Source organism: Rhamphochromis sp. 'chilingali' (genome assembly GCF_963969265.1).
Source record: "Rhamphochromis sp. 'chilingali' genome assembly, chromosome: 1".
Lineage (NCBI taxonomy): Eukaryota > Metazoa > Chordata > Actinopteri > Cichliformes > Cichlidae > Rhamphochromis > Rhamphochromis sp. 'chilingali'.
The window spans coordinates 52,336,146-52,480,324 of record NC_137929.1 but is presented as its reverse complement, the minus strand read 5'-3'; the positions used below and the strand labels follow the sequence as shown (position 1 = coordinate 52,480,324).

The 144,179-nt window shown below is 39.4% G+C and overlaps 10 protein-coding genes and 1 long non-coding RNA gene across 13 annotated transcripts; 8 read left to right on the top strand and 3 right to left on the bottom strand.

Moving 5' to 3' along the window:
* Nucleotides 1-4,724: 4,724 nt before the first annotated feature.
* LOC308386245 (butyrophilin-like protein 9) lies at nt 4,725-33,734 on the bottom strand. The gene is made up of 15 exons (XM_080865663.1): nt 33,653-33,734; nt 16,613-17,049; nt 15,706-16,394; nt 15,043-15,136; nt 14,277-14,618; nt 13,748-14,041; nt 13,529-13,657; nt 13,314-13,399; nt 8,826-8,888; nt 8,562-8,657; nt 8,258-8,353; nt 7,540-7,614; nt 7,165-7,233; nt 5,744-5,809; nt 4,725-5,395 (listed from the first exon to the last, which is right to left on the bottom strand). The coding sequence occupies exons 3-15, from the start codon at nt 15,748-15,750 to the stop codon at nt 5,294-5,296; spliced, it is 1,557 nt and encodes a 518-aa protein (XP_080721789.1). The 5' UTR covers nt 15,751-16,394; nt 16,613-17,049; nt 33,653-33,734; the 3' UTR covers nt 4,725-5,293.
* Nucleotides 33,735-47,396: 13,662 nt separating this feature from the next.
* Nucleotides 47,397-48,076, top strand: LOC308403202. Its single transcript, XR_013972882.1, has 2 exons — nt 47,397-47,672; nt 47,925-48,076. It is a non-coding gene; the product is annotated as an uncharacterized lncRNA (long non-coding RNA).
* Nucleotides 48,077-61,263: 13,187 nt separating this feature from the next.
* Nucleotides 61,264-69,112, top strand: LOC308408165 (uncharacterized protein). 3 transcript variants are annotated; one of them, XM_080900301.1, is made up of 7 exons: nt 61,264-61,748; nt 65,555-65,630; nt 66,044-66,146; nt 66,440-66,478; nt 66,648-66,752; nt 66,906-66,929; nt 67,230-69,112. In XM_080900301.1, exons 3-7 carry the CDS (start codon nt 66,071-66,073, stop codon nt 67,253-67,255), a joined length of 270 nt encoding a protein of 89 aa, XP_080756427.1. In that variant the 5' UTR covers nt 61,264-61,748; nt 65,555-65,630; nt 66,044-66,070; the 3' UTR covers nt 67,256-69,112. The 3 variants fall into 3 exon arrangements, with proteins under 3 accessions (XP_080756427.1, XP_080756425.1, XP_080756426.1); XM_080900299.1 differs by having other exon boundaries at nt 67,089-69,112; XM_080900300.1 differs by having other exon boundaries at nt 66,031-66,146; nt 67,089-69,112.
* An 8,784-nt stretch (nt 69,113-77,896) lies between these two features.
* LOC308402559 (histone H2B 1/2) lies at nt 77,897-78,574 on the top strand. Its single transcript, XM_080891497.1, has one exon. The coding sequence runs from the start codon at nt 77,905-77,907 to the stop codon at nt 78,277-78,279; it is 375 nt and encodes a 124-aa protein (XP_080747623.1). The 5' UTR covers nt 77,897-77,904; the 3' UTR covers nt 78,280-78,574.
* Nucleotides 78,575-79,878: 1,304 nt separating this feature from the next.
* LOC308411504 (histone H4-like) lies at nt 79,879-81,774 on the top strand. The gene is made up of 2 exons (XM_080905421.1): nt 79,879-80,196; nt 81,336-81,774. The coding sequence occupies exons 1-2, from the start codon at nt 79,889-79,891 to the stop codon at nt 81,544-81,546; spliced, it is 519 nt and encodes a 172-aa protein (XP_080761547.1). The 5' UTR covers nt 79,879-79,888; the 3' UTR covers nt 81,547-81,774.
* Nucleotides 81,775-84,397: 2,623 nt separating this feature from the next.
* On the top strand, nt 84,398-85,166 carry LOC308411499 (histone H1-like). The gene has a single exon (XM_080905406.1). The coding sequence runs from the start codon at nt 84,446-84,448 to the stop codon at nt 85,079-85,081; it is 636 nt and encodes a 211-aa protein (XP_080761532.1). The 5' UTR covers nt 84,398-84,445; the 3' UTR covers nt 85,082-85,166.
* A 1,423-nt stretch (nt 85,167-86,589) lies between these two features.
* LOC308393599 (histone H2A-like) lies at nt 86,590-87,183 on the bottom strand (the record flags this gene model as incomplete). Its single annotated transcript, XM_080877493.1, has 1 exon — nt 86,590-87,183. The coding sequence occupies one exon, from the start codon at nt 87,181-87,183 to the stop codon at nt 86,797-86,799; it is 387 nt and encodes a 128-aa protein (XP_080733619.1). The 3' UTR covers nt 86,590-86,796.
* A 307-nt stretch (nt 87,184-87,490) lies between these two features.
* On the top strand, nt 87,491-87,923 carry LOC308404599 (histone H3.2). The gene has a single exon (XM_080894737.1). It carries the CDS (start codon nt 87,508-87,510, stop codon nt 87,916-87,918), a length of 411 nt encoding a protein of 136 aa, XP_080750863.1. The 5' UTR covers nt 87,491-87,507; the 3' UTR covers nt 87,919-87,923.
* Nucleotides 87,924-107,653: 19,730 nt separating this feature from the next.
* Nucleotides 107,654-116,169, top strand: LOC308402902 (uncharacterized protein; the record flags this gene model as incomplete). The annotated part of the gene is made up of 6 exons (XM_080892040.1): nt 107,654-107,684; nt 108,432-108,695; nt 109,504-109,758; nt 110,099-110,212; nt 110,491-110,556; nt 116,108-116,169. The coding sequence occupies 6 exons, from the start codon at nt 107,654-107,656 to the stop codon at nt 116,167-116,169; spliced, it is 792 nt and encodes a 263-aa protein (XP_080748166.1).
* Nucleotides 116,170-119,287: 3,118 nt separating this feature from the next.
* Nucleotides 119,288-123,304, top strand: LOC308408579 (sialoadhesin-like; the record flags this gene model as incomplete). The annotated part of the gene is made up of 5 exons (XM_080900911.1): nt 119,288-119,371; nt 120,843-121,106; nt 121,858-122,106; nt 123,036-123,062; nt 123,234-123,304. Exons 1-5 carry the CDS (start codon nt 119,341-119,343, stop codon nt 123,302-123,304), a joined length of 642 nt encoding a protein of 213 aa, XP_080757037.1. The 5' UTR covers nt 119,288-119,340.
* Nucleotides 123,305-139,991: 16,687 nt separating this feature from the next.
* Nucleotides 139,992-141,641, bottom strand: LOC308408570 (ladderlectin-like; the record flags this gene model as incomplete). Its single annotated transcript, XM_080900900.1, has 5 exons — nt 139,992-140,086; nt 140,176-140,284; nt 140,861-140,989; nt 141,098-141,192; nt 141,581-141,641. 5 exons carry the CDS (start codon nt 141,639-141,641, stop codon nt 139,992-139,994), a joined length of 489 nt encoding a protein of 162 aa, XP_080757026.1.
* Between the last annotated feature and the right edge of the window lie 2,538 nt (nt 141,642-144,179).

The window sequence follows — 144,179 nt, the reverse complement described above, 5'->3', positions numbered from 1 at the left end:
GGTGTTGTAACTCATTTTTTCTGTAAATTAGTGTTTTTTAGTTTTTACTTTTTAATAAAATCTTACATGCCCACATGTTTAACCTCCTAAAACCTGAACTCTTTCATGGCATGCATTTTCAATTTCTCTTTGCTATTTGGGCTGATTGGGACCTAATGAATGTAAAAACAAATAATTACCTGATATTTGTTTCTGAGAAAAATGAAATCCACATGTTAGTACATTTGTTTTAAATTTCTATAGAACAGTGGCAGTATAATATCCTCGTAAGTGGATATCAGGCCCTTGTAGAGCAAAATTTAGTATTGTGGTCTAGACAACCCAAAATGTGATGTCCACATAGGAGGTTGAGGAAATTATATACTACAGTATTGATGAGGAATGAGTGACCAACCACTAAACAGAAAATGGTTGTATGAATGACTGTTAGTCTTCTTTTTTTTCTGACTTTTTGTCATGATAAAAAGCTAAACTTTAATTCATATTTTTTCTTGTATCTTTGTTCATTTCAGGATTTCTGCTTTTCTGTTCATCACCTTTACAAAGGAGAACAACAGCAGCGTCTATCTCAATGGAAGCCAATCCAGCAGGTAAATATTAAGTTTGTTACTGTTTTTTCTTTATTTTCTTTAATTTCAAAGCAAAATAGAGGGTTTTTTTTGATAATCTGATATTTACTGCTAGAACTCTAACTTTTGAAATCACCTGTTTTGCATATATACATAGTCATGTTGGAATGATAAGCTTTAATCCATCTTCTTTCTCTGTGTCTCTGTTCATGTCAGGATTTCTTGTTTTCTGTTCATCGCTTTTACAAAGGATGCTAACAAGCACATCACACTCTGCTGAAGCCAACACAGCAGGTCAGTAGTTTAGAGCAAAATAGTGTCATTGTGTCAACTGATTTTTGTTTTTAAATTGCTAGAAAGATGCGGTTCTTTGTATTTTGTTGTATTTTTTTTTATCTCAGTGTGACAAACAAAATGTGTATGTCTAAATTAATAACACTTTTTTAAAACATGCACTGCTTCTTTTGAGATACTGAAATACTTTTATTATTTATAACAGGTTGACCTCCGAGAATTACGAGAGTCAAATTTGGCAGCAGTAGCGTCATCATGTGACGTTTGAGATATGCTGCATACATGCGGGATATTTTTACCTTCCCTCTATGTGTTATATGCAGGGTTTTGTTTTCCATCCATCTGGTGTTTGTGCTAATGTGAACCTGCCTTGGGTCAAACCACAGCATAAATCCACAGACAGAAAATGCATAAAAGTTCAGTATGTATTTATAATTGGTTATGTTATATTGAGTTTTTTTTTTTTTTTCTTCAGATGATTCGGATGAACTTGTGTACTCCACTTTAACCATTCGTGGGGCCCAACAAAATTGCCAGCCAGGTTAGTATCTTGATTTTATTACATTTTAGATCTTTTCAAAATGATGCCAGTACATTTAAATCTCTTTACTCTTTAAAGCCACTGTAAGACAGTAACTTTAACTTCATCCTCTTACTCAAGATGTTAAACTGAAATGCCAGTCAAAACCGAAATTGTTCATCTATTCTTAGTTTTTTTAATTTTTCTGAAATATTTTCAAAAAAAATTTCGCTCAATTTTTTTTAAAAATCTTCTCAGATTATTGTATCATTTTTCCATTAAAGTAAAACAAGTGATCTTCTTGTTTTTAGAAGAATCAGACTTGTTGAGCTCCACAGTGAATTCCAGAGGAGGTGAAGGCCCAGGGCTCCCAGTGAAGGAAGATATTTATTCCTCTATCCGGATTGTAAGACTACTGGTCTTTGGCCTTCAGAAGCCATTCCTACTTACTGTAAACAATTGTTATAGTATAATGTCTCTGTATATCAATGTCAGAGGTTAGCTGTCATCACACAGTGTAACACATTAATGCAGGGAAGTGCGCTGTCATTCCTTTTAAATCTATCATGTGGATCGATGTGAACATTTTTTAAAGACAGCATTAAGGTTCTGTACCTGAGGGTTCATTTAAAAATAATTGAATTTGTCATTTATATTCTTGAGTTAAAGGAATATGATACGATTTCCTTTTTTCTTTCCAAAATTATTTATTTATTTATTTGAGCAGTCAAAATTACTGTCACAAGTTAAATGACAGAAGACCAAATCACCAAAGCTGACAAGTTAGAATTGAGCCAAGTTTGGAGTTGTTGCTAAAAGAAATGTAAATTAGTACTAACAAGAGCAGACAGAGTGAACAACTCCCTCTGATGGGCATGCAAACATTTGCACATACATTCAGTAAGATTCATGCACTCAGGGATTCCTGGCTATTAGACAGACGCAAGGCATAATTTTACAACATCCTCTCATCCAAAACTGTTAAAAACTCTACTCTCACTTGAATCCATGAATAAAAAGTATAACATTAGTTTACAAAAATGCTCTATAAATTCTTTAGTCAGTGACGTGCAATGTTTTCGAAAAATGCAAACATCACAATTTATACAAATGAAACGTCAAACCAAATACACCCCAAAAAATCTGGTCATGAAAAAGCTACAACATAACACTGAGTATGAGTCATCATCCAGGAATATCCAGAACGCCTCACTTCTTTGCAATGGTAAGTCCTGGTTTTTAACCCTTGGAAGTACTGGAACATGTTTAACGCCACAAAATCACAAAGATGATAAATCATGTTTGGATATCAATAAAGTGGCTGCTAAGAAGTATGGTGAAAATTAACTTCTCCTTCAAGAAAGGACTTTGTAAATACTGCTGATGTTGCAGGGTGGGATCAAAAGGGCTCCCCCTGGTGGTTTTCAGAGGTTTGGTGTTCTGGGGGTTCTACACTGCATATTTCAATAAATTGCTGCACTTATTTCTAGTTTCAATTTCCTAGTAAAATATAAAGGAATGAGTGGTGGCTTAAGACCTGAACATTAATGTATATTCTTTATTTTGAAAGTTAGCCTCTTCCATTCTGAGAAATGCATTCAATTTGCAGTGGCTGTCATGCATACATTCAGTGAAGAAAAAGAACAAGAAAAATGTTTGTATATAAAATTGTAACTGTAATTTTGAGAGTATATTTTTTTGTTTACCTTTATGGGACCTGCAGCCTTCCCCTGATGTGGACGAGAGGAAAGTTTGATTGTTCTACTTGTTGTTCTATATGGTTGGCGCTTGAGTGTCTCCAACTTTCTCATGATGATTAACAGGGTGTGCTATAAAGCTGAAACTGAATGCTATCTCACATGTATAGAATAAAGTGACACATAAGTGATAAAACTAAAACGTGATCAACAAATAAAATAAATTTCAATCACAATGACAACATTTAGATATATTCATTTCAGTTAAATTTTATTTATATAGCAAAGTCAAAGTTCATTATGTTGTCAAGAAATGTTCCCTCTAAGCTGCGCACGTGCGCAATTGCGCACTGCTGGCACGGTCTCTGCGCACAGAAAATCTGCGTTGCGCACAAAAAAAAATCCAACCTGAATTGAAATTAAAATTAATACTTTAACAATTCTGTTTTGCAGTGTTAGTCAGTGAGTGACTGGCTGCTCCTGTATGGGGTTAGAACGATGCCACCTTATCCCATAGTCCAGCCAATGATGCGATTTACATTCGTATATACGCAGCTAATCAACGTTGTTGACAGGCTATGACAGCGTCCTTATGTGCTGACATCGGTCTTTTAGCTAGCAAAGCGGCTGATGTGAAGTGAAGCCACGTTAATGACAACATGTAAACCATTGGAGATGTGAGCAGGACAGACGGAACAATTGATGGAAAAAGTGTGAACTTTATACCAGTTTTTAAATCATGTTGATGGGCCACGTAAAACCAGAGGTATGATAAAAATATCTGCAATGTTTGGTTTCCTTGCTGAATACTATCGTTGTTCATATTTACTGCGGGAAGAAACGGTAAAAACTGCGTTTTATAAGAAAAAAGGCTTGAAAGCACTCTGAGCCTGTGAGCAAAAACAAACTCCACCCTCCTCTCCCTTTCCTATTCGTCCAAAAAAAGTACCATTCGACCAATCAAAAAATGATATGGCAACGTGGCATCTAGTTGTTAAGAAACGGGGGGAAGTTTTAGGAGTGACGGCGGTGCTTTGAGATGTGAGAGATTTGAGACGTTTAGCGCAAATCTTGTGTAGTTAGTGTGTAGTGTAGTTTTGTTGTGTGTGTCAGAACAATGAGGCGACTGCTGAATGTTACAGGTGTTACAGGAGTGATACATCTGCTGTTGTCAGGCCTGCAGGTACCAGGCTGTTGTTCTCCTTTATCTCATAGTGGACAGAAATTACTTTTGGAGTGGCACAAATAATTTGTGTGGCGTTAGATTTGATGCACAACAGCTGGTTGTTCTGTAAATAGTTTGAAATGTTTATTTAAAAACGCCTTGGCTGCATTTAAAAAAAAATAGCTGCAAAAAACTTTGTTTGCCAAACTGAGTAACTTTTTTGAAGAAGTAACTATATAATTAATTGCCCAACATTGGTCATTATATACTATATTTTGCAGACAGGACTCTCTCCCAAACCACAGACTCATAATACAAGTCAGAGCTTTATAAAAAAAAAAAAAAAAAAAAAAAATTAAGTTGTGTTTTTGAAATTGGAGTTCAAGTTATTTTTACTTCCATAATACTATACTAGTGTTATTATAATTATATTATATTATAATTAATGTGTTAATATAATGTTATATAATAGTGTTAACATACTACAATGACTAGATTTTTTTTTTAAAATTTTCATTGTAAGTGGGCTAAAGCAGTTAATTAAAAGTAGTCTAACATAAACGTAAATGCTGTAATTTGATTATTTTAATAAACCATGTAACTTGGATGGATTAGATGCGTGACCACAGTGCACACGTCTGATGTCGCTCACAGTGGTCCAAGGGATCGCTCAGGGAGTTTGTGTGTTCGCTCAGACACGTGAAAAATTAGAGGGAACATTGTTGTCAAGTAAAGATCGTACAATAATACAAAGAAAACCCCAACAATAAAAAAAAACCCCATGTGAGTCCAGTTGCTTGGTTACAGTGGGGAGGAAAAACTCCCATTTAACAGGAAGAAACCTGAATCAGAGCAGAATCAGGCTCAGGGTGGGGTGGCCATCTGCTGCGACCAGTTGGTGCATATAACAGCATTAAAGTTACACATTTTAAAATTGCTCTCTGTCGTACACACACGCACACATATGGGTGCCTTGCAATTTGCTTTGTCTCACCAGCTGTTGATGTAAACATAAATTTAAACTAATTCTTTAAAAATAAAAATCAAATCAGAAAGCACAGCACTGATCTTTGGGCTGTGCCTTGACTTCTTTCTGAGGCTCCTTCAGTCTCTTTTTCTTCTGCTTGGACGGACTCTTGATGTGAGAAATCTGCAAGTCAGAAGCATTAAGGAATGTGAGACATGCTGTTTTTAAGGCACACGAGTAATTACACAACACAGTCACAGATGCCAATAGTTTAAATTTTAAAAATTGGTGAAATATATTAATTAACAATGAATTTGAATTTGAATTTTTTTTAGATTTGTTTCTTCCTTAAAGTAGACAGACATTTCTTTAATATTATTTGACATTTAATCAGATCATTAATTAATAATAAATGGTTGTTTTCTTTGTTGGCGTTGGATTTCCTGACCATGTAATTACAGTTCTTTTTCTCAAACCTAAATAAATAATACGTGTGCGCTCCTCACTGGTGAACAAATTAAAAACACAAACCTTCTCTGCTTTGATCGGCAAGGTCTGAACTTTTTTCTCAGTTTCTTCTTTTTTCTGTTTCTCCTCCTGGAGTTGAATAAAAAGACTCATGAGACCAGATTATACACTTGCTGTCATGGTCTTTGACCCAGTGTTTAGTCTTCTAGACTTTTTCTTTTATGTATTATTGCTTTGATCTTGAATAGTGTGCTATGTTTCCTAGTTTAGTTTTCTTGTGCTTTTAAGTTTCTGATTATTTCGCTTTGAGCATATCATTGTGCATTTAAATAAATGCTTTACAGACACTGCTTAGATACATGACACAGTCTAAATTATTTTCATTATATCAAAATATTAATAATAATACTCCTTTATACCAACATTGGTTTACAACTGCATCACTCAGCTGAAGAATTGGTACATATTAATTATGGGTTTGGTATCTACAATAAAAATATTTTTATTAATTGAAAAGTAAAATTTGTACTTTTCATCTGTTTCAGTGTACAGAAACAGTCAGATGTGCAGACATTTGTTACCAAAGTTTCTCTTCCAGCACTTTACATTAAACTGAGAAAGAGACTTTCTTAAGATGTGTGACTTTTGTTTTTCTTTCTTCTTTTATCCCCTTTTTCAATATTTCAGGCTTATCTACTATGGAAACATTTTTATGTCATACATTTATTGAAATCATTGATTTCTTTATCAACTTCAGTGTGTAGAAATTGCACATTAACAAAACAGTTTTATAAAATAAAGATTACATTACTAAAGTTTCCTTCCTAGCACTTCATATTTCAGAAACTGATAATGATAAGATGAAACTCCTGCGTTTTGAACTTAAATATTTCCTTTAGTTTCTCCATTTTCCTCTCAATGTGCTGCCTTTTCTCTCTCTCCTGATGGAGCTGATTTTTCATTTCAGAATGTTTTTCCTTTAACTGCACATTAAAAGACATGAAAAAAGTGAAAATGGGAGACATGAAAGAACGAATGTAAATAAAGTAAAACAAATAACTAAATTTGCCTGTTGAAATTAAAAGCATCCTTTTCTTTACTCTTTATCTCTTCAAAACCTATAAGGAAATACCCTTTAAATCATATTTAAGTTCTGCCTATAAAATAAAAGATTTGATCAGACATTAGTCAGTAAACCTGTAATTAAGGGAGGCTGTCATCTTTTTGGGGGAAAGAATTCAAACATAAATTCAAAAAATCAAACCTTTATCAAACTGGATTAAAAGGACAACAAATACATTAAACTAATCTTGATTTATATATTGCTTAATTACACTGGATTTCATTGTCACTAGTAATCTGATTCCATTATTGTTTCACGTTTGTTGTCATTGATGGTTTAATTTTTCTTGGTTAGTGTCATAAAGATAGAGATCAAAGCTGACAACAGGTAAGTGGCTCATGACCAAATTAAAAACACAAACCTCTGTTTCAGTTGGCAACATCTGAACTTGTTTCTCAGGTTTCTCCCTTCTCTCTTTCTCCTCCTGGAGCTGAAGAAAAAGGGAAAAAGACTCATAAGAACAGACTACACACATGTTCTTTTAAAAGATCATAATACAATGAAATCCTCTTTTAAATTAACACGTTTTGTTTCTTGTTCTTGTTTCTCAACAGAAAGTCAGAAAGTAGCAGGTTGATCACATTAAACACGTCACTTCAGCTGCTGTGCTACCAACCACTTTACAGAAAGTCACAGAGAGGTACACACAGAGTGTGCCGGTCTATGATCATCGGGAGTATGACAGCCATCACATATGTCCATGATGATCTTTGTATACTCAGATACTTCCACTGACCTTTGATTCCAGTGTAAGGATCGTCTGCCTCAGCTTCGTAATGATTTCATCCTTCTCCATTTCAGATTTGATCATCTGTCAGAAATAAAGTCAGACAGATGTTGATGTTTCTGCAGCGCTTTGTTGATAAAAGTGACAAAATTATTGAAGCTTCACACTGTGAACAACATGTTTCCAACCACAGTGCCTCAGAGTTAATATTGAAATACATGTAACGTGTTCTACAGCATAATGAACTGTGAGTTGATGCAATAAATGACGCTCAGATTAGGGTCAATCTTTTTCACACGAGTGTCTCTGCTCTTCTCCATCAGCTGCACCTTCAAAGACAGCAAAACATGCACATAATGTCTGCAGGATGTGTCACACAGCAGCCTGACGCACAGCTGTAATTCAACAAAATGAACAACAGCAAGCTGCATAATTCATGTTTGCTCTAAATTATGTCAATGTTGAGGCAAGTGGTGATATTTCTATGAATTTTCTGTGCTCCCCTGGTCCTTTCTCTCTATAACTGGTTAACATAACCTCTGTTTTAAACAGCAGCTTTTTGGCTCAATAAAAAGCTGGAGCAGAATTGATCCTTTAGATCCTGGAGACAATAAGGTTCTCCACCAGTGATGAAAAATTATTTAGCAGATGAAGAACATGCTGGACATGTTTAAATATGTTTCATATGACAGTGACAGACAGCTGAGTATCAAATGATGAAATGAACCTCCTGTTTGTTGGACTCAAGCTGATCCCTGATGGTGTTTATTTCACTCTCCCTCATATTTTTCTCCCTGTTAAGCTCACTGATGCTGTCAGAAAGCTGCAATTGAGAAGATAAAATTAGAGAGATGAGATGAAAAAACATATTTTTTTATATGTGAGTGATTAATTGAATGATTGTACTATATAGAATTAAGAGCCTGATCATTTTATTCTAATTTATAAAGTTTCCTCCATAACTCTTTACAATACAGAGATAAAGAGTTTGGGGTCAGTAAATTCAGGATATTTGTAACTGAAACACAAACCTCCTGATTTTTGGACTCCAGCTGCTTCTTCAGCTCCTCTAATGTTTCTTTCTCCTGCTGGAGCTGATTGAGGATTTCAGTATTCTTCTTCTCCAACTGCAGGTGAAATGTTACATGAAGAAAGACCAGAAGGAAGAAATATTCATGTTTAAGACACAAAAATAATAACATTTTATTTAAGTTGTAAATATGTTTTAGTAACAGTTTTAGTATTAAATGTAAAAAGATCAAATAAAGATGAAAAAAAATATTTGAAAAATGTACCTCGTTGAGTTTTGCTTCTTGTTCCACATTCCTCTTCTTCTCATCCTGGAGCTCATTTTCCAGCTGCAGACAAGAGGGAGAGACATCACAGCTTTTAATAGACAAAGACACACAAAACATATAACAAATGACAAATATCAACCTTTTTTTTATCATTCTGCAGGTCGCCATGTTTATTTTCAGCATCCTCCCTCCTCTGTTGTTCCTCCTGGAGCTGCTGCCTTGAAGTTATTGGCAACTTCCATTGAGAGATGGCAGAGATTACAAGATAATACAGTTTTTCAAATTCATATTAAGTTACAGTTTTTCTCGATTGGTTTGGCTCACTTCTTGAAACCGAGATGACATTCTCAAAATAACATGGACAAATCTCCAAACCACCTTGCAATTGTTCACAACAGAAAGTCATTTTTCATTGGTTTTATCAAATTGCAAATGCTTTAGTACATGTCTCAAGTGACTCTGTGCTTCTTTTCAAATGATTATGTACAAGTAGCTACAGTTAGCACAATGAGCCCACATTTAGCACATTTTCCAAATAAATAGATCTTGGCGATCTAAACTGATTAGTTGATTTTTCAGTGAAATGGTTACTCACTCCAAAACATATCAGAATGGTTTCATTGTGTAAGTCATCATATGCACAATTGTCTGTTCAACTGTCAAAATTAGTCAAAGATATAATACCATGAAAGAATATCTTGGAACATTTGATAAAGTTATGACAGTACTTGACAATCAATCAGGTGAAATTAGAACTAACGAAGGAGCAGTTTCCCACATCTCAGATGACCAATCAAACAGGTTGTTTAGATACCTGACAGGTGTTGTCTATGATTATGACTGCTGCCCGGGGCCAGTTTCATTTGCAGTGTGAACATGGAAGCACCTCACCAAGTACAACAGCAACTTCCTGCTCGAGGAAGAGGAGGAAGAAGAAGAGGAAGAGGAGGAGTGAGAATGCGTGGAGGAATAGGGGGAAGAGGCCGAGGAGCACGGAGGCACCATGATGTCCCTTATTGACCACGTTATAAACCATCGCCTCACAATGGCAGAGGCAGGTCGCCGAGTGCAGCCTAATGTGCCTCGGTCCACAGTCTCCCCCATCATCCAAACCTTTCGCAGGGAAAACAGGTACAGAACTATGTTATTGAACTATTCAGTGTTGGTGTGTGTGTAGGCCTAGAGTACTGTAATATCTTCATGTGATGTTATATGATACTATAAAAATGACAAAAAAAAAATGGAGAAAATACTGTGAATAGTATTCCGGTCACTGTGCAGTGCATCACACTTTTAGTACCATAAAACAGCAGTACAATTACATTGGTAACTCATTTTGTAACAAATTTACAGTGTTGACCTTTGACTTGTATGTCTAGGATTGGACGACAGCCTCAAGTGGGTGGCAGAAGAAAACTTCAAAATGAACAAGAAGAACGAGAAATATGCAACATGGTCATTGCAAATAATGCCATCACACTGAGACAGATTCGTAATGCAATCCTGCTAGACAATGTAATGTTCCAAAATATAAACTCTATCAGCATCTCCACAATAGACCGGGTATTGAAGAAACATCAGATGACCATGAAACAGATTTACAGGGTACCATTTGAGAGAAACTCTGACAGAGAGCAGCGCGTCGATGGCCAGGGGGATGAGGATGGTGGCCAGGAAAGAGAGGGTGACAATGGCGACCACTGAAAATATTACTGTACTATAGTTCTGAAACTTTATTTACAGTATGGTAGGCTAGAGTTTTTTTTGTTTTTTTTGTTTTTTGTTTGTGTTTATGACTGTTCACATTTACAGAATCCTGTATATGTTTTCTTTTCACAGTATGTTCTCTAATGTTAACATTTCTTTGTACGAATAAAAATGTTTACAGTTTCCTTGAGTATGAGTGGTTTATTGGAGGCTGATTTTACTGTAAAATCTTTTAGTTTTATTCATAAATGTCCATTCCCCAAAAAGTGCAATAAAAATCTTATGTATTAATATTTTTTTCCACTTTAAATTGGTCAGTCTTTTAAAACTACTTCTCCCTGAAATATTCATATAAAGTTTTAATTATATTTTCGTTGTTTTAACCCTTTAAATCCCAGTTGTATTACACGAGCGCCCTGTTTTTTTTAGCCCAAAAAACAAAAAAACTAAATATTTTCCAAAAAAAACATTTGAAGTAATATTTGATTGTTATTATAATTAGGCCTTTAGATGGGTCAAAGATTGGCACCAAAATTCATTTTGACCTGCCATTATTTTTTTTGCAGGAGCACATTAAAAAAAAAATGCATCCACCTTTAAGCCTATGTCCATTCCCCAAAATGTGCAATAAAAATATTAAATATTAATTTTTTTTTCACTTTAAATTGGTCAGTCTTTTAAAACTACTTCTCCTTGAAATATTCATGTCAAGTTTTAATTACATTTCGCGGATTTTAACCCTTTATATCCCGGTTTCGTCACATGAGCGCACTGCTTTTTTTGCCCCAAAAAACATAAAACTTGAATATTTTCCAAAAAAAACATTTGAGGTAATATTCAATTGTTATTATAATTAGGCCTTTAGATGGACTAAAGATTGGCACCAAGATTCATTTCGATCGCCTTTTATTTTTTTTTTCAGGACCAGAAAATGGTCTCCAGGCGGCAAATGCTCCTCCTCTAGGCCGAAATAAGTGCATCTTGCCGGGGTAAGTCGCGACGATTACCGGGGCACGATCACCGGGGACCCCTTTTTCCAGCACACACGCCCGATACCACGTGACAACAAATACGTCATTTCCTGTTGACTAAAAAAAAAAAAGCACCCTCTCATGGTCCTAGGGACCAAAAAAAACGGGCGAAGCCGCTGCTGCACGCCGGAGATGAGGCTTCATTTCCGGCAGGTCTGTCCAAGCAGCCCGCTGTTTTCCAGCAGAGGTCAAATGTGAAGCAAGGGCGCCACCCGGTGGACAAATAAAAAAATTACAACTCTAAGGCCTGTAGTCCAAAACGAAACCTAAGCTGGAAACCTGACGATCCCTTTGACCGTAATTTTTCTGGCGTGAAAAATAGCGTTTATAATGGGTTTCAATGTGGACATTTTTGTCCAAAGGGACTAAGGTGGATGGATTTCTGTAGCTTAGCCATTTTAGGCTAATTCAATGAATTTACACCACAATTATAAAATATAATTAAAAAGAAAATTCTTTGACAAATTTGGCTATATTCCACTCAACACAGTGAAAATGGTTTAAAATTAAAAATGCAAAAGACAATAAATGTCCCTAAGGACCTCTACTATTTATATGAGAAGGATAATTAGTTTTGACACATGGATAAACTCTTTTGGGAGAGATATGAGCTTTTGCAGGGGATTCATGGTGTTGTGCTAAACCATCCAGGTTATTTTGACAAAAGCACTAAATGAATGCACATATGCCAAGGCAATTGAGAAGGATCTGTGCTATTTTGACTGTACTGACCTTTTATATGGGAAAGGAATCTGCTTTTGAAGCATGGACGAAGAGTTTGGGGAAGGATATTTGATTTTGCTAGTGAGCTATAATGTTGGGCAGAACTGTAAGACTGTTTGGCCAAATGACCTTATGGTTTTGAGATTGTCATCTCGGTTTCAAGAAATGAGCCAAACCAATCGAGAAAAACTGTAATGTGGACAACATGACATTAGTACTTTACATTACAGCTAAACAGGGGTGATAATTCGATAATAAAAAATAATAAATGGAAGGAGAGAAAGAGAGAATAAAGTGAATAATAAACACCATTTAATTACCAGAGTTATAATCAGGGTTTGGTCTAACACATGACTTTGTAAAATATTAGTGTAATCACATTACATTTTGCTGTAGCACAGTAATGTCAAACATTACTTTTCTAATTACCTTTCCAGTAATCACATAACAGTATTTTTTAACCCTAGAATCTGTACATCTAATACAGATTGTCTGTACTTTTGATGTTGTTAAGATGAAGGTTTATGTCACTCTGTGCGACTGCTGTCGAGGTTCATGTTGTTAAACGGTAATTATATCAAAGTGCGTTTCAGGCCTTGTTATGGACAGCACAAAAGTAATATAACACATGGTGTAACAGATTACTCACTCAAAGTGATAAGTAATTTAACACATTACTTTAAAGTGTTTTGTGAGTTACAGTATGAGCCCAACACTACTTACAACCACATCAGTAGATCTGCTCAAATGATATAAAACACAATGACAAGGTCAAAACGTTTACACTTAGCCCTGTTTTTCATATTAGGGTTCTGTTTTAAAACCTGATATTCTTATTTTTATGTTTCATTATAAAATTGTGTTGAATAAGATATACTGAGCATAAATATTGCCTATCTAAGTGAGAAATCGATGGTAACATTTTGTTTGATTAGTATTCAATTTCCTGAAAACCAATGAACATCTTGATATTGTGTGTTTATCTACTCACAAGTTAATTCTGCTTCTCAGTTTTTCCTCTTACCTTCGTATTGAGTTGCTCTTTCTCTCTGTCTTCGTCCGTGGAAACTTGAAAATCTCCAATGTGATCCTTTGGCCTTCTGTTGGTCTCTTTTTGAAATTAAAATTAAATAAGAAGGAAATGCCAAAACTTGGATTATAATATTAAAACTCTCATCAGAGTCTCAATGAAAACATTGATTCATAGTAGCGGTAAAGAATAATTAACCAGTGACTTACTGATGTGTTTCCTCTTTCTACGTACAAGAACAACAACTGATAAAATTAACAAGATGATGCAAAGAGCCAAACTAACAGGCGAAGTGTCCGTGACTGAGGGAGAACTGGACAGGATGTTAAAGAAATCCTCTGAAATCATAAAAAACACAACATTTCAATAAAACTGGACTTCAGATATTCAAAGTGTTTCTATCATAAATGTAATAATATAATTTGAACCTGGAACATGTATGTGTGACTCTCTGCTCTGGTTGGTGTTCCTCTGTTGGACTCTGCAGGTGATGTTGTTGCTGTGTCTCTTCTCCACAGTCACTCTGCTGCTGACAGTATAGAGGTCATCAGGACCTCTGAGGGTCTCTGTAGGTCCAGTAGAGAGGAGGTTTCCCTCACCGTCCAACCACAGCAGCTCAGGCTCTGGATACCATCCTGCAGACTCACACTGTAACACCACTCCTCCTCTGTTTTTGTCAATCCCTGATAAACTGATGACAGGTGAGGTGGCAGCATCAGATGCTGAGCAAAAAGAGTAAAAGAAAGATATTAATAGTTGAAAAAAACATTTTGTACAGTAATTCACAATTATGAAATTATTATTATTGCAAAATTCTGATTTGTTTGGTTTTTTTCTCTTTGTAAAGGTAATAAATAAACATTTCTGGGATAAAATCTTTCCTCATCCTGCACAAATATTAATTTTCACTGTAACTAAATCCACTACACCATGAACATGTGACGTGTATCTACTTACCAACCACAAGATTAACAAAATATTTTTTCCCCATTAAAGGAATGCTGCATTCATAGGTTCCTTCATCAGAGAGTTTTACTCTGGAGAGTTTCAGTGAAATGTTTCCACGCTTCAGTTCATTGATGAACAGTGATGCTCTTCCCCTGTATGAAGGATTTCTTGTATTCACCAGATCCTGACCGGATCGCCACACATGGACAAATCTTGGGTTCAAGTCAGATCGTGTCCACTCCAATATCTGAGCTGTCACATCCTCTGCAGGCTCCACGTGACATGGTAAAATAACATCATCATCAACTAATGCAATTACTGGCTGATGTGGACCAACCACCTGAGACTCCGCTGTAGGTAGGTAGGTAGGTAGGTAGGTAGGTAGGTAGGCAGGCAGACAGACAGACAGACAGACAGACAGACAGACAGAAAGAAAGAAAGAAAGAAAGAAAGAAAGAAAGAAAGAAAGAAAGAAAGAAAGAAAGAAAGAAAGAAAGAAAGAAAGAAAGAAAGAAAGAAAGAAAGAAAGAAAGAAGTGTTTATTAATTTCTGCAGCAGGAGTGAATGCATATATCAAACTTAAAGATGATACTCAGCATGGCAGGCAGGAAACAAAAAAAAAGGATGAAAGTACAAATTACAATTCAACCAAATGTAACAAATTTGCACCATTTTGTAATAACTGTATGGTTTTTATACAGTCTTGCTGCACAAAAAGTGAGTACATTAGCACCAATGATAATAAAAGATATAATGCATGTAACATCAATCTTACCTTTATTTAGGTATATTAGAAGATGGAAAATGAAAATACTGAAGACTTTGACTGGAGAAAGGGAGAGGGCATCTATCTGTGGAAGCATCCTCCTCTGAAAATACATCAAGTGTGGCCACAAAAGTTCATTAATATAATAATAATTTGTTCATTTCATATCTAAAATCAACTTATTCAAGACTAAAAACACATTTTAGATGTTATTTCAGTATATTAACTACCTTCATGAGGTCATCAACATGACTTTCACTTAACATGTTATTGCTCTCCAGTAACTCCAGAGTTAAAGCAACAGACATAAAGTTGTTGGTTAAAGCAAACCCATTATTTTGCATTAGTGCCAAATTGCACATTAGAGAATAACCTTTGATCAGTGCTATCTCTGTTCTCTGTATGACTTTTCATAGATACTGTACTGAGTTATTCAATAGAATATCTCTGCTCAGACCTCTACAGTATACTTTAACTATAAAAACTTTATTTTCTGCTCTCCAGTCAAATATTTAAAATCTCGGTGATTCATTTCTAAAACATTTGATAACATTTACAAAGATCTATTCATGACAGTGAAATAAATTATACTATAATTAGACTTTATAACTAGACATCAGAAAAGCATGTAGAACTTAAACACACTAAATACAGAATTTGAAAGAGACTTACCTGTGGAAAGTTGTGTGAGACTACAAGGTGAAGTCTGAAAATCATTAATCTGCGGCCTGAACTTACTTTGGCTTATCAACTGCAGATCCCTCATATATGCTCAGAGTTATGGAAAAAATAGGCTCAAGTTCTTCTTAATCAAAGTATAATGCTGGAAAAATATTAATTTATCAGGTTAACACTCATTGTTGAATCTGGTTCGATCAGGTATACAGTGTGTCAAATGCTGAACTTTGAGCCTGTTATAAAATAATCGAGCTGAAACCATATCTGTCTTTATGGTGTTCAAAAAGGGGGGAAGCGTTCACATGTTATGTGTTATCTCAACTATCATACTGAAGGTGGCAGTACAGGACTGATATTTGAACACACACTGATAAGCTACTCAGGGGTGTTTTAAATGATCCATTTTAGTGTCACAGGGGTGCGGAGCCTTTCCCAGCTGTTACAGTGTGAGCAGTGGTGCCAGCAGGGATCTGGGTTCCTGTGATCATCACAGCCTTGCCGTATTGGTCCATTTGATCAACCTTTGTTGTTATTATTTATTTTATTTTCAGTTGTTACACACGGGACAGACATTGCTGGGGGATAGGAAAGGAAGAAAGCAAGATGAAGGAAGAGAAAAACAGAGGGGAAGATGGACAGTGAGAAAGGGCACCTAAGAAGAAAAAAAATTTCTCCCAGATCACCTGTTGAGAGAGAAAAAAAGAGAAAACAAGCAAAAAAGAGAGCAACATAATAAACATGACACCATTGCATTAATCTTGCTAAGTGTAAATAACAGTAAATAGTAAATATTGAATGTGTTTGTGCAGCACGCAGGACCGACAGCGCACAATGTGCTTTGAGGTAGCAGCCAAGAAAGGTATAGTTTGTGTCTATGAACAGTGAACATCCATGTGCACACCTGTGTGGATGAGCACGCCAGAGGGGCATCTGTGCCACCCTCCTGGGAAGAGCTGAGGAGAGCCCCAGTTGAGGGGTTACCCAGCAGCCACAGAGCAGAAGCCAGAGGGGGCTGCAGTGACGTGCCCGCGGGCTCTGCCGGCAGCCACCTGGCTGGGCCACCAGAGTGAACCGAGCCGTAGGTCCAGAGGCTGGAGGTCTGAGGGCCCCCCACACCCCGGAAGAGGCCCAACCGGACCTCGGGCGCCTGGCCCCACCAAGTAGACACCAGGAGTGAGCAGGTGCATACCTGAGCGCCCAGCCCCGGACACCAAGAGCCACCAACGCACCGACACCTGAGGGCATCAGCTACCAGCAGGGAGCGTGCTGGGGGGAGATAGGCCTCCATACTTTGGAGGGCCTGAGATGTTCCCAGAGAGGTGGAGTGTAAGACCGGACCTGAGATATAGACACAGACAAACAGGCACACACAGACACAAACAAATCAAATCACTTTTATTGTCACATCACACGTGCAGGTACGCTGGTACAGAACATGCGAGTGAAATTCTTATGTGCAAGCTTCACAAGCAAAAGAGGTGTGCAAAATACAATACAATAACATGAGAACAAGCAAAATATAAGAATGGGTAATCTGAGTGTTGGGTCTGTGTTTCCACAAACCCCGCTAATTCTAGAGACTTATTCATCATGAAGAAAACAAGACAGTCGATCGATCCATTACTTGCGCAAGGGAGGCCTCTCATCTGTGTCCAGCACGACAATGACCCCAATGGTGGCCTCCTCTCGCTGCCTTTTATTGACAAACTTCAAACAATAGCTTACAAAACACCTCCCCTTGCAACCCCCCTTTGGTTACGTAGACAAGGCACTGTATGTAAGTGTGTGTGTGTGTGTGTGTGTGTGTGTGTGTGTGTGTGTGTGAGAATGTGTGTGTGTGTGTGTTATGTGAGAATGTGTGTGTGTGTGTGTGTACAAATTTAAGAAACACAATGGCAACATTCAACAATTAGACTTAACACTGAGGATTATAACAACAAATATATGTACAAATATAAGAGTGTATGCGCATTACTGAATATGTACAGGGTGGGCCATTTATATGGATACACCGTAATAACATGGGAATGGTTGGTGATATTAAAGTCCTGTTTGTGGCACATTAGTATATGTGAGGGGGCAAACTCAAGATGGGTGGTGACCATGGTGGCCATTTAGAAGTCGGCCATCTTGGATACAACTTTTGTTTTTTCAATAGAAAGAGGGTCATGTGGCACATCAAACTTATTGGTAATGCCACAAGAAAAACAATGGTGAGCTTGGTTTCAACGTAACTTTATTCTTTCATGAGTTATTTACAAGTTTCTGACCACTTATAAAATGTGTTCAGTGTGCTGCCCATTGTGTTGGATTGTCAATGCAACCCTCTTCTCCCACTCTTCACACACTGATAGCAACACCACAGGAGAAATGCCAGCACAGGCATCCAGTATCCGTAGTTTCAGGTGGTGCACATCTCGTATCTTCACACCATAGACAATTGCCTTCAGATGACCCCAAAGATAAAAGTCTAAGGGGGTCAGATCGGGAGACCTTGGGGGCCATTCAACTGGCCCACGATGACCAACCAACTTTCCAGGAAACTGTTCATCTAGGAATGCTCAGACCTGGTACCCATAATGTGGTGGTGCACCCTCTTCCTAGAAAAACTCAGGGAACGTGCCAGCTTCAGTGCATAAAGAGGGAAACACATCATCATGTAGCAATTTCAAATATCCAGTGGCCTTGAGGTTTCCATTGATGAAGAATGGACCCACTATTGTTGTACCCCATATACCACACCAAACCATCACTTTTGTTGTTCCAACAGTCTTGGAGGGATCCATCCAATGTAGGTTAGTGTCAGACCAATAGCGGTGGTTGTGTTAGTTAACTTCACATAAAAGTTTGCCTCATCACTGAACAAAATCTTCTGCGTCAACTGAGGGTCCTGTTCCAATTTTTGTTTTGCCCATTCTGCAAATTCTGTGCACAGATCTGGGTCATCCTTGTTGAGATGCTGCAGTAGCTGGAGTTTGTAAGGGTAAGTAGCTAATATCTGCCGAAGGGATGTTCACCAACCATTCCCATGTTATTACAGTGTATCCATATAAATGGCCCACCCTGTATACTAAATATTTATATCAACGTGTGTGTGTGTGTGTATGTGTTTGTGTGTGTATACATAAAATAAAGTAAAATAAAATAAAATAAAATATACAGAGGTCGGCAGTCGGAAATGTGCAAAACAAGTGGCATTAATGTACAGTATGGAGTGTATAATGTTGAAGTTCCGTTAAGTGAAGGTGAGGTGTCTATGAAGTGTTCAGCAGTCTAATGGCCTGATGGAAAAAGCTGTCTCTCCGTCTGCTGGTACGGGACTGGATGCTGCAGAACCTCCTTCCTGATGGAAGTAGTCTGAACAGTTTATGGCTGGGGTGACTGGAGTCCTTGATGATCCTCCCCGCTTTCCTCAGGTACCGTTTCCTGTAGATGTCCTGGAGGGAGGGAAGCTCACCTCCAATTATCCTTTCCGCACACTGCACCACTCTCTGGAGAGCTTTGTGGTTGTAGGCGGTGCTGTTGCCATACCAGGTGGTGATGCATCCAGTAAGGATGCTCTCAATGGCGCAGCGGTAGGTCCTGAGGATGCGGGGGCTCATGCCAAATCTTTTCAGTCTCCTGAGAAAGAAGAGGCGCTGTTGCGCCTTCTTCACTGTTTTGTTTATGTGTACTGACCACGCAAGATCCTCCGCCAGATGTACAGCAAGGAACCGGAAGCTGCTCACTCTCTCCACAGCAGCGCCGTTGATGGTGATAGGGGTGTGTACTTCTCTGCACCTCCAGAAATCCACTATCAACTCCTTTGTCTTTGCGACGTTGAGGGTGAGATGGTTGTCTCGGCACCAGTGTGTCAGGGTGCTGACCTCCTCCCTGTAACCCGATGGTATTGAATGCTGAGCGGTAGTCTACAAACAGCATTCTCACATACGTGTCTCTCTTTTCCTGCTGTGAGAGGGCAGTATGTAGTGTCAGGACTATGGCATCATCAGTGGACCTGTTGTGGCGGTATGCGAATTGTAGAGGCTCCAATGAGTCGGGTAGCATAGAGCAGATGAAGTCCCTGACCAGCCTCTCGAAGCATTTGCTAACGATGGGGGTCAGGGCTACCGGTCGCCAGTCGTTCAATGTTGAGATGGTGGAGGATTTGGGTACAGGGACGACAGTGGCCATTTTGAAGCAGGCTGGGACTGCAGACAGAGAGAGGGAAAAGTTGAAGATGTGTGTGAACACTCCAGCCAGCTGAGCATGACTTGAGGATGCGGACCAGTAGCTTTGCGTGCATTCACCTTCCTGAAGCACTTCCGCACACTTCCTCAGACACAGTGTGCAAACTGACGTCATCCGCGGTGCGCACACTGTCCGGTCTCGTGGTGTTCGCTGTGTCGAATCTAGCGTAGAATGCGTTTAGATCCTCACATAGATAGGCCGTGGTCTGCGGTGTGCGTGCATTCCCACCCTCATGCACACATATACAAATATTCACCCAACGTAAAGACAGACACAAATGGACATTGCCTGCACCCTGGTGACACACCTGCACCCCAGGGCTCTGCATATGTGGGTGACTGTGGTGGAGCGGGAAAAAGAAGGCAGTCGGTGATGGGGAGGAAAGGAAGAGAAGGGCAAGTAGCCCCTCCCTGGGTCCAGCTCCCCCCCACTGACCCCAGTAGGCACTTGCGTCCTCTGGAATCCACCAAGGCAAGGGGGCCCAGGTCCGCCAAGCCTGGGCCCCCTTGCTGTGATTGCATTGTTATATCATCTCTTGTAAAAGAGCGTGTCGCCAGTTATGTGTCCTTTCACTTGCTGTTGGAGAAACCCCAAAAGTCCAAAAGTCAGGGACTTCATCTCTGTGTTATTATCTTCCTGAATGTCCTTCTAAGCATAAAAAACATAAAAGCAAAATGTAAAAATGTTTTAAAAAAAGCCATTCCAGAAGATATTTTCGCCGGTGCCTTGGACTAGAGGACACTGCATGTGATGTAAACATAGAAGGATCCAAACTTCAAGTACTGGGCCCTATTTCAGGAAGCCGGTTTAGAAAACTCAGAGTGAAAAATGATACTCAGGGTTGAGTAACCCCGAACTGTCCAACTCGGAATATTCGGATTCAGAAAGGCTGATAACAATTAGTTCAATCAACGCGGAGTTGCTTTAACCCCAAGTTAAACGCGCGCACGGGGATACATAAAGCCCTGATTAGTGGAGCACAGATTAAGCGAGTCACCATGGAGACGGAGGGAAAGAAGGCGCGGTCAATGTATTTTACAGCGCTTGAGGCCGAAATTCTGATGGCAGCATATGCTGATAACATGCAAATTCCGTGGAAAAAAAGTAACACAGCCTCAGCTGCAAAAGAAAGAGAGCATGCATGGCAAAACATAGCCGACAGAGTCAATGCGTGAGTGTTAATTTAAACATTGATCTAGGGATTTCCACCCATTTAACACGTTATTTCATTATATTTTATTTTATTTTGTATTTTATACATTTTATTTTGTGATGTGATGTGAGCGCAGGTGCAACCCAACAGGCCCCAAACGTTCCTGGCAGCAAGTAAAAATGAAATATAAAAAAATAGTCCAAACAGGTAAAGTGTAATTGTATTATGAGCCATAGTGCTTGGTCTGTTTGTCCCATGTAAATCAATTGCAGTTAGAGGCTACATTAATTTTCTTTCTGTAAGCACTTATTGAAATGATCTGAGCACATTACAAGTACATATTTGTAATGTGTAATGTCTATTAGAGCACATATTTTACCCCCTTCTTATGACCCTTCTGTTATTTTTACGCCTTTAGCAATTTTTAGCCATTTTGAACCTGTGTCTCTATTTAAACTGGGTAAAATTGTCACCCAAATCAAGTCTGGCTCTCCCAGTGATGTTCTTCCCCCTCGCTTTTTTAAAGAAGTTTGGGGCACTATTGGACCTTATATTCAAAGGCTTATAAACAGCAGCCTGACTTTAGGCCATGTACCTGCAATTTTTAAACAGGCAGTGGTCCAGCCTCTGCTGAAACGCCCTGGCTTGGATGCCTCCTTGTTGAGTAATTTCAGACCTATTTCAAAGCTTCCTTTTGTTTCTAAAATTTTAGAAAAAGAAGTGTGCTCACAGCTGCAGGCTTTTTTAGAGAGTCAAAACATTTTTGAGGTATTTCAATCTGGTTTTAAAGCACTTCACAGCACAGAGACTGCACTTTTGAGAGTTTTTAATGATATCTTATTAACTGCTGACTCTGGGAAGTCTGTCTTACTTGTGCTTTTGGATCTCACAGCAGCTTTTGATACAGTAGATCACAATATTTTGATTTATCGTCTAGAACATCATGTTGGAATTAGAGGCACTGCCTTGGAGTGGTTTAAGTCATACCTCTCTGGAAGAAGTTTTTCAGTCTCACTTGGTAAATTTCATTCATCTTCCGCCCCCCTCCCATGTGGTGTACCTCAAGGATCCATCCTTGGGCCCCTTCTTTTTAGTATTTATTTACTTCCCCTTGGCCATATTATTAGAAAACATAAAGTCTCATTTCATTTTTATGCAGATGATTGTCAAATTTATCTACCGATGAAACACAATGACCTTAACCCCCTCAGGCCTATTTTAGAATGTCTTAAGGATATCAGAGCATGGTTGGCTCTGAATTTTTTAAACTTTAACGAAAAGAAGACTGAAGTCATTATATTTGGGCCGAATGGACCTGGTGTCCCTCCATCTGACTTGGGTCCTCTTACATCGTGTGTCAAATCAATTGTCACCAACCTTGGAGTAAAATTTGACACAGCTCTTAAAATGGACAAACAAGTAAATACAGTGGTGAGAAAAAGCTTTTTTCAGTTGAGGCAGCTCTCTAAAGTAAAACCTTTTATTTCTTTTTGTGACTTGGAGAGAGTTTTGCACGCATTTGTGACCACTCGCCTTGATTATTGTAATGGACTTTATATTGGCATTGATCAGGCTTCACTATCACGCTTGCAAATGGTCCAGAATGCTGCTGCTCGCCTGTTGACAGGGACACGCAAACGTGAGCACATTACCCCTGTTCTTGCCTCCTTACACTGGTTGCCTGTCCATTTTAGAATTCATTTTAAAATTTTATTGCTTGCTTTTAAAGTTTTAAATGGCCTGGCTCCGTCTTACCTGTCAGACCTTTTACACCAATACACTCCACAAAGGTCTCTCAGATCATCTGACCAGTCACTCCTTGCTGTCCCCATGTCGAGACTGAAACACCGAGGAGACCGAGCTTTCGCTGTTGTGGCCCCCAAACTATGGAACAAACTGCCCCTCCATATTAGGCAGGCCCCAACACTTGAAATGTTTAAATCACTTTTAAAAACACACTTTTTTTCAAAGGCCTTCTAGGAGTGTTATCAGAGCCAGTTTGTAGTCAGTTTTTAGTCAGCTGTTGGTCATTCTTAATCTTTTTACTTTGTTAATCTTATTCATTGTATATCTTATTGTTTATTTTACTCATGTTGATTTATTTTTATCTTCTTTTTCAATTATATATTTGTTTTGTTTATTGATTTCATTGTATGCTTAAAGTATGGTTTTAACTGCTATCTCTGTTTTATTATTGGAAAGCACTTTGGTCAACTTTGTTGTTTTTAAAAGTGCTATATAAATAAAGTTGGATTGGATTGGATTGGATATTTGCTTACTCTGTATGCTCAAATGTGACCCGTTATAGCCAACAGAAAAAAAGCGGAGGCCCGAAAAACAGGTGGGGGTCCTCCACCACCACCACTCACAGAGGCTGAGCAGTTGGCTTCCACATTTGTGATAATGTTGGCAGCATCACATATGATCTTCACAGTGCAGAGAACACAAATTGGCATCCATTACAATAATGAAATAATTTGTTAGTTTGAAATGCTACAGGGAACTATGTACCTGTACATTAATGCTGTGGAAAGACTTCCTGTTCACATAGTCTCCTTCATTTACTGAAGGAGCAATGATTGGAATGTGAGTGCCATCTATACAGCCAATCACGCCTGGGAACCGTGAGAATAAATGTAAAATTTAAGTAGTAGTTCAAGTATCACCACATCATGAATTAAGTTTCGTTCATCCTGATCCCTGCAATTATGTGGAATCCCTCTTTGATAAATCTTGTGGGTCTATGACCGGGGAACACCACAAACGAGTACAGGAGACGTTTCAGTGCAACTGTAACATTCCTGACTGCCCGACAGACGGTAGCCTTGGAAACGTGCTCAGCGTCACCAATATTATACAGAAAGCTCCCGTTTGCAAAAAACCGAAGTGCAATACAAATAATATGTACAGAACTGAGAGGATGTCCGCAATGTGTCACATGAGCAATATTAGGCCTGAGGATGTTATTCAAATGAATTATAGATTGTGCTGAAAAACGGTAACGTTCACACAGGAAATCATCAGGAAATGATAAAATGTCCAAACGCGCTCTAATCACTCTCTCCCGGCGGAGAGCTCTGCGGAGAATTTGGGCTTCAACATCTACTGGCTCTTCAAGGAAGGAACACGCCATGTCTGACACTTCCTACAGTCAGGTTTCTGACAAAGAGGCGGAGAAAGTCAGGGTTAGTTGAAGTAAACCTGCTAGGGGGCAGGTTAGCTTCACGGAGTGTGTCGTCATAGTAACTCACTCAGAATTAATCTAAACTCGCTTTGTGAAACCGAAAACCCAGAGTTTTCGTTAACTCAGGGTATACTTACTCAGAGTTTGCACTAAACCGGCTTCCTGAAATAGGGCCCTTGGGCCCGTTCTTCGTACGTCGCTCACTACATCCAAGATCAAATGACACATCCAAGACCAAACCATCGCGCTAACCGTGAGCTCGCTAATCCGGTTCCCCGAACACACCTGCTGTTGACGATTAGTACAGCTGGACGCAGTAATGTGACATCACTGGGTGTCGTAAAAGGGGCTACGCATCAATAGTGGAAACATTGATCGGCAACCCTCTGATTGGTCGGCGAAAATGTCGACGGAGCGCGCTCGGCTCTGTATTTTTCGGCAGCAGTGCAAGAACTCTTGAGTGAGGGATTTCAGGAGTTTCAGAGTTTAATCAGAACGCAAGGGAACACTGCAAAGGCTGCAAAAGCAAGGAGAGAGGGCTGGCAGAAAGTTGCTGACAAATTAAACTCGTAAGTAATTTAATAATAACAAATATAATGGATTGGATTTATATAGCGCTTTTCAAGGTACCCAAAGCGCTTTACAATGCCACTATTCATTCACTCTCACATTCACACACTGGTGGAGGCAGCTACAGTTGTAGCCACAGCTGCCCTGGGGCAGACTGACAGAAGCCAGGCTGCCATATTGCGCCATCGGCCCCTCTGGCCAACACCAGTAGGCGGTAGGGTAGATTTATCATATCACACTATATTATCCAATATTATAGTACATTATATTATATTATAATATGTTATATTATATCCCCTTTCACATTAGAGCCACAACAGGACCCACTAGAACATGGGAACAGGTAAAAGTGAAATATAAGAATATTCTACAGAATGGTAATATTTATCACTTATATTGCTTTTCGTCTCTTGGAAAGAGACCCTGAAATAATCTGTTTGTTTATAACAGCAACCAAGAAAAGGGCAGAGCAAAAAAAAAAAACAGGTAGGATCCTGTCTGTCCCGCAATATACGCTGAATTCTGAGAACTCTCCTTATCAATCTTGCACCTTCCGCAATGGGCTGCTCGCGTATACGGACAGGACATAGCTGCGACAGGCTTCCCAAATCCACCTTCGCTTTTATAGCCGTGGTCTCTCATCTTGATTACACAAAGTAATTTGCAATTACTACTCTGAGATATGAATTGCATCTGTAATAATCACATACATGTGATAGAATGTTAATAGTACATTTCCCTTTTTTAGGAAATGTCCTGTATGTATCTGTATGAAATCAATAAATGGATCAGGTGCTGCATTGTCTTTAGTTACATTGATGTTATTTATTTATGGTGAAACAGTGGTGGAATATCGCTGTTGCTTTCGTATAAATGAAGCGGACATACCTGCGTGGCCGCGATCTAATCCTTTTTACATAAAGTAAACCTGCTCCCGAGCAGGTTTACGCTTACGGCTCTGTTGCTATGACAGCAAGTCCCGGATGAGCTTCGGGGAACCGAACGATCCAAGATCAGGCGAAATTGTCAACAATCAAATCCAGCTAACCTACTTAGCGAGGTACGAAGAACGGGCCCCTGGTGTTTATTCACACACATCAAAACAAACACAAGTGCTTATTTCCAAGTCAAAACAAAATAGTAATTTCACTGAGGGAAAAAAAAGAAATCAGTCTACATTGTGTCGTCTCTCTGGCCAAAAAATTTCGTCTACATCACATGCAATGTCCCCTAGTCCAAGGCACCGGAGAAAATATCTTCTGGAATGGCGTATCCAGGCCTGACATGATGCCTGGTCAATATCCCCACATGCCTCCTCCATTGCCCCTTAAAAGGGCTATACGTTGATGGGGATGATGGTCATAGACCTTCCAGCGCCAGGCAGAGAAGAACTCTTCAGTTGGATTCAAAAATGGTGAGCATGGGGGGAGGCTGAGTACAGTGAAGAGTGGGTGATCTTTAAACCAGTTGCGGACCAAAGCAGCCGTATGGAAACTAACATTGTCCCAAATGATTCAATTCAATTCAATTTTATTTATATAGCGCCGAATCACAACAAAAGTCACCTCAAGGCAAACGTCGCCTCAATAGCAGACCAGATGACGTATCTGGTCTGCTCTGGTCTCTGAACATTAGTGAGCATGTCATGTAAGGTGTCCAAGAATGTAACAATATGTGCAGTGTTATATGGGCCCGGGGTTGCATGATGGGGAACAACACTATTTTGACTTATAGCTGCACACTGATTGATTATGGCACGGTGTCCAATAATGTTCCTGCCGCGTCTCCTTGTCTTAGTGAGGTGAAAACCAGCCTCATCCACAAAAAACTGCTCGTGACCCATGGCATCTGCCTCTATCTCCATCACTTTCTAGACAAGACAAAATAAATTCAGCACAGCAGACACATGCACAGCACTACAGTATGCACTGCCAGATTCAGTACCAATGATACTATCCACAGGTTTCTGTAAGAGCGTACGTAGGCTGCCATGACAGACCACTACTTCCGTTGTCCGGTTTTATACTTCCGGTTACTCAAAGCAAGACCCAGCGTTCAGTCGTTGCTAACAACAAAATCAGTTACTTTGTGCGGTAATAAGTGGCTTTACCTGTTCGAAGATGAGCTCGGGTTCAACGTGTGCTGTCGTCGGCTGCCACAATAATTCAAGAAAACTGAAAAACGCATTAGAAACATTTTGCCTTGAGCATCAACAACTTAGAAAGGCCTGTCCGTGCCCACTGCCCTACGCACTGCACTCTATGCCGCGGAAGGAGGATCGGAAACTGGCGTGGCTGGCAGCTTTAAGACTCAAACACCCTCCAAAGAGAGTTTATGTTTGCTCCTTTCATTTTATCGATAAAAAGCCCACAGAGCTACACCCCAACCCGGAGCTTTATCTGGGCTATGACCGACCCCCACCGAAGAAAAGAAGAAGGCTCACTCGGACCACTTTGAGTGTGACAGCTTCCAGTAATACGAACAAAAACACAGAATCTGCACCCGGTAAGTGAAAGTGTAAATGTGGTTTGCCACCGTTTTGCATTTTAAACACGCAATTCTTTACTTTTACTAAATAATAGCCTATGGTGAATGGCGTTAGTATCAGCACTAGCTGGTTATTAGCAGCAAAGTCTAAATTTTAACGAAAGTTTATAATAATAATAATAATGCCAAAAGATTAGCTCCAAGGGCTGTAAAAGTCTTAGGTTTGTGTTTATAAAGAACATGTTTTTTCAAGTCGAGAAAACTCAAGTAAAAACGTTAAAGGCAACCTTTGCAAAAATACCAACAGTTGTGACTTTTTTTAGAATGCAAAATAAAATCTAATCACATTAATTGAATAAAATTGTGACAAATTTTTAGGGGACTTAGGAACATTTTATGTTGACATTTATGATTTTGCATTTGTGTGAAAAAATGTAGAATGAGAAATTTCACTCAAAAATATAATAAGCTAAGTGACACTTTACAGTTTCTCTTATGCTAACAGTTTGACTGTACATCTGATCATATTTTTGTCTTATTCAGACTCCACAGTGTTACGTTCAGTGGAATTAGACCAGGCCAGCATCTCCACACAACCCCCTGAGCCACATTTGCACTCAGTCCACACACAGTGGGAGGATCCTTCGCAACAAGACCATCAATACTGCAACAGGTCTCGCAGAAAAGATGTGCAGGATAAGATGACACAGTGTGATGAAGTTGCATATTTCATTCTTCAAAATGATGCAGACGCTTTGCTGTACACTGGGATAGCCTTAGAAACATTTAACACACTTGTGTCGACACTGGAAGGATATGACAACAATGAATTTACCATGCCTGTCCGAGATCAAGTCCTCATGACACTTATGAAATTAAAGAGTAACCGTGTAATAGGTGACCTAAGCCGCCAGTTTCATATATCACAAAGCATGGCCAGCAAGATCATCTCACACTGGTTAGACAAGCTGGAGGAAGTTCTCCGACCATTAATTCCATGGCTGCCAAAAGAAACTATTCAAGCAACTATGCCTGAAGCCTTCAAGAAGAACTTTCCAAATAGTACATGCATTATAGACTGCAGTGAGACCCTTTTACAGAAACCCAGAAATCTGGGCTCAAGAGGGGAATCATACAGCCATTATTATTCACACAACACAGTCAAATATTTGGTTGCTGTTGCACCATGTGGACTAATCATGTTTGTGTCTGCGGCATATGGCGGCCGATGTAGTGACAAATTTATCACAATGGACTCTGGAATATTAACATACCTAAAACCTGGTGATGAAGTCATGGCAGATAGAGGTTTTACAATTAAAGACTTACTCTTTGAGAGAAAAATTAGATTAGTAATACCCGCTTTCACAAAAAAACGTAGACCGCTAACTGAGGAACAGGTAACATACACACGTCGGATTGCAAATGTAAGAATCCATGTTGAAAGAGCAATCAGACGCTTGAAAGTCTACAAAATACTTTCACAAATTGTTCCTATAAGCATGGCTCCTAAAGTAGACAAGATACTGAGAATATGTGCTGCTCTAGTGAACTTAAGAGAGGATCTCATTCGTGATACACAATAATTGTGTATGTTATGAACAATTGTGGACTCGGGGATATTAAGATGGTTACTCAGGACATAAAGTTGTGTAGTGTAATGTAATTATTTTAAAATTTGATGTACATATATGTAGAGAGTAAATAATTCCAGGTTTCACTTTTTTATCTTGTGTTCTAGATGAAAGGTTATGTGATACAGTGTGTGTGTGCGTATGTATGTATGTATGTATGTGTATATATAAAACAATTGCAATCAATCAATTGAACAATTATTACTTTTTTATTCAACCACAATGTGATAAATTTCTTAAATGAAAAAAAAATGTTTTTCTCAAATCTGCAATAATTAGTTGTGCATTCTTGACATTTTTTTGTGTTGGAAGATTACAGAAATACAGAACTATTCACAACATTTAATGTTGTCAGTTTGTCATTCATTTCCCACCATATGTTACAACTACGTAGGGCTGCTCAATTAATCGAATTTTAATCACGATTACGATCTGGGTTTTCAACGATCATTAAAAATGACTGAGCCGATTATTAGCCCCTCCCTCATGCTTTACTCTCGCGCTGCTCCGTGTGGCAAATCGAGCGCGCCGCTCTGCATTTCGAACACCGTCATGACAATTTAGAGGACCTGAGGGAAGCTCGGAAAGCTAAGCAGAAGTTATTTGGAGAGAAGAGTGACTGCTGTTGGTTGAAAAGAGGTAAAAAAAAAAAAAAAACTTAAGTGGTGTGGAAACATTATAGGTTCGCGGAGTCAGAGGTGGATCAAGTAGACACAGTGTGTAAACTTTGCTATGGTGTAGTAGCTGCACCACAGAGCAACACTGCAAAGTTCACTAAACATAGATGTTTACATTTTTCATTTATTTCTTATATTGCAAACATTTGCACTGTTATCAGTATTTGCACACTATTTTATATTATTTTTTAAAGTCATTATTCAATACATTGTTATTGTTAACCCTTTAAAGCCGGTCAGAGCAGCAAGCTCCGTTTTGTGTAACTATTTTTAAATCCTGCTAAGCTAGCGCAATAATTTTTTTCCATATGAAACCAGAGGAGTTGTACTTACATCTTATGCCATCAGCTTGTCTTCGGTCATGGTTTCCTTCCACATATAGCTTTGCAAAAATTGCATAAAAAGCGCTTGCAGGAACAAAAACATAATATTCCAGAAACGCGCTTTGCCGATCCGATCAGCTGTTCGTAACACTTCCCACATTGAAAAAGACGTCAACGCGAACCATCAGATGTACGTCATTTCCTGCCCGAAACTGGAAGTGACGTCATTTTCGCGGAAAATGTAGTTTTTTACTTGTAGGCCTTAAAAGCCTATACTGGTGTTTTTATAAGTCATGTTTGACTTTTCTGAATAGTTGCTGGGATGCTTAGAACTCTAATTGCACTGCTGGAAATAGTTTATTTTGATGCACCTGCTGTTTTCTTTGCAAATTTGCATCATAGGATTGTTTTTGTTTTTGTTTTTCCTGCAGTATATAAAAATTGCTGTATCTCCAAAATAAAACTATGGAAGATACTCAAAATAAATTTCCTGTTGTTGTAAACTATTTTTTGCAACTTTTTTGTATTTAAAGTTTTGAGGGATAAGCCTCTTAAATTTCTCCAAGTAGAAATATATGTAAAAAAACAAAAACGATTTTCAGTTTTTTTCTAGTTTATTGCACTTTTTTGCAATTAATGTAGTTACTATGGACTTAATACATACATATTATTAAAATATGGGCTATAACAGTTGTATTGATGTATAACAACTTGAAATGCTCCCACAAATGGCACTACAACATGTAAAAATAATATAAGCTCTGGCCGACTTGGTTCTATGGTAGGTCTTAAAGGGTTAAATAAATATCGTCAAATAATCGTGATCTCAATTTCAGTGAAAATAATCGTGATTATCATTTTTGCCATAATCGAGCAGCCCTACAACTATGTACATTTTAGTTGTATTGAAATATTTAACAGATTTCATATTGAATGTCTCCTTTCATTCACAAGACAGAGACCAAACTCTGCAGACATGTTGGTGTCTGACTGTCCCATTTATAGTTGTAACATGCATTAAACCTTGCCCATTATCTTCAAGTATCTCTCATTTAATTGAAACCGTCCTGCTGCATACTCCTCTACAAGTCGAGGTAAGAAATATGAGAAGTAAAACCCTCTCAAGCGTTTTACTTGTTCCTTTACAAATGCTTCATCATATTGCACTGTAAATGAAACATGCTCAGTAGGTGTCCAGATCACAAGTGTGGCAGTCTTGAGCCCTGTGCAAAACATTGTAAGTTGCACTTGCATGTAATAGCCTCTGCTGCCAGTTTTCTGCAGCTGCAGTTCTCCATCTACCAGTTTGATATCGCTGCATTTCTGGGTAAGCTGCTCCGTGAGTGAAGGATAAGTCTGCACAGGACATTTTATTTCTAGAAGCACATCTGAGTCAATGACCCCGTCAGGACTCGCAGAGAGCCATGGCTCCTGGATGCTAATAACACTACCCATGTGAAGGATGTTCATACCCTGTTCTTTCAGCTGATGACAAGCTTTAACTTCATTTTCTTTACCATAGTTTGTTTCATAATTTCCACGAAAGGAAGGGTACATGTGCTCAGATAAAAATTTGTCATTTTTTGTGGTGGCACGTACTGGAACTTTTTTAGCAGAGCTTGCTGTAAGTCTGATTTTCCTGCAGTTGTGCCACAAATCAGATGCACTTTGCTCTTTTGTTTCTTCTTGTAATTGTTCTGCTTGCTCTTCAGAAACTTGAATGTATGCCTGGTAGAATGCCCTGCATGGATTACAGCTTAGTTTGTAACTGTGTGCTTGGTGTGGCTGAAAAAATTGCTCATCAACTTTACTGTTGCGGTGAGGACCTGCAGATGGCGAGGCATTGTAACACTTTCCAATTAATGTGTTCTTGAGGAGGAAAAGTGGCTTCACTGGTGCTTTGCTAACACTGTCAATAAAGTCTTGATGTGTAAGGTGATATGGTGTGTTAGGGAGAGATTGTGTCACTGCAGTCCGGGAGTTCACATCGTACTGCTGCTCTGCCCTGTGATGTCTGAAGTTTATCTGGCTTAGACGTTTAGGTTCAAGGTTCTTTGCTGTCCCTGCATTCTACCTGCGCTGCTCGTCTGTACACGCAAGCCCTGTCTTTCCACTGATCGCAGCATTCTGCACCTGTAACAAACATTAATAGTTTTTTCTCACTGTCAATACTCAAGATTTAACATAATGAGGAAGTTTACACTAACAAAAGCAGTACACGGTTGGTGTCCTGCATGTTATAGATATGACCCTGGGTCAATACACCTGAATCATATCCAAAACAGATATAAACACTGGCAAAGTCACCCATATTATCCATTTCATATTAATAGTCAGTTACTTTTTGATGCAGGAATATACATCCACAGTCTAATTTTTTTCAAAGTAGTGTGTGTGTACAAATATACATATATATAAACAAACATGTATTATACTACTCTTTGTCACTTCTTATAACTATAGTTGTTCTTGTCTTGTAAATTTGACCTTAATGTGCAGTCTTTTATTTTTTTTATATTTTATCTTCATGTGATTGTACAGCATACAGCCCACACAAAGTTAACGAGTGGCTTTCACATGTAAACAGTGCTCCACGTAATACTTGGCTAGATGGCAGTAGCGTGACTCCTTAATCACAGCCTTTGACCAGTCCAGTGTTTCTGTTTCAGTGATTTAAACATTGTGATATCCAGATAAGTGATATACCTTCCACAGAATAGCAGCCGCATGGCTACATGATCTCCCTAATCCGGCGATACAGGAACAGCCGACTGTCTCCACTACTCCACTTTCTCTTAGCATTGCCCATGCTAAGTGTTTCGCTTGATTAATACTCTGGCTCGGCTCTACAGCTGCTTTAAGAAAAATAAAGTCGCCTTGTTTGTTGAGCAGTACTTTATCAATTTTGTTGCTGTGCAGGTAATTATACGCCTCGGTGCTCTTGTAATTACGTAATTCCTCGCCATCAACGCCTTCGGAAAATACAAGGTAATTAATAATGTCGATGTAGCTAACATCGGGCCATAGTTTCATGTCATCTACCCACTCCATGAGAAGTGACGGGTGAGGCACTGCAACTGAACTGTCCTCGCTGCTTTTTAAAACATCTCTACTGTGTATCCACCTTCGATGTGTTGCCATTTACTCCAGGTAAAACAAACTGCAGTGAGAGAAATCTTTATCAACAGTGAAGGTGTAACCCCGCAACTGTCAACAACAGCGCAAGCGGAAGTAAAAAACCGGCTTCCGCTATGAATCGGGGTAATGGCGCGAAATCAGAAATACTGTGGATAGCTTACCTGCACATAGTCATTGTGCCATTATGGGTGCATGTCTGATGCAGGGGCTTTAATACCTTTCTTATATCACCACTCTGAAGACAGATGAGTGTTGTCAACAGGTTTACTGACATTCAAAAGGGTAAGACTAAAAACAAGACTAAAAATACAGTCATGTAACATACATATGTGCAGCAAAATATGCATTTACATGCCACAATGCTACTACATAGCATATGTCTAATTATGTAAACTTTTTAAACTACTACTGATGCTATCCCAGACGACCTCCAAAATCGCGGGTAACTAGCTTAACAAAAGGACTAGCTTTACAGCCAAATACTACATTAGCGGGCAACATATTGCACAAAAAACAAAGTTGCAACTTATACTTTAAGTACATACCGGCGATACAACCATAAACAGAAGATGTGGACAGTATTTTTTCCATCAGGACACCATAAACTGTGTGCCGATATGTTTCCCTTCTTCTTGCTCACTTGCTTTGCTTGACTGAGCGGACTTCCTGTTCAATAAAGTTTTTTCAAAAATAAAGCCGTATCTAAAGTACATTACTTGGAGCAACCACAGAGGGCGCTGTAAACACATAATAAATAACAACTGACTGAGAATGATATTTTAGTGATACAACATTTTACAACTTTTAGTGATAACAGAACAGTCATGTCGCAGCTGTTTTACACATTCACTGTTTCTTTCAAAAGGTACTCTGTAGATTTGTAATAGCATTAATGGCATCTAATGGCTTGTCATGAAATCAGTTAATAACTCTGTTGTAAACAGTTAAAAACAGATAAACAGTTAACTCTGCTATATGGAAAAATATCAAACATCTTCTCAGTGGCATCAGTAGATTTCCTTCTCTCCTAACGTGCAGATGACAGTGTGTAACTTATGAAAACAAAGGGCAGAATAGGAGTACATTTGATAATATCATGTCACAGGGGTACCCCAGAATATAAAAGAGGGGTTTCACATAAATCAGTATCACAAGATATAGCATTAAATTAAGTCCCTGCCAACATGTGCCAAGAATATAAGTTATGCTGTGACTTTTCATTGATTACACTTAATTTATAAATCCATTCAACCCACTCTCCTCTTTCTGCAAACTATCATTTTATTCTACACACGCACACACAAGTATACTATCAGCTGACTTTTTCCATTGTTCTGGAAAAACTTGTCATAAGTCCTACAGCCACTACAGGGACTTATTGTGTGTCTTATGTTCATAAGGGAAGCTGGCTGATAATTTTCTTAGAAACAAAGTCTCCACATTTAATGTTGGTTAAGACCAGATTATCTGCACTTTCACATTTCAACAAACCAATATAAATTCCTCACATGCTGCATGTCTTGTCAATGGGTTGATAGGTATCATCTGACTAGTTCACAAATACAGACTATTAGTGGCAGCTTGTCAATAGTGCATCACATACATTACATAAGTAAAGTTTGCTCATGCAACATATGTGGATGCCTGTATGTACTTGTCCAAATCCGTCTTGTGGTCAAATTAATGACTTTATCCATACAAGTTCTTGCGAATAATATAATTATGTTTCTCAATCAAAAACTGAAATCTACTGGGATTTTACCACACAATCATCTATATAGATTACAGAGAATATTCCAAAAGAGGAAATTCCAGTAAGAGGCAGTTCTGTGGGTGAGAATGCCTTGTTTATGTCAGAGGTTAGAAGAGAGAAGCCAGATTGCTTCAAAATAATAGGAACTCAAAAGTAAGTCAACAACTTGTTGCAACAAAAGTATGCAAAACAGCGGCTCTGAAGACACAAGACATCAAACCTACAAGCATGTAAGTTAGTGTGCAAATATATATGCAGCCCAATATAGCATCACCTCCTACTATAGTTGTCAGATCACAGTGGAAGATTCATTTCAATTTTATGTATATAGCACCAAATCACAACTAAAGTGGCTTCAAGGTGGTTAACAAACGAAGACGTACAAAAGCAGAAGTAGCAGTCCTACTAAACTTATAAAAACAGGAACTTGCAATAGGTCATATCTCAAATGACCATTTAAAGGTGTGAAGTCTTGCTACAAATGCAGAATTGTGTATAAACAATGAAAAGAGCAGCGTGTAGAAATACTCCTATTTCTAGGGTGCTGGGGGCTTCCCATGATGCACCATGGCAGGATAACTAAGAGAAAATCCAGGGTCATGTGATCCAGACATAACTGTAAGCTTTATAAAAAGGTTTTAGCCTAATCTTAAATGTAGAGAGTCACCCAAATCCAAACTAGGAGCTGGTTCCCTATAAGAGGGACCTGAAAGCTGAAGGCTCGGCCTCCCAGTACAAATTGAAAACATATATGGTTTGTGAAAACAACACTCAAAGAAAAGCTGCAGTGAATTGCACGATTTAATTCAAACCCTGCAGTGGTCGGTGTGATCTTTTTTCAGGTGCTTGTTATATTTCACTTCCTGCTCCCTGTGAAGAAGGTTTATTTCCTGTGTGTTCTATAGATTACTGAAGAAAAGATGACTCAATGTTTTAGTACAAAAAATGTGAAGAGGAATCTTCCTTCCAATCCAGTAGATGTCTGATTGAATATTGTAGAATGTTGTCCTTACTATTGGTAGGGAAGATAAACAGTTTTTTTGTTTTGGTTTTTGTTTTTACAAAGTCATACTTTGTAAAAATGATATCCTTGTAACTGGATATCTTCAGTCACCCACTGGCATCTCTAAAGTTCTGATTATGCACCTTATTAGTGAGAAGTCATCATGACACCTTAAAAAAACAGCTGAGTGGAACAAAACAAAAGTACAAGAGGTGTGTGTAGCTTAATAAAAGCAGATGTGGTCTGTCTGGTAAGTCACGTAATGACTGTTGATTTAAGAGTAAGCAGTTTATTTAAGTCTAACAGTGAAACCTCTGCCTATCATCTTTGGTGTGTCTATGCAGGACACTATGTTTAGAAGGGGCACATTTCATTACTAGAAACAGAAACTGGGTCATTTTTAACTCAATTGCATGTTTAAAGTACCGGTAATTAAAGTTCATTTGAAACCACACTATCTCATCTCTCATCTCCTCTGAGGTGTGTGAAATGAAAATAAAAAACACATACTTGTATACTAAACCACCAAAAATATCTGCTCCAGTGAGCATTTGCAGATAATAAGCATTTGCTTTTATTCTTTTAATCAACTTATTAATATGTGTTTCTTGTTTTGTTGCAGCCATACGTGAGGTCAATTTGAAAATATATAGCCCCCTCGAGGTGCTTTATATTTTAAGCAAAAGACTGTATTTTAATACACAGAAAACCCCAACAATCAGAAAACTCATTATGTTCAAGAACTTGGCAGCAATAGGGAGGAAAAAACATCTGCTGTGACTGAGTGGGGCCTGAAGGGAGAGAAAAGAGAAAAAAAGACACAGAGAGATACACTGTAGAATAAAGTTACAAATGTCTTTTCCACGAAACACATTTGAGGGTAAGAAGATGCAGCAATGATGAAGACCCAGGATCTTCCATTGCTCTCCAGGACACAAGGCCACACATCTCAATGACAAACCTGTGTCCACCTAAGAGGAAGGAGGAAGACAGAGCTCTCAAAGCCAATGGACAAGAGCCCCAAAGAACTAGAGGAAATGGACAGCCAATCCTGCTAGAGGCTAGCTAACAAGAGCCGAGAAGAGTCTTGTGCCAGATGTCTAAGACCCACCAGATACAAGTTGTAATATTTGTTTATTTGGCAATTCTTGTTAGTGGTATAAAATTAAAATGATTCATTAACAATAAAAATAAATATATACTGGCTTTATGTCCGCTATTGTTTAGTGATGAGTATCACAGCACATGAAGCCTCAAAAACCAGGATTTCAGGAAGTACGTTAAATACAGAAACCACTTAGAGAGCCAAAGAAATTTCAGTTCTTAAAACCAAACAGGATCAAACAAAAACAAACAAAAAAACCCTACAAATCTTTACTTTCAGTTCCTCATGCTCAAACAATAATATATTGTGTCTAAAGAAGTCTTAAATAGAATTTCAGTGTTAGAGAGGAACGTTAGTTAAATACCAATGATAAACACCAATAATCTAACAAAATACACTACATTCAAAAAATGTAAATTACATTTTTAGAGCTATCTAAAAAAAAGATCAGTCAATAAATCAGGGGATATTGTTTCTGTGCAGATTCATAATGTGTGTTACTGTCACTATCAAAATGATAACACACTGTTTTTATACACTGCAATCCCATTAACACATTCCATCAACCATTGGGCATTTCTGAAACCTACACACGACATTCAAATTAAATTCAGCTCAAGGTATATGACGCATAAACTGGATCTAGAATTTTTATGGGGTTTTTAATAATATAATATATAATAATACAATTAAGAAACATAGATTTAGCAGAGTCCATCTTACATCCGCTTCTAGTCCAAATGACATCACACATGGCCTTTAATATACATGATAAAAAATTTTTAATAAAAAAGTCAGAAAGAAGTAACTGAATAATTTATTTGTTCTTCCTTTCATGACCACAGTAGTCTTTCACTGAGCTCTCTGCAAACTTGCAAAGAGCTCAGTGTACCGGTACACTGAGCTCTTTGCAGAACTTTGGAGACACTGTGGTTGTATCACAGACTTAAACACTGAGAAGATTAAAAGACATTTAAACTCATGAGATTGTGCCACGTAAAATAATTAATATACACGACTGATCTACTTCTATGCCCAAAATACATAGTTATACTAGACAGATAATGTGTGTTTTTTGTTTTCTTTGTTTTGTTTTGTTTCAAACAGGTCCATGACAAAATATCAAAATATCTAAACAGGTTAGCTGGTGATAAAAAAATATCTGTCTATATCTACATATCTATTCAAAAAATTATCCTCTCGCCCCTCTCGCCCCTGCAGACGGTCTTTACCCTTCCATGAATGCGCCTCCTCTTGCTCCTTGCGTGAGGACAGAGCATCTCCTTGGTAGATCCTGCACTTGATGGCAACATGCTATTCGCTTGAAGATGGCCTCTAGTGTTGTTCCCCACATCCCCACAGAGTTCCTGATGGCTCTTAGTCCTGTTGATCTAGGATCCAAGTGTGGGGCATCGAGTCATAGGCTTTCTTGCAGTCAATCCAGGCGGTGCACAGGCTGGTCAGTATGGTCTTGCAGTCTCGGGTGACTGCTCTGTGGTAAACAGAGCAGTCTGTCTAAATTGCATTTGAATTTGAATTAAAGTAACATGTAGTAATAACAATGCCTCATGTCTCTGTTGCAAAACTAGAGATTGGCTTTTATTTGTCACTTATCCATAGATATAATTTTCAAAGGCTTCTATTAAAACTCATTCACTGCCATTGACGTCTATAGACGTCAATTACGGCTGAGGAGGAGGAGAGGGAGGGGGCAGGTGTGGGATTTGAAGGGGAAGGTGACTGGAAAGGCAGAAAAACCCCAAGGGCACCTTACAACACCGACCCTGATAGCAGGCTAGACGGTGACCTAGGCAGGCACCAACTTGAAAAACTGAAGCCCACCAGCAGTAAAAGTAGACCTGCAAGGAGGTGCAGGGTTTGCGCACGTAAGGGATTGCGCAGTGAGACAAAAATGTGGTGCAAGTCTTGTTGTGTGCCCTTGCATCCCGGAAAGTGTTATAATGATTACCACACAAAAGTGAATTATTCATTGTGAATAAATGTTTCACTATGTACATTTTATTTTTTCATATATTTGTAAATAAATTGTTTTGATAAAACATAACCTTTCTCAGTGTTATTTCTGTTTTATAGAAGTGAAAAACTATTTTATATGTTAGAGGTGTCACAAAGCAAGAAATATTAGTGTCAAAGGCACTTTTCTGCTTGAAATGTATTTTTCACAAAAAGCTCGTTTTCTCCCTTTTTTTGGTCAAAACAGGCATTTTTGGTGGAACCCACCTCTCTTCTACAGCTGATTACTAAAGAATGGAAAATGGTAGAAACAAGCTTTTTTTTTTTGGATGAAAGAAGAGAGTCTGTTCTTCATTTTGGTAGGTTCAGCGTTTATATGATCATAACACACAGTTTTCTGTGGCTCTTCAAAAATGAGTAAAAATGCTCAAAAACCCTGGCAGTGGGGAGTTACCTGATTTGAAAATGGCTGGCAGTGAATGAGATAATATATATATATATATATTATAATATATATGTATTCATATATATTCATATATATATATTCATTTTTACAATTTTGTTGCTTACAATTGTGCACATTTTCTATATAGCATGGTCATTCCAAGGCTGACGTTTTCTTAACACCACCAGCAGCAGAGTGACCCATAAAATGGTGCCAACAGTTCTTAGCAGGAAGTAGAGAAAAACAGGAAGTTGATCATAACAAAGGAGAGTCACCATCTCATTGTCTGTAAAAAAAACAAAACACAACAAAAAACATCCTTACTTAATATATACAAAAAGTAAAATTTGGGTTTAAATAACCAATTATTATTTGTTCTTGTCAAAAAGATTTGATTTGATTTGATTTGACAATATAAAACTCTCTGTCCAGAGGACAAATGATGCTCTGTCATACTTTCAAATACATGCATCCACTGTACAGGCAGGTGATACAAGCCCAGTTATACTGACAATGAGTTTCTTTATTAACCCCTGGAGAGTCTTGGGTCGATTTGTGGCTCTAAGACCGATAGTGTATGCATTTTTCTAAGACCCTCCAGGGGTTAAAGCAATAAAAGGGTCAAATATTCCAGGCGAGTGAAAACATTTCAGTTTATACTGGGTATGATACGATGCTATCATATGATCACACTGCCAATTCTAATTACATTAGCACATGCAATGAGTTCTTAGTGAATTTCTAATAATATTTATTATTAATGCATTTATTCTGAATAAATGCTAGCTATTGTCTAGTCTTTTCTAGTGGATATATTAGGTACAGTTTGATTTACTAAAGCATTAGAGTATGTCATGTAATATAAGGCACTAAGATTTTTTTCCCAAAATGCCTGTTCTTGGTTTTTTGCAGTTTTGCAGTGTCTTTACAGAAACAAACCCTCCAATGTTGGTTGGAAGCTTTTGTCTCTCATTTTGAAGAAGTAATTATTTGTCTCTTTGTCTACCAAACTGAGTTCCAACGTTTAGTGGGGGATTAATATATGTCCATATTTTATATGAAGTGTAGGCCTCTGACAGCCTGAAAAGTATGTGACCTGAAACACATCTCAAAATACATTACACCACACACACACACACACACACACACACACACACACACACACACACACACACACACACACACACACACACACACACACACACACACACACTTATGTATACCAGTAATGTGGGCTCTCACCTGTGCTGTCTCTGCTTCTGACAGCCAGCCAGCTCTCAGGTGATTCTCCAGCTCCTGAGATGCTGCACTTGTAGAGTCCTTCATGAGACTTGTTGATATTGCGGATGATCAAAGTGCTGGTGGAGATGCTCTTGATGAAGATACCATTTTTATAGAAGGATATGGAAGTGGAGGTTTTGGTGAAATCTGTGCTGTTTTTACAGCGCAGACTCACAGTGTTTCCCTCCACCGCAGGAATTAAAGGGCTTTCCAGGATCACAGGACCAGCTGTTATAATTATAATATATGGTATAATTAGACGTTTATAGCTCAGCACAAATGAAAATCATGTGTTTGAAACCTGTTTCTCATAGGATTTGAGCACTTTGATGTCCAGTATGTTATCATTTTTTTTCTGTGACACTCCTGTTGAACTCTAATTTTCTTTCTTTTTTTCACTTGCACAGGCCAACACTTAGCAGATATATAATTATCAGAATATTTAGCTGATTTCTCAACAAGCCCTCAGTATGGTGGTGTACTTTAGCTCATAAAACACATTTTAATATGCAATTCACCACAGATTTCTTTACCAACATAAACATAAATGTCAGTGAACACAGATACAATAAACTTACGTGAAATGGTGATGTTTACAGGGTTGCTTTTCTTTCCATCTCCGCTCTCACACCAGTACTGTCCGCTGTCTTCGATATAAACATTTCTGAAGATGCAAATGGACCCACTGAAAACTCCCCAGCTAGTCCCACACGCTGTATCAACATCTGTTGCTTTCCTCATTAGTTTCCATCCAAGAGACACATCAAACTCCTTACAGTCAAAAGACACTGTGCTGTATTCATAGTGCTGAGAAGTGTTTGGAACAACATGAGGAAAAGCTGAATCTATTGACAAAGAGAAAGACAGGACCATTAAAATATGTCAAGTGACAATTAACAAATCAAACATAGAACCCTGACTGACATTAATCAGAAAGTTACTAAATTGTGCAAAGGAATCAAATTAACTTTCACGTACTTGTTTGAGCATCACAACTATCCCAAATTTGTATCACCAGCAGCAGCCAGGTATTTATCACTGAAGAAACAAATAACATGTGAAAATTTAAAAGATAAGTGAATAAAAGACACATTTAAATAAAATATAACTCAACTTGACCCACAGGTGATCTTATGGCTTTGTTAGACTTTGGAGGGAATGTTGCTGAATGCAAAATTAAAGGCTATGACAAAATAATGTGAATTATATACCATAGTCTTGATGGTAATATGTTGTCAGTGAACTTGTTTATAAACCTACCCTTCCCAAAATGTCCAAAAAATAAATAATATTATAATAATATATCAGATTTGACTGGATCACTGTGACTTGTCCATCAGCTTCCAACTTAATAAATATATTTCTGCTTTAAGTATACGGTATTTAAGAGAGAACAATATATATTAAGCTGAACATATCAGGACATCTGAAAGGACACCTCATGGGAACCTCCTAAATTAAGTGTTTCAGGCATGTCCTGAAGACAGAAGCAGACCCAGAATTTGCCGGCGAGATCATGTTTCTCAGCTGGCTTAGAAACTGGAGATGGTCGAAGAGAAAGTGGTGTAGTCATCTCTGCTTAGATTGCTAACCTGTACTGAATCTTTTTTTAATCCTGTTCTTTCATGTAAATTAGTATATGTTCAATGCTCCCTTGGATAAAAAAAATCATGACCTTAGTAGTCATTAAATAAACCTCACAAAAACAAATTCACAGCCTCTTTTCACACAGTTCGAGAAGTGTTGTGGTTGTACTGCAGATAGTTTGTCAGGCTGAAACACTAAGATTTAAAAAAGAATAAGCGAGTTACATAAATATGAATATAGAGACGCTGTGTGGTTTGGAAACTCTGCAAAGGGTTTGAGCAGCATTCATGTCTGTAAAACTTCACAGCCTAATGTGGTCATTGAATGAATTTGTATTTCTTCTTATTAGACTTTGCATGTAATCCTGCTATGCTTTGTGTTTGGCCAGAAAACAGCATTGCACAAGGCTCATCACCAAAATCATCAAAATACTGAATATGTTTTAAAGAAAAATGGAAGTTACGCTCACAGTTGGAGATTCTGATATTTGTAGAATCAATAGTGCTGATACTCTTCTGGCGAAAGTTTAATACTAATGCATTGAGCTACAAATTATTACAACTGCTAGATAAAAAGCAGCAGCAACACCTCAGATGTGTAACAAACTCAGTACTCACACAGTCTAATGCAGAAACATGTAACCTCCATGTTGTCTTGCTGACAGATCACCAAACCGATATGCAGTTTAATATAACTAACAACCTCTTCCTGTTTGGCTCACTGCTGAAGTATAGAGGTGTCAACTTTCTACTCTAGCATGAGGTCTTGTCTGGTATTATGACCCCATACAGACAACTGATCTGCCCAAAAAAGACCTTTACAAGATACCTCATGGGAACCTCCTAGATTAAGTACTAAAAACCAACTAAAGCATGATGATTCTGGAGCTCCCCAGTGCAAATTTAAACCTGTTGTTGCATATTATCTCATGTCACTTGGTTGTTGGTCAGGAACAATGACTAACATTTAATCTAAGAAAAAAAAAAGGTTAAATCAGGAATTTTATTTTAATAACAACACACACGGGGAGCAATGAGAACAAAGCAGTCTAATGACCGCCACTGTTACAAATATTTAGATATACAAAGTGAGCCAGTGACCTCTACAGGGCATGTTCGGCACACACAATCATACTAGATTCATTTGTGTACAGGGCTCCTACTAAAATGGCAAATGACAAATTAGTTGCTAAACACAATGCATAACTTCATTGCTATTCTTTTAAATTGTCTAACATATGAATTTAGTGAAAATCCATATCTTTTGGATGAGATGCTTTTCCCTGGTGGGCTGGATGGCCTCTTCTGGGCAGGTTAAGATGTGGGACCTTGGTGGCTGGGGTTAGCTGGTTTCTGGTTAGGTCCCTCCTTGAGCAGGTGTGGTTTGTACCCCCCTGGCCGTTTTGTCGTTTTTTAGTGGGTTGGTCCAAGTTAGAATATCCGGTTCATGCCTTGGGTCCATTGGGAAAAGTGAGGCATTCAGGTGAGGGAACGTCTATTTCTGGATGCAGCTTGTCTCAGACCAGTTTGTCTTTTGCCTTTACTAAGTGTGTCTGCTGTCACTTGAATAGATGATTGGTGTTGCAGTGTGAGCCACAAGACTCATCTGCACACTCTAGACTGATTTTTGAGGTGGATGCTGTCTCTGACTTTGGCTGAGTCCTGTTATTAGCTCATGCCAGCGTGAATAGCCTCCTAAGGGCACAGAGACTCAGAGGTGGGTAGTAAGGAGTTACATTTACTCCATTACATTTACTTGAGTAAGTTTTTGAAAAAAAATTACTTTTAAAGTATCTTTTTTGCACGATACTTTTTACTTTTACTTGAGTACATTTGTGAAGAAGAAACGGTACTTTTACTCTGCTACATTCGCAAAATTCGACTCGTTACTTTTTAAAAAAATAATTAGTTTAACACATTAGATAACATGCCACCAGTGGAGTTTCCGGTAACTTTTTTACCAATCAGATGTGGCCATGCAGTCACATGACCAGTTTGAAACTGTGGCGGGCAGAGCGGCTCAAGCGTTTCACAGTAGTGATGTGCGATACCACTGATTTCCTTTCCGATCCGATACCAAGTAATATTCAGGGTGGTATCGACGATACTGATCCGATACCGATACTTTGTACAAAAACGGATTTTATTTAATGTATCTCAAATTATAGCGTCATAATAATTACAGGACATCAGATTACTTGTTCTTATCACTTAATAATGCAGGGTTCATTATATAGAAATAAAAAAACTAAAGTTGTGCTATTTGAACACCTTGCCTGCCTGCAGCACTAAAGGACTGTGAGAGACGTCTGTCTCGCCCTAGCTGCACCTGTCCCTCGCCTCCTCTTCAGTTCGCCTCAACATACGCCTCATATTCTGTGATATGATTTACTCTGAGGTGTTTGACGAGGTTAGTGATGTTGCCACAACCAAACATGCCAACCCTCCCGATTTTTCCGGGAGAATCCCACCTTACTCCAGATTTTCCACCCGGACAACAAAGTTGAAAAACCATATCACAGAATTCATAGAGCAGCCCAGCCAATTCCAGTCTCCAACAATGGCGGCAGCGACTTAGTTTTAATATTACTCTTTTTTCTCTTTCTGGGTCGCAAAAAAACTTTTAACATATTTTCAGGTGAGAATAGCTGTGTAAACTTCAAATATCTGAGCCGACCGACACATCGTCTTCAAACCCCCGCGGTCTTTCACCACTCAGGTTAAACATGATGTACAAGTCACTTTGATAACTTAAAAATGTTATTGTTTGGCTTTTTCAGTGTTTTGTTTGTTCGTGAGTAAATCGGTTTGGCTGAGATTAAAGTTATTAGATTAGATTAAATTAAATTTAACTTTATTAATCCCTCGGGAGGGTTCCTCCGGGGTTTTCACACAGCTGAATAAACGTCAAACAGAAAACTGATTAAACAGAAGTGTGAGACGGTCGAGAGTTTACGTTTACTGAAGGGAGGTCAGTTCCTTAATCTTAATTATGCAAATTCTCATGACCATGACCTCCCAGCCCATTGTTCCTTCAGTGGGCTGGTTTCAGTCATTATGCAAATGTACTGTTTATAAGATTTGGGGAAACCTGCAGTCAGCTGAGACTGAAGAAGTCACTTGGATGAGTGACAAAACGTTTCTCCCACAAAACGCTACGTCTAGATGAACAGAATCAACTTTTTGGAGATTATTTTGCTATTGATTTTACAAATTCATTTGTCTGAGTCTCATTGGTTTCACCTACTGTTGATCATTCCCTTTGTGGAGAGTATAGTATAGTCATAAAATTATTTTTTTAGGTTTAAATCCAGCTTTTTGTGCAAAAAAAAAAGAAAGAAAAACATTTTAAAAAGCTTTTTTGTGAAAGCATGTTCTTATTCACTTAAACTGTGTCCTTCTTTCAGATACTTGGGCCTTACTGAACTGCATGTAGTAGAACCTGTAAAAAGACTGCTGACAAAACCCCGTCCAGGCCCTTAAAAATACACATGTGTCTAGAAATGGTGGTTTTTAATTTTTGGCAACAGCCTTTGCAAAAATAAATGTGGAGACACAGCATGTCGATACATTATCACACCTATGTTTTGTTTTAACCTCAAGGGTCAAGACATCATGAGAAACTACAACCACAGCCCCAAACCTCAACTACATGTTTCAAATAAAAAGAGAAAAAAGCATATTGAAAAATATATTTTAGATGTTTGACAGTTAGAATGATTCTACTTTCACCTGACTGCAAAAAGATAAATATACATTTAATAATATAATGATAGATGACAAATACCTCACAGGTTACTTGTTTGTGAAAGTTTTCAGTACACCTATGTTTAAAGACACATTTAATCCTTGTCTTGCTGGCTGACAGTAAAGGCATCCTTCACCAGCAGCTGCAAGAGCAGAGCCATCATTACAATAGTTAGAACAACCTTTAAAAGGGCCCCCCTTCCCTGGCGGGTCGCGGAGGGTGGGAGTGCCTACTGGGGTCAGCGGGGGAGCTGGCCCCAGGGAGGGGTTACCTGCCCCTCCCTTCCTTCCCTCCCCATCTCCAGCTGCCTCCCTCTTCCCGCTCCTCCACAACCACCCACACATGCAGGGCCTTGGAGTGGGGGTATGTCACCAGGGTGCAGAGGAGGCTACCCCCCCCCCCCCCCCCCTGTCCCCTTCTGGCTGCCTCTGCCTCAATTTTATCCCACAACTTAGACATTCACATTATTCACACTCTCATTACACATACATATAGGATCTTGGGGGTGGGCACAATCACGGAGTCCAAATCACCATCAGGGTGTATACCTCACCCCTGACGTCGTTGCCCACCTCTCAATTTTAAATACACTTAGTCATTGAGGGTTAGCAGGAGGGACTATGCGCTTACCTGCTGCTCCTTGGCAGGTAGCTCCATGCCCTCCTGGGTTTTAATTGCACCTTAGAACACATATGCATCAACACTACAATGAGCGGGTGGAGGGAGGTTTGGAGTCTTCTCCCACCCCCATTCTCTGCGGCCTGCTGGAGCGGGAGGGCTAGTAGGAGGAGTTGGCCGTCCGACTGCGGTCTGGGGTGTGGGGCCTCCCTGCTGCTGCGGAGTCGGGGTGGTCTGCCTCTCCCCACCGCAGGGAAAAGGGTAACACCACCTGGGTCTGGGTGCAATTCCCCCCTCCAGGGGCAAGGGTACCTAGACCCGGTTTGTAGAGTACGCTTGGGGAGTGTGGTTGTGTGTACAGCGTCTCTTTATGTATGTCTCCACGTTGGTTGAGTGTGGAGTGAGTGCATATGAGAGCATGAGGGTGGGAATGGATGTTTGTGTCTGTGTGTGCCTGTATGTCTGTGTCTATATGTCAGGTTGGGTATCAGACGCCACCTCTCTGGGGACACCTCAGGCCCTCCAAGGTTTGGAGGCCTATCTCCACCCACCACCACTTCCCCTGCCGGTGGCGGACTCCCTCAGGTGTCGGTGTGTTGATGGTTCTTTGTGTCTGGGGGTGGGCGTCCGGGTGCACACCGGCTCACTCCTTGGCGGCCGCTTGTCGGGGCCTGGGGCCTGGGGCTCGCTCGGGCCCCTTTGGAGGTGGGGTGCCCTCGGCCTCTCGGCCTAGGGCTCGGTCACTCAGGCGCAGCTGGGGGCCGGCGGAGCTCACGGGCGCGTCACTGCAACTCCCCCTGACTTCTGCTCCGCGGCTGCTGGGCGAGCCCTCATCTGGGACTCTCCTCAGCTCTTACTGGGACAGTGGCGCGGCTGCCCCTCTGTTGGTCTTCCATGGTCTCTTGTGTTCTGGGGGCCTCTGGATGTCTGGAGTTTTGATCTCCTCCATACCCGCTTCACACCCTGGAGGACGGGGCTGTGGCCCCCCCACACTCCCTAGCAGATCATTACATGGAGAAACCTTTGGAATGCAAGCATGCTGATCCACACAGGTATGCACACATGGGTATTCACAGACGCGGACTAAAGCTTTCTTGGCTGCTGCCTCAAAGCACACTGTGCGCTGCCTATCTTGCGTGCTGCACAATATCGTTTATTACTTAGTAAATACTGATATCTATGACTAGCTAGTTTATTGTGATGGTGCTTTGTTTTCTCTATTATTATGTTGCTCTTTGTTGTTTGCTGTCTCCTCTGTTTGTTTTTGTTTGTTTGTTTTTTTTTTGTTTTTTTTCTCCATACAGGTGACCCAGGAGTTTTTTTTTTTTTTTTTTCTCTCTCTTCCCCCCCCTTCTCACCGTCTCTTCTCCCCTTTGGTTTTCTTTCTTTCTCTCCCCCTCTCTCTCTCATTCATTCCCCCTGTCCTATTTATTAAAAAAAAAAAAAAAATGACAAAGGATGAACTGAAGCTCTGCCATCACGTAATGTCGCATACTGCTGTTTCTGATGTCATTTAAGAAAAAAAAAAAAAAAAAAAAAGAACAACCTTTAAAAGGAGACGAGCCTCTCTGTGAAGCAAAGGCACCAGAAAGTACATGTAGCCACGTATTGACAACATGAATTTCCCACAGTGCACTTATTTCCCTTTGGAGGAAAAAGCCAGTCTTCTAAGTCAGCATTTTAAAGTTATTTTAAAGTTAAATAGAAGTGCAGCAAGTAATTCAACAGGGTTAAACCCATATCTTATTTTTAACTGTGTCTGTATAAGTATAAATCATAAGGAAGCAATTCTATGTCTCAACTCTGATAGCCAGCTTTCTCTGAATTGTCTGGCCCAATTATCATATGCACTTGTAGGGTCACGTGAATATTATACCACTTCTTATGGAACACTGGCAGGAGGCTGGTGGACAATGTGTTATTATTGCAGCTTATTCCTCTATCACATTATGAGCAGGACTCTTGGATCACAGCATCAACTGAAAGAGATAAAATTCACCAATATCAATAGATGTTGATGAAAATTAATTTACCTCTTAACATTTACCAAGTCGAGAACAATGTAATTTGTAAACTGCATATATATATATTTTTTTTTTTTGTAAGTGCAGCAATGAGTACTTACCACTTCTCAAGGCACAATTTCACTGAAAATGTGAGGTCAGAAGCAAGAGCACACTGAGCACTGGAGGAAGAAAGAAAGTGGGCATTATATGTTTACATGCTGTAGATGGTTGGAGAAATGTTGGCTATATATTGCTTAGAACAGTATAATATTATAAACAAAAGTGGATAAATTAAAATTAAAAATAAATAAATTAGTTTTAGTCATTAAAATACTTGAGGGTAAAAGAAACCAATTAGGGAATACGTTACAGATTGTAAAATTTACTGTCAAGCACAACATTATATACCCAGTTGCAGCTTCCACTGAAGTAGTCCCAACACCAGCAGCTGCAGAGCCAACCCAACCGTCACAGCTGTGCACCGGAAGATGTAGAAATTGTGTGAAAAAGCAATTTCTTCATGCGATACTGGAAGAATAAAAACACAAAAAGAAAAAAAAAAGATTATTTAGGGTTGATAAGTCATCCTGTAAGTGTAAAAGCTAACTCTGGTTCCCCCAGGAAGTCACCATTAATCTTTCTGTTTCAGAACAGCAATATCATTAAACTTTGAATGTTTAGTGTACATTTTGCTTCCTTCATTTTAAATTTTGATCAACTTACTATTTTAAATGCAAACCCATTATAGTAGCCAGGATTGCTGGGATTCAGTAAATGTGAATTATATGTTTGAAGCGCCACAGGGCTCAGATTGAAGCTCACTGAAAGCGTGGATGTTCTGTGATTACAAATTCATCCATGCTACTAATAAACAAATATATTGGAAAAAAATGTAGAACAAAACGCTATCAAATAAGTAAATAAACAGAAAAACCATACCTTCCCCTGCATTCGATTTCCTTCTGATAGCCACCCAGCTCTCTGGTGATTCTCCAACTTCATGTATTCTGCATTTATAGAGTCCTTCATGAGACTTTGAAACATCAGGGATTTCTAGTTTTCCTTCATATCCGGTGCCGATGAAGATGCTATCTTTGTAGAAATCTGCTGTGAAATTGGAGGAAGTGATCTTGTTTCTACAGTGCAGAGTAACAGCATCTCCCTCCCCCACAGGATGGACAGGACTTTCCAGTATCACACCACCAGCTGAAGGGAAGTAATTTTAAAATTTCATCGATGTGCCAATGTTCAATCTTACAACTTTTAAATTTCAGATTTTAATTCTGATAATAACATACACGAGACAGTGATGTTGACAGCATTGCTCCTCTCTGCCCCACTCTCACACCAGTATTCTCCACTATCTGAAGCAGAGGCATGATCAATCCTGCAGGTCTTTGTCGCAGTGCCATTTGAACATTGAGAAATGATTTCCCTGGCGTTCCTCACTTTCCAATCGGTTGAAATATTAAACCCTTTACAGGTAAAATAGACTGACTCAGTTTCAAAAAGGTGCAGTCTGGATGCAGTTATATGAAAAGACGAATCTGAGAAAGAAGAACAATGTAAAGAAATATCAACTGAATTGCCAGAGATCCAAAAAGTAAGGTTTAGCATTCCCAACAGAAAACCAAGACTAATTCAGGGTTGGTGGTAGGAAATAAGGATTTAGTCAGTATCTATGAGTCACCTTGCCTCGTTTCTCCTCCTTGTGTTTCATTCCATGTTTTCCCCAGCCCGTTATGTCTGTGCTCTCCCCATGTTCTCTCCTCCCCTCCTGTCTGCGCCTCTGTTTACTTCCTGTTTTACTTTGACAGTCTCCCGTCAGTATGCGTAATGTTTGCTCCTGCAGACATGATTATCTGTGTCAGCTGTGTTATCCTTCTGTGTATTTATGGCCTCATCTCCCTCCATTCCATGTCACGTCCTCGCTCATTGCTGTTTCTCTGTGTTTCCTCGCATTTCAGTTAATCATTTCCCAGTTTAGTTTAGTTCTCTGTTTTCTCTTTATTCCTACAATAAAGTAGTGCTTTTGATGTTATTCCTCGTGTCTCTGCGAGTTTTAACCTGCCTCCGTTACGCAGCCGAATCGTGACAGGTAGCCAGGATTGCTGGGATTAAGTACATTTCAATAGTATATCTGAAGTACTGCAGGACACTTATAACTGCTTACTGAAAGCACGGATGTTCTGTGATTATAAATTTACATATGCTATCAAATAAGTAAATAAACAGAAAAACCATACCTTCCCCTGCATTCGATTTCCTTCTGATAGCCATCCAGCTCTCTGGTGATTCTCCAACTTCATGTATTTTGCATTTATAGAGTCCTTCATGAGACATTAAAACCTTTTGGATTTCTAGTTTTCCTTCATATCTGGTGCCCATGAAGAAGTTATCTTTATAGAAATCTGCTGTGAAATTTGAGGAAGTCTTCCTGTTTCTACAGTGCAGAGTAACAGCATCTCCCTCCACCGCAGGATGGACAGGACTCTCCAGTATCACAGCACCAGCTGAAAATGTGAAGAAATGTAGAAATTGATAAATCTGCTATGGCTAATCACAGAACTTTCAATTTCACATGTTAATTCTGATAATAACATACCTGAAACAATTATACTGACAGCATTGCTTCTCTCTGCCTCACTCTCACACCAGTATTCTCCACTATCAGAAGCAAAAGCATATTTGATCCCGCACCTTTTCATCACAGTGCTATTTGAACATTTCGAAAGGACTTGCCGAATGTTCCTCACTTTCAATTCTGCTGAAATATTAACCCCTTCACAGGTGAAATAGACTGACTCATATTCAAAGAGCTGCAGTCTGGATGGAGTGATATGAAAAGGCGAATCTGAGAAAGAAGGAAAATGCAGTAATCTGCTGAGTTTCCAAAGATCCAATAGCTGAGGTTTACCAATCCCAACACAAAATCCAACTTTAGTACAAAGTAAGGATTTAGGCAGAAGGGCTGAAAACACGACTTCAATTCATGCTACTTACAAGACATCGTAGAATAACTTGTATACACATGTGCCGTCATCACCATCAACCCTGTAGAAATAAACAGATTTTTCTTTATAAAGATGATTTCCATACTAATATCTATTATAGACACAATATAATAATATTGACTATATATATATATATATATATATATATATATATATAATTTTTTTTTTTTTTAAAGAAAACGTGTTGTGGTAGAATAAGAAGTAAGCTCTTGCTACACAATAAAGAAAACAAAAATAAGTCCATATTTAAGTAAAGTACATGAGACAAGAGACATACTGTACTCACAGAGTTTATTGTAGACAAGTATGACCTCCATGCTGTCTTGCTCACCGTGAGACTGAAGCAACATTAATGTTTAATATGCAGCTGAGGTTTTCTGCTTCCTGTGCAGAAAACCTCAGCTTCTGGTGTTGAGCAGACTTTAGAGAAACATTTATAAATACTGCTGCAAGTGCTTCACAAAAATACATTTAAAATTTTAATTAAAGCAAAAAAGACAGCAGAAAATCATGTTTAGTGTGACTGCGTATTATTTTTTAATCTGGCTGTCGACAGTGCAATATAAAACGAATCACGGTGTAATTTTTGGAGTGATAGACTAGTTAAGTCAGTGGCATATGCACTACCAGTAAAAAAAAATGACCCACTTTCTCATTCATTGGTTTGTGTTTGTTTTCATGAATTTTTACATTGTAGATTTTCACTCAAGGTATCAAAGCTATGAATTGAACATATACGGAATTATATAAACGAAAAACTGTAAAATAACTCAAATCTTGTTTTATATTTTAGATTCTTCAAAAGAGCCACTTTCTGCTTTGATTAGTGCTTTGCACACTCTTGGCATCCTCTCGATGAGCTTCATAAGGTAGTCACCTGAAATGGTTTTGAAGGAGTTCCCAGAGATGCTGAGCACTGTTGACTCTTTTGCCTTCTCTGCGTTCCATCTGCAAACCTATTGAACTATTGAACTATCTATTGAACATCCAACTAAACGCAAACCGAATGGGATGGCATGTTCCTGCAGGGTGCTGTAGTAGCTATGCTGGTTCAGTGTGCCTTCAACTTTGAAGAAATTCCACAATGAACCCTGACAAGGCACACCTGTGAAATAAAAAAAACATTTCAGGTGACTACATCATGAAGCTCACTGAAAAAAGGCTGAGTGTTTGTAGCGCAGTCAACAAAGCAAAGGGTGGCTACTCAGAGGAATCTGAAATATTAAGCATTTTGAGTAATTTACCAATGTTTTCTTTGCTACATAATTCCATATATTTGATCTCTTCAATATGTATCTACAATGTAGAAAGTAATAAAAATAAAGAAAAGGGTTAGCTAGTGGAGATACAGGGCTTAATGGGCAGACCGCCACTGAAACTGATTCAAGAAATGAAGACCAGTGTTGGTCAAGTTACTTGAAAAAAGTAATCAGTAACTAATTACCGATTACTTCGCCAAAAAAAGTAATCCCGTTACTTAACTGATTACTTATTTTCAAAAGTAATTAATTACTTAGTTACTTTTTAAAAACACGATTTACAACCTGAATAGGTAATAAAACAATTGATCTTTCAGCCCAATTCTACTTTTTCTACATAATCCATCATACAAAATGTAATCAAATGGAAAAGTCTCTTTATAAAACTTGTTTTATTAGTTTTAACGTTTTAACTTTATGCATCAAGCAAAAAAATTTAATTATATGCAACATTCACTGACTGGAAGAAATTTGTTTAGTATTTAAACCTATTTTCTGCACATTCCAGCACATAAAATATTTTTTTTTTGTATTTACACTCAGTCTTTCAAATAGATGCAAGTAAAACACAGCAGAAAATAAATAACATCAAAGACTAGCGGTCCTTTTGCTATATTTTCACCTGTAAAGCAGGAGTAGGGTAGGCGGAGGTTTGCCCTGGTGCAGGTGTGCCGCAGCGGTCAGTTGAAGAATCCGCGAGTTTCTCTGTGAGTTTCCCATTACATCGTAGCACACTTGGTGCTTGCTTGGAAGTTTAGGGGGGTTTTTAGCTGTAAAAAGAAGTTTTCTTCCCACGCACAATGGACACTAATGTTTTTGTCACTTTTTATGGAATCAAACTCAAAGTAAGGTCAGTACTTCCACGCTTTAAACGCTGCACGATCATACTCTCTCCGCACTCGATATATGATCCACTGTTGATCTGCACACAGCTGTTGTCACGAACAACAGAGCTGTCAGAGGAGGAGAGAATGCAAACAAACTGTCTGCAAAAATGAAACCTGTAGGACTAGAGCCCACTATACAGTTACATAAGTTGCTGTGAGAGTATAACTATGTGTAGTTACTGCATAATTGGCCATAAAAATCAGACTGCGTCTGTTAATTTTATTAATATCTCACTGTTTGTTCTTGTTTTGTACATTAGGGTCACACTTGAAGGATTTCCTGCACATCAGATGTGCGACATATGAATCATTGCGGGTGTTTGACTTGGGCACACTGCTTGACCCAAGTTTCAAAGGTTTTGCATTTGGACCTGTGGTTAGAGCCAAGGAAGCATAGATGACTCTGACTCTGGTGTGCTTTGACTGACGCACATCACCAGATGGCGAGCAGTTTTTAATTTAGAGCATAAGGTGATATATACAGCTGTAGGTTATTTTTTTGCCAGCAGTTTCTTTAGCTACATATATGCAACTAATTCCACACAATTTCTGTTCAAAAAAATCTTTAAAGGATAAATCTTTCCCTTTTCTTGTTGTCATGTTGCAAGAATGTCCTATATATGCTTAAGTTAAGTTAAGAAAGTTATCGAATGGGCTGACATTGATACATTGTCTTTCTATTGTTAGTCTGCACTTTTACAGTTAGCTGCATTTACTGCTGCAGCACGGTTTTTATCTGGTAGAAGGAAATTTGAGCACATTACTCTGGTTCTGGCCTCCCTGCACTGGCTTCCAATTGTATTTAGGATTCATTTTAAAATTCTTTTATTGGTTTTTAAATCCTTAAATGGTCTGGCACCTGCATATTTGTCTGATTTGCTGCAGCCCTATGTCCTCACTTGTTCGCTCCGGTCAGCTGAGCAGCTGTTGCTCTCAGTCCCCAAATCATGGCTGAAACTGAGGAGACCGTTCTCTGCTGGCCATTGGGATGGGGGGGGGGGGGGGGGCTGGGAGGAGGTGTTGGCCGTCCGATTGGGATCTGGGATGTGGGGCCTTCCTGCTGCTGCAGGGTGGTGTGCTTGCCTCCACCCCAGGGGAAAGGGTAACATTTCCTGGGTCTAGGTGCTGTTTCCCCCTTTGGGGCAAGGGTAACTGGAACCGGGGTATAGAGTATGTTTGGAGAGTGTGATTGTGTGTACATGTCCATTTGTGTCTATCCTTACGTTGGGTGAATGCTGAGTATTTGTATATGTGTGCATGAGGGTGGGAATGCATGTTTGTGTCTGTGTGTACCTGTTTGTCTGTCCTTATATGTTAGGTCAGGTCTTAGACTCCACCTCTCTGGGAACATCTCAGGCTCTCCAAAGTATGGAGACCTATCTCCCCTGACCACACTCCCTGTCGGTGGCTGATGCCCTCGGGGGTCGGTGCGTTGGTGGTTCTTGGTGTTCGGGGCTGGGCGCTCAGGTATGTACAAGCTCACTCCCGGTGGCTACTTGGCGGGGCCTGGCGCCTGTTGCTCGGTCAGGCCTTTTCCAGGGTGTGGGGGGCCCATGGGCCTCTGGGCCTGCGGCTCGGTTCACTCTGGCCCAGCTGGCTGCCGGCAGGGCCGGCGGGCATGCCAGTGCAGCCCCGTCTGGCTTCTGCTCCGTGGCTGCTGGGTGATCTGGGCCTCTTCTCAGCTCTTCCCAGGAGGGTGGCACGGATGCCCCTTTGGTGGTCTTCCTTGGGCTATCCATGCCTGCTTCATGCCCCGGGGGACGGGGCTATGGCTCCATACACCCTCTAGCAGACCATTACATGGGGAAACCTTTTGAATACAAGCGCTGATCCACACAGGTGTGCACACGGGTGTTCACTGTTTATAGACATAAATTACGCCTTTATTGGCTGCTACTTCCAAGCACATTGTGCGCTGTCGGTCCAGCGTGCTGCACAAAAACATTCAATATTTAGTATTTACTGCTGTTTACACTTAGCTAGATTAATGCGATGGTGTTGTGTTTAGTATGTTGCTCTGTTTTCTTGCTTGCTTTCTCTTCTTCTCACCTCAACAGGTGATCCAGGAGAATCTTTTTTTCTTCTTTCTCTTTTTAAGTGCCCTTTCTCACTGTACCTCTTCTCTTCTGTTTTTCTTTTCCTTCATCTTTTTTCTCCCTTTCCTATCCCCCAGTCATGTCTGTCCCGTCTGTAACAACTGAAAATAAAATAAAATAAAATAAAATAATAACAACAAAGGTCGATCAAATGGACCAATACGGCAAGGCCGTGATGATCCACTTGGTAAAGTAAATCCACTGGGTATCCTTGTTGGCCTTCAGACAACAATTCTGACGGCTAAAGAAGCAAATGGGACAGGCAAAAAAAAAAAAGAAACTGAGAGGAGACCGAGCGTTCTCTATCGTGGCTCCTCAGCTTTGGAATAATCTTCCTCTTCACATTAGGATATCGACATCAGTGCTGATTTTTAAATCCAGATTGAAAACACATTTTTATTCGCTGGCTTTTGACTCAGTGGTTAACTGACTTGTATTTACCGATATTTTATTGTTTTTGCTATTTTTATTATTTTATCGTATTTATTATTCTTATGGTATCTATTATATTTTATTGTTCAGCACTTTGGTCAGCCTTGTGTGTTTTTAAAGTGCTATATAAATAAACTATGATGAGGATGATGATGATTTAAACATTTAGCCAAAGCCAAAAATTTGCGTAGATGTTTTTAACATCAGTTACTGGGGAGTTTTTCGCAATTCACATAAACTCTAGGAGCTGAGATGAAGAAATGTGAAAAAGGACAGCAGACTCATACAATAAAAGGACCTGGTTGTTCACTTGACCAATTAACTGGACTGGATTAACAACAAAAATACCATCTACAGGAAAGGACTGGGCAGGCTGCATCTGCAATGGACATTTGCAAATTTTGGAGTGCATGAGGATCTTTTGAAGCCCTTCTATGAATCTGCTGTGGTGTGCTGGGGCATCAGTATCTCTGGGACAAAAGAAACAGAACAGACTGATCAAGAAGACATCCCAGATGCCCACTTAAACAGTGGAGATGGAGGCTGAGTTGTCACTCCAATCAATCCATTCTCTTCTATTTATGCTTATCAGGGTTTCTGGGGGGCAGAGCCTACCCCAGTTACAGTACAATAGGGCAGTGGGCAGAGTACACCATGGACAGATCACTAGTCTGTCACAGAGCTAACAAAGAGACAAACAATCATTTAAACCTATGTGCATTTTTTGTCTACATTGCGCATAGGCAACAACCAATTAACCAACCTCTTTAGGTCAGCGTACCCAGAGAGAACCCACGCAAACATGGGAACAACAAGCAGAAAGGTCACAGCCAGATGCTCTAGTTTAACTCAAAACTTTCTTGCTGTGAGGCAAGTATTAACCACTGCACAATACTGTCGTGCGGTTTACAGTGAAGGGATAGTTCAGTAGTTAGGTTGGTGTTCTCATGTTTGGAAGGTCAGGGGTTCAATGCCCTGAACAGCCAGCCTACACGCTTTCTCCCGGGCGCTAGATTGGTGGCTGCCCACAAATGCAGAGAAGGAAATTCCCCATGGGGCTCAATAAAGTATACGTTGTTATACCAATGGTATTGTTCTTCTGTAAAAGTAAATTAGTCTTTCTCTCTTTTTATCCTCTGTGCATTACATTGTATTTTGTGATTTCTAGAAAACAGCGCGGTGAAGTGACTCAGGACACAACAGTACTGGTGTTGTGTGAAGATGCGATCCAGTCATGCATTTATTTTGCAACATTTTTAATCCATTATATGCCATTACAGATAATATATTGTAAATAATGAGATGTGTTGTACCTTTCTGTGCAACTTTTCTGTTAGAAGTTATGCACTGTGACGACACCAGCACTCTCAAAACTTTCAACATGTTCCGCCATCTCCATGGTTACAGCTGGTGTCTTTCCTGTAGATTAAATCCGGAAATTAACAGAAAGTAACAGAATTTCAAACATAAAAAGGAATATAATTTGAACTTTGGCTTCAAAGAGAAGGGTTGTGGACTATTTGGGAAAAACAGCTGTTGCAAAGTCTGGAATGAACATTAACCTTTAGTGGGGGTTTTTTTTTCCACTAATGATATCATCTCCCATTTTATCTTTCTTTAACCCTGCCCCGTCTCTCTTTTTCTACTGTATTTTTGGTTCATTGTGTTTCTGTTCATGCTCAAAAACCTTCCATTGTGGCTACATTCAAATAATTCAGCAAAAAAGAGAGAACAAAGGGGGCAAAGCCCATTGGTTTAATTTGTTACACAGGAAGGTTTGGTTAGTTTTTTTAGTTGTTTTTTTTAATTAATAAATTAAATTAGAACTTAAGAAAACTGTATTCTACATACTCATGTTGTCTTTGTCTATTATTACAATCTGATTGATAATCTGACATTTAAGTGTGTAAAATGTGCAAAACCTAATAAATCAGGAAGGGGATAATCCTTTTTCTCAGCACTGTATCTGATGTACGTTTGTTCTTTCCCTTGTTTTCCTTTGAAAATACTCATACATTGTTCATACATTTACAATATGCAGATATTTTGAGATACCTGCATTTAACAAGTTCACTCAAGTCACCTGGATACATACAGAGAGAACTTGAGCACAAGCAGAAGTACAGAGTCAGTGATGGTGACACAATGATAACACACTCAAGCACCAACAAACAAGAACTGAAACCAGGGTTATAAAACACTGCCGATGTGATACAACAGACAGTGACAAAATATCTTAACAATCTGGTTCTGTCATGTCTGTGTTTTATACAAATCTGTCCAGTCCAGTCTATTACACATACCGCAATGTGATTAAAAAGTATAACATCTGCTATTGGTTAAAACTGATAAAAAAATACATACAATTAACTTTTTTACAAAAATTCAAACAGTCATTTGAAACCCACTCATCTTCAGCGTGTTGCACCATCTCCATGGTGACAGCTGGTGGTCTTACTGCAGTGGAATTAGGAAACTGTAACATAGTTTGTAACTTAAAAAGGAATGGTGTATTGTTTTTTTACTGGATTTGAGTAGTCAGTTGCCCTGCATATAACACATATTGTATAATTCACCTTCATTCATCTTAATAGTAGTTTATATTAGTTTATATACATTGATTTCAAACATATATGGTACGTACAATTTTTTGATGGTTCCCAGCTCTGAAAGTTATCAGACCAGTGAATTGCTGTTAAAATAATTGTGTTATTGTGTAAATTTGTGGACATTTTCCACAAATGACTTGGCTGCAAACAACGATGGGTAACTCATTAATTATCAAAACTAGTATATATAAGGAAAAGGGGGCAGCAGCGAATTTATGTATTTATAGTTATGCTTAAGACAAGAATTACAAATCTATCTTCCTGCAGCAGTAAATGGAAACCACAAGATCAGTGGCAATGCAGTATGCAGATATAACCGCTAGATGGCATTAGAGTCTGACCAGAAAGAAAGCAGGAATAAGAGGCCAGGAGTTGGTAGTCACAGAAGAAGCTGTGAATAAGGGAAAACACATGTAAATACAATAATCCACATATTTTACAGAAATAGGCTAAAGGTTGTGTGGTTCTTGTGTGACAAATTTAACTTTATAAAAGTATAAATAGTCTAAATACATTTACAGGTTTTCCAATTTTCCAAATCCTCTAAATGACAGGAAATCAATGTTTGTTTTGTAAAGTAATTAAAAGTGGGATTCAAACTATTTATTATTACTATACCATTATTTGTGTTATGAAAATATTAAGAAATGACTGGTGTCCACTTGTGACCAGTATTTTTACATTGTTTGCCCTTACCCTATCAGCATTGTTTACATGATCATGTTTACTCCTCCACCCAAGATTGTTTCAGTTAAACACTACTCTAGAGTGGTGTTTTAACCCAGTCCAGTTTATTCTCTGAGTGTACTCCAAGGTTTAGTCCTCCACTACGTCCACGTCAACCCCCTGGATTTAAACAGGGGTCACAGCTTTCCTGGTAGCAGTCAATTCTTCTGTCTTTGTCACACTGAGGTGCAGATTATTCTGCTGCTCCACATGAAACAAGAGTCCACCATGGCCCAGTCTCATCACCCTCACCGATGCATCCAACCACTGCAGTGTCATCAGAAAACTTCTGAAGATGGCAGGTCTCTGTGCAGTGGTTGAAATCTGTGGTGTAGTGGGTGAAGAGGAAGGTGTGCCACATTTCTGTGGGAGGCGGCACATTTCAAATACCAGGAGAATCTCTCAGTGGCCTGACAGCGTCAGACCACAGTGAGGTTCAACTTAGCATGTAAACCCGCGACCCGCAGACAAAACACCAGAGGTACCACAGCTGGACGCAGTGACTCTGGGTGAGCGCTAAACATGTGACTTATGATCTTGAGAAGCCGACCAGGTGCCTGCTGTGGCCAGAGAAGAACGCACTAGTGGCTCTTGCTATGCTGGCAGCAGAGATGTTGGTTTAAGCTGGGGAATCTCACCCCCAGCCCTCCTTATGGCTGCATGCAGCAGGGACCCACCAAGCCCTGAAAGGCTGATGAATTATATGTGTAAGAGAGCGAATACATACTGTATGTGTATCAGATAACAGTAGGGTCAGCTGTTTTGTTTTTTTTGTCTAGTGTAACAACATTACTATAGGATCTGGGCTATTCTTCTAGGTTCACAAGAATGAGCTATCACAGGATGGTGGGAGTGTGTTCAGAGGGATGAGGGAACAATGGGGCTGTAAGCAGGTGTTTCGGCCATATTGGACAGTTACGAAAGTGCTTTGTGCAGCTGCCTGTTATAGATGAAGGAAGTGCAGATGGACTACACAATTATTGCTTATTTATGATGAATTTATTAGTGATTAATTTATGCTGAAACCTCTTCTTCAGCTGTTATGTAATCATATGAATACCACAGCCTCTATGTGTGTTCACATTCTTATTAACAACAATTTTATGCTCTACTGATATAAAATAAGTAAAAAAAAATTAAAATGATTCTATTTCCCAAACTATAATAACTCTGCATTATTTGCAATTGTTCGCTGTGCTTAGAAAATTATATTAGTAACGAAAAATAATTTGTATTTTGAACACAAACATTCATACAGTTAATTAGTTCATTTTTAGCTGAAACTGACGATTGTTTTAAGCATATTAATCCTACAAATCATTTCCTTTATTTGAATATGTGATTTTCTAAAATATTTAAAAATGTCTATTACAATTTCTGTTACAATTTCCTACAGTCCAAGATGATCTACTACACTTTTCAATATTCTGGAGAACGGTCAAAAACCCACAGATTTCATAATAAATCTGCTAACGCACACCGGGGAGACACGAGCGTGAAAACCTCTGAGCGCAACACACAGGGCTTTATGCACAGGCAACCCCACTTAGGTTTTTATGGTCGGTGTGCCGTGCGTCCCGTGACAAGTTTAACATCACACTCAGCGGTGCACAGTCTCTGTGGCACGTCGTGGGGTCGTGCACTCCTTGATTTTTGTAAATTCTACAGCTGGCGTGTACGATCGTGTTGGTTTTTACCACTATTTTACTGATATTCTAGCGCAGAACATACTGACACACAACAGTTTGTCGAGGTTTTTCTCTCTCTTTTCTTTCCACAAACTAACATTTTCGCTTTCGGTTTTGACTTCTCCTCATCAGCGCGTTTGGTGCGATATTGTTTAAGTGGCGACACCTATCGAGAATACCGCAGCGCCTTCTTCAGCCTGAACGGCGGGTATAAGTAAATATGGCTGTATCTATGTGATGATGTTAAACGAAGGGACTATTGCATAAGGTATACTGTCAGCTGAGTAATGCCGATCCTCCCAGGCGAAGATGTGCCGCCTCCCATAGAAGTGTGGCCCTCTCTGCTTGCCATACTCGCTCCGAGTGGAGGCGCAGCAGGACAGCGCCCACATTTTCCTCTGTTTCCTGAAGGTAGGCGACTATATTCCTCTGCTTTTATCAATACACAGCTAATCTCTTTAGTTTATAGTGTAACGGGATACGGGTCATTCCTGTATATGTGGAATATGTAATGGAGTCCAGAGACAGTCTCAATGTAATAGAGAATTAAATAGACATAGAGAATTGTCTCATTTGCTATAATCAGGCTCACTCAGATACCGTGTCTCTCACTGACACAATCTGAATGGTAGTAAATATACAGATAACATCCGGTGAGTCCAGAATAACTAATTGACTCACAGGCTTTTAGAAGCTATTGCAAAAAAAAAAAAAAAAAAGGAGAGTGAACTGAACACATCACTGGCTCTTGAATTATTATGATGACTTACATTTGCAACTGAAACACATTACTGCTTTTGAATAGCTATTCTATTTCATCTCATTTTATTCAGCTTTTATCCCTCTCTCTCTGATGTGAAAATGACCAAAGAGATACATATATATTTCTTTGGTCGTGCAAGTAAACAGAGCAGAATGTTCTTTGCTTCCATGTTTTAATGTAATATTCATATCATATCAAACACTCCAGCTTACCCTAGGAAAATTAAACAATGTCAGTGTACAGACATCATTTTTTATACAAGGTATCTTCAAGCCTGCATCCCATTTAGTTAATGGCATCTTCTTGTGTAAAGTAACAAAATGTAGTCAAAATGTTTCTCATGATTTTGTTTAATATATAGAAGAATTGTTGTCTGAAGACCAAAAAAAAATGGCCAACAGAATTACTTTTCCAAGTGAATCATTATGCATTTTGCTATACTGGTCCATTTGATAGTCACATTAGATCTTTATTAGGATTATTTTATTTTGAGTTATTATAATCAGAACAGACAAGACCCGTGGACAGAAAAGAAAAAAAAAGAAAGAAAGAAAAGTTGAGGAGAAAGTTAACAGAGGGAGAGGAAGAGACAGAGAAAACACTGAAAATCTGTGCAGGGAAGCTGCTGTTGTTTTTGGTTGCATAAGTATTCAGTGTTATTTTTGCAAACAACATATGCATAGGTAACACTAAGTAAGAAATATTAAATGTCACTGCGCAGCACAAGGTATCAATAATACATGATGTGTTTAGAGGCATCAGTCGACCAACTACAGTCAGTGCTCGGGTACGTCAGCTAGTACAGCAGAACACTGTGCTCCGCAAAGTCGGAAATAGCTCATGTACTGCTTAACTAAATTTGTGGATTGCCAGTTGCGGTGAGTTCCTGCTGTTTGAGGCAGTCCATTTCTTCCTTTAGTCCCGAGTTTAGGTCACCCCCAAGAACAAGTGAGCAATCTAGGTGTTCAATGAGTGCAATTAAAAAAAGCATGGATAAAAATGTTTGACATTATATGACTTATTCATTAAATAAGCCAAAAACTCTATGAACTACCAGATTATTACTATATTTTACATTACACATCGGCTGGTAAATGGACTGATTCTTATATAGCACTTTTCTACTCTCCTGGAGTACTCAAAGCGCTGCATACAACATGCCCCATTCACCCACTCATACAAACACTTCCTTCTGTACTCAAGTGCAATCTAACCAACATTCACACTCCGATGGACACATTGGAGAACAACTTGGGGTTTGTATCCAAGCCTTCTGTTCAGTAACTGAACGCCGAACTTGCACCGTGACTTCAAGCATATCAACAGCAATAGTAGAACAAATAGGCAAAGTCTGGACTGAGTGACATCTGTAATTCTCTTTCTCCTTTCCACAAAGAACGCTAAACATGTGATGTTTGAGAGTGTTCATGAAGAAGTATAGAAATGGCCAAAAGGAGTTGCACTGTGTTTCTGGATCTGGAGAAAGAATATGATAACGTGCCTAGAAAGTGTTACTGCAGGAAATCAACATTGGCAGAGATGTATGTGAGGTTGGAGCTGGTAATTGTGTAAACACACAATAACCAGACTGATTCTGTGTGCTGTTATTCTGTTGTGGACCATCTGGCAAGATATTGAAAACAACAGCCTTTCGTACTCCCTGCGGTGCTGGCATTCTGAAATACTGGACGAGATGAAACATGCATCACTCATTCTTCTTTTAGTTTAGACATGTAGAGCTCAAGATTGCTTATCATAGTCACACAGATGACACCCACACTTGGAAAAATAACTGGATGATTATGTTCCCTTAGATTCACTAAAACAGTTTATAACATGTAATCAAAGTATTTCCTCCACCTAAAGTGAACTATGACTAATTGTTCATTGTGTTTTATAACTGGGAAAAAAAACTCAAATGCAACTCACAAAGCAACAGCTTATTTACACCTTAAACTCCAGCAGGTCAGACTACTTCAATGATCAAAGATCTTCCATTTCCAAAAAACTAGTGCAATGCTTCTAGAAATGGGAGAACTGAAGATTTAATGAACAAATATATAAATTAGATTTCTTTGTTGTTGTTTGACTCACCAGGAATCAGAAAGTGAAAATGAGTCTTCATTCTGCAGAATCAGAAGTGTCTGTTAACTTCTGCTAGTAATAATTTAGTATTTGTTTTTTATCTTATCTGAGTGACATTTAGACAGACACATATTTTGCAGCTGCTTAGATAACTGTTACTTTTATATGCCCACAATGCATATCTCATTTCAACATGTAAATTAAAAGGTTTTGATAGTGTGTGACATGGTAAACTCTAAACTTCTATCGGGGGGAATAAAAATATTAATAAAAATGTGTTGTAGTCACAAAGTTGCTTAGTGTTTTCACCACAATGGTGGGTCATTGCCTAGTTACAGGACAAGCTATATGGTGTACATATAGCATGCTATACAGTAAGTCCTTTTCTACAAACCCTCAGAGGTGAAACAAGTTAAAACACTCTGAGTTTGGATTTGTTTTTATAATGTTTTTCCAGATATTCTTAGGTGTGAAAGGTTGACTAGCATCCAAGCTAGACTGGTCTGACTTCATACAATCAATGAGCCCTGCACCAAGAACATGGGGTAGACATAGGCTACGTTCACACTGCAGGCGAAAGTGCATCAAATCCAATTTTTTCGACCCTATGCGACCCATATCTGATCATGGTATGACAGTGTGAACGGCACAAATCCGATAATTTCAAATCCTGGGTCACTTTCGTATGTGGTACTGAATCTGATACATATCCGATGTTTTAGAAAGCGACTGTTGTTTGAATGGTCAGGTCGCATTAAATCCGTCTTTTACGTCACTGACACAAGACAGACGCCAATTATCAGCGCCGGAGAAGACATCGCGAACGCTTCCTGTCCATCCCGTGTAGATGTCAGTGAAACTGTTGGGAAGACAACGTTGGAGAAACGTGAACTTTTTATTTCTACTGTATAATCTGCAGATTCTGACAGAAATCTCAAATATCCTTTGAAGCACCGCTCCTCTCTAAAACAGCAATAACGATCATTATTAGGTTATCTACATTATTATGTAAATAACAAAATAACTTAAAGCAAAAATTGGGAAACGTAAAGTCCGAAGTCTTCATATTAAGGGCCATCAGTCAAAAATACTGTTTGCTCTGGGTCTGAACAGAGCGCGTTGTGTGTGACGTCTTCTTTTGCGCATGCGGGCCGCTTTGAGCGTTCACACTAGAGCGCGTTTGCTGTCGCATTTTATTTGCAGTGTGAACAAGCAGACAAAAAAATTAGATTTGATTAAAAAAATTCTGAATTGAGCATTAAGACCTGCAGTGTGAACGTAGCCATAGATGTGTGGGCTGACTGTGTTATACAAATCTGTAATCGTGTTTTTCTCTTATTTGAATTTGCACTGCCTCTTTTCTGAACAGAGAACAGTTCAGCTGAAAAGTTGACACGACCAAGGAAGGAAGCCGAGTTGTGTTGATTTTTGCCCTTCATCTACAGGTAAGCTAACTACAATCAGCCACATGAAAATAAATGCCTTAATGCTTCACCATGTTGTTTGTGTGCTTTGTAGATATACAGATTTTGACAGTGATCAGTGCTGAATGCTGCTTTCAGGTTTAAATTTTGTGGTTTGAATTTTAAACTAAAATTATTGGTCTGTGTAAACTACTTGTATGAAAAGTAATCTAATGTAATATGATGCATTATCATGCATTATTATTATTATATTTACAATAATTACATTACTTACATTTGTCAGACACTCTAGTGATGACAGAATATTATCGCAAGTCAAATCCAAACATGCAAACATTGACTTCTAATGTGCTGATCAGGCTCAACCAGTCTGATTATATTTTAAGTGACCATATTTGGCATTTCCTGTTTTTGACTGCAGTTCCTTTGAACAGGAAAGACTTTTAAACGGCCCTGCTAGCATGATGAATTTACGGAGCACCATGAAGTCAGCAGTAGGATTACTAATTTTCCTTCTCAGTCATGATGCCTCAACGGGTACGTTATATGTCTTTATTATACAATAAAACAAACTTGATCTGAGGTTAACCATTCCACGTATTACATTTCAAAGCATGTAACTGGTCGAATTTACTTATTTCCTCTGTTCTCAGTAAGTCATTTTTTTCTGTTTTATTTAAAATGGTCATATATAAATTCTGATTTTGGTTAGTACAGTGTATAGAAGTATCATATCTAAAGTGAATGTTACACCGGATGTCATTTGGTGAGATCAAGTGATATTTGACAATAAATTAATTCATATTTTATTTTTCTCAATGTTCCACCAGCTCCAATAAACATTGCTTCAGCGTCGACAGAGAATGCAAGTAAGAGAATACTTCACTTATCTGGTTATATTCCAAGGATGATACCAGATGATAAGAAAGGAACTTGGCACAAATGAGCAAAACAGGCTTAATAGATAGATAGATGGATGTAAACTTTTAGTCAAGTAAAACGTGTTTTTACAGCCAATGCTTTCATTTATTCTTCCAGGTCCTCAAACAGGCATTTACCTTGACATTGGCATCATAGCTGGCATTGTCATGGTCACTGTGATTGTCTTTGCCTTGATAGGAATGTCTGACCATGAACAGGATAGTAAGTGTATTTAAAAAAAAACACACACACATTTGAGAGTTGACAACATCATCTTTCATATTCACTGTATGTGAGATTTTAATGCTAGAGTTCAATCTTATAAAAAACATTATTCCCTCTTTGACTAACTTTGACTTCATTTACTCTTTTTAGACGAACGTGTCAAGTTAAATAAAGGTGAGTATTCTTGACTTTGTTGTTGATATAAACTAGTGTGCAAACTAGGTTAAAGTGGGTAATGTTACAAAAATTCATGCATTGACCAGAATGATTAAATTATTAAAACTGTTTATTGTTTTGGGGGGCACTGATATGTGTGTTTGTGTGTGTGTGCAGGTACGACTTCAAGCCAGGAAACACGCTGTACAAAATGTTGCGCCAAATATTCTGAATATTGTTGCAGTCTTTTATCCTGTTGTTGTTCAGGTTGTGCTGAATCACTTACCAAAGCTTGTGACATATGCTGCATGTCTCTAGGTTATGGATGTATGGTACCTTTATAAAGTATCCTTTGAATGTTCTATACATCATTTTTACTGTTATACAGCTATCCATGCTCATGAAAGTATCTGATGTTATGTTTTGATATAACCTTTCTACTCAGTAAACAGACAGCATTGCTTTACAGTGCAAGCTGCTTCCCTTCATCCACATGGACTCAGAAATTACGTGCTATTGTTTACACTCTGCAAGCCTTTGGAGCATAGTTACCGATGGAAAAATATGTTATGCAATGTACTAATTAGTGTGAGCAGTGTGACAGTCAAGAGCACACTTATAACTGTTCTTGTGAGAAGCCTGTAGAAAGAAAAGTGTTATTGTGTGACAGTTTTACAGCAAAGGAGGGTGAGAATGATACAATGTAATAAAAAGCTCATTGGGAACTTCCCCTTTTGAGCACTTGCATTTGAGGTACTAGAGTCTGGGACTCCTTAAAAAGAAAGACGTTCTCCAAAAAAGCAGTTTGAGGATGTAGAGGCGACTGGGAGAGTGATGAGCTCCATAAACCAGAGGAGCGAATGGTGGGAGTCCGGGACTCCGACTTTTCTAGTCCGGGACTAGAGGGCAGCGTGTACACGTCAAAAGCAAAAGTAATAATAATAAATTGTTGTTGTTGGGCAAATAGGTTTTCCGACAGAAGCTAGATGCAAGGAAATGCAAAAACCTAGTAAACCAAATACGAACTAAGGAATTATGCAAATCAAAAGACAAAAGGAATTCATGGTAGAGAAAGGGACAGTGAAGACCTGCAGTTGTCACGCACATTGGGCACGAGCTTCCTTAGGAAAGAACAAAAGAGGGGGAAGTAAAGCTGGCAAAGAAGGGAGGAAGACTTTCTTATATGACCAGGGACTGTTAGCGGATGCAGGAGGGGAGAAAAAAGATGATCTGCTGAGCCAATTTGAAAGACATTTTACACATGGAGGATAATATACCACATGTGACCCTAAAAATTGGGGAAAAGACATAATATTATTCTGTGATTGTGGACTCACACGGGCAGTAATCTAAATGCTATCTAATGTTGTCTAAAGAAATGGGTAAAAAAACTGTGAAAATGGAAAATAGGGAGTCTGGAGAAACAAACTGTGAGTGCTGGAGTCTGTTGCTCATCCTTAGGCCCTGTAAATTTGCAGGGGAGAAATTTAATGACTAAACTAGGAATAGAACCAGTAAAAATAATCCCCTAAACATTTTAAAGCCCTCACCGAAGACAGCACCCACTAAAAAAAAAGAAAAGAAAAGAAAGGGTGAGCAGAGATGTATCTAAATTCCACACATGGAACCAAATAATCATGAGCTGGAGAACAAAGAATATGATGTAACAGCAGTAGCTGAAGTGAAAAGCATTTAGGATGAGCATATCGAAAATCCTAACCAGAAGAGATGTGTTACTGAATGTTTTTATTGATAAACACAGCCTTAATTATGTGTATGTAAATGTGTATATTCTTTAAATTGTTTTGTGTGTTGTGTCATGTTATAATTTGGGGCATAACTGGATAAACAGGAGGGAAATGATGGAAAAAATATGTTACGCAATGTACTAATTAGTGTGAGTTGTATGATAGTCAAGGGCACACTCAGTACACTTAATGCAAGCATGCCTGGTTACCAAAAAAAGTATTACAGTATCTGCTTATTAAACGACAGACGCTTATAACTGTTCTTGTGAGAAGCCTGTAAAAGGAAAAGTGTTGTTGTGTGACAGTTTTACGACAAAGGAGGTTGGGACTGATAAAATGTAATAAAGCTCACTGGGGACTTCCACTTTTGACCACTTGCATGAAACCTTGTATTTGATGCTTTTGCTCCTTTGCAAGAATAAAAGCTCCAGTTTTTGACTGTTGTTCATATTTGCTAATTTTTATTCTGACACTTGCCCTGAATCATTCTTGATTTTCTACAAGGCTGAAACTCTGAAGGTAGCGATGACACACTCAAAACAAGTACTGAGGTAAACCAAAAATTTAAAATGAACATTTACAACAGAACTTGTGTTTACTTCATCTGAAATAATGTTAACCTAAAAAAAATAAAATAAAATAGTTTTAAGTCCTGGTGAAAAAAATGAACTGAAATTTATTTGAACAGGACTTTGAATTTTAACTGATTAAATATGCTAAAATACTAAGAGTGTGGGTGTGCCAGGTAACTTTAAACCTGCAGTTGTCATCAGGGTTTCATGTCGTTTCTCCTTTGTGAAAACATGTTGTATGCGTCAGTTCTGCTCGTGGGTCAACTATTTATTCCGACAAACTTGTCCCTCAAATTGCTGTTTTTGTTTTGTGTGTGTGTGTGTTTTAATAACTACATAAACTTCTCATATGCATTCAAATTGCCTCCCTTGCAGCAACATCATCTACAGACTTACAAAGCTCTTCAAAATGACAACACAGAGCAGTGTTACTTTCGCTATCCAGACACACACACTGACACAGTGACCTAAATGTTGGTATTATCTGTCACTCTACTGTAGGCCGTCTGACAATGCACTGAAAACCTACTTGCCTGTCTACCATAGCTGGACTGGCCATCGGGCATACCGGGCATTTTTTTTTGGGGGGGGGGGGGGGGGGTGTAGAAATGACTGAAAGATTAATAGGCTCTGTTTTGACTTTTGTTCAAAAAAGAATGACTTCATATAGGGAAAAATATATATCACATGTGCAGGACACCTTAAACTAGTTTTTTAATTAAGCAGCAAGGCAGAACAAAATCGGGGCTGTATCAAGACACAGGGACTAAACCCCAATTCAACCAGATCCAGAACTGATCTGGAATTAAAACAGGACTACACGAGTTCAAAATCAGGACTACTGAGGACTTAACCAAGACAGAACCAGAATCAGAACTAGATGATAGTAGCACTAAAAATCATCATAGACCTGCACTACACTTATTTTTTTAATTCTACCAAAGTCCACTATTTAGACTGAGAAAAGTTTATATAATTATTTAGCCTTGTTGTGCAAACAAGACTGCATAACTTAACCTGTTAACTCACTCCTCCAACCTCATTTTCCTTTCAGTCCAACAGCTCTCATACAGTCAGCAATCAAATTCTCCATTCATCCTTGAGTACTTGGTCACCTTTAAATGTCACTATTAATTTTATCAACTTATTTATCATTAGTTTAACACTAATCCACTCTTTAATTTGCTTTATTTACTTTAGTTCATTTTCTCCTATTTGATCACTACGATTTCTTAACTCTTATTATGTCACAGAAAATCAACTAATCTTCTTTGTCTCCCTCTTTGTCATCAAGGAATTCTCACACACTCACAGGCTGGTCACTAGCCCCCACCTTTTCTTTCTCTCTCACACACACACGCACATTTTACTCTTCGTTCGTTCACACACACCTCATGCTTCTCGCAGTCCCATTCAAACTTTCTGCGAGACACTTCTGCTAATTTAGGACAACGCCCTAATCAGCACACAGAGAGGGTGCCCGTCCGCTCTCGTACACTTCACAAATCATTCAAACTGCGCCACGGACTCGATACCGCGGCTACTTTTCCCCAAAAAATATAAAACCAAATTAAACCCCCCAATTGACTTCACAGCTTGCAACAATTCGCGACACGGCCGCCTGACGCGATTTCTGCACACCACAAACACACACTTTTAGACACGAATCCTTTTTGTTACTTTAATTGACTTCCGTCTTCAGACGAGACGCCGACTCTAACGGCGCTTTCACACACACTACACCGTCCTCCTTCTGCATCAGGCACTGGGTTCAACTCAGCTCGGAATCTAACCGGCGAAAGCAACCGATCCTGCTTTTATGCATACTTCAGACTGTGACAGGGACCTCTCCCCGACTTAGTTATTTAAGGAGCCACGAATCCCCAGGTCACCACCCTGGATCTCCTGCCTTCAAGTCCTAGCCCTGCGTCCGAGACTAGGTGGGGTAACCAAACCCGTGACACGCGCAGGTCATGCGGTCATGTGATAGTTCGCGCTGATGGACATAGGAAGTGTTACAAACAGCTGATCGGATCGGCAAAGCGTGTTTCTGGAATATTATGTTTTTGTTGCTACAAGCGCTTTTTATGCAGTTTTTGCAAAGCTTTATGTGGAAGGAAACTGTGACCTAGGACAAGCTGATGGCATAAGATGTAAGTACAATTCCTCCGGTTACATATGAAAAAAAATTATTGCGCTAGCTCACGTGGTTGCAGAGCTACCGGGATTTAAAAATAGTTACGCAAAATGGAGCGTGTCCGCTCCTACCAGTTCTAAAGGGTTAATCATGTGAGCTAGCTCTCTGTTCGCCTCGTTTCACGATCTCAGCTCTGCCAATTCATCTCTGGGCCTCGAGCGAATTCCCAAGGGTTTCGGCACCAAAACTGTTGGGAAATCAGTTTTACCCCGGTTCTTTTTATTCCTCGAGCATCCAGAGATGGCACCGGACTCAGTAGTCATTTTCACAAAATCTTTATTCATCTTTATTCATCTTCATTCATCTTTACTCTTCTTCATTTAAGCATGCACTTCTCGAAGGGAAGACGAGGCCGGTGTTGTGCCAAAAAGTCATTGTCTGCCAGAAACTGATTGCCGTCCGTGGGAGCGCGCGCAGCTGCTTAAAGCTGCAGCGCCCGGATTACTTGCGTTGCCAGCTACTTCTGTGCAACTGATATAACGTGGAGGGAAAAAACCCAAACACATTTATGTGACGTTAGCGTGCTTGTGATTGTGGACTATAACTTGTCACTGAAACAATAATTCTGCTTCAAACTTGGCGGCTGTCATCTAGAAGGGTCATATGTCAAATATTACATCTCAAACAGTCCCTTAGAACTGCTGGATAACCTGTAAAGAAACATTAACATTGATAATATGCCATTTTCAGCCTGCCAAAAAGTGATTGTGGCCTATATCTTGTCACTGAAACAATGTTTCTGCTTCAAACTTGGTGGATGCCATTCAGAAGGGTGTATTTATCACCCCCAACAGTCCTTTTGAATGTCTCCCTAATTCTGAGGTCTCAAGGTTGGCAAGTATGGCCACAACACCTCACTTTTTTGCCACATGTATCGCAAACCACGGTCGTGTTCAAATTCATGGGGACCCGGCCTTCGCGGTCTACGTGGGCCGGGTCCTCAGAAGGTCAGGTAGGCCGGAAGTAAACGGCCGTGAAATTGGACGGTGTAGCCTTCTGATTAGCGTCACCGCTGTCTCGGTGGAGTTTAATAAACTCAGCCGTCTGCTCCTTGCTATCTAAAATATAACAGGACACTGGCGTAAATTCTCGACTGTCTCACACTTGTGTTTAATCAGTTTTCTGTTTGACGTTTAGTCAGCTGTGTGAAAACCAAGGAGGAACCCACTCGGGGGATTAATAACGTTTTATTTTATCTAATCTAATCTAATCTAATCTAATAACTTTAATCTCAGCCAAACCGATTTACTCACGAACAAACAAAACACTGAAAAAAGCCCAACAATAACATTTTTAGGTTGTCTAAGTGACTTATATATAACGTTTAACACGAGCAGCGAACGTCTGCTGTTTGTGGAGGTAAAATACATCCGCACATGACTCCAACTACGCTCAGCCATTGTTGTGAGTGCGCACGCCAGCGGCTGCAAGACATTTATACAGCCGCATTTCGCACATAACTATGAAAGGAAGTAGTTCCTTTGAATGTAGACAATCCGAATGCTACAGTTTCTTTCCACTGTGTTCCTGTTAGGCCATGATGGTTTTTTTAGCGACTTTTCGGACAGCCAATAGCGATTTTCCTTACTGAGGAGTTGGCAACACTGCAACCTGTAGATGATCACTAGCTGGAACCCTCATCCTCTCACCCGGGCCACTAACCCCTCCTGTGCCAATAAGTACAGTTATAGTTCATGATTCATTCACAACCGTTCTTCACAGAAACACCTTATGAACTTTGTCTCCTCTCATTGCAGGCATTCAGAAACTTCTGGTTTCGTTCCCTGGCCCGAAAACTCCCTTTTCCCTCACCTCACAGAATCCCTGTGTCCATAGTTATTCGAGTGCCTTATGTTATTTTTTACAGTTCATGTTTTCTACTTGCTTTCAAGTAAATCACACATCTCTCACAGGTCACGTCACACCATGATTCACAGTTGACAGTCAAGCCATCGCTATTACACTCTTTTGTAAATAAAGACTTGTAAATCCCATTCACCAGTGCCTCCGTGTGTGATCTGCATTTGAGTCCGTTTGTCTGATTCAGCTTTCCGACGTGACCGAAAGCCCCCCCCCCCCCTTCTCTAAGGAACTGGGCGGGTCGGGGGGTTGTCTCTGCACTACTTATGGTACGATAAGGTACAAGAACATATTTAAACACAAGAGTCACCATAAGTGCATGTGGCACCAGGACACCCTAGGTCACATGCTGATCGGTTTTGTAAACATCATCAGATATCCGGCCGTATGTTCTGGACACTCGAGTGATGAGAGGTGCTAAGCTGTCAAAAGATCCCCACCTGGGGTGAGATAAATCAGGCAGCGTGGGAGGACACTGGACAGACCTAAATGTTTAATGATGGTGTGTTGGGAATACTTAGTAGAGGCATCTTCCACTCTCACCTACGGCAGAGCTTTGACAGGAGTCTGTACGACACTGAGGACATTGAAACTGACTGGACCATGTTCAGCACCTTCATCACTGAAGCTGCATTGAGCTGTGGCTGTAAGATGGTTGGTGCCCTTTTGTGGTGGTAACTGCTGAACCACATGGACACCGGAGGTGAAGGGAGCCACCAGGCTGTAGAAGAATTCCTATTGGGTTGGGGTAGCCTGTGGGACCTCGGAGGCAGCCAGAGGGCACTGATTGGCCAAGTGGAATGTGTAGCACTCATTTTTAACATAAATGGTCATTCACATAATTTGTATTCTGTGCCATTTTTTTCATGTCACTGTTATAATGAAGTACTTTATTAGCTTTTCACCTGTCATACATTTTTTTTTGTTTTTTATTATTGCTTTGTTGTGTAGTGTCATCATGTTTTTGTGAGGGTTTGCTCTTTTTGTAGGGCGGCTACAGTCTGGCTTTCCCCTACAACCGACTCAGATGAAATTCTCTTCATTTGCACCAGTGACTGTAAAAAAACGTAGATGACCTAATAGCTCCCAAAGAATGAAGCCAGTCTATATCGCCACCCGGTGTCTCGCTGCAGCATAGGTTAAACACCCGCCTTCTTCATGATAGCAGATGGGACTGGAGCCAGACTAAAATAAAAAAATTCTCCTCAGATAAATTTTCCTAAAGATTTTTTCATTCATTATCAGCAGTTCCCATGATGCATATTTGTCCTCAAGGGCTCTCCTTTATCACATGTTTGATTCTAATTACTAGCATAATGCTGTTAAATTGGGCTGTGACGTCAGCTTTAACTGGCAGCTGCAGTCACAGAGAAACTTGAGCCTCTCTGTTTGGGAATAGCAGATAGAGCGGGGACGCTGAGAGGAGGTCCAGTGTTTATGTTACAAAACCACGACCGACTGTTTCAACCTGACAGCCTGAGGTGTTCTTCAGTAAACTGGACTGAATATGTGCAAACAGCAGCATGTTTTCTGTCTCTTGCCACAACTGTATTTACATGCTGAAACCGATTACAGCCATTTGGCAGCTTAAGTTCAAAGTTATGTTTAATGTTTTCACTGATCAATAATTTTAGAACTGACAACTGACTCTGTGTGTGTTTGTTTATTTATTTATTTATTTTACTGAGTTTTTATTAAATACTAAGGTAAAAAAAACAAACAGTCTATGAGCAATACCTCATCAAGAATCATTCAAAGCTAACATGTGCAGTACTCCGTACAGCTTACATCCTTAGAAAGTAACCACTTCAAGCATTAAGCCTTTGAGGTTCACACCAAGAAAACTGCAATTTAAGAAATAATTCTTTGCATTGGTTATTCCTTTAGAACAACAGCAACAAAGTTTAGATATTTTTTTAACCAACTCTATAGTTTTTTAAACATAGTCCTCTACCAAACAGTAGAGATTTTCATTCATGGCAAAACTCAGAATACAAAAAATATTTTTTTTAAGTTTAATAAAACTTATAAACTTCTGCAACTTCGCAGCAGAGTACACTGAACATATAAAAGAGAGTTGTAGTGCTATAGAACCCACTGCCATTGAGATTTAGAGGCGTTAGATTTCCGGTGATATGCAACAAAGCACTGCTGGTGGGCATTCTTCACAGAAACACTTTGCACTTCTGACAATTTCACCTTGACACTCCCTTTGGACAGAGGTTACACCGGCCTCGGTTGTCAGAGTGAAGTGGCAGGTGTCCCAAGTTGTCATAACGCACATCTTGTTGTGGATGTGAAGGTCTTGGGGTGAAATGTTTCTGCTGAGGCAACATTTGAGGTGGAGAAGAAGATGATGGTCGACCAACCTTTGATGGAAACTGCTAGACAAAACCTTTTGACAGGGAGCGGTTTCACATTCAGTAGGGCACAGTCCCTCTTGTGAACAAGCCAGGCATTTGAGATGCCAAACAGCGGAAAATACCATCGCCTTGATTTTGCTGGAGTCCTGTACATTATTCCTGCGGAGAAGCTTGTAGTAGACTCCAGCCACCACTTGCCGTTACTTATTAGGGTGTGACCCTAACCCTAGATATGAAGCAGGGTGGGAGGGATATTCCTGCTGAGGTCAGCTGTTCAGTGTAAGTGATGTCCTGCTTTAATTTAGAGATTGCCGAACTGCTGCTTTGCCTGGGTGGATTTCTGGCTATTGGGCCGAGGTCCTTATACACCGGTGGCTATTTTCATTTGTTTTAAAATCGGTTTAACTTGACAGGAGCTGAAGGCTAAGATGGAGTAGATGACCTGCTCCACCTCCTGACCTATAGTCACCTCAGTAGTGTTGCTAGCAGAAGTTGAAGTAAATTATGTAGAAATATTCATTCATATTCTTTTCTACTCACAAAAAGCATGAATTCAGTCTCCTTGAAATTAAGGGACAATTTATTGATATCAAACCACATCTTCAAAATTTCCAGTTCATTTTCAATTCTATACAAGAGATCCTTTACATTACCTTTATGCTACCTCCAGTAACGCTGTGGGAACCTTGGAGTCATTTTTGACCAGGATATGTCCTTCAACGCACATATTTGGTGGGCGACCGTGGCTCAGGGGGTTGGGAATCGCATCTGTAACCGGAAGGTCGCCGGTTCGATCCCTGGGCTCTCTGTCCTGGTCGTTGTGTCCCTGGGCAAGACACTTTACCCTACTTGCCTACTGGTGTTGGCCAGAGGGGCCGATGGCGCGATATGGCAGCCTGGCTTCTGTCAGTCTGCCCCAGGGCAGCTGTGGCTACAACTGTAGCTGCCTCCACCAGTGTGTGAATGTGAGAGTGAATGAATAGTGGTATTGTAAAGCGCTTTGGGTGCCTTGAAAAGCGCTATATAAATCCAATCCATTATTATTATTATTATATTAAACAAATGTGTAAGACTGTGTTCTTCCATTTGCACAACATCTCTAAAGTTAGAAATATCCTGTCTCAGAGTGATGCTGAAAAACTAGTTCATGCATTTATTACTTCTAGGCTGGACTACTGTAAGTCATCATTATCAGGATGTCCAAAAAACTCACTGAAAAGCCTTCAGCTAATCCAAAATGCTGCTGCAAGAGTCCTGACAGGGACTAGGAAGAGAGAGCATATTTCTCCTGTTTTGGCTTCCTGTTAAATCCAGAATTGAATTCAAAATCCTGCTCCTCACATACAAGGTCTTAAATAATCAGGCCCCATCTTATCTTAATGACCTTGTAGTACCATATCACCCTATTAGAGCACTTCGCTCTCGCTCTGCAGGCCTACTTGTTGTTCCTAGAGTATTTAAAAGTAGAATGGGAGGGAGAGCCTTCAGTGAATATAAAGTTTACAGCATATCTTGTCACTGGTAATTGTTTGCAATGTTTATATATTTATATTATTTACTGTAGGTATTGGTGAAAAAAGCTTTATGTTGTGAAAAACTGAAATCTGGAAATTAGAATTGTTGTGCCTTATTTTGTTGATGTTTTTACATATATTCCTTTTGAAAATGGTAAAATTTGTATATTTATTAATTTTTGTTTATCTGATAAAATTTATTTAAAAAATAAATCGGATATTTCAAACAGTTACTCACTACTTGAGTAGTCTTTTCGCCAAGTACTTTTTTACTCTTACTTGAATAACTTTTTTGACATCTACTTTTCACTTTTACTTGAGTAATAATATTTTAAAGTAATGCTACTCTTATTTGAGTACAATTTTTGGATATGGATGTAACACAGAGACATGGAACACAGAGACACGAAACCAGGCAGAATTGTTTCATTGTTGTCTGAAGACAATACTGCTACTAACACATCCATATCTGCCACACAGAGCTCCACATGTACTGCTCATTTAGAACAAATGACTGTCAGCAAACGAGGACACAATCACACAGCCCACTGTCTTTGTTAGATGCGCGCCTGTTTCAGCAAAGTTCACAAACTCCCTCCAACACAACGTCCGGCCCACTGTGCGGCTCCACCAATGAGATCCGAGGGCCCGCGCAGTGGTATTAGCATACAGCCTGTATAAAAAGCGCCGCTCTCGGTCACGGCGCTCATTCGTTACTGCAGAGTATCGAGGAACGAAAATGCCTGAACCCGCCAAGTCAGCGCCCAAGAAGGGCTCCAAGAAAGCCGTGACCAAGACCGCCGGCAAGGGCGGCAAGAAGAAGAGAAAGACCAGGAAGGAGAGCTACGCCATCTACGTGTACAAGGTGCTGAAGCAGGTCCACCCTGACACCGGGATCTCGTCCAAGGCCATGAGCATCATGAACTCGTTTGTCAACGACATCTTCGAGCGCATCGCTGCCGAGGCATCTCGCCTGGCCCACTACAACAAACGCTCCACTATCACTTCCAGGGAGATCCAGACCGCAGTGCGACTCCTTCTCCCCGGTGAGCTGGCCAAGCACGCAGTGTCTGAGGGCACAAAGGCCGTCACCAAGTACACGAGCTCAAAGTAAACTGACTGCAACTCAGACGTCAACACAACGGCTCTTTTCAGAGCCGTACACGTCATACTGACGAGCAGAATTCCTGCCGTTAAACATGCAGCTCACTATGTTACAACTACTATAATCACGTATGTCCACTTTTGTGTCACTGGGTGGTATCAATCCGCTTTACTGACCCTAGTCTACAGAAATGTGTTCTGGTTTTTACTTTGTAGTGACTTTGTCTTTCTACAGACACAGCTAATGAGATTTTTTTTTTTTTTTAATTAAACACTTGGTATTAGTTCAAAGAATACTTTTTTTTTTTCTTCTGCAGTGTGTACAGAATGCAGCGGCAAGACTTTTAACTGGTACAAACAAGAGGTCACACATTACTCCAGTTTTGGCTTCTCTTCATTGGTTGCCTGTAAATTTTAGGGTTCATTTTAAAATTTTAGTTTTAACTTTTAGAGCTCTGCACGGTGAAGCTCCCCAGTACATCTCTGACGTGCTGAAACCTCATGCTTCATCCCGAGCACTTAGGTCTTCAAGTCAGAGGCTACTGGTGGTCCCACGTACTAGGTTTAAAACACGTGGGGATCGGGCTTTTCAGGCACTGGCACGTAGGCTGTGGAACTCTCTGCCGTTGTCTTTACGCTGTCTAGACTCTACTGACTCCTTTAAAAAGCAGCTGAAGACATTTTATACAAACGGGCTTTTAATTAATTTTAACTTGTATGTCTGATCTTATTGTAAAGCACTTTGTGATTTTTATCTGTGAAATGTGCTATATAAATAAATTTTACTTTTACTTAGGATTTGTTCCACTATGCAAAGAGTGCAGAAAAACTGGTAGAGATGCAGTTACAGTCTACGTTACAGTCTACCTGGGTCCCACCAACTATCAGCTAAAGAGAAGAAATAAATTCAATTGCTGCACATTTTCTAGACCCGTCTGTGGTCCTGTCTGTTATATGCAGCACCATGCTCTTGTTTCACTGTTAAAAGTTAGCAACTACATTTTAAAATATTCTATTAAACAACACATAATACATTTATAGATGCATATTATTATTAAAATATATAATATTGTTTTATTTTTATTTTTTTTAAAGCCTACACTGGCTGTTGTAGTGGAAGTAAACTCTACTTTACAACCTTACCTGACTAAATCTAGGCCAGTGGAATTGACATTCAGTAATTTCAAGGACACATTTTATTCCAAGCTGAGCCCGTACTGCTATTTATTTTTTACCATGTATTTATTTCATTACTCGTTTCATAACCATTTTGATTCATGTACATTTGAACATATGGAGTTCTGTAGTGTTAAGGCCCTCCCAGCTGGAGGAGAAGAGTCAGTGGCTGCCCTGTGTCCCCCCCCTCAGTACTTTTCCACTAAAGCTGAGGTTGAAAGTTGCGATTTGGTGTGAGCCTCCCTTCCGTTAGACTTAATTTGTCATTAACAAAAGACAACATTTCCACATTTAGAGAGTAGAAGAGTGGGCGGGGCCACTGAGCTTCGAGCGGTCCAGCGAACCGTCTGTTTTCTTTTACGTCCGCCGAGCACAGACAATAACACGGCTCCGTGGGGTTGAGATTCATTCGACTTTGTTCATTCAGAGAAGAAACTTTAACCATGAGTGGACGAGGCAAAGGTGGCAAAGGACTCGGAAAAGGAGGCGCCAAGCGTCACCGTAAAGTTCTCCGTGATAACATCCAGGGCATCACCAAACCGGCCATCCGCCGTCTGGCTCGCCGTGGCGGAGTGAAGCGTATCTCCGGTCTGATCTACGAGGAGACCCGCGGTGTGCTCAAGGTGTTTCTGGAGAACGTCATCCGCGACGCCGTCACCTACACTGAGCACGCTAAGAGGAAGACTGTGACCGCCATGGATGTAGTGTACGCTCTGAAGAGGCAGGGCCGCACTCTGTACGGCTTCGGCGGGTAAACTCATTCTCTCAAATCCATCAAACGGCTCTTTTAAGAGCCACCCACTTTCACTTTAAGAGCTTTGTTCTGCCATCTTGTGATATTAATCCGCTGTATTGAACCCTAGTCAACAGAAATGTGTTCCTGCTTTTTACTTTGCCAAAAGACATAGTTACTACAAACAGAATTAATGCGACTTTTTAGTTATCTCCTGGTTTTAGTTCAAAGTATACTTTTTTTCTTATATGCAAAGTTGCGCTAATCATAAGATTAAAATGCTTTGGCACAAAACTAGAATCAACATTCATGTTGCAGCTTTTCATTGCATGGTCGTGTCTGTATAGTTTTGGTCGTCTGTATTCGTCTTGTTGCAGTTTTCGGCTTCTGCTGTGAGGTCCCACCTCCATGCACTTACACAATTAATCGCTAGACGGGTTTTTTTTTTTTTATAAATATTTTAGGGAAATTTTCCTATACATATCTTTGACCTGGGGGCAGAATTGATCGTGAAATGGAAAGAAAAAATGCGTATGAACTTACAAATTTACAACATGATGCATTTAAGGTAATCCCTTTTCCATTTTTATTTAAGAGGATTTGTTCCACTATGCGAAGAGGCTGGAGTGCAGAAAAACTGGTAGAGATGCAGTTAGTCTACCTGGGCCCCACCAACTATCAGCTAAAGAGAACAAATAAATTCAATTGCTGCACATTTTCTAGACTAAAATTTTGAGATTATTTCAAAAATAAAATATCTTTTTGTAACATTAAATGTTGCGAATCAAATGGAAGTCTTTCTAAAGTTTAATGATATTTATATTATGAAAAGCAGATTTTTGACATTTTAAGTTTTTCCCGTTTCCAGTTAAAATAAACACACACAAAACACAAGCAAACAGCCAGAACACAAAGCTGGAAAACTACGGAGCCCCGCAGGGGGCATGGGAGAAAAAAAAAATTAAGACTGACTTTTGCGAGATCTCGCAAAACTTTTAGCCGCATTCTTCGGACGCCGGCTCGAAGCCGACCGGGAGGTCGAGGCACGATGTGCCGGGAAAGCGGTGTTCCTCCCGGCTGTAGTAGCTCTCGACCTCCCGTTAGCTTAAATTAATCTTAATCCGTCTTAATTTTTTTTTCTCCCATGTCCCCTGCAGGCGCTCCATAGAAAACCCACCCGATCGACCAAAATCAACTCAAAATATTAGTGATGTGACGTTCTGTATCGAGGCTTCGAAGCTTGTGCCGAGTAATGGAGGGGGCGTTTCCGCGATGCGCGTATCGAGGCTTGCTTCATTTATGGGAGGAGCTGAAAATGATGACGTCCGAAGCCTCGCTGCCCGGCTGTACCACGTGACTGGTTCATGAAGTGGTTCGAACTTTGCCGCGAGATATGACAGCGATATAAACCCCTCAGACTTCATTCAAAAATGTGGGTGTTTGATGGAGAGTTGCGGTTAGTGAGAGTTTGGAGACAGTTTGGAGGTTTATGAGAGTGAGGAGAGAAAGTCAGGAGAGAATGGAGCCAGCTAAGAAGAGGAGGATGTCCTCCCCTGTGTGGGAACATTTTGATCTTATTCCTCCCAACAAAGGTATGTAAATTTCTACAGAAGATGTATTTTCATAATACTGATGGTGCAATACAATTTATGTTAAGCGCCTTTACTTTTGTACAAGGTGAAGTGTTTGCTCTGTGCCAGGGAGCTGGGATATAACAACAACACCTCATCCATGCTCAGGCACTACAGAGCTTTGCATGAGAATAAGGGGAACACCGATTGTGGAGCAAGACCAGGTGAGCCATCAAATGCAATGATAATATAGCATGCAGTAATGTTACTAAATGATATAACAATATTATACAACTGTTATAAGTTACGTGTGTGATATTTATATTTGTGCTTTGTTCTCCTGAGGAAAGACAATAAAGACAATCTCAAATAGATGAAGACCTGGTTAGCATGGTGATTGAGGACTTCCAGCCATTTAGCATTGTGGAGGACAAACGATTCAAAAGATTCGTTAAATCATTAAATCCTAGCTATGTTCTCCCCACTAAAGGTTATAGAAGCAGTGAAAATTTAGTTTTTACACAAAATATGGGCAGGACTGACGCCTCAGTGTGTAGCTGTCCATACCTCAACGTTACAAAAGCACAACTACCGTCCACACCCCAACCACACCTCACCTCACAGTAAATGATCATTTCCATTTTAAGCATTTCCAAATGATCATTTTCCGTACTGCCAGTATAAATATACACAGTATGCTGCCATCACTACAATATACATGTTTTACACACTCCTTTTGTTGTTGACATTTACAGGCTGTGTGCAAAAGGCCACACTCTTCAAATTCATGCCAACTAATATTTTTACGTCCAGTAGGTGTCCTGCTAGAGCAAATGAAGCTTCAAGAAGCTTTGCGCTGGGGTGAACCAATTGGATGAAAAGCTTCAGTGCTTCATGAAGCTTCATCTGCCCATCACTAGAAAATACTGCCACACAACAGAACCTCCTCTCCTCCTCCTCAAAAAACTCCACAAATGAATGAGTCACCTGCTTATAAACCATTGAATCAGACACCGAAGCCGTTAGACTCTAAATGAAGCTTCGGACGTCACTGATCACGTGATTCTGGCCAAACGAATCAAGCTTCGACACAGTGCTTCTGAAGCAGTGTGTTGATTTTTTTGACACATGCTTCAAGCGAGCCATCACTACTTCACTGTGTACTGCACTGCACATGGTTGAAATGACAAACCCACCTAACTTGATGTGCACTTTAACACACAACTAGACTAACCAGGATACAAAGGGCTAGTTTGTTGGACTATTAGAGGGCAAAAAATGGCTAATTAGATGTCAAAGTGTATACTAAGAAAGATATGAATTGGTATCATCATTTTTTTTGTATTTTTTTCCTCACTTGTGGTGCCCCTGGATGGATGACACTGTTAGCATTTGCCTATACTGCCTATGCCACAGGCAGGCCCTGCTGTGTCCTTCACATCCAGCTTTCCTAGCAATTCCCAGAGGAATTTCCATCAAAGCTTTCTTCAATCTAACTCCTAATTTGATGGCTCCATAGCCACCTTTTATATAATGCAACTATTGTAGTAAGTGCTGTGCATAAGATGGAGGAGTTGTACAGGAGGTAGGAATGATTTCCTGTGGTGTTCAGAGGGGATTTTTGGTCATCTCAGTCTCTCACTAAACACACTCCGGTGACTGGTCAGCACATGATGGTGTGGGTCAGGGGTATTGTTCAGGATTTGACTTATGCACAAAAAAAAATTGTGGTCACATATTTTTCAGTAGGTGGGATAATAACAGAATCCTCCAGAAAGAGGAGCAGATATACTGGGCATGAGACAAGCTTTATTAGTGCCAGAGCTGGGAAATGCACCGACATGGGCAGAGCAGGATAAAATAAATAACAAATAATAACAACAACCTTATTATATTATGATAATAATAAATAGAATAGATACAAGGATAAAATAATTTTTGACTAATAGCGAAAGAGAGTGATTAACAGTGAGATGGCTGTGTGTTTTTAGCAGGTGTTGAGTATTACACATTGAGATACTCAGTGATCAGTTTGTGGATGCAGACTAAGAGATCAAAGCCAAAGTGTGGAAGCGAGCTGCTGTAAGGTCACTAATGAAGCTTCTGTACAACAATGTGAGTGAAACTGTGCTTTGGTTAGAAGTGAGCAGCTGTCACACAAGTCTCGCTGCTCCGTGGGCCTGCAGCAGCATCGGTGTGTTTGCTGGGAGCTCGCAGCGTCACTTTGTCCCACAGCTGCGCTCACCAGATGCTGCTTTTAACTCGGAGTGCGTGAACAAACATGTGTATCAGCTAGAAAAGGCTTTTTACGGAGCTCTGCTGCGGCTCCACCGGTTTCAGCAGAGAAAAGAGTCCAAGAAGCCGCCGAGCAGCGCTGACCTCCGCACCGAGTCGCCGAGCTTTGGGAGCTCCACGAACCGAGAGCAGAGAGCACGAGAGCCCGACACGAGGCCTGCACGAGGAGACACAAGCCCGCTGTGGACGGCTCCACTGTCGACCTGCAGTGCTGCTCTCACACTCACTTTAAGCTCTTTGATCCCGAGACACGAAACACAAAATGAAGCTTTGCGAGACACGCGAGAGCGGCGCGCGCTGCCTTCACTCTCCACGGTTCTCATGATGCGTTTAAGTGCAGCGTGGCGCTTCCGACTTGCCATCACTGTACCGTGAATCTCGATCAGACGCGAAAGAGGAAAATGTCCGAGGAAGCTCCCGCACCTGCTGCCGTCCCGGCCAAGGCGGCCAAGAAGAAAAAGACGACGGCTTCCAAGCCCAAGAAGGTCGGCCCCAGCGTGGGCGAGCTGATTGTGAAAACCGTGGCCGCTTCCAAGGAGCGCAGCGGCGTGTCCGCAGCCGCGCTCAAGAAGGCTCTGGCTGCCGGAGGCTACGATGTGGACAAGAACAAGGCCCGCGTCAAGACCGCCATCAAGAGCCTGGTGGCGAAGGGCACTCTGGTGCAGACCAAGGGCACCGGGGCCTCCGGATCCTTCAAGATGAACAAGAAGGTTACTGAGAGCAAAGCCAAGAAGCCCGCAAAGAAAGCCGCTCCTAAAGCCAAGAAGCCCGCCGCGGCCAAAGCCAAGAAACCGGCAGCAGCTGCTAAGAAGTCGCCCAAGAAGGCAGCAGCTAAGAAGCCCGCAGCCGCTAAGAAGTCGCCAAAGAAGGCCAAGAAGCCCGCAGCGGCGGCCAAGAAAGCGCCCAAAAGCACCAAGAAAGCAGCAAAGAGCCCCAAGAAGGTGCTCAAGAAGGCTCCCGCAACAAAGAAATCCCCCGCCAAGAAGGCCGCCAAGCCCAAAGTCAAGAAGGCGGCCACAGCAGCCAAGAAGAAGTGAGCTGACACTGCTCTCACACTCAACAACGGCTCTTCTCAGAGCCACCACAGCAACACACAAGAGCTCCTTCCTCTCACTCACTCACCACTCTTGTCATTCACAATAATGTCCTTATTATTAAAGCGCTTTTTTTCCTCCATTGTCCTCATTACAAATACAACTTGGATTACTATCATGGTGCACATTAGTGCTGTCTAAGCAAGTCTACAACTAAGAATACAAATATTAACAACTCAATATTTACAATCACACATTCGTAATACAAGCCATCACACCGCTTCTTTTACTGTGAAACATCATACAAGAAATAAACTGTTAAAGGTTAGCAACTACATTTTAAAGTATTCTATTAAACAACACATAATACATTCATAGATGCATGTTATTATTCACATATGAAATATTGAGGTTTTTAAAAGCCTACACTGGCTGTTGTACTGGAAGTACACTGTATATTTTAATGATACCTAGCTAATATAATCCACTTTAAATGCTCTAATCTACAACTTTACCTGACGAAATCTAGGCCAGTTGAATTGATATTGTGTGATTTCAAGGACACATTTTACTCCAAGCTGAGCCCGTACTGCTATTTATTTTACCATGGAGTTCTGTAGCGTGAAGGATGAGGGGAATTAAATTATTTCAAAATATAGTCTTGAGGTTTACTTCTTGACCTCACCGATTCTTTGGAGCTGAAAAAGAGTCCGGGGCTGCCCTGTGTCCCCCTCCACTGTCCTCTAACCAGACTAGTAACTGTGGCTTCTTGTTCTTGGCTGAGGCAGCTTTCACTCACTTTATAACAGGCAGACCCCCACTGTCACTTTTGCATACTATACAGTTACACACCAAAGTTTATCGCTGAAAAAAGCTGATTTGGCACGTCAGAGGTCAGGGTTCAGCAACTTAGTGTCATTCTTGAGAGCTTTAAGGTCGCATGAAAAGCTTTGAGAACAAAAATCCACTATTGTCCTTAAAACAGGTTGACAAAGATATTCTAACAAAACCCACACTTAGGAATCATTTCCTGTTCTTCTGATCACCAGCTGCCCCCTATTATCCAAGTAAACCTAAACACATTCTATTCTTCGAATTGTTTTATTCTACTCACAATAGACACTAAACCCTAAGCGTAGATGTAAGTGCCTTGAGAAAATGTCCCAAATTCAGCAGCAGCGCTGAACACGTCGCAAACAGCTGCACATTTTCCTCCACCTGTCCCTCTCCACCTCACGTTGTTATATTTTCCTGTGTTTAACAAGGTTTGAACTGCGTGTTGTCTGTTTCCATGAGCTTAGAAACTGTTTTAATTATAAAGCGAGTGAACCATGATGAGTATCCAGTCAGTTAAGCTATTAGTGACATCCAATGTATTCTTAATTAGTAAGATGAGCAATGAGGTTGAACACGACCCCACACCACAACGCAGGAGACAGAGCTTTTTGCTGTAGTTTTATATCAAGACCTAAAGTTTGTTTTATTCACAAAAGAATAGACTAAACGCACACAGCTCTAGTTTTTTTTTTTGAAGGTGGATTTCAGTCTGTGACTAAGATGACATGAACGTACACTTCAAAGTAAATCAAGATGCATAATCTACATTTCCCAGGACACAAGTTGTTACAAACACTAACAGCAAGAAGGATGTTTGCTCAGAGAGAAGTGTTTGGCTCTTAAAAGAGCCTTTGTTTTTGGTGAAGCCGAGCGCTTTGCGTTTACTTGGCCTTGGCGGGCTTCTCGGTCTTCTTGGGCAGCAGCACAGCCTGGATGTTGGGCAGCACACCACCCTGAGCGATGGTGACTCCCCCCAGGAGCTTGTTGAGCTCCTCGTCGTTGCGCACAGCCAGCTGTAGGTGACGTGGGATAATGCGAGTCTTCTTGTTGTCGCGGGCTGCGTTGCCAGCCAGCTCCAGGATCTCAGCTGTCAGGTACTCGAGCACAGCTGCCAGATAAACAGGAGCGCCGGCTCCCACACGCTCGGCATAGTTACCTTTACGCAGCAGCCTGTGGACACGACCCACGGGGAACTGAAGCCCGGCACGGGAGGAGCGGGTCTTGGCCTTAGCTCTGGCTTTGCCTCCGGTCTTTCCGCGCCCACTCATTTTGACAGGTTCTTTTCTTCGTAGTATCGAGACTAAGAGAAAATATGGTCCGATCAGCTCAAAGCCTCGCTTATATTTCCGCAGAGCGCGCGCAGCTTCGTCACGCACCAATCGCAGAGAGACTTGCGGCAGCGCGCAACATCAATGCACTTTTCTCCAATGAGCAGCACACACCGAGGCGGGCGGTGCTCCACGTGGAGCCCGTCACCAATCACGAGCCGGAGCGGCACCGCGTCACAGCCAGTCACACACTTTAAGAGCAGCGAGTCTCCTCTGTTCGCTACATTTTCTGTTCTTATCACAGGGAAAGAAAAGTGAGGAAGAATGGCAAGAACCAAGCAGACTGCTCGCAAGTCTACTGGCGGCAAAGCCCCCAGGAAGCAGCTGGCCACCAAGGCCGCCCGTAAGAGCGCCCCGGCCACCGGAGGCGTCAAGAAGCCCCACCGTTATAGGCCTGGTACCGTGGCTCTGCGCGAGATCCGCCGTTATCAGAAATCCACCGAGCTGCTGATCCGCAAGCTGCCCTTCCAGCGTCTGGTCCGTGAGATCGCTCAGGACTTCAAGACCGACCTGCGCTTCCAGAGCTCTGCTGTCATGGCTCTGCAGGAGGCAAGCGAGGCTTACCTGGTCGGACTCTTCGAGGACACCAACCTGTGCGCCATCCACGCCAAAAGGGTCACCATCATGCCCAAAGACATCCAGCTGGCTCGCCGCATCCGCGGAGAGAGAGCTTAAGCTGCACGCTCTCCTACCAACAACGGCTCTTTTCAGAGCCACCTCACTCACACCAAGAGCTCGGTCCAGTAGTAGTAGCAGCTCATTAGAAGTTAGCAGGGAGTTAACTCGCTAGCTTCTAAATACAATATAGCATGTCCTGACTGCGGGGTTTTGGAAACAAATTCAAACGTACAGCTCTGTTATCACTTCCAGCATAAATGAAGACAGAAAACTAAACAGCAGTGACGTTTGTAGGGTTACTGAAGTTGGGCTAGCTGGTATGATGATGTGCTACGTGACCGCTAGCGACACAGCTATGTTAGCATAATATAAACAAGCTAACTTTTTTTTCCACTCGATAAAAGTTAACGTGAGTGTTCTCGGTGGTCAGGAACAAATGTAATCGCATGGCAGGATGCTGTAAAAGGACCAAACTTCAGCCAGGAGAACAACAACAATTTTACAAAACTGCGAGTAAAGAACTGTCTGAATTGTTAACTCAGTATTTTAATGAAGGAATAGAAAGAGAAACAATGGGTAAATCGTTTTATGAAGGAGTTATGTGTTTATTATATAAGAAAGGTGATAGAGAAGATATTAACAATTATAGGCAACTGACAATAATGAATGTAGATTATAAGATTTTTGCTAAAATAATTATGTCTAGACTAGAGGATGTATTAGATATTATCATTGAAAAAGAACAAACATGCGCAATTAAGGGACGATTGATGTGGGATAACTTAAGTATGTTAAGAGAAATTATTTATAATGGAAAGGACTCAGAACTCTGCATTTTAGGATTAGATCAAAGGAGGGCTTTTGATTCTGTTTCCCACTCTTATTTATGGAAAGTAATGAAAGCTTATAATTTTCCGGACCAATTTATTTCTATTATCCAATTGATTTATAAAAAGTCCCTAGTGCAAGTTAAGGTAAATGGAAAGCTCTCATCCCCCTTTAGTGCTGAGTGCGGGGTTAAACAAGGATGTCCTTTGAGTGCTGCGTTATATGTCCTTGCAATTAATCCCTTATTGAAAAGGATAAATGATGATAAACGGATCAAGGGATACGTCCTTGATAAATCCCTTAAAATCGCAGCTTTGGCATATGCAGATGACGTGACGGTGATAATTAGAAACCAAAACGAACTGTCTTCAGTTATGGAGATATTACACCATTACGAACAGGCATCAGGTGCCAAACTGAACCAAGACAAAACTGAAGGGGTGTGGCTTGGACATCCGACCAGACAACCTAAAATGAAGATCTCTCTTTGTAGGGAGATTAAAATTCTGGGTATATGGATTGATAATACTGACTCTAGTTTACTAAATTGGAATAAGAAAGAAAATGAAATTAAAATGGAAATTATGAAATGGGAAAATAAAGATACAAATTATAAAACACGTATTAATATTGTAAAAACACACATGATTTCGAAACTTCTTTTCCTTGCCGCAATTCTTCCTCCCCCGAGAACAACTGTAATGAAAATAAGTAAGATGTGCATTAAATTTATCTGGGGATCCAATCGAGAAGTGACTAAGAGGAAATTTATGTACAAGAGTAGGAAGCACGGGGGTTTGGGAGCCCCAGACTTAGAGATTGTTTTGCGAATTCCTTTTATAAAAATTACTCAAAGCGCAATTTCTCGGGGTGCCCCGTGGGTTCGAGGGAAGGAGCAATTGTGGCAAAAGAAAAGGGGCAGGGCCAGAGCGGGTGTTCCATACCACAGACTTATGTTCGGTGACTTATCAAGTCAATGGGAACAATATAGTTTAAATATTCTCCAAGATAATACGAAAAATATCTATAAAAAAATTAATCAAACCAAAAATGAAGGTGTAATTCAATATAAGTATGCAAATGAAGATGAAAACCTTTCAATAGTTAAAAATATACAAGATAAATTATTATCTGAAAGCATGAGAGACGTGGTATGGCTCATCTCGCTCGGGCGCCTCCCTGTGAGAGCGGTGGTAAAATGGAGTTGTTTTGTTACCACCATGAAATGTCCTATGACAGACTGTGATGAAGATGAGACCCTAGAACATCTTCTATTGGATTGTTATAGGACAACTGAGATCAGGCAGAAGATGACAGAGATTGGCTATGATGTGGATGTTAATATTAAAGCAGTTAAATATGGTTTGTTTAAAGAAAAAATGTGTGACGACAAAAGGAGACTCTTTTGGTTAGTAATGTGTGTAATTAACACACATATTTGGAAAACTCGTGCCAAAGGAGTGTTAGAACAAAAGATGATAAGTAGTGATGTGGTGAGTAAACATATCATTACAGACCTGCGGAGAAGACGAACAATGGACCTGAAACTTGGGAAAGTTTTCCCCTGGAACGAATTAAAACTGTAAGTCTTGTGAGCGTTGTGTGGACTCAAATGTTAGATTTTCCTCCTTGTTTCTCCCTTTTGTATGTGTTCATGGTTTTGTATATGTAATTGTATGTGTATGTGCATTTTATATGTAAACTTGTTTACTTTAAATAAAGTTAAAAAAAAAGAAAAGGAGGAAAATAAAAAAAAAAAAAAAAAAAGTAAAAGGACCAAACTTCAGCCAGGAGAACAACTTAGATAATCCATCCACAATATGAGGTTAGTCATACTGCTGCATGGGCTGGGCTGCAGTTACATCCTAAGGTTTTAAAAACTGAGCTTAATTAAATGATTAGTGGTAATAAAAGCCGAGGGAGGTCAACATTTGAGATCAAATAGAAGAAAATACAAAACATTAAACATGTTAACAACACAAAAGCCATATTAGACGCAGACTACTTTAGACCCGGAAGTAGGATTCGTCGCGTCATCACTGAACAACCGGATAGTTGAAATGTGCTATAGAATACTATAGTATTATACTGGATGACTGAGAACCTTCACAGACATATAGAATACTATAGACATGACAGTAAGGCAAACATGTTAATATTAGTTTGCAGAGGCTGTTAAAATGTTATCTAACGTTAACATGTTGGTGACACAATTTCATCCTAATGGTACTCACATATTCATAGGGTTCATTTTTGAGACAAATATCAAGATCGGCAGAAACACTGAAGCAGCTACCCATTGTATTCTTGTTGTCATCTATGTCCAATTGTCAGGTGACAGAAGAACCAACACAGTGTCCTATAACTGAAGTAATGTTGTTAAGTCCTTAAAGTCATATTCTTTTATTGTCATGACTGTATTTCAAGCTTTTTTTTTTGTATGATACCTGATTTATATGGAATATGACTGAAGTAAACTAAAGTCTAAAATTCTTAGTCTGTCATTTGTTCAATAGTAATTTAACATTAAGTAATTCAAACTATGAATTGTAATTTTAAATTGTTTAAAAGCATGTAGAATAGCAAATGTAGGAAAGTATATTTCTCCTTTTTTATTTATTTTTTTTATCAAGAAACAAAGACAAAAAGCAGGGCAGGGTTCGGTGGTTGAATCGTCCGTCCCCACCAATGCCAAAAACAAATCTACGCCCTTGTCAGGATCATCCCCCACCACCTGCAGCTGGCCGTCCACAACGACGAAGAGCTGAACAAGCTGCTGGGCTGAGTGACGATCGCTCAGGGTGGTGTGCTGCCCAACATCCAGGCCAAGAAGAATGAGAAAGCTAAATAAAATCCAGCAACTTTCCTCAACCGACTAACGGCTCTTGTAAGAGCCACTCACAACCTCTGAGAGTACACTTGATTAAAGTAATGAAACTAAATATTTAATCCATAGGTGTCAAACTCATGTTCACACTAGAACTGAAGTGGGCCTGTTAGTCTATCAGTATGTGCAACACATTTAATTGTTTTACTGCATGCAGTAAAATTGTAAAGTTATTACCCAGACTTTTCTTTTCATAAATTTCCTGTAAAAACAAATCTGTGTAGTAAACTAAAACTAAAAAAAAAAAAGACAGCTGAGTAGATTAAAGAGGTTCAGATTTATAATTTTAAATCACTACAAACTCTCATTTAGGTCTAAGATTCATTTAGACCAACAGCGAACCACAGCTGTGAGCTACATGCAAACACACTTTGTGTGTGGTGTATTTTCTGTAATTCTGATCTGCTCCCTCAAAGGAGCTTTATTTATTTATTTATTTATTTTTTACCTGGAAGCACGTCAACGTAGACAATCTGGCAAAACTTCTTGTTTGTGATGTGGGTCGTTTCATCACAGAGCATTAACAGTTGCCTTTGATATTTTGTTTGCAGTTTAAACAGACATGTTCCATGTTGGTGAAAATAAAATTTCAGGCACACATCAGGAAGAGGCTTCGAAAGCTTCATAGGGCTTCATCCACTCATGTCCACCCTCTACTACAGCGGTCCCCAATCCCAGTTGACGTGGGCCGGCCATCACAGCTGATTTAAATGGATAAATTACCTTCTCAACATGTCTTGAAGTTCTCCAGAGGCCTGGTAATGAACTAATCATGTGATTCAGGTGTGTTGATCCAGGGTGAGATCTAAAACCTGCAGGGACACCGGCTCGTGGACCGGCCCTCGTGGACTGGGATTGGGGACCCCTGCTGTACTAGATCAAAGGTGGGTTGGTTATCTTAAAAAAAAAAAAAAGACCTACTACATAAGCACTAGTGATGTGTCAGTCGCGAACGAAATGGCTCTTAGAGCCGGATCTTTGACGTGAACGATGCGAGCCGGCTCCTTATCGCAAGATGTGGGTTGTTTTTTCTCTCTCTCTCTTTCTCTCTCTTTTCTTATGATTGTGGGTTGTGCTTTGCGCTGGGAAGGGGGGGGGTAGTTACACTCTCAGTACACTCACAGGAACAGAGCAGGAGGAAGAGAGAGGGAAAGAGAGCCAGGGACAACAACGTCACATTAGAAAGGTGTAGTAATCATCCACAACTATTTTTAGTTGAGGATGATAAAGGATTCAGAAAGTTTATTCATGCAGGCTCATATGACAGAGAATGTACATCTTTTTGTTTTCATATTTTAATTTATATTTAATTGTGTTGTGGTTTGCAGTGTTTTGTGTTTCACTTTAAATTTGTTTAAAAGGAAAAAGCTGAAAATGTAAATAGTTAAAAGCTGAACTGTGAATAGTTGATTTTTGTAATATATGATTTATTTCATTTTATGTGGAGTGAATAAATAAAAGTATATTTACGGTGGACCCTAGAGACAAAGCACGTACAAACCCCGAAGCACATACGAACTCCAAAACATGTAGAAAACACAACAGAAGTGCTCCAGGATGCTCGGTGCAGTGTTGAGCTTTTGTTACCTAGTGGCTACACAAGCCAGGAAGTACTAACGACCAGATTTGGTGTGTGGTAGTAACAGGTAAATGAACATTTTTTTAAAAATTATTTGAATATATATGAGTGCTTGTGTATAAATACACAAACAATACACATATGCTTTCATTTCTGTAATTAAGTGATCTAGGTAGCTCTGTTTTGGAAGTTCAGTTAACGCTAGGAATATGCTTTGGAATTTGTGCATGCTTTGTCTCCAGGGGCCACCGCATACATTTATATATAAACATGTATAAATAAAAACACTTTATTTTGCATTGGTATTTCCTTTTGTGCATAATTTCTTGTTATTGTTAATAAATTAAAGCAACAAAACAACCTGAAGAGCTGGCTCTTTTTAGTTAGCAGAGCCAGAAATCCCATCACTAATAAGTACTTCTGCTTTAAGCGGATTTGTGGCAGGACAGCATTTACAAATAAACTGGTTAATCAGTGAAATCTTTCAGTTCTTTCGTTTGGTCTACACTCCTGCTATAGTTGAGTTTAATGAAATAGTGGTATTGAATAGGTCTGTAACTTTAAGTTCAGTTTGTGGCTCTGTCAGTTAAGGAGAAAGGAAAGCACACATGATAAACGGGTTAATATTCCAGACTCAAGAAAAGCGAAAAGTTAATGTTTGGAATCTCAGTTGGTAATTGTTAAGTTATAACGTAGTACTTCAGAAGTTGCTGGGGATACTGGCAGATTGGTCTACTTTTTCATGACTTCCCTCTACATGACAAAAACCAACAAGATGGCAGAACAAAGCTCTGAAAGTGAAAGTGGGTGGCTCTTAAAAGAGCCGTTTGATGGATTGGAGAGAATGAGTTTAACCGCCGAAGCCGTACAGAGTGCGGCCCTGCCTCTTCAGAGCGTACACCACATCCATGGCGGTCACAGTCTTCCTCTTAGCGTGCTCAGTGTAGGTGACGGCGTCGCGGATGACGTTCTCCAGAAACACCTTGAGCACACCGCGGGTCTCCTCGTAGATCAGACCGGAGATACGCTTCACTCCGCCACGGCGAGCCAGACGGCGGATGGCCGGTTTGGTGATGCCCTGGATGTTATCACGGAGAACTTTACGGTGACGCTTGGCGCCTCCTTTTCCGAGTCCTTTGCCGCCCTTGCTTTTTTTTTTTTTTTTAAATTAAAAATCACTTTATTTAAATATCAAAATTCACAATTACAAATACACATAATACAAGCACCATGCACAAATTATTCACATCTTATTTTACATATTACAATAATAAAAGCTCCCACGGGCAGGTCTTTTCCTAACCACCCTTGCTATCTCTTAATAATTTACAATAGATACATTAATACAAAAGTTAAATAATACAAAAGTTAAATTAATCAAACATATTAACATTAATTATATCTTCAAAAGGTTATTCTTTTTTTGTTCTAAAGTCTTCCTCCTTCTCAGGTCTGTAAGGATATTTTTGCACACAGCAACGCTATCTATCATTTTTTGCTCAATGACCACCTTGGCTCTGGTTTTCCAAATGTGGGTGTTAATGACACACATAATAAGCCAAAAGAGGCGTCTTTTACTGTCATACATTTTTTCTTTAAACAGACCATATTTTATAGCTTGTATATTGTTGTCAATTTCAAAACCCATTTTAGTCATCTGTTGTCTGATTTCTACTGTTCTATAACAGGATAACAGTAAATGTTCAAGGGTTTCATCCTCGACACACCGTGGCATTGGACATTCTTTGGTGGTAACATAACAGCTCCACTGCACCACCGCTCTAACAGGGAGGCGTCCAACAGATATCAACCACACAGTGTCTCTCATATTTTCAGAGATTAATTTGTCGTAGATATTTTTAACTACTAGCGGGCATTCTTCTACGCCCACGCCCTTATATTTTATCTGTCCTTCATTATTTTTACTGTTAATTATATTGTATACTTGTTTAGTGGATACTTGTGTCCAGTTAATATTAAGGTCTTTCCACTGTTCCGTAGTGTCGCCAAAGAGGAGTTTATAATACGGCATATTGGATCTAGCCCTACCTTTTAGTTTTCCCCATTGTACTTCGTTACCTCTAATCCATGGGGTTCTCCTATTAAGAGCGCTAAACACATTTTTAATAAAAGGAATCCTCAAAGTGATACGGAGATCTGGCGCACCCAATCCACCACACTCTTTGCCTTTATACATTAAAGTTCGTTTCGTAACCTCACGGTTTGTTCCCCATATTAATTTAACACACAGTTTGTTTAAAAGTAAAAGTGATTTGTGAGGAGGAGGAAAAACTGTGGCAAGGAAGAGAAGTTTAGATACTATATGGGTTTTAACTATATTTACTCGTGCTTTATAGTTAGTATTTTTATTTTCCCACTTAGCAACTTCTTCTTTAATTTCACATTCCTTTTTAGACCAGTTTGACAAACAGGGGTCTCCTTTGTTGATCCAAATTCCCAAGACTTTCATTTCATCATTTACTTGTATGTTTATTTTCGGCTTTTGCAGTGAGGAACCAAACCACACGCCTTCTGTTTTTTCTGGGTTTAATTTTGCCCCTGATGCCAATTCATATTGTTTGAGGTGAAAAAATAGCCTGTCCAACTCATCCTGGTTCCTAATAATAACTGTAACATCGTCGGCATAAGCCATAGCTGTCACTCTATAGCCATCATTAAAACAGTAACCTTTAATATTAGTGTCTTTATTAATTAGTTTCAATAAGGGATTGATGGCTAAAACATACAAAGCAGCGCTTAGTGGGCATCCCTGTTTCACTCCACACGAAGCATGGAATTGTTCGGTCAAACTTCCATTTACCTTGACTTGTATGATGGATTTTTTTATATAACAATTTTACCATGGCGATGAAACCGTCCGGCATCCCATAGGCTTTCATAACTGCCCATATATACGAATGAGAAAGATAATCAAATGCTTTCTTTTGATCTAAGCTAAGAATAAAAAAGTCAGAGTCTCTTCTGGAGTATATTACCTCTCTTAGGGTGCACAGATTATCCCACATCTGGCGACCTTTTATAGCACATGTCTGTTCCCTCACAATAATTTTATCTAATATATCTTCTAGTCTATTCATTATTATTTTAGCTAATATTTTATAATCAACATTCATTATTGTTAGTTGTCTATAATTATTTATATCACTTTTATCACCTTTTTTATATAATAAACACATCAGGCCAAAATAGAAAGACTCACATAATACTCCTTTTTCAAGCCCTGAATTCAAAGTTGAGGTTAAAAGTTCATTTACTTCTGCTATGACCAGCTTGTAGAACTCAGCTGGGAGACCATCTAATCCTGGAGTTTTATTATTATTCAGTTGCTCGATAGCAGCTGCAACCTCTTCTTTTCTTATCGCCCCAAGGAGTGAATCAAAAACAGAAGGTTCAAAAGGTTCAATAACTCTTAACAATGATCGTAAAGCATTACTGTCTGAAGGTAATGTAGAAAACATGGAAAGGCATTGTTCTCTGACAACGTATCTTTTCTCACTCTCATTGGCGGTTAATTTTCCACTTCCATCTCTAATAGAGGGGATAAAGTTGCTACCACGTCTCTTCTGAACAGTGACAATCGCAAAGTCAGTATTTCCGTTTTCATCACACCCTGCTGTTATCTGCATATTAAATAATAATTCTTTATTTATCAATTCTATTTCTTTTTTCAACTCATCCATCTGATGTTCCTCTTCTTCGTTTCTTTTTTTATACTTTAGATTTATATATGCTTTTACATCTTCATTATATTTCATATTCTTGGCATGATTTAACTCCCGACATTTAAATTTGAAGAAATCTTTCAATCGGCTTTTAAGCAAATCCCACAGTTCTATCTCAGAACTTACCAGAACTCTTAATTGCAATATTTTTTTAATTTCACATTTTAGTTCTTGTATTAGCGCCAAATTCCTCAAACACGTTGTATTTAATTTCCAATAGCTTTTAGGATAGTCAAGACCACACTGCATTGTGGCTTTAACAATCATGTGATCAGATAGATCAGTCATATAGGTGTCATAGTTAAGGGCGTGTATTGAAGAAGAAATATAAATCCTATCTATTCTAGTCTTGACATTTGTGTCAAATCTAGTAAAATGAATCTTTGTGGGATGTAATATTCTATAGAGATCTCTAAGGGAAGCATCTGCGCAAACCTGCGCTAAAAATTTACCTTCACGATTGACCTTAAAAGGCGTTGTAGCAACTCTATCACTTTCCTCCGTTACAATATTAAAATCGCCACACATTATTAAATCAAAACCCACTTCCAAGAGCTGCTTCATTTTTTTTAACAGCCTCATTTTCTTTGTCCTTTCAGGTGCAGTGTAAACATTGATGATCCGCATCTTCTGTCCATGATAAAAACAGTCAACTAAAAGAAGTCTTCCAGGGATAATGTCTCTTCGTTTTATTATATTCACATTTGAGTCTTTAAAAAAGATACCAACTCCATCTGCACTATCCTCCCCGATTGAAATTATTGAGTGCCCCGGACACCACATTTGAGTTAGTGCAGATATATCATTGTCACTTTTCAGTCTCATCTCTTGTAGACAGAGAATATCATAATTTGGTTTTGATAAATTTTCAACTTTCCTTTTTCTTAGTCTTTCTGATTGTAACCCTCTAACATTCCATTTTATTATTTTAAGAATACTCATATTTATGTAATAGAAGGGTTATTCAGTAGAGGGAGGGAACATTGTAGATTCAACATTACCTTGCGGAGGGCTGGATCGATCGTCTTTTCTCTTATCTCTGCCATAAGACGCCATCGAGACACTTCTTTTCCTTCCTCCTGTCGTTGTTTCATTGACCAATTCCTCCATCGCAGGATGCTGTTTGTTAAGAAAGATCCCTATTTGTGGATCCACATCATCTTGTCCTGCAGGATCATCTGTAGGAGAAGTCTCCACAGGAGTCGAAATGGGTGATTCTTCACTATCACTTGCACTTAGATAGCTTTCAGATGAATTTTCTTCCTCGCTTTCCCTTCGCTCGTCATCGCTCTCACATTCCACATCAGAGGTTTGTGAGAAGGATTGGTCTCCCGGTTCCTCTCCACCTCCAACTGCCATTTCTTCGGGTTGTCTTGAAAGCGTCAAATCCTCCTCCTTTATGTTGTTATTGTGTGTCTGCGGCTCCGTTACTCCCGGAAGATTTGTTGTGTTACGACTGCCTGGTTCTTGTCCTGAGGCAGCATCTGAGACAGCCAATGGATTTATCAAGGACACATTTCCATGTGTGGGCCTTTCCTGTAGCGGGGCTGGATTTGAAGCCACTGACAGCGCTGAGGTGGTTGGAAAGTTCGTGCGAAAAGCACTCGTGGAGGGCTGCTGGGAAGCTTTAGTCATATTTGCAAAGGATTTGGGACATTTAAAGAAAGTGTGTCCTTTCGCACCACAGAGTGAGCACTCACTTTCGTTTTGGCAAATGTTAGCCTTGTGGCCCAACTCACCACATTTCCAACATCTGATAGTGGGGCATTCTCTCGCCTGATGGTCTGGACCTTGGCAGATAAAGCACCTTGCCAATTGGCCAGGATAAATAATCCTGCCATTGTAGGGGCCCAACGAGATGGAATTAGGGATGGAGATTATATGTCCAACTTCATCTCTACGCATCCGAACTTTGTATTTTCGGACTCCATACCAGAATCCGAATTTATCTACTGGCTTGACTGGGGGTTGAAGAATCTCGCAATACCTTTTAAGATATAGCTCGATATCTTGGTCTGGAATCCTTCCAGTCCAGAATTTAACAACAAGAGTCACTACCTCGACCTGGACAGAAGACTCCACTTGCCAGTCTTTCCATTTCGGATGTGAAGCGTTGGAAAAAGAAATCTCCAAGAAGCGACGTAAGGGCGCCTCTTGGGTGAAACACAGCTCAAAGTCCCGTTTACTGGGCAGAGCAATGAAAGAGTATATGTCCTGCACATTCAGCCAAGATGTTTGTAATAACAGCTCTTCAGCAACATAATCACGGGTCGGGGGGTCCCCGTCTCCGATGAATTTAAGTCTCACCCATAAATTGCTGAAGTTTGAAGCAAAAGGTAATGGGGCATGGTTACAATACTAATAACCCTTGCCACCCTTGCCTCTTCCACTCATGGTTAAAGTTTCTTCTCTGAACGAACAAAGTCGAATGAATCTCAACCCCACGGAGCCGTGTTATTGTCTGTGCTCGGCGGACGTAAAAGAAAACAGACTGATCGCTGGACCGCTCGAAGCTCAGTGGCCCCGCCCACTCTTCTACTCTCTAAATGTGGAAATGTTGTCTTTTGTTACTGACAAATTATGTCTAACCGAAGGGAGGCTCGCACCAAATCGCAACTTTCATCCTCAGCTTTAGTGGAAAACTACTGAGGGGGGGACACAGGGCAGCCACTGACTCTTCTCCTCCAGCTGGGAGGGCCTTAACACTACAGAACTCCATATGAACATGAATCAAAATGGTTATGAAACGAGTAATGAAATAAATACATGGTAAAAAATAAATAGCAGTACGCGCTCAGCTTGGAATAAAATGTGTCCTTGAAATGACTGAATGTCAATTCCACTGGCCTAGATTTAGTCAGGTAAGGTTGTAAAGTAGAGTTTACTTCCACTACAACAGCCAGTGTAGGCTTTAAAAAAAAATAAAAATAAAACAATATTATATATTTTAATAATAATATGCATCTATAAATGTATTATGTGTTTAATAGAATATTTTAAAATGTAGTTGCTAACTTTTGACAGTGAAGCAAGAGCATGGTGCTGCATATAACAGACAGGACCACAGACGGGTCTAGAAAATGTGCAGCAATTGAATTTATTTCTTCTCTTTAGCTGATAGTTGGTGGGGCCCAGGTAGACTGTAACTGCATCTCTACCAGTTTTTCTGCACTCTTCGCATAGTGGAACAAATCCTCTTAAATAAAAATGGAAAAGGGATTACCTTAAATGCATCATGCTGTAAATTTGTAAGTTCATACGCATTTTTTCTGTCCATTTCACGATCAATTCTGCCCCCAGGTCAAAGATATGTATAGGAAAATTTCCCTAATATAATATTTATAAAAAAAAAACCCGTCTAGCGATTAATTGTATAAGTGCATGGAGGTGGGACCTCACAGCAGAAACCGAAAACTGCAACAAGACGAATACAGACGACCAAAACTATACAGACACGACCATGCAATGAAAAGCTGCAACATGAATGTTGCTACTAGTTTTGTGCCAAAGCATTTTATTAATCTAATGACTGCTACAGACAGTGTCTCTGCAATAATTCTACATTCTATGATAACACATTTCTAAACTCTACATCAGCTAAATATTCTACAAAACTTAATAAACTGATGATGCTGGAGTCCCCTCGCTTTAATAAAGTTAATGCATTTTACAACTGGCTTCACTACATGATCAAGCTGCAATACAGATTTGCACAGTGCTTCCTGGTGGATTATGCAGTGTAAACACATTACGACCTGCTCAGGGTTGTACTCTCTTACCCTGCGCTGGATTCTTTTGAGCAACCCGACTTTTTTTCCAGTCAGATATGGTGATTCATTTGTGGTGACTTTGGCGAGTGTACTACAAGATAGCTTGTGCCTCTTGATGACCTGCTGTCATACAAGTCCTCTCACCCCCTTGTTTACCCCTTTAGGGATTCCACGGCCAAAAACTCATCCGATTATAATTCACACATTTATACTCCAATGGATGCATCAGAGAGCAACTTGGAGTATTTGTACTATGTATTGGTACTTGTTCTGACCCGCCACAATATGAAACAGGAAAATACTTAATCAGGAAAGTTTGTCATGGGCTGCATGGCAGACCGTAGGGATGTGAGGAATGAGGACCCAAAATGCAGGACCTGATGATGAAGGCAATGCGTTTATTTACAGTGGTGTAAATCCAAACAATAATAAATCCCCAGTGCAATCCCGACTCCCGTTCCGTGTCTTCTCACTTATCCCGTGCTCTGTCTCCATTCCCTGTGTACTATCCGTGTGCTGCCTCCTGGACACCACAATTCCTCCTGTGGAAACACGCATACAAAAGGCAGTCGTGAGTACAAAACCTAACGGCAGACTTGCACTAACCTTGCACATTAAACTGAGACTGACGGGAAGTCACTCAACGATCCAGCGTCGAGGAGCTCTCAGCCACACTGTTTTGAAGCTCCTCTGATGAGGCTTGATCGGCGCCAGGTGCGTGTGGAGATTCCTGGGTGTGATGGTCAGCTGGTAGGGCCACACCCACCAGGCCTGAAAGTGCCCTCCACGACCGCACCCTCACACACGTACACACCCATAAACACCCGACAGTACACAAACATGGAACACAGGACAGCAGCAGTGCAGAAGACACGACCATAGTAATAATAATAATAATAATGAAAATAACAACAGCAATAGTAGTCCACACTGCTCACAGACCCCGAGTCCCTGGAACCAGGTCTGTGACAAAGTTCTTTTCATGCAGTATCAAAAAAAAAAAAAGCAGTTAAACTGTTGATCAGTATTTAAAAACAAAACGAACCCTTGTGCCCTCCCTAAATTTTGCACCCTTTCAACACCTTTGTGTTGCACAGGTCTGAAACGAGCTCTTCTTCCACCTGCATCAAGTGTAGCAGCTGCATTTGTAGAGAGCACCTGGTCACATGCTGCAGGACCTGCTCTCCTGCTGCTAGAAATGAACTAAAAGCCATATCCTCTCTCAATCTAATTATGTGTTTCTCTCAAACACACACACACATCACATATTTGAAGCCAGGATATTTCGGCTTGAAATGTTTTTATATTTAAATGCTCTGTTGTGTTTATCTTTATTGGTGAAGTTTTCAGTGTTGTTCCAGTTTGCACAATAAATGTTTCCATTGATGAATCAGATGCTGATGTGAAATTGTTTCACACGAACATCCACACAAATCCCTCTTGAGGCTCCCTGGTGGTCACATGACTCCATAATATGATTGGCAAAAATACAAGAATTACATGCATATATAGTATATATGTATATGTGCAGTGTATACAGGTATATATTTCATTTTTAAAAATCCCTAACAATCTGCTTTCATCCTTTCACAGAAAAAGGGTGTGGGTATAAACCTAGACTAAAGTTAGGCCTGCTCACATTGGCTGTATTTACTGCACAGTTAATTTAATTTAATTTAATTTAACTTTTGCACCAAACAAATGTTGAGCCACTTTTAAGGGAGGAACTAATTTTTCCAAAGTGGACTTCCTGTTGTAGCTTACCTGGTCAAACCGGTCCCTTTCCACAGACAGACTATAAATTGGCACCAGTGTTTCTAAAACAGTAGTACAGTAATTCTAGTCTTTGTCATTTGTCAGCTCACTGATTTCACTGAGCACAATGAAGTCATCAGTGGGATTCATCATTTTGTTTCTTACATATGCAGCCTCAACAGATATGTTACATATTCTTACTATATAGTACAACAGATATGGCACTAGCTGAATAATACCAACAAAGTTTATTCCAGTTTGAACAACCAAGTAATTGTCTGGTATGTAAAACAGATAAAGTACTGCAAAATAAGAATAATTAATCAAAATAGGACTGATTGAGTGTTCTTACATTTATCGCAATCATTTTGCCCAACAGCTCCAACAGAGAGTGGTTCAACACTGACAGAGGATTCACGTAAGAAACAACCTAAAATTCTTATTATTATATTTTTATTTAAATTAACTGCTCTATATATGTATTATTATTATTATTGTTTTCCATGTGTTTTTCAATATGATAAATCATTTTGGTGAAACAAAAATGATAAAATAACATTTGCTGATATTTCTTTAAGACTGTACTTTAAGTACACGTTCATTAAGCACAAATGAGTGACAGGATTATAACAGGTTTATCTTCAACCACTTAGAAAAATCTAATTTATTTATGAAAATATTTCCTTCAATAACATTCATTTTAAACTTTGATATATTTCTTTCCTTTTTTTATCGTTTTGAACTTTGAATGCATATAATTATCATTATTTATATAATTATTTGTGGACTTTTTGTTCCAACTGCCAGTTTTCTTATTCTTTCAGCACTGCAGGCAGACATTTACCTTGACATTGGCATCATCACTGCTGTTGTCATTGTGGCTGTGATTGTCTTTGCCTTGATAGGAATGGCTGAGCAGCAGACGGGTAAATGTGAACATTTTCTCAAAACTAAATTTACATTTGAAACTCTAATACTCAAGGATAACACTTCACATTTACTATTATCAATAATATTAGAAACTATTTAAAAAAATATGAATGATAATCCTGAATGATAAATAATTAAAACACTTTCACAAGTCTGTGTACTTGTTTGTGTTTGTATGCAAAGCTATCACAGCACTTCAGGAAACAGGCTTAACAAGATGTTACAAGTGTTTGAACAGCGTTTGCATATGTTTCAAACCAGTTTTTACTGACTTTTGTGAATATTGTGGAGGTTTTTATGAAAAACTAAAACTTGCAAACTTGCTGTGGGCATTTGAATGCATGTCTTGGTTGTTTAAATGAGAATATCTGGTAACGGCAGCAGTTTTTTGTCTTTGCTTTGAAAGGAACAACTAACCAGCAGCGGCCAGGTAAACGTGAAGATTTTCTCAAACCCAAATTTACAATTTGTTATCCTCATGATAATGATAATATCATTTATTATCGTGAATGATAAATAAGTAACTAAAATGCATGTTATTTTGGATGATACTGACATTTTCTTGTGTGTTTTTGTGTACACAGCTATCACTACAAGTCGTGACGCAAGCTTAACAAGATGTTGCGATTGTTTGAACAACTTTTGGAATTTTTTGCACTACAGTTATCGACTTTTGTAATGATTGTGGCTTTTATTGTGAAATCCTTCATTTAGTTTCCCAAATATTGTGTTGGACTGATTGCTTGCATTAAAATATCCAGTAACAACAGCTTTTTGACTGCTCCTCTGGATACTGTGGATTAGGTCTACTGTCACCAGCTTCTATGTGCTCCTCTCTATACTCATTTTTATTCAACTTGTTGTTGACTATTGTGTTGTTAGTTAGCATGTATAGTGCTCAGTAATGGTTATTTTCACTTTTTTTTCCTTTTTTCTATTATAAGAAACCTCAACATGGTTCATATAGCTCCACGTTGTTATATGTATGATCCATATGGTTAATTGTGAACTGTTAAATAAAGACCTTAAGGCTTCTCTTCTTATGTTACGCCTGCAGAATCTGAGGGAATTGTTTCACTTAACTGGTGTCATTGTTAGCACCTTTCTAACACTTATGAGCATTGATTGAAATGTCCTCACAAAGTCACCACTTTATTGAATGCAAACCCCCACTGAGGATTTTCTGTAACTTCCATTTCACTGCGAACCTTAAACCAAACCACCCACTGTCCATTCTGTAGTTTGAGATGACACTGCTGATACATTGTCTATCTCTTACTCATGTCTTTGTATATGTAAGTCAGCTTTATTTCCTGCAGTCCAGTTTTGCAGTTTAAATGAAGCATGCCATTGCTAACCTATGCTCTCTCTTCTCACACTGTTTATGCCAGTCTCCACTCACTCGCGTTCCCACCTGGCTCACTGATGACGTCACTGCATTGGACTATAATTTATTTTAAGTGAGAGAATGATAAATTAAACTGTGCCATCTAGACAAAGACTATTTTTATTTGCATTGATGCTATCCTGATGTGTTTGTGCTTCGAAGCGGAACTTCCTCAGCTACTCACTGTTCAACATTCATTATGTGTACATTTACATCTTACTGTTTTCAGCTGTTTTGCTCTGTCACTGAATAAGCTAGTGCTAGAAGGATTTCTTCTAGCTAGGTTAGTGCTTCGAAGAATTGACAGTACTCTGGAGGAAGAGAATTGAGCTAGGATACTAGGATACTAGTATCTGGGATATTTGCCTGGGTTTGGCTACAGTAGCTAGAAAGCTGATTGGAGACCAAAACAGCCACTCAGAATTTTTGCATCCAAGTCTGTGATTGGTTGGTTTTGTGGCACAAATATAACCCTGTACAGAAAGAGTTGAACGTGCAGGAGCAGAGATATTGAGAGTGCGAACAACACACTGCAAGCAGATCTGCAGAGATCTGAGCAAGAGCAAATGCAAAAACTGAGTGAGAGGGGCTGCTATTGTGTGTGTATATGGATAATAGCAAACAGTGAAATACATTTTTTGCACACAGCAATGAATTTTGTTCGCTGGCATTTGAAGCAGGGATGTGTTGGTGGTCACACTCATATTACATCAAGGCCTACATACAGCCCACTTTGAACTCAAGTGGGCTGAATGAATGAATGAAACTGCACTTTCTGTCACTGTAAAGATGTTTAACTACACATTTAATCCCTGATAAATTTTAATATAAGATAAATAAATGCAACTTCAACAGCACATCTCAGTTTTTCTACATGATAAAGATGCAAAATTACAGAAAAAAAGGGTCTGTCTGTTCCCAGACTGCCCTGTATTTAAAAGAATAAAGTTTTTGTTCGTTGATGAAATTTTCTTTTACTTTAGAAGAAATTTCTGTACTAGAAAGTGTAAACAGGAAATTTACTGTCATTTAATTGTTTATCTGTTACTTACTACTTTGGTATAACATGAATGGCTGTGGGGGGAATCTAATAATATGAGATTATTAGATAATAATCTCATATTATTAATAACAAACATACATACAAAGATTCTGTCTTGTAGTTGTTCAGACATACTTCTGTCTGTATGTTCCATCATAAATCTCTTCAGTTCTTCCAGTTTCCTAACAACATCTCATTTTGTGACATGACAACATGCTGTAAGACCTGTGACATCTATACATATCATATCACTCAATTCTCTTTTTGCAAACTTTATTTTCCAGTTTTGCTGTTTACATGAAGCTTGCCATTGCTAAGCCATGCTCTCTCTTCCCACGTTGTTTATGTTAGCCCTCACTCACTCATGTTCCAACTTGCGCTCACTGATGACATCATTACATTGTATTATTATTATTATTATTATTATTATTATTATTATTATTATTATTATTATTATTATTATTATTATTATTATTATAACCTATTAACGTTCGTTTGAAATGATTATCAACATTAACAGATTGAACTGGACTTAATAACAGGAGGGCACAATTTTAGTAAATTATTCTGGTGAGTATCACCTGCGCTGGGTTTGTAAATCAGGCCATCCAGCTGCGGTGCTGATCGCCACTCATGGCAAAAATCCGGACAAATGTCACTTGATCAAGGAGCATCACATGAGATCAGCTGACTTTGCGTGTGGGTACACAGCAGTGTGTACTCTGTGTGTTAAGAAGAAAAACGCATATAACAAAGTGGTGCGCAAAAGCAGGGTAGTGACAGAATTAATGCGCATTATTGATATTTGAAGCATGTGTACCTGCACATTAACACACGGGTACTGTGGAATATATTTTTTACTCACCTAAAGCGCTCGTGCTCTCGTCCACTTCTTTGATACATTTGATACATATTTGTATAACTATGCATGTGACAAAAAAGAAAAAAAATCTTGAATCTAATTGTTAACAAAACACACTTTACTAAGACACGGACTAGACAGGGAGAGACAGACTTGACACTGACCAAAGCCTACTAAATAATAATCATAATCAAAACAGTATCATCAATAAATCATAATCTAGAAAAAAACACCAAAGCATGAAAAACAGAAAGCTGGCTGACAGTGACAGTACCACCCCCCCCCCCCCCCCCCCCCCCCCCACCCGTAAGGGCTGGCTCCCGACATCTGTGGTCACTAATCAAAACCTTTGAAATTTCACATTGATAATAAAAGTGTTGATACTAGTGTCACATTGAAAAGTGTATTTTAAATGTGCTTTTTTTTGTGCATTTTAATACGAGTACTTATGATTAATATTGTGTGAATTTTCTGTTGCCTTTGGGGTTCATCAACTCCATCCCCTTTGTTCATTGATTATTCAGGGTCAGGGGGGGCTGGAGTCTGTCAGGTGTGGTGCGCCCTCGACGGGTCTGTCGCAGGGCTAACACAGAGAAACGCTTTATATGTCTTTATATTTGTTATAAGTCTTGAGTCAACTTTTCTCAAAATATGATAAAAGACTTCCACAGAAATCAGTCTAAGATATGGTAGAGATAAAATATTTTGTGACAGACATTCAACCTAATGCTACCTGTTCCAAGTGTGAAAGAAGGAGTTAGAGTTACTGAGACATTTTAAGCTATTAGCAGTTTATTGTGGGTAAATACAAATAAACAAAAAAAAAAGGTTTTAATTAGAGTGGAGCCAGGAAGTGAGGTGATGAGCTGTGACACATTATGTTTCCACACCAGCAGGAAGCTGTGGCCTCTGACTGCATATGAAACCGGAGGAGTTGTACTTACATCTTATGTGACTTAACACTGTTCAGCTGCCATTGAGCCAGTCAGTACATCAGCAGCCACGCATCATGGAAGTTGCTGCACTTTGTGCTGTTGTTGGTGAGTGCTGTATTTATACCTGTGTACTGTCTGAAATCCACTTCAGTCACTAAATAATGAGATTGATTTGTGCTCCATGCTGTCGATAACATTCCAGTAACTTCTTACTTACTGGGGTGATCGTGGCTCAAGAGTTGGGAGTTCGCCTTGTAATCGGAAGGTTGTCGGTTCGAGCCCCGGCTTGGACAGTCTCGGTCGTTGTGTCCTTGGGCAAGACACTTCACCCGTTGCCTACTGGTGGTGGTCAGAGGGCCCGGTGGCGCCAGTGTCCGGCAGCCTCGCCTCTGTCAGTGCGCCCCAGGGTGGCTGTGGCTACAATGTAGCTTGCCATCACCAGTGTGTGAATGTGTGGATGACTGAATATGTAAAGCGCTTTGGGGTCCTTAGGGACTAGTAAAGCGCTATATAAATGCAGGCCAGGCCATTCAGTAACTTCAGTTTTTAGCTCAGTCTGTAATGAGGAAGTGGTTTCTTATAAGGTTGTTTATCATGTCCTAAACCAACAGTTTCTGCTGTGGTATCGAATAATGTTGTTTACTAGAGCTGCAGGAGTCAGGTGCTGCAGTGTTACTGGAAAACAAATCTATGTTTATATCTCTGAACTGTTTCTAACAGTAATGAAACACATATTTCAGCCAGAAGCTTGAATTACTTTGATTGGTTTTCTGAAATCATCCTATGACTAAATGGCTGGTTGATGGCAAAAGAAAAATCTCAGCTTTCCACCTTTTTTTTTCTTTTGTGCAGCTTCTCTGAGAATTGTTCCCGACAGATTACAGTTCTTCCAGTATGAGTCTGTCTCCATTAGCTGCGGGGGGCAGGAAAACTCTTCTGAGTGGAGAGTTAAGAGGAGCACGTCCTTATACACAAACACCACATGTCCCTCACCCTCAAATGGAATAGATGAATCTCACTGCGACATCAGTGATCTTTATCCAACAGACAGTGGAGTTTACTGGTGTGAGTCTGCAGCAGGCGAGTGCTTCGATGCTGTCAACATCACTGTGGCAGGTGGGTTTAAACAAATAAGGTTCAGATTTTCTTTCTTTTTTTTAATGCAATACACAACAGTTACTCATCATTCAACCCTAAACACAAAAAATGTAATGCAACTAGTGAGACATCTGTTAAAAAATCTTAATTGCCCCTTTTTCAGTAGCAACCACAGAAACATTGGGGAAGACAAAGTTTAATTTGCTATTTTGTCTTTTTACATTAATCTAATCAAATTTCATAAATTTACCAAGTACTCCTTCTCTGCCTGGTTTTGTTAACAATATTAACAATCTGGCAGTTTGTTAATGTCCTTCCTAAGAAATTCATCTCAAGCCTCCTTTTTTTCTTGGTAACAGTGTCGACACGCCCAGTACAGTTAAAGACTTCTTCGATCCTAAGGACATAAATGCTTGCATACTACAGACGTCCACATTGGATTTTAGCCTCCTAACAAGTTTTTGCCCACATTATCAAAAATTATTCTCATCATAAACTCCTCAAAAGGTCTGGTAAACAAACTGATTTTTATATAGCACCTTTCTCCTCTCCTGGAGCTCTCAAATGGCTTTATATAACATGCCTCATTCACCCTTAAATGGTTTCTATCTGAAATTCATCACATTCCAACTTGGGGTTACTATCTTTCCCAAGGATATTTGGTACTAATTTTAATGCTGCAGCAAAACTGTGAGCAACACTTGTTGGTGTAATTGGGGATAATTTAGAGAACCCTTGCTCTTTGTTTCAAAACTGATTGAACTAATAGAGTAGACTCCAATATGCTGATTTACTCATTTTGTTCTCTGACATCTGTGTCATTCAGCTGGTTCTGTGATCCTGGAAAGTCCTGCCCATCCTGTGGTGGAGGGAGACACTGTGACCCTACACTGTAAACACAATGCAGACTCCTCCTCCAATTTCACTGCTACATTCTATAAATATGATGATCTCATTGGGAGCAGCTCTACAGGAAACCTGACCATCCAAAGGGTTTCCAAATCAGATGAAGGCCTCTACAAGTGTAACATCTCTGGAGTTGGACAATCACCAGACAGCCTGCTGACTGTCAGTCTCGGGGGTGAGGGGGCATAATTCTTTTTCCCTCTTTACTTATATTGGGACGTTATTTTTTATGTAACTTCAACTTTACTCTGAACAGCTCTGACAAAAGCAATGCTCTCTGGTTGCTCTGGAATATGCCATTTATGTGTAGTTGTATTTTATGTGGATAAAATATGTGAGGCAGTCATGGGAGCTGTTTTTGTTTCGTGTTCCCAATAAAGTTTTTGGCTATTAAAAAAGCATCCTCCACTTTATATTCATGTGTCTCTCATTTACAGTAAATCATGCAATGAACAAAGTGAGTAAAGTAAGCCTTGTTTTTTCCCCACTGCTGATAACCTGTTTTTGCTTTAAAGCAGTGGCCCGTGAGCTGGCTCACTCTGGCCTGACACACATTCTCCTTCCTGTGGTATGCATCTACCTCTCAATGGTTTCAGTAATGCTGCTCAGTCTCTGGAAAACCAACAAAGGTCAGCACATGGAAAAATAGAACTGCCCTGTAAATGAAGAAACAATTTTACTTTCTTTTTTTTTTTTTTAGCTTTTAAAGAAGTTAATGAAATAATGTTTTGTATAGTAATGTTTCAAATGTTTGTCACAGTTTCAGTGCCCATGTTTATCATACAAAAGGTTCACAATTAACTTTAAACACAGCTGTGCTTTCAGTTTACTTCATCATATCCACCTTAAAAAAATCTCAGGATTTCAGGATTGTAATGCTCTCTGATTTGTTTTTTTTTTGCTGCAGGTAAGATCAACCCTTCAGTTGTGCTCTACACTGAAGTCGCCACCAAACTAAACTACAACAGAAAAGGTAAACACACTGACACACATCTCAGTATTAATGATGGAAAAAATTAATCAGTAGGTTCATTTTTGAAAATTTCTCACATTTTGAATGTAAATCAAAAGAAACTTTGTGGAATTTGTGTCACAAAATAATGATTTCATTAGAAAACAGCACACTCTAGTGTTTCGTTTATTATTAAATAAATAAAAATAAAATGGAGAGTGGTACAATTTTGAAACATCTTGGTGCATACTCAGTCATCCAGGTAAGTAAATCTCCAAAAGTTAATTCTGTTCATCTTGACGTAGCGTTTTGTGGGAGAAACGTTTCGTCACTCATCCAAGTGACTTCTTCGGTCTCAGCTGACTGCAGGTTTCCCCAATCTTATAAACAGTACATTTGCATAATGACTGAAACCAGCTCACTGAAGGAACAATGGGCTGGGAGGTCAGTTCCTTAATCTTGATTATGCAAATTCTCATGACCACTGATCAATGGCCATGAGTACCATTCACAGAGAATGGGGAACGGCTGCAATCACAGCATTGTAAGATGGTGACAGATGTACCCTTAGGCCCCCTCCTCGATTCAGAGATGGTCTTTCCCTTTTCATGTAAATGGCCTCCTTGACTCTGCGCTCAAACCAGCGTTCCTCCCTGTCCAAGATGTGTACATCTTCATCATTTATAAATATAAAGAGTGTCCACTGGCCTGTAGGTGTAAATAGACTGCAGAGTCCTGGCCTGACGAGGTAGCTCTTCTGTGTTGTGCCATCAGCTTCGCCAGAGGTTGTTTGGTTTCCCCGATGTATAAATCCTGGCAATCCTCCTAGCACTTAACAGCATACACCAAGCCTATTCAAATGGCGGCCCGCGGGCCAAATGCGGCCCAGAAGCAACCTGCGAGTGGCCCTGCCTGTGGTCCTGGCAGAAACACAGAGAAAACGCAAAAAATTAGTTAATTTAAAAAAAAATTAAAAATTCCTACAGCGTTGTGTAGACTGTGAATGCAACACTCCTAGTAGCCTAGCAATATTTAACCCACAATGCACCGTGATGTAAACATATTAAACAATCATCGTAATATATGATGCGACAACAGCATGTCTTTCTCACTCCAAAAGCGCAAAATTGACAATGAAAACTGTCGGTTTAACCCTGCCTGGACTGACAAATACTTATTCATTTTACCGAGTTTAATAATCTTACAACCGGAGTTGTACTACCATGGTGAGGGTCCTGTACAGCCCAAGAGAGAGCTGCAGCAGCTTCCCTTCGTGTTTGCTTCTTGGCGAAGAAGAAAAGGCCTTTCACAGATTCTGAAACAGTGAAATACTGCATGCTGGCCGTGGTGGATGCGGTGAAAAGTGATGAAAAAATTAAAGTAAGTGTGACATCTGCTATTAAAAACGTACCCCTGTAGGACAGTTCAAATATTCGTAGAGTTGAAGTTCTGGCGTCAGACGAGTTTGAAATGCTGTTAGATGACCTGAAGAAAACTGATGTAATGTCTATAGCAGGAGATCACAGACAGAACTGATAATGCACAGTTATGCGTATATGTCCGTTTTTTGGATGGGAAATTGCTCGGCTTACTACCGTTAGAGGGACACACAGCTGGTGAAATAATGTTTGAGAAGATTTCAGCTCTTTTTGAGGAAAATGGTCTGGATATGAAGCGTGTCTGTATACTTGTGACGGATGGGGCTCCATCCATGGCAGGAAAAGTGAGTGGTCAGCGAAATATTTATTTTAATTTGAAAGGGAATTATCAAAATGTTTTTTTGTTACTATTATTATTATTATTATTGTTATTGTTATTGTTATTGTTATTATTTCAAATGTGCAAAAAATAGTTTAGTTATAGCTCCTTTTTTTTTAAATGGACTTTTTGGTGTGCATTTGTGAGAGGTCACCAGATTTACAGGGGAATAGGAATAAAAAAAATACTTGTTTTTCAATACAGTTGTGTGGGTTTGAAATTGATCATAATCTGCTGCTTACTGGCTTCAAAAAAAATATCTGGCCCAGATAAATTCCTCGGTTTGAAAATCTGGCTCAACTAACTTCGTAGTTGAATAGCCATGGCATACACTATGTTACTCTGTTTGTGTCGGGGGACCCGATCCTTGGGGTGGACCAGTTTTTGTTGGAGCGTGTTTTGGGGTTTAAAAGCCACAGAGACCCAGTGTTTTGAAAAAATGCATCTCAACTGCTCCGATACTCCTGACACATATAGGATAACTACAGGTTTTCGCTTGGGCAGCGGTTGTCCTTCTCTCCTGGATCAGCTAGAGCTTTCTTTTGGTGCCTTCCCAGCTTTGACAAAAGTCCAGCTGGGATAACCACATTTACTCAGGGCCTTTTTGATGTGCTGTTCTTCTGCTTCCCCGGTCGATCTCTCACCTTCTCAACAAAATCCAGGGTGTTCTGGATGTGGTGTTCAGAGCTGCCTACCAGCGAGTTGAGGATCGAAGCCAGAAACTTGGAGATGTTATAGGTCTTCGGTAAACCATACAGACTTGGTGTAGATTCCCCTGGGTATAGCCTGTGGTATGATGTCCAGTCAATAGAATTGTCTTGTTCTAACTGATTCAGACAATCTATCACCCTCTTCCTGTAGCCACTTCCTGGGTCTCGTTTCAGGGGCTCATAAGTATTTTCATCACTGAGCAGTGATAAAATTTTCTCATGATAGTCTATCTAGTATTTGGGGGTTGTTCTTGATAAGGCTCTGTCCTTTGAGTCTCATCTTGCTGCTACAGTGAAAAAGGTTCAACAAAGATTGTACTTTTTAAGGAGGTTGAGAGGTTTTGATGTTTCATCTGAAATGATGACTCTTTTTTATAAAAGTTTTATTGAATCTGTTTTAACCTTCTGTATCATTGCTTGGTATGGTACAGTGGGGCAAAAAAGTATTTAGTCAGCCACCGATTGTGCAAGTTCCCCCACTTAAAATGATGACAGAGGTCAGTAATTTGCACCAGAGGTACACTTCAACTGTGAGAGACAGAATGTGGAAAAAAAATCCATGAATTCACATGGTAGGATTTGTAAAGAATTTATTCGTAAATTAGGGTGGAAAATAAGTATTTGGTCACCTCAAACATGGAAAATCTCTGGCTCTCACAGACCTGTAACGTCTTTTGTAAGACGCTTTTCTGTCCCCCACTCGTTACCTGTATGAATAGCACCTGTTTGAACTCATCATCTGTATAAAAGACACCTGTCCACAGCCTCAAACAGTCAGACTCCAAACTCCGCCATGGCCAAGACCAAAGAGCTTTCGAAGGACACCAGGAAAAGTATTGTAGACCTGCACCAGACTGGGAAGAGTGAATCTACAATAGGCAAGCAGCTTGGTGTAAAAAAATCAACTGTGGGAGCAATCATCAGAAAATGGAAGACATACAAGACCACTGATAATCTCCCACGATCTGGGGCTCCACGCAAGATCTCATCCCGTGGGGTCAAAATGATCATGAGAACGGTGAGCAAAGATCCCAGAACCACACGGGGGGACCTGGTGAATGACCTGCAGAGAGCTGGGACCAAAGTAACAAAGGTCACCATCAGTAACACACTACAACGGCAGGGAATCAAATCCCGCAGTGCCAGACGTGTTCCGCTGCTGAAGCCAGTGCATGTCCAGGCCCGTCTGAAGTTTGCCAGAGAGCACATGGATGATACAGCAGAGGATTGGGAGAATGTCATGTGGTCAGATGAAACCAAAGTAGAACTTTTTGGTATAAACTCAACTCGTCGTGTTTGGAGGAAGAAGAATACTGAGTTGCATCCCAAGAACACCATACCTACTGTGAAGCATGGGGGTGGAAACATCATGCTATGGGGCTGTTTTTCTGCCAAGGGGACAGGACGACTGATCCGTGTTAAGGACAGAATGAATGGGGCCATGTATCGTGAGATTTTGAGCCAAAACCTCCTTCCATCAGTGAGAACTTTGAAGATGAAACGAGGCTGGGTCTTCCAACATGACAATGATCCAAAACACACCGCCCGGGCAACAAAGGAGTGGCTCCGTAAGAAGCATTTGAAAGTCCTGGAGTGGCCTAGCCAGTCTCCAGACCTCAACCCCATAGAAAATCTGTGGCGGGAGTTGAAAGTCCGTGTTGCTCGGCGACAGCCCCAAAACATCACTGCTCTCGAGAAGATCTGCATGGAGGAATGGGCCAAAATACCAGCTACTGTGTGTGCAAACCTGGTAAAGACCTATAGTAAACGTTTGACCTCTGTTATTGCCAACAAAGGTTATGTTACAAAGTATTGAGTTGTATTTTTGTTATTGACCAAATACTTATTTTCCACCCTGATTTACGAATAAATTCTTTACAAATCCTACCATGTGGATTCATGGATTTTTTTTTTTCACATTCTGTCTCTCACAGTTGAAGTGTACCTCTGGTGCAAATTACTGACCTCTGTCATCATTTTAAGTGGGGGAACTTGCACAATTGGTGGCTGACTAAATACTTTTTTGCCCCACTGTATATGTCCTTGAATAATAAGACCAGACTTAGCAACCTGGTTAAAGTGGCTGGTCAGATTTCAGGGAGGTCTCAGGTCCAGCTTGTGGACTTTTATAACAGGAGGAAGGCAACCTCTGTCTTGTTGTGTTCAGATCATCCTCTCTTTAATGATTTTTAACTGCTTCCATCAGGTCGTCGTTATAAAGTACCTGCAGTGAAGACAAAGAGACGTAGATTGTCTTTTATACCTACTGCTATTATCATGGTTAATAACACTAAACCATATGTGTTGTTGCCATTGCACACTTTTGTTGATGATAAAAGTTTGTTATTTTTCTCTGGGTTTATTTTTGGGGGTGTATGTGTTGTGTTTGTTTGTGTTATATATATATATATATATATATATATATATATATATATATATATACGGGTATACTGCAAATCTATTTCCCAATGGGGACAATAAAGTTACCATTGACCATTCTTGTCTGCCGGAAGGGTGATAATGTTGTTGTCATTACTAAGTGATGCGAGTGCCTTCTTCTTCTCCATGGTGATGCTGATTGTTGAGACAGGCTGAAACTTTCATCCATAGTTGCTCTGCTTCCACTTCAGCAATATTGTTGTTTCGAATTGCTGTTTCTGTGGCTGTGATCAGTTCCACTAGCTGGATTTGTCTCGGCGTGACAGGAAAATTAAACCCTTTAGCAAGGATGTTTTTCTCTGTTTGGGTGAGCTGTCTGTCAGACAAATTCTTCGCCCACTTGTCCACATCCTCAGTGTCACATTCTTCTCTCTTCTGGCTGCTGAGGACACTCTGTTTATAAGATTGGGGAAACCTGCAGCCAGCTGGGGCTGAAGAAGTCACTTGGATGAGTGACGAAATGTTTCTCCCGCTGAAAACACTACTTCCAGATGAACAGTATCAACTTTTGGAGATACAATTTTTAAAACATCACAAGAATTAAGCCTGCATACATGAAGTCTCACAGTGTGTGTAGACTGTGAGACTTCATGTAGGTGGTATATAAACGTGTAAGTGTAAGGTGTGGTTCACGTTTTTCATGAATTATGTTCTTTGTTTTTCAGGGGAACCACTGAGGAAGAGATCCTCTTTATTCTCTTCTGAGGCTCCAAAGACTCGTCTGTAAATAAATGTCTCACCATGAGCTGACTCACAAAGCCTGCAAAGACTTTTAAAATGTGTTTTTAAGAAAAACATCACTGAAATACAAATTACATAAATAAAACAATAAAAATTAAATACATTTTTATTGTGTTAGTTACTCTTTGTACAACTGAAAAAATGGGAAATGAAATTTTCTGGGTCCATTAACTCTAAAAATTAAACAGACCCCTCATAATTTAGCCTCTTATCAATTTTGGGTTAGCTCTCATATCAAATATGTCCACAAATGATTCATATGCCTAAAAACATGGATCCATCCTAAATTTTGCCTTTACACATGATTTACTGATAACAGCAATGGTTTTGGATCAAAATACTCTCTTCAGTGTTCAACATGCTTCCACTACAGACTTCTTTTCGTGTACTTTTATACATGTTGTAGCTTGTTTTTTATATACAGTTCATTTAACTGGAGTCCAGATGCAGAATTTGAGTTCCCATTTAAAATATACCAAGAGGTTATTTCAGGTGTTTTTGTCTTCAGTGAGTATTACAGTTTTACACAGTAAATCAGCCAATGAGATGACACTAAAGACAAAATAGGGGCTTGTTTTTGTTTTGTTAAATTGTCCTTTTTTGTATAAGCTTCTTTGTAGTAACATCTTCAGTACAAAATCTTCCCCACAAGATAATATCTTTGTGACACCCTGCCTAACGTCTCTTGAGAGACAGGAATGAATATTATGTACACACACACACACGTGCAATCCTGACAATTCTGTTTTACATACCCATATGGAAAATAAAAACGTATAAAAAGACTTGCATCAGCTTTAGCTTGCTTCATATAGTGAATCATATAAGGCTTATATGATATGATTTACTCATGAAAGTGGAAACTTTCATATACTGTTTAAGTAAGTATCCAAAGTATCCAAAACATACAAGTTCCATTTATATAATTTTTCAAGGGATCTTATATCTGTTTTCACTCTTGTATGCTTTTCATACAAGTTTTACACAAGACAGATACAAACCTTTATAGATTTATATATATATATATATAAACAAAAAAAAAAAAACACCCAGCACGCCCCTGCGGGCGGTTTATCCTTCAAGCTCGGGTCCTCTACCAGAGGCCTGGGAGCTTGAGGGTCCTGCGCAGTATCTTAGCTGTTCCCAGGACTGCGCTCTTCTGGACAGAGATCTCCGATGTTATTCCCGGGATCTGCTGGAGCCACTCGCCTAGCTTGGGAGTCACCGCACCTAGTGCTCCGATTACCACGGGGACCACCGTTACCTTCACCCTCCACATCCTCTCGAGCTCTTCTCTGAGCCCTTGGTATTTCTCCAGCTTCTCGTGTTCCTTCTTCCTGATATTGCTGTCATTCGGAACCGCTACATCGATCACTACGGCCGTCTTCTTCTGTTTGTCTACCACCACTATGTCCGGTTGGTTAGCCACCACCATTTTGTCCGTCTGTATCTGGAAGTCCCACAGGATCTTAGCTCGGTCATTCTCCACCACCCTTGGGGGCATCTCCCATTTTGACCTCGGGACTTCCAGGTTATACTCGGCACAGATGTTCCTGTACACTATGCCGGCCACTTGGTTATGGCGTTCCATGTATGCCTTGCCTGCTAGCATCTTGCACCCTGCTGTTATGTGCTGGATTGTCTCTGGGGCATCTTTACACAGCCTGCACCTGGGGTCTTGCCTGGTGTGATAGACCCCAGCCTCTATGGATCTTGTACTCAGAGCTTGTTCTTGTGCTGCCATGATTAGTGCCTCTGTGCTGTCTTTCAGTCCAGCTTTGTCCAGCCACTGGTAGGATTTCTGGATATCAGCCACCTCCTCTATCTGCCGGTGGTACATACCGTGCAGGGGCCTGTCCTTCCATGATGGTTCCTCGTCTCCCTCCTCTTTCTTGGGTTTCTGCTGCCTGAGGTATTCACTGAGCACTCGGTCAGTTGGGGCCATCTTCCCAATGTATTCTTGGATGTTCGTTGTCTCATCCTGGACTGTGGTGCTGACACTCACCAGTCCCCGGCCCCCTTCCTTCCGCTTAGCGTACAGCCTCAGGGTGCTGGACTTGGGGTGAAACCCTCCATGCATGGTCAGGAGCTTTCTTGTCTTTATGTCAGTGGCTTCTATCTCCTCCTTTGGCCAGCCTATTACCCCAGCAGGGTACCTGATCACGGGCAGGGCGTATGTGTTGATGGCCCGGATCTTGTTCTTACCATTCAGCTGACTCCTCAGGACTTGCCTGACCCTCTGCAGGTACTTGGTGGTTGCAGCCTTTCTAGCGGCCTCTTCATGGTTCCCATTTGCCTGCGGGATCCCCAGGTACTTGTAACTGTCCTCTATGTCTGCAATGTTGCCTTCTGGTAGTTCAATCCCCTCAGTTCTGACTACCTTCCCTCTCTTTGTTACCATCCGACTACACTTCTCCAGTCCGAACGACATTCCAATGTCATTGCTGTATAGCCTGGTAGTGTGGATCAGTGAATCGATGTCTCGTTCACTCTTGGCATACAGCTTGATGTCATCCATGTACAGGAGGTGGCTGACAACTGCTCCGTTCCGTAGTCGGTATCCGTAGCCAGTCTTGTTAATGATCTCACTGAGTGAGATCATATATATATATATATATATATATATATATATATATATATATATATATCTTTTCCATATGGGTATCTTTATGTTTTTCAGAGGCTGTTTTTTCTCACTTATGAGAATGGCAGTTGGTCACTATAAACATAAATATATAAATGATTATGGCGATTGGTTGCCAATTAGTTACTAGGAGCTGGGTCATGACAATATGTAACCAAAATCTATCTTTCAGCTCTAAATGAATGATAACAATAAATCTCAGTGAAAAACAGGATCATTTTGGGGTGGGAGGACGTGCCAGGATCGTGACATTTTGAACAGTATTAATGCACAAGTCTTTACATCTTAATTGTTACACATTTAATGCGATACACACAGAGGGTTAGGCTTTTGTACTTGTTTAGGTGAAGGTGGTTGATTTGAAGTAAATAAGGTGGAGCCACAACCCCTGACTGTGAGATGTGATACTTTACGTATCCACACCAGCAGGAAGCTGTGGCCTCTGTGACAGCGGTGTGACTTAACCTTCTCAGGCCACCATTGAGCCAGTGAGTATATCAGCAGCCAAGTATCATGGAGGTCATCACACTTTGTGCTATTGTTGGTGAGTACTGTATTTATATGTGAGTGCCGTCTGAAATCCACTTTAGCGGCTGGCTAATGTGTTTAATTTGTGCTCCATAAAGACAATAACATTCAAATAACATCAAAATTTAGTCCGGGCTGTGATGAGGAAGTGGTTTCTTTTACAGTTCACTTCCACATCTGCTCTCACAACTGGAGGCAATGTGACACGATTTAGCAGAAGTAGCAAATATTTGAATTTTGATGTTTAAAGTTTACTAGTTTTTATTAATTTTTTTCTGGTGTGTGTTGAGAAAATATTCAACTTTAGTTTAAGGATGTTTAAAGTCTTAAAGGCTAAATTAGACCAACTTTATTCATTGTAGCAACTTTTGATTTAACCCTTTAAAACCGGTCAGAGATGGCACGCTCTGTTTTGCGTAACTATTTTTAGATCGCGGTAGCACTGCAACCACGTAAGCTAGCGCAATAATTTTTTTTGCATATGAAACCGGAGGAGTTGAACTTACATCTTATGCCATCAGCTTGTCCTAGGTCATGGTTTCCTTCCACATATAGCTTTGCAAAAACTGCATAAAAAGCGCTTGCAGGAACAAAAACATAATATTCCAGAAACACGCTTTGCTGGTCCGATCAGCTGTTCAAAACACTTCCTACGTTGGAATAGACGTCAGCGCGAACTTTTGCATTTCCGCCATTACCTGCCCAAAACTGGAAGTGACGTCATTGTCGTGGAAATGTAGTTTGTTTACCATCAAGGCCTCATGAGCCTATACTGGTGGTTTTAAAAGTTATGTTTGACTTCATGACTTTCTGTGTCGTTTCTGGGATGCTTAGGACTCATATTGCACTGCTGGAAATAGTTTATTTTGATGCATATGCTGCTTTTTTGCAAATTTGCACTACAATATTTATTTTCGTTTTTCCTGCAGTGTATAAAAATTGGTGTATTTCAAAAATAAAACTATGAAGACACTCAAAATAAATTTCCTGTGGTGGGAAACTATTTGTGCAACTTTTTTGTATTTACAGTTTTGAGGGATAAGCCTATTGAATTTCTCTAACTAGAAATATATGTTAAAAAAGCAAAAAACATTTTCAATTTTTTTGTAGTTTATTGCACTTTTTTGCAATTTATGTAATTACTATGCACTTGATGCAGACACAATATTAAAACCTGGGCTATAATGGTTGTATTGATGTATAGCAACTTGAAATGCTCCCAAAAATGGCTCCACAGCAGGTAAAAATATAATATAAGCTCTGGTGGACTTGGTTCTATGGTAAGTCTTAAAGGGTTAATGTATGGTTTAGGCACTTTATTTTCAACTTCATAAACATGGACAATAGTATGAAAATACTCATAAATTTTCATTCCTGCAAAGTATGCCTTTGTGTCAGTCAATAAGAATGTTTCCACTAATAACCTAAATATATTTGTGCATTTAATTAAAAATCTGAGCTTTCCATCATTTATCTGTTTTGTGCAGCTTCTCTAAGAATCATTCCCAACAAATCCCAGTTCTTCCAGTATGAGTCTGTCTCCATGAGCTGTGGGCAGCAGGACAACTCCTCAGTGTGGCGTATTAAGAGGAACACGTCCTTATACATAAACACAACATGTCCCTCATCCTCAAATGGAATAGATGAATCTCACTGCAACATCAGTAACCTTTACCCAGCAGACACTGGAGTTTACTGGTGTGAGTCTGCAGCAGGCGAGTGCTTCGATGCTGTCACCATCACAGTAACAGGTAGGTTTCCACTAAGATATGTTTCATTCTTCTGTTAACAATGGACTTAAAATGTGAATCTAATTGTCAGGTCATGTGTTTCAAATTCTTTCTTTTTTAAAAATATTTTGCATTCCTGTTCTAAGGACTCTAAATGAATGATGATGAAAAACAAACTCATGTGAAAATGGCAAGCTGATAAAAGCAGTTCAGTTGTGATTTAGGGCTTCAAGAAATGCAGTTGTGGAATATACTGCAAACTGTCTGTGGTAGGGAGGTATTCATCTAGAAGAAACTTTACAAGCAAAGTTACATAAACTTACATAAACCTTGCTTGCTGTTACGTATAACAGAAACAAAAAATACTTCCAGCTCCTGAGCACCTCCATGTCCATTTGCTTACAGTCTGCTTGAAGACATAACTCTCCCACCCTCTGCCCAGCTCAGTAGTCTTAAATAACGCAATGTTTGCATTTGTGCCGTCCTCCTGCTTTCCCGGTGACACTGCTGACATACCCGGTCCAATAATTAATATTAACCTGACAGAGTGCACATGCATGTTTGAGTATAATGTATGTCTTAATGTACTTTCTCATTACTTAATTAACTTAGATTTTTTTATACCAGCATGGATTCTTGATTTTGTAAATTTATAGCGTGACAAGAAGAAGAAGTTTTGCTCTTTGTTGGTTTGTTTGTTTGTTTCAATTAAAATAGCCAGAACTGAGTAGACTCCAGTATCACGTTGACCTTTTGCATATTTGTGTTTCAGCTGGTTCTGTGATCCTGGAGAGTCCCGTTCATCCTGTGATGGAGGGAGATACTGTAATTCTGAACTGTAAATACATGGCCACTCTCTATGATAATGTCATAAGTGAATTTTACAAAAATGAGCTTCTTATTGGGCGCAGCTCAACAGGAAACATGACTATCTACAGAGTCTCTAAATGTGATGAGGGACTCTACAAGTGCAACATCTCTGGAGCAGGAGAATCACCTGACAGCTGGATGACTGTCAGAGGTAAGACTATTATTATTATTATTATTATTATTACTTCGTTTAACTGTAGAGTGAATTTTATTAGGAACAAATGTATACTGGCTTACGCCTACTGAATCTAAGCTGCTTTAAATTGATCAAACTGCTCCTGGCAGTGTGATGATATCAGGATGGTCGTATTTTGAAAGTTTTGTTGATGACTATGTGAATCGCATTTAACAACGTAACTGTTGGCTTACAAAGATAAATTCATCTAATCTTTTACTTAAAAGTGCTATTTTAAGTCAAAAAATGTATCCTGACAAGTACCAGTACAGACTTTGCTGGTACTTGATGGTGTAATAAAAGTAAAAGTTTGATTGTGAAGCGGTCCACTCCCTGCTGCCAATGTTCACCATCTTAGATACAGAGAGGAAGTAGGAGTAAGATGATTATGCTCATGCAAGTTATCGAGTTTCATCACCTGTCATTACATATGTTCTGGCATTGTGCAGTAATGGTTATGCATGTTAATTTGTCAAAACAGCAGAATTCCTCGACATCTTCAGAAAGTGTGACGTCTCACACATTGAAGGAGCGTTGTGGTTAAGCTTAGACTTCACAGCCTTCTCCAGTGACAACAGTGAAATCCTCTAAACTGGATGTGTCATGCATGTGCAGCTGACAGATTTAAGGAGGTGAAATAGTGCAATGACGTCAGGGGACTTTCTTTTCTGTTCCTGATAAATTGGTTGGCAAATCGAAGGATCCTCAGTTCTGTTCTGCCCTAAATCACTGATGATGAAAATAAAGAATAATAAAGAGCCATGTACACAGTGGACATAGTTGCTTCCATCATCATGCTAACCTGTGGTTTTTGTGCTTTGAAGCAGGACATCCTGAACTGCGTCATCCTGGCCTGACACACTTTCGGTTTCCTGTGGCTTGCATCTTCCTCTTATTGTTCTCAGCTGTTCTGCTCAGCGTCAGCAGCAAAGGTATGCATGCAGAAGAAATTACTATCTTGTGAGATATGAAGAGTAACAATCAGAAGACTGTTACAGTTTCACTCCGCTAAAATACTGTAAATGAAACAAATAAACATGTGTCCAACTTTTATCATTTAAATGCTCTGCAACACTTTGCTTGTTTGTTTTTTTTTGCTGCAGGTAAAATTGACCCTGTGGTCGTGCTGTACACTGAAGTCATCTACACACAAAAGTGCAGGAGAAAAGGCTAACACACATATACAGAGACCTTGTTATTAATCTAAATAATAATAATAATAATAATAATAATCATAATAATGGCACCAATTCAAATTTAAACATTGAGTCCCACAATCCAGAAATGACTCATATGAGTGAAATGCCCCCGACATGTTGGTGCTAAGCACGCTCATTTCCTGTCTGGTCATTTGCATCTTTACTTTTTTCTTTTTTTTGTTAGGTCGACGACTGAGGAAGAGGTCCTTGTTGTTATCATCTAAGGCTGCATACAGATGCGTTTGCACACACACGTCGTGCACTGTGCTGACATATAAAGCTGACAGCTGATGAAGAGATAACGGTGATATGTTTAAGCACTTTAACCCACTTTGTGGTCCACACTGCACCTGCAAAGAAATATACATATTAAAAAGAAAGAACAAAATAAAGAAATACACTAGAACTGGAAATCCCCACTGGCCTCTTTTTAAGTAAACCCATTTAAGAAATAAATAAATAAAAATAATAATATATATATATTTTTGATAATGGTGGTCATGAATGAACTCTATGTGTTGCATTTTAGTTTGTGTACTAAACATGTTTTTTTTTTTCCTTGAGTGCATAAGTGCAGAAAATTGACTGCCCCCTGTTAACTTTAAGATAAGATCACTTCTGATTCTGCCTTCACACAAAATGTAATGACACACACTGCATGCTCACAACATGTTTCATGTAGAGAATTTGTACACTATTTATACATTTATATCTACTTCTATACCGTTTTGTACAGCCACCCTCATCTGATCTAAAAATGCATTGGAGTTTGTTAACCTGTATTTCAGCTGCATTTATAAAACTATATTTTTCTTCTTTTTAACAAAGAAAAATGGAATACAAAAAAGTACATTATATTTGTCAGCATTTAAATGCTTTCATATACATTCTTTTTTAAACCTTAGTTAAACCTTTAACTTCTCCTGCTGTCATAGTCACGACAGTATTGCCGTCATTGTCGATTATTATAAATGCATAGTTAGAACTGACTTACACATTTGGCAAGTTGCTACAGCGATCAACCATATAATGCAAATACATTAAATCACTAAAAACCATGAAATCATTATAGTTATGAACTTTTCTGTTTGTGAACATAAACTGGGAATAGACCCTGTGCACGAGAACTTCCTGGTTTGAGACCGGATGTAGGGTTGTACATTTCCGGTAGCTTTACTTTGTGGTCAATCGCTACCGGATATACTCCAAAATCATGTCCAAAACTCGAAAACGGAAAGATCGCATTAAGTTACAAAGAGCAGAAGGTGGGAACACTCACCACTGTTGTGTCATAAAACAATCTAATGATCAACTTTGACGTTTAAAGAGTTTAGATTTAGTTACTGTTAATATCAAAAATATAATGCGGTCCTTTAAGATTTTAGCATAAGACTGTGAGTGTAATGGATCTAAAACTGTTTAAATCTTCAGACCCCTCTACAGCCTGGTAACATGGAAACCTTTAAAACATCAGCAGAACGTTTCAGTAGTGTAGTGTAATTTGTTTTTTTCATTTAATAATAGAGTCCATATTATATCAACAGCTACATTCACCCTGGAGAGAAACTATTGAGTGAGACCATGAGGACTAAGCTGGGTCTCTGGGTCCAGAGGTTTGGAGAAACTTCTTCCCTTTCTTTCATCACAGCTGTCCTGTGCCATAAGTTCTGTTGACCCACTGTAAGAGGCATCATTTACAAAACACCAGGAAGACTGAAGCGCATGGCATTGATCAAGCAGGACTCATGATCTTCACCAGCAGCTCCCTCACAGGGAAATCTTCATCACTCCTCCGTAGGCCCGCCCCAGAAGATAAACCCAGCATTTCATGAACACTGTGATGGAGACCTTTGGTTTGTGTAATGTTATAAATACTCAGATACTCCCCAGAGGCTCCGGACTTTTACATAAAGGTATTATATTCAGTCCTGTAGAAAGTTATACATTTAAAAATATGTGATCCTCTCTGGTTACTCTGGTATGAATAACTCTGAATCACTTCATGATAAATAACACACTATCTGCAGAAAATTGTGAAAGAATTCCAGATGACAAGTTTGTAGTTCATCATACAAGTGACGACCTTTGACCTTCATCAGGTTTTATTTAATTGTGTCAGAGAAAATCTCATATGCTCTTCATGCAGCTGAGTACATCAAGTGTTTAAAACGGAAGCTGTGCAGGTCTGAGATCAGCAGCTTTCTGAAACACCAAACTGAGGTCCTGTTAATGCTGATATATAGTGACATAGTTACAGGGGTGATTAATCCTTTTGTTTTTTTGTCTTTAACTTTATCAATAAAACAGCTGCAGCTTTCACTGACAGCACATGTGGTACTTTAACCTTTGCACTGTTTTCATCAGTTCATTTTGCAGTTAACATGTGAACATGTTGGATGATCTGTCTGCTGTCACTGGGTGGTGCTGAGGTCTGAATCTGAGGGCAGCTCCTGTAATCACAAAGAGAACAGAACCATCAAACTCAAATGTAAATTCTATCCCTCAAAATTGAAATAAAGCTGATTCTTCTGTCCTCACACAGTCAGGATCTGAAGTTCTTCTCTTACATTTTTTTTTCAGGTTTACAGTACACTACAGTACTTTAATCCATAGTTCCTGATTAATGAGGAGTTACTGAAGTACAAGCTTTTAAACAAAATAATTTCATGTTTCTATGGTGAACCTAATTAAATCATGTAGCATCTGCATGAAATTCAACAACTTAATTTGTTCTTGTTGAGATGACATGTTACAATCTAGTGAGAGTGCTTAGTTGCCTGGACTCATGAAATTCACAAGATCACATGAGATTTCAAACGTCAGTAAAATCACTGTAATCTTAGCTTTCCTACTTTTTTTAAGCCTAGCTTGAGAGCTCAATGGTGTGGTGGTTAGTGCTGTTACCGCACAGCAAAAAGGTCCTGGGTTCAAATTCACAATCAGTGTAGTTTCAAGTGGGTTCTCTCTGGCTACTTTGGTTTCCTCCCACAGTTAAAAATCATGCAATTAATAGACCTAGATTAATTACACTTCCAAATTAGCTATACATGTGAATGAGAGCTAAATGGATCTCTGTCTCTTTGTGTTAGCCCTGCGATGGGCTGGCGACCTGTCCAAGGTTAACCCGCCTTCTATCAATTCTGGGTTATGCTCCAGCTGCCCTGCAACCCAGATACAGATAGGAAGATCTCTTTTAATCACAGTTTCCTCCAAAAATGTGAGATGCTGTCAAAGATTTCTCTGCGGCTGAATAAAAGATGATATACACACAAAAACCAGGTTACACTTTCATTTTACCAATATAATGATCTGTAAATCATTTGCTTTATTTTTCAGATTTTAGTGTGAATCTAAAAAAAAAAACATTATCAGTTCTTCTACTTTAGTGCTGTGATAATATGGCAAATACAGAGAAAAGAAGACAAACAGAGGTTTAAGAACGAAGAGGAAACAATCTGAGTGCTTTAGACCCAGACTACATGAACCATATCCACAGCCAATGACATTGTAATTATGTACTCGACTCATCCAACTCCCCTTTGAAGAGCTCCACTTCTTACTCAGCTTCCTCCCTCCTCTGTTCATCTTTTACCTGCTGCTGGACTTCAGTCACTTCAAACCTGGAAGAGAGAGAAGGGAATATAAGAAAGGAGGCTGATCTGTAATGAACGCCTACATAAGTTAAAGCAGAGTACATTTATTTGCAGAGCAGTCTCCCCCTGCTGGTCATAGAGGTTGAACAAACTTTGCTCCATTGTCTTCACTTTTCACACCCAGACCATAATTTGTTGATGATGCATATGATTACAAGATTTATAACATTTATCTTGATTGTAAGATTTAAAGATGAAAAGTGCAATGTAATTCTGGACAAAACACACACACACACACACACACACACACACACACACACACACACACACACACACACACACACACACACAAAATGTGTCAAATGCAATTTGCCAAACTTAGCTGCAGCTCCTGCTACACGCAGCCACTTTTAGTATTAGTATAGGTTAGTAATAAACTGAACTGAACACATGTAAATGAGGTGGGACCCACTATGTGCATAAATGGCTGAGGGGCGGAATCAACAATGACTTACTGAGGATGAATTAATCACTAAAAGTAACTTCTATTAAAGTATAAGTCAGATTAGAGTATTTATCATATTAGAGTATGTATGTATATGCTGGGTATTAACAAATATAAAACTGATATACCGCAATGCAATTTAACAGGAAAGGATTAAGATCACTTTATAGATAGTTTGAGGAACTTCCAATGTAAAGTTTAGGCCATTTCAATAAATTTGTCCTCTAATGAAAAATCAGTAATGAAGACCTTGAATGCAGTTAAATTAAAGATATGAACCTTTATGTCTTTGGTCTCAGGCTCCTTCATTCAGGATTTCAGGGCCATCTCAGCATCCTGCCTCCTCTGCTTCTCTTTCCCAAGCCTCTGCTGTAGCTAAACTACAGCAGAGGCTGTAAAAATGGTGATGGTATATTTATAAGAGTTCTGCATGCAGTATAATTACATACAATAAAGTTGTAATGAGAAAAAAATTAATGTCAACTTTGTTTTTATATTGTGAAAATAAATCTAAGGAACAAAATATGAACCTCTTTCTTCTCGGCTTCAAGCTTCCTATTTATGGTCTGCAGCTCCTTCTCATCTCGTTCTCTTCTATCTTTCTCAGCACGGAGCTTCGAGAGTTCAGCCTCTTTTTCTTTTAACTCAGGGGAAAGAGAAACATTGAACACATTTAACTAAACAAATCAAATATCAAATATTTAACCTGATTATTTTAGTTTATGTAATTAATGTAAACATAAAAAGACATTGAATAGAAACAGCAATTTCCAGAGATAAACTGCAGCTAAAATATATTATCTTCAAAAATGTTGCTATTTGGAGTAAAATTCAAACCTGAATGTATAAAATAAAAGATATAAGGTAAAAGGTTAATGTAATAATAAAAAGAAAAATGAAAATGAAGTTACCTCTTTATCGTTGGTCTCCACCTTTGTTTTCAGGGATTGCACGTCCATCTCAATATCCCTCCTCTTCTGCTCCTCTTTATTAAGCAGACATTGTAGTGTTGATACTTCATCATTCAGCTGAGTAAGGAGAAAAACGTTTGCTGTGATGGTTCCAGATTGTTTAATGTTTTGAAATAAATATTTTAACTACTATCTGCTGTGTGTGTCCTGTGAGTAAGAGTACTCACTTTGAATGATTCTAATTAAATGGTGAATGGCCTGTATTTGTATAGTGCTTTTCTAGTCCCTAAGGACCCCAAAGCACTTTACACAACCAGTCATCCACACATTCACTAATTAACCTCAAACCATCGGATTCTTCATTGTAAGTAATGAAAAATTCACCTCTTTATTCTTTGCTCCAATTTTTTCTGTATGGTCTGTAGCTCCTTCTCATCTGCCCACCTCTTAACTTTCTCAGCACGGAGCTCGAGGACTTCATCCTCTAGCTCTTTGACCTTGGAGAAAAGGAAAAAAAAAAGTCATTCTTTCTAAAAGGGAAAGGTTTCTGTTAGGTACTGCATAGGTTATCTGTCTGTTCAGTTCAACTATGATAGGGCAGAGCGTTCTCACTCCCGAGGCGTAACATGTGGACGTTTTGTCACGTCCCGCGGCGTTCCTGAGGAACGCGAAAGGAGACCTTCGGCGTTCTTATGGTACGCGGCGGGTTATGGCTGGAATCCAGTGCAATGACGCTCCCGCGGTAGTAGACGTTCCAGCCCTGTATTCCAGCCCTAAACCTAACCTTATCCCTAGCCCTGACCATAACCTTATTCCTGACCTTAACCAGGACTTTAATGATGTTAAATAGCGTGTTTCTAAGCGATTTGAAGAAAAAGAGCGAACATGTGTAGGTTCAGTCCAGACGGTTCTCATATTTCCTCTTTTTCCGAGGTCGTCATTTAGGAACGTGGTGGGTAGCCGAAAACGTAATATGGTGACGATTTGTCACCTAGCGTAAAATGTTACGCTTTGGGAGTGAGAACGGGTTGGATAGGGGACATATTTACCAACCAAAATGAACGAATATTGATTTCAGATTTGAGACAAAATTGCAGCGAGCATCAAAAAACTAATAATAACATAAAGAAGAATATCAATATTAAAAACATCTATATTCTTTTAAAAAACAAAATGTATGGAGAACTGAGACATCCAGAGAGAAATTATAACAGATTAATAAAGAGTGAGTTAACACAGAATCAATATAACAGAATATCTGGTGTAATGGGCTAATGAAATGATACCAAAAATAAAAAACTGAAGTAAACCTTTGTACTGTTGGTTTCCAGCTCTTTCTTCAGTGTCTCTATGGTTATCTCAGCATCCTTCTTCTTCTGCTGCTGTTCCCTGAGCTGATGTTGAACTTCAGCTAGTTTATCATTCAGCTGGGAGGAGAGGGAAAAGATATGAAAGCTATCTTTACAAGAGGTTTCAATCTCTACCTTTTAAATTACATGTTAACATTTTAGGGGACAACGGATTTTAATACTTTGTTTAAAAAATGCTTTGAAAAAACAGATATGAGTGGAATAAAAAAAATAATCATATTTGATATCTAAAGATATAATTAAAAAAATGTAATTGGTCTCATGTCAACAGGCCCTATCTTAGCTTGAAAGCTTAATAGTACTAAAATGGTAAATCATGCACCTCTTTATTCTTGTCCTCAATCCTCAGCCTCATGGTTTGCAGTTCCTTCTCATTTTCTGTGCTCCTATTTTTGTCAGCACGGAGCTTCATGACTTCATCAGTTTTCTCTTTCAACTTGGGCAAAAGGAAACATTATTTCAAAAGAGGAATATTTGAGTTGACTGTTAAGTGAAGTGAAGAAAGCTCTCTGAAAGCCAGGTGGTTGGTGAACAAGCGTTCATGTTGATGCTATAAACATTGGTAACAATCTTAGCACTAGAAAATAGCTACATTTTGTTGTTTATAGTCCTTTTTGAAGGAGGTTGATGGAGTTATATAAAAATATTGAGTGTACTGAGATATTACTTGATATCTAATTGAATGTACAGAGGTAAAGGAAATAAAAGACAATAACCTCTGATTGGCTGTCCTCGAGCTCTGTCTTCAGGGTCTGCAGGTCTTTTTCCAATGATTCAGTCTTCAAAGAGAGTGACTGTACCCTGTCTACATTTTCCTCCAACTGAAAAATAAATGAAGAACCATGTTATTGTATTAGGCTTCAAATGTATTTCTTCTGTGTCTCTAAATCCAGGGTCACCTATAGTGAAAGGTCTTGACCTTTCCCTACAAAGCATCTTCAGATGACATGACTTGGTGCTAAAAATTTATAAAATGTTTATTAATATTTATTTATAGTTTATATTTTCACATAAAACTGATTCTCACAATGTAGAGATTTGTTTACTTTGCCTTCCAACTGAAGAGACAGTAAACATTGCTGCATATCCTCACTCTGCTTTTAACAAAGGCTTCATTCTCAAAGTGGTTTTGCCTCCCCATCATATAAGTCCCTTGAGATGACATGTGTTGTAATCTACCACCAAAACCTAATGGAACAGCGCTGATATTGTATGAGCACGTTTGTGTTTGTATTTGAGAATTACTTTCTCCATCCTTTTGATAGCAGAGGTAAGCTTGGTGAACTTCCGTTGTGACTCATCCAACTCATCCATCCCTTTTCAGCCACTTCTCGTCATTTCTCAGCCACTGAAGTCTCTCCAGCTAACAAAAACAAACACAGTGGAGAGGATCAATATTACATTAGGCATACTGGTTATACTCCTAGAGTTTAGCTAAATGGCTACATAATGAATGGGGGGAAGAGCCAATCTGTCTCAGCTCAAAAATGAAAAGAGCAGTAATAATAATAATAATAATAATAATAATAATAATAATAACAATAATAATAATAATAACAATAATAATACATTTTATTTATAAAGCACCTTTCAAGTTACCCAAGGACACTGTACAATAGATAAAAACACATAATAGAACAATGACACAATGAAGAACAATAAAAACAAAAGCACAAGATAAAATAAACAAACAGTGGGTTCACAGTGAATATGCAGATGTGAACAGATGGGTTTTGAGTTGGGATTTAAACTGGCGGAGAGAACCAATGTTTCTTATATTTGGGGGTAGAGAGTTCCACAGCCTGGGAGCAGAACAGCTAAAAGCCCTGCTTCCCATGGTGCTGAGGCGGAAGGAAGGTACAGCAAGCTGGATAGAAGAAGATCGAAGTGAGTGGGCAGAAAAGGTAGTGCTTAACAGGTCAGAAAGGTAAGGAGGTGCGAGGTCATGAATGGCCTTGAAGGTGAGCAGAAGAAGTTTGTATATTATCCGGAATTTCACAGGGAGCCAGTGAAGTTTCTGAAGAACAGGGTGATGTGCTGGTAGGAGGGGGTTCTGGTAATAATGCGAGCAGCATAGATCTGAACCAGTTGAAGCTTATGGGGCGATTTTTGGGGGAGACCATGCAAAAGAGAACTGCAGTAGTCAATACAGGAGGTAACAAGACTGTGGACAAGAATAGACGTAGGCTGGGTGGAAAGAGAAGGAAGCAATCTGTTAATGCTGCGTAGATGGAAGTAGGCAGAACGGGTGAGATTATTAATGTGAGATTTATAGGAAAGTGAACTGTCTATGGTGACACCAAGGCTCTTAACCTGAGGAGAAGGGAAAACATTGACATGTTATCACATCCATCCATCCATCATCATCCAGGTTTGTGGAATGGGGGCTGCAGTGTAAGCAAGAAAACCCCGGACCTCCGTCTTCCCAGCTCCCTGCTTCATAATGGGGGAACATCAAGCAGCTCCCAAGCTGGTAGAGACATGTAGTCTTTCCACTGTGTCCTGGATCTGGCCTGGGGCTCTCCTTCCAGATTAGAACAATGCTTTAATTTGTTATATAGAATTACCTCAGTCTTGAGCTCCTCAATCTCCTCATCCTTGCGCTTGAGTTCAGCTTGTGTCTTCTGCAACTGCTTGACTGTCTGCAGGTTTTCATTCTGTTCATTCTCATCCTGCAGCATCTGGACATCAGCTTTTATGTCTTTACTCAGAAGCTCACTTACAGGCGTCTTCTTTCATTGAAGCATGGGCGATAAATAAATAAATATGAAATGTTTGGTCATATTATTTTAGTACTGTGTTTATTTGGTTAACAGAAATGTACAATATGCTATAGTGGTTAATAAGAACTGAAACCAAATATGAGTGTTACTGGAACTTAATCACTGTCTTAAAGGGGAGATAAAGAAATATCTTTCACGTTCACCTCATTGGTCTTGCTGTCCTTCATATTTATCTCATTCGTCTGGACCTTGTTGGCCTCGATTTCATTTGTCTTTACATCACTCATCTTCATCTCATTCTTCAGCTCATTAATCTTGACCATATTTATTGTCTTTGCTTCATTTGTTTCAATCTCATTCATCTCCACTTCATTTGTGTTCACTTGCTTTTCCGCTTCCTTCTGAGGTTCTTGGTTCTTGTCTTCCCCATCTGTCTGGTCCATAGCTTCATTTGCTTTAGTCTAGTCTAAGTGAGAAATATAGAATTGGACTTTAAAAAGTCATCTTAAAAGATAAGTTTTGCTCATCCTGACAACAGTGAAAATCTTGGCTACACAATAGATGAAGACAAATGATTTAAAGAGTTTTTCATGATCATAAAAAAAAAACTAATATAAAATAACCAAATAGCTTTGCTTTACTTCATTTAATACTTAAATGTAATAATTGATTGGGTAGAAAATCTGACATTTTTGGTGAATAAAAAAATATTCAGGCCCTGTTTTAAAAACAGTCAGTATTTGTTTGTACATATATGACTGGGCAATAGTAAAACTCAGAAAAGTGCAATGTAAACCACAGTTTCACGACTGCTCAGCAAATAGTTCATGAGTGTTTGCAGACAAGTTGGCATCTTCTATTCAAGATACAGGTGAATGTCACAGTCTGTTAGCCAGTGGTGGTTCTTGATATGGGCGACATGGGCAGTTGCCCAGGGCAGCATCATAGTGGGCGTGACAACCTGTCTGTGAAGTTTCTGAGGGCCGCATCACTGCATCGGCAAAAAAAAAAGTTCCTTGCATCCACGCTGCCCCGACATGCCAGCGCATTTTGGGGATTGCATGGACACCGATCCGTTTTCAATTGCTCATTTGCGAGAAGTAAGGGCGCCCTCCGTTTACAAGGTTTTGCCTGCTGCTTGCCACGCAGGGAGGAGAGGGGTGGGGCGGTGGGGGATAACCACCTAATAACCAACTCGCAAAATTAAACAAATTTAAAAACAAAATAAAAACATTTCGGGCAGTTTGTCCAAAGTTTGTCATGTTGTGGGTTTGGGTGGTGTTGATACTGGAGTGCAAAATTACTGATGGAAGGTGCACAAGAAAAGCACAAAGCCATCAGGTCCTCAGTTTAGAAAAAGAAGAGAAAAGAGGAGAAATGAGCAAAAGATACAGGTAAGCAGATGCGTCTTTGGATAACGGCAGGTATTATGTATCCTGAAACAAGATAACATTAGTTAGTAGAGATACTGAAAACTTCTGTTTACCTTTGTTAGACAGACAGTAGACACTGATGTGGCTTATTGAATGTTTTGGACTGTGTTCAGCACAATATTAATTAGCCATTAATTGGAAGAGCCGTATTGTTGATTTGTCTGCTATTCTCAATGTATGATGAAATATATTGGCTGTTTGTTAGCCATTTGCATACTCTCTCTTTCACTATTGTAGCTGTGGCTACAACTGTAGCTTCCCTCCACCAGTGTGTGAATGTGAAAGTGAATGAATAGTGGAATTGTAAAGCGCTTTGAGGACCTTGAATAGCACTATATAAATGCAATCCATTATTATTATTATTACTATATACAATATTTATCTGGTTAAATTCAGTATGGTTCCGACAACAGTTTTCACAATAACATATGTTAATCCTTCGTATGTTTTGTGTGTGTGTGTGTGTGTGTGTGTGTGTGTGTGTCGGGGGGGGGGGGGGGGGGGGGGGGGGGCAAGGGGGGCAGAGGGAATGTTTGCCCAGGGCACCAAATGGCCAGGACCGCCCCTCCTGCTACGAAACAAAGCAGCAAGGACATTATCAGTCCACCATCATACAGCTCTTTGGGACCAGTTTCGCTAAGGGACTGCTGGAAAACTCCAAACAAACCACTCAGGGAACCTTTGTTTGCTAGGAGTTGCCAACCAGTGTCTAAGGCTTTGTGAGTGAGGTCTTACTGAGCTATGGGGTGGGGAATCTGTTAGGTTAGCTCAATCAGTCTCCATCTGCTAGAGCTCTGATATTTTGTTCAATTGCCATAGGCGTGAATTCAGGTGCTTCTTCTCAGTTTTTCCTGGACATTTCCCCTCTGTCTCCAATTTATAGACCCTAAGCTTTGTGCTCCCTTGCCCTAACTAGGAGAGCTGTGGTGTCTGGCTCCGTTAAGCACCAAGCTATTATATTACTTTCTGTTTCTGATGTCCCTCTCAAAATCAGAAGTCACACCAGAAAGACGCTGGTCTCTGCCTCTGTCCTGACAAACAATTGGATCCCCCATTCACCCTATTAACCTTATTTTCCCTTCTGCAAGTAACTGTGTAAATAAAGCCCCGGAAGTCTTTACCGCAAGTTCATGCCTGTGTTCAGAGAAACATTCAGTAGAAATTTGTTTGACATTTGTCTATATCTTCATCCCCTTCTCTATCTATTAAATTACCCTTTCTCAGCTTTGTGTTTCTGATTTATGTCTGACTGAACATCTTTGTTATTCAGATTAGACGTTACTTCTGAACCAAGCATCTCACTGTTTCCTTGGAAGCAGATAAGAACAATGTTTGTTTACTTACTGGTTTGGTCTCATTTTCTGGTTCACCTGAACTCAAATATTTGCTGACTTCCTCTCAGCTGAAAGTTAAAAATGTTGAAATGCTTTTCTATTCAGCTTCCTTCTTTCTCAAAAACATAATATTCATATTGGTAATTGTACATTAGTATTTTGTTTTTGTCTGCAAAAAGCCTTCATTTATCCAGGCAGTCTGGGAATTTGTAGCAACTTGAAAATACAAGAAATATTAAGAAAATACATTCAAGCTTTATTAATTTTGCTTAATAAACCTGTGTCACATTAGAACTTTTTTACTAACTGGTTTTCTTTTTGTTTCCACTTAGCGTAAGGACAACAAAACCACAAATGCACAAGGTCAAACGAAGGGAAATTTTTCTGAAAGGAAAAATGTGACATTTAAAAATGGCCTTCATATTTACATGGAGAGAACAATTACATTAAAATGAATAATCTATACCTCATTACTCTCTTTCAGTTCATTTTGAATAGTTTAGGTGTCAAAATAAAGAAAGTGATATGTGAACAATAATTTGCTTCATTTTAGCATAATTATAAATTAACAGATGCATAAATAGACTAAATATGTTTGCAGTCTAAAATACCAAATAACCACACAGTCAATATTTACCTCAATGATCAAAAACTGAATGTGGTCCTTAAGGTGAGTGTGACTCTGTAACTTCTCCTTTATACACTGCTAACAGCTCTGTGCACATGTGTCAAGGAAGTCGTTTTGGTTTGGTTTTTTAAAATGATGGTTTCCTTTTAGTGTACATCAGAACAAAACTACACTAGATGGCAGTGTTTTATATTCACCTGCTGCACATTAAAAGCTACACTATGTTAGACCTTGCTGTGAAAAAATGTTTCTATGAGTGCACCTTTACTTTTGTTTAGATTTGTACACAGAAATGTACAGAAATCTTACAAACTTACAGAAATCAACAATTTAAACAAACAAAATTTAGATCAAAACACCTCATAAAATTATCATAGCACATATCCACCGATGGAAGCACACAGACACATAATTGTGATGGAAACAATCCAGAAGAACAGCAAATTAAAATGCATCTAAGAGACTTGATTGAAAGGTAAGGCCTTCAAGTTCATGAAACTCTGCTTATTTATCATGTGGCTAAATGAAAGCTGAAACTCGAGCCCAGCTGACATCTACTCATCACCTGGTAGTGTTAACAGGTTCAGCCTGTTCTGTAGGCCAAAGTTTTTTAAACACAATAAAAAGATCTAGGTAAAAGTTGACATAAGAAATGCACTCACCATGTATGTTAGGATTGAAGCACAATAAAAGTAAATACATTTTTTAAAAATGCTTATTTTAGAAGCATTGATTTATACTAGTGACTAAGAGATCTGAGAACCCTACAGCTAAGGAAAACACAGGTAACAGCTGATGCCACATAGATACAAGACTTACACAAACCCACTGAATTACAAATATAAATTAATTACTCTGACAGAATGTATACCCACATCTTCACTTTTACTTTTTGACAGATGCTTTATAAAGGTGGTGTATAGTTAATATCAATATCAAAGTTGATTCTGTTCATCTGGATGCAGCATTTTCATTGGGAGAAACGTTTCGTCACTCATCAACGTGACTTCTTCAGTCTCAGCTGACTGCAGGTTTCCACAACCTGATAAACATTTGCATTGCAGTACATTTGCATAATGACTGAAACTAGCACCACTGAAGGAACAATGGGCTGGGAGGTCAGTTCCTTGATTATTAATATGCAAATTCTCATGACCATTGATCAAAGCTGAGTAAATAAGAAAGAGGACAGGAGAGGAAGAGGAGAGGTTAGATTTAAAGGTAAGGACTGCTCATTTAAAGCTCATGTGTAAGTCCTCGTGTTTTTAAACCAGATAATGTGTCTGTTCATATGACAGTGTGAATGAGTACCTTGGACATTTCTTTATCAAAGTCAAACTAAGACTCAGGATTCCTAAAACAATAGTGCAAACCAATTAGTGCGTAAAGCTAAACATACTAATAACTGTCAGTGTTGCTGCATGCTGTCACACTGATCAGAGGACACCTTCACAAGACAGGTAAGCAATGAATTAAACAAAGACCGAGCAAACATTTGTGGATATTTTTTTCTTAGGGTTGCAAAGGGCACTCATGAGAGACACAAAGAAGAGGTGAGTCAACAGAGCAACCTTTATTCATTTCTTTGTCTAGTGAACCAAATACCTGCAGACCTCTTCTCTAGGACCAGTGACATGTATCATTCACCAGTGACATGGATCTGACAAACTGCGGTATGCCCTCTTTATATCCAACAACCCCAACACACAAATCTGGTCATTAATCATGAAATATTATTCAGTCTGACAGAAATCTGGTGGTTTTTGATTTTATTGCCAGTGGTGGTCCTAGCCTGTTTGGCGCCCTGGGTGAACACTCCCTCTGCCGCCCCCCCCCCCCCCCCCCCAACACACACACACACACACACACATATGAAGAGAGAGAGAGTATGCATAGTATACAAACGGCTACCAAACAGCCATCATAATTCGTCATACAATGAGAACAGGAAGAATCAACAACTGACAATGACTAATTAATGTTAAAATCTGTAACATAATGTATTGTTTGGAGTTCAGTCTGTTACTGTTACTATTTTTACCATTTCTTCTTGGAGCAACTGTAACCCACATAATTTCCTTAGGGATTGATAAAGTATTCTGATTCTGATTGTTCTTCTTTTCTTTTTTTTCTAAACTGAGCACCTGATGGCTTCAAACTTTTCTTGTCCATCTTCCATTGGTTTTAATTTTGCACTCCAGTATGAACACCCATCCCCCAACTCAAGAATCACCACAACATAACCTAATAGATCTACACCTTAGTTCACAGATTCACTTTGTCTAAAGTGTATTTCTGGGATTTCACACAACCCACGATTCAAATCATGAATACATAATGGGCTTGGAATTACATCATTATGAATGAAATGTGCTCTTTGGAAGCAGCCGGCCCCCTCCCCTTTCGAAGGGTTGTGTGTGAGACTTTAAATCAGGGGTGTCAAATTCCAGGCCTCGAGGGCCGGTGTCCCGCAGGTTTTAGATATCACCCTGTTTCAACACACCTGAATCAAATTATTAGTTCATTAACAGGCTTCTGGAGAACTTCAAGACATGTTGAGGTGATAATTTAGCCATTTAAATCAGCTGTGTTGGATCAAGGACACATCTAAAACATGCAGGACACCGGCCCTTGAGGCCTGGAGTTCGACACCTGTGCTTTAAATCATCAAGCTGTAAATTATAAATTTAAAATTGTTATTGATCCCTTTACCTCTGGTCCTAAAGTGTATATTTATTTTCTTACTCTTCTTGTATTTATTGTTTGTTTACTTGCACTGCTGTAACTGGAGCCTCGTCGTCTCGTCTCTCTATATACTGGACTGTATGTAGTGGAGATGACAATAAAGTTTACTTTGACTTCAGCAGCGAGCAGGCGCACCGAGGGCTCTCGCGCTCACTTTTCGCGTATAGAATTTCGAAAAAAACATCGGTGCAAATTATAAGTCTTATTATAATATCTGGTGTTTTCGTGTTTGTTGTTTTGTTTTTATTTTGTTTTATTTTGCGAGTTGGTTATTAGATGCTGCTCCAGCCACCAGTGAATCCCTCACCGCCCCGCCCTCTCCTCCCTGTGCCGCAAGCAGCAGGCGCACCTTGCAAACGGAGGGCGCCCTTACTCCCAGGAAATGGGCGGCAGAAAACCGATCGGTGCCTATGCCATTCCCAATATGCGCTGGCTGATGTCGGGGCAGCATGAGTACGAGCAAATTTACTCATGTAAAAATACTCATGCTGCCCCGACGTCATGCCAGCGCATTTGCCTTTCTGTGCTCTCTGTGTTTCGCTTCGTTCTGGGTTACTCCTATTCACCCTGGTTCTGTGTGTCAATTTTTAACTTTGAACACTTGCCCTTTCAAACATCTCTGCAAAGGCCTGGTGTCAAACTCCAGTCATTGAGGACCAGTATCCTGAAACTTTTGAATACGTCCCTATTTTAAGTTTAATTTATTTTAAATTACATTTATTTAAATATACTTGAGTAGGGTTAGGGGTTGCCACCTCAGCATGCAGCATAGTTTAACACACATTTATTTAGAGCAATAACATTGTCTGCACTTGATTTAATTAATATCAATAGTTTTAAACATCTGTTCTGTCCTTTCTGCAGCTGGTAAATAGTGCGCTTTTGGATGTACTGCAAAGATGAGTACTGCCCTCAATGCTTTACACTCTATATACACTCTATTTAAAAGGCACTAGAGTTATTGTTAACTGTAGTTAACTGGTGCTTGGCAAGTATAACCTCAATATGAAGGATATTAGGTTGAATTTTTAAAATCTCTGTCCACTCTTCTGTTTTATCATTTTTGGTTTGTTTGTTTTTTAAGATGTTGCAGGTAGATATTAATCTACACTTATATATGGCTAAACACAAGATACATGACACAGAAAATATGCTTGACTGAAAGCTTTAATGCTGCGTAAAACACAAAAAAAGTTTACTCTGCAGAAAAAAAGTGCTCAAATCAATCCTTTGGTAACACAATCAGTGTGCTACTGTTAAAGACACGAGGCCTAAAACACAGTTGACTTGTCACTTTGTTCATCTGGTTCGGTGCTAGAGGGAGAGGACAAATGCAATGGTGGAAAGTGAAAGAAAGCAAAATAGCAAGCAGAATACAAACACCATTATATATCAGGGTGTTTGTGTGGTAATGGCATTTTCATGCTTCAGTGCCGACCCAGCGTCTTGATATTTTCCTGGCACAGATAGATGGCAGATTAACATGACAGTGCTGATCATCCCAACATTTGGAACCTGCAATTTTCAAATTCAGAAATCAGTAAAATATTGTACACATTTTTTTAATCACAAGAACTCATGTAAATCAATGTGATTTGAATTACCGCTATAATTTATCTGCAGACAATCCTGTTTCAAATAATTATTGGGCTCTCCTCCGCACCAGTTTTGATAGTTGAAACGGCTCCCATCACTCCACAACCAAATACCCTCCTAGAGGACAGAAATTGAACATAGCATTAGTCCAGGTCAGAATATTGAGGCTAGCCACAGTTTTTACAGATCAACCCACCATCATAACTTTCAATCTAACCAATTAGCAAATCTCTAATAGGCAATATTATTTAAGCTGCTTGTAACTTTTTGTATTAATCACTGTAGCCCATTCATATAGACAACAATCTTTCAAAAATGATGGTGATGAGTCACTCTCATGACTCATCAAATGACACCATTGACTGGACACCTGGTGGCATGCAGTGTGTAGGCGCTGTATTTTCAGATCGAACCAGCTTGAAACCTTGCATCAGGTAGCACCACCTATTACCATCTAATGAAAAACCCTCAAAACTGAGTTTAGTGAAGTCAAGCTGAATACAAACTACTGGAAAAGATGCATATAAGAAATAGTTAAAAAAAAAATCAATTTCAGTTAAATTTTATTTAAATGGTGCCAAGTTTACTCAAAGTAGTTTATATTGTAAGATGCTAAACAGATATAGAGACAACTTCAAAAGACAGGAGAAAAGACATATCATAACACACATATTGTAATGATAAAAAAAATACCCCAGATGCATCAGTTCCTCCAACCCAAGTTACTCCGTAGCCATTATGGGCAGTCAGCCTCTGAATCAGCTGGTGCTCTGCGCTGGTGTGCACAGATGCAAGGTTTGCTCCCATGGACAGGCAGTTTCTCTTTAATGAAGAGTGACAGACAGAGCAGAGTTTTTCAAAGTCACAACTGGGCTAACATGTATTTTAATAGCACTTTAAAGTGTTGGAGACAAAGTAAGAGAAGTTTACCTCAGCTGTAGCCCAATTCATGGCTCTTGGAACATAGAGAAAGCAGCGACGATGGATCCGAGACCAACCATGCGGACAACCCCTGCACCTCTGTGCTGGAGGAAAATAATTCGTTGTAATAATTCAGAAAAACAATAAAACCGAGATTATGGTTCCTAATTTAGAACAACTATTATTATTTTTTTTACAAAATGTGCCGTTGCTCTTTTAATACTATGGTGTTCTTCTGAGTACAAGCAAAAAATATTAAACACACTTCTTGTGTCAGAAAAACAATAGAGTTGCTTGTATCTTTTTTTTTCTCTTTTTGGATGCTCGTTCTCAATCCAAGTTCTCTATGTAACAATCCCTGCCTCCTCTCTTTCTCCATTATATGCAGTTGTATTTCATATTTAACTACATATTTAATTATATTTTTGTCATGTTTTCTCTTTATAATGCAATGATTTCTTTATATAATGACTATTGTGCTGCAATACTCACCAGCAACAGTGGACATAGCCATCATCACACAAAGCAGTGCAGACACAGTCAACAGCTTCATGGTACCTCTGTGTAAAAACAAAGACCCAAAATGACTGACAGTTCATAAAATAAGTGATAGATGATAATTTGAGAGTTTGCAGCAGACCTTTTGTAGAGCGTCTTCACTCTTTTCAGTATCAGCCAGTAGCTTCAGTCTTCCAGAGTAGATGTGCGAATAGAGTTGGATCAGTGTTTATATACAGGATTCTCTTTAATTTACATAGTTGCAAAACCAGGAAATGACACTTGTCTAGGGTCTAGATTGACTGGGGTTGTTCCAGATATAGATGGGAACTGATGATGGATAACCACACAGCATTGGTGGTAGGCAGTAGTGATAGATCTCAGGAAAAACATCCAGGATCTGTGCCCATAGCTCAGACCAAAGAAAACCCAAGCATGTTTTTTTTCCGTGACTTTCTCTGTTTTTTGAACTTCCAGCTGAAATGTGCTGGGATTACTATGGGTGTACCTTTGAAAACCTGCTAGTGCCAAGGAAATGTGATGAGTTATAGGCTTAGCATTGTTATAGGAAAGTGTATCTTTTTGTCAACCGTGTCACATTTTGGCTTATTTGTCCTTTCTCCTTTATGATTTTACTTCTTTGTCTGGTGTGGGTTGCACCACTTTACCTTAGGAAAATGAAAATTACAAAGAGTGCTTCGTCATTCTACATTTACATGGAACTTTCTGATAGCTGTTGATTTTAATTTTTTAAACAAGATGTGGCAATAATGTGGCAGGATGTGGCCTATTCAGCAACTATTCCTCACTATTGGTTAGTGTTTGAAAAGTTACTTTGAAAAATGAGTTAGTTATAGTTACTACTTACTTCTTCAAAAAGTAATATGAGTTGGTAACTGAGTTATAATATGATAAAAGTAAATAATTATTAGGAAAAGTAACTGTCATTGAAGGTTCTCAGTCACCATTTGACCCTAGTACTGAAAAAGCTTCTTGGATGAGAGGTGAAACGTCTTCAAGCAACTTAAAGAAGTCCAGATGCTTTTCTTTCAAAACTCCTTAGGAAAAGTAACTATTGCATTACAAAAAAAAAAAAAAAAAGACTACTTTTGATTTTATCTCTGCATTTCACCTTTAAAAGCTATTTATCTGCCTTGTTTGGCATCATTCCCTTCAGCACAACCTCATGCTGGAAAAAAAAAGTTGTATTTTTTACCATAGCAACTGCAAGTATGTTTAACAAATCATCTTAGTAACTTGAAATGCAAATATAAATTGTACATTTTAAAAACCTATGCACACGTTTTGAAAACAACAAAGTAAAACAATTTGCCATTTGCCACAGCAGATGCCCCCGATTTTCAGTAAGTGAATGTGTTTAATTGTAGGCAGGGACATTACTGGATATTCTTGTGTAAATGCTACAGAATAATTTATGTAATACTTATATACTTATATTGCTACAGAAGAATATTTATTTTATTATTTTACATTTACAATTTTTAGGCTGTGGATCTCTTAAGATCTCACTGTTGGGTTTGTAAGGCCATGTTACTCCTAAATTTCTATCTTGTTCAAAGTTCAAAGTTCTAAGCTAATCGACCTCAGTGTTCTCCTTTTTTAAAAATAAGAATCGATACAGAATCGAATCGTTAAACAGAATCGATAATGGAATCAGAATCGTGAAAATCTTATCAATACCCATCTCTATTTAGCATAGCTTCGTATTGCTATGTCATCTTAAATTGGTCATGTGATTGCTTTTCCATGACTACTTTATCCTTCCTCAGCCAACCTGCAGCACTTGTGTAAATATTTCACCCCCCAAGCTCCCGGTAGGCTGAAGACAGCTTCAACTGTCTGTGTTTTGAAAAATAATTATGCGCCCGCACCGCATTTTCTTTTTAGTAATGGTAACAGCATTGTAGTGATAGAAAAAGTAAAAAGTTACATTACTAGTTACTGAGGAGTAACAGCATTACTTTTAACCCCGTTATTCCCATCACTGCTATTCATCCATCTTCAACTTGTCGGTGACTTAGGCAGTTGTTCCCACATCATCGTGCCATTGTCAAATTGTCATTGTCAAACCTGTTGTCATTGATCGTGGACTTCAGGAAGACCAGGAAACATTTGACCCCTGTGTCAAACCAGGGGGTCAGTGTTGACATTGTGGAGGACTATAAATACCTTGGAGTACACATTGACAATAAACTGGACTGGGCTAAAAACACCACAGCACTTTACAGGAAGGGCCAGAGTCGTCTCTATTTTTTGAGGCGACTGAGGTCCTTCAACATCTGCCAGAAAATGCTGAGGATTTTCTACGAGTCTGTTGTGGCCAGTGCGATCCTCTATGCTGTTGCATGCTGGGGGAGCAGGCTGAGGGTAGCAGATGCCAACAGACTCGATAAACTGATTCGTAAGGCCAGTAATGTTGTGGGGATGGAGCTGGACTCCCTTAACGTGGTGTCGGAGAGGCGGATGTTGTCCAAGATAAAGACAATGTTGGATAACACCTCCCACCCACTCCATGAGATGCTGGTCAGTCACAGGAGCACGTTCAGTGAGAGACTGAGATTACGGAAAAACA

Excerpts from the sequence above, each read along its gene's own strand:
- LOC308411499 (XM_080905406.1), top strand. The coding sequence starts at position 84,446 with ATGTCCGAGGAAGCTCCCGCACCTGCTGCCGTCCCGGCCAAGGCGGCC.
- LOC308408165 (XM_080900299.1), top strand. The coding sequence starts at position 66,071 with ATGATGAATTTACGGAGCACCATGAAGTCAGCAGTAGGATTACTAATT. Across the intron at positions 66,147-66,439 it reads CAGTCATGATGCCTCAACGG|CTCCAATAAACATTGCTTCA; the intron begins GTACGTTATATG and ends ATGTTCCACCAG. Across the intron at positions 66,930-67,088 it reads ACGTGTCAAGTTAAATAAAG|GTACGACTTCAAGCCAGGAA; the intron begins GTGAGTATTCTT and ends GTGTGTGTGCAG.
- LOC308402559 (XM_080891497.1), top strand. The coding sequence starts at position 77,905 with ATGCCTGAACCCGCCAAGTCAGCGCCCAAGAAGGGCTCCAAGAAAGCC.
- LOC308386245 (XM_080865663.1), bottom strand. The coding sequence starts at position 15,750 with ATGATTTTCAGACTTCACCTTGTAGTCTCACACAACTTTCCACAG. Across the intron at positions 13,658-13,747 it reads GTCACACATACATGTTCCAG|AGGATTTCTTTAACATCCTG; the intron begins GTTCAAATTATA and ends TTATGATTTCAG. Across the intron at positions 8,889-13,313 it reads AAGAGCAACTCAATACGAAG|CTGGAAAATGAGCTCCAGGA; the intron begins GTAAGAGGAAAA and ends TCTTGTCTGCAG.
- LOC308404599 (XM_080894737.1), top strand. The coding sequence starts at position 87,508 with ATGGCAAGAACCAAGCAGACTGCTCGCAAGTCTACTGGCGGCAAAGCC.
- LOC308411504 (XM_080905421.1), top strand. The coding sequence starts at position 79,889 with ATGAGTGGACGAGGCAAAGGTGGCAAAGGACTCGGAAAAGGAGGCGCC. Across the intron at positions 80,197-81,335 it reads ACTCTGTACGGCTTCGGCGG|GCGCTCCATAGAAAACCCAC; the intron begins GTAAACTCATTC and ends TGTCCCCTGCAG.